At 55.0% G+C, this 105,877-nt stretch overlaps 1 protein-coding gene across 1 annotated transcript; it reads right to left on the reverse strand.

Annotated features, from left to right (window-relative positions):
• Positions 1-19,545: 19,545 nt before the first annotated feature.
• Positions 19,546-93,405, reverse strand: LOC136993986 (scavenger receptor cysteine-rich type 1 protein M130-like). Its single transcript, XM_067310028.1, has 14 exons — positions 93,342-93,405; positions 89,934-90,266; positions 88,269-88,575; positions 36,922-37,247; positions 35,331-35,658; positions 34,794-35,092; positions 33,436-33,753; positions 33,039-33,353; positions 32,290-32,604; positions 30,911-31,048; positions 30,092-30,187; positions 29,565-29,648; positions 28,878-29,030; positions 19,546-19,706 (listed from the first exon to the last, which is right to left on the reverse strand). Exons 1-14 carry the CDS (start codon positions 93,403-93,405, stop codon positions 19,546-19,548), a joined length of 3,237 nt encoding a protein of 1,078 aa, XP_067166129.1.
• Positions 93,406-105,877: the final 12,472 nt, after the last annotated feature.

Raw genomic sequence — 105,877 nt, forward strand, 5'->3', positions numbered from 1 at the left:
GCAGGCATGGGAGCACATGAAAGGCACGGAAGTTGTTTTGGGAACAAACCCAAACTGCTGTGCTGCAGCCTCACTCCCTACCCCCTTACCCTCACTCTTACCCTATGCCTGAAACATAATGAAATGCAGCAATTTTCCTCTGAACATGAGGAAATACTTCTTGACTGTGAGAGTAACAGCACTGGAACAGGTTGCTGAGAGAGGATGTGGTTTCTCCTTCCTTGGAGATATTGTAAAGCCATCTGGACAGGGACCTGGGCAAGCTGTTTGAGAGCGCAGCTAACAGAGGCAGCGAACAGACGCAGCAGTTTGCGCAGCAGTGGTTGGGCTCTGACTAGAACTTGAGGATCTTGTGGAAGTTGTGGGCTTTCTGAGGACCCCCGAGGACCTAGAAGGTGATCGCTGTGAACAGGAAAGGGGAAGCTAGGCAAGGACAACTGCAGGAGGCCTTGACTTCTCCTGGGAAAAGCTCGTGGGAAAAGCTCCAGCTAGGAGTGGCTGCTGCTAACGAGCTCTCTGGGTTGCCCCTGACCAGAGGGGGTTGGGGCCTTTGATCCCTTTGATCCCAGTGGCCCTTGATTGGGCGGTCAAGCACCCTGTGAGTCAGTGCTAGGGAGAGGCCTATATAAGAGCCAGGCCCAGAGCGCAGCTAACAGAGGCAGCGAACAGACGCAGCAGTTCGCGCAGAAGGGCGCGCGAAGGGACGTGCGAAGGGACCTTCATTTCTGTTCCCTGTGGTGTACACTTCCTCAAGTATGGTCGTGACACGCTGCACAGCGCGTTCCCCAGCGGCTGCTGGAGTTGCTGTGTCAGAGGCTTGGACCCAGACTGGCCCTCTGACAGTAGATGCGGCTCTACAGGTCTCAGGCTGCAGGGAGTGCTTGGGGCCTCTCCAGGAGGCCTGGGCTGGCAGCCAGCTCTCCTGCAGGAGGTGTGCTGCTGTTGACGAGTTGTGTCGTCAGGTAAGGGAGTTACGGGAGGAGGTCAGTAGGCTGCGCAGCATCCGAGAAGCGGAGCAAGAGATAGACAGGGTATTCTCGGAGACTGTACAGCTCCAGGAGTCCCAACCCCCTGCAGCAGTGGAGTTGCCAGAGGGCTCTGTGCCGTGTGAAACGGTACATCATAACATCGTAGAAGAAGGCTGGAAACTGGTCACTGCTCGTGGGAGGAGAAAGGCTCCTACTCCTCCTGAAGACCTGAAGCTGAAGAACAGGTTTAGTGCCCTCCAGGATGAGGAGGAGATGGGCATGGCTGCCAGGGAAGTAACCGGGACAACAGACCCTGTGCCCTGCCGGAACACCCGGAAAAAGCGGCGGGTGATTGTTGTGGGGGACTCCCTGCTACAGGGGACGGAGGCATCTATCTGCAGACCTGACCTCTTGTCTAGAGAGGTTTGTGGCCTGCCGGGGGCTCGTGTGAGAGATGTCATGCAAAGACTGCCAAGGCTTGTCCACGCTTCGGACTATTACCCACTGCTGCTCTTCCATGTGGGCGCCAATGACACCAAGGGCAAACTGGAGACCATCAAGCAGGATTTCAGAGCTCTGGGGATGGTGGTCAAGGGTCTGGGAGCCCAGGTCATCTTCTCCTCAATCCTGCCAGTGAGGGGGATGGATGAGAGGAGGAGGAGACGGACTTTCCAGGTTAACGACTGGCTGCGCCGCTGGTGTTGGCAACAGGGTTTTGGTTTCTATGACCATGGGACCCTGTTGGAAGATCGACAACTGATGGCGAGAGATGGGATCCACCTCACGAGGCGGGGCACACAGGTCTTTGCCAACAGGTTGGCCAACCTGGTAAGGAGGGCTTTAAACTAGGAAAGATGGGGGAAGGGGAGAGTTATAGTGCCAGGGTAGTTGGCAAAAGACTGCTCAAGTCAGGATGCCTCCAACAGGTGAATGCAGCCAGGGAAGTGCGCATGGGATGTGGCTATGGAGGACCCTCTTGTACCCCTCCTGGGAAACCTGCATGCTCAATCACCTCCCTGAAATGCCTGTACACCAATGCACGCAGCTTGGGGAACAAACAGGAAGAACTAGAGATATCTGTGCGGTCGCAGGGCCATGATCTCATTGCCATTACGGAGACATGGTGGGATAGCTCGCATGACTGGAGTGCTGTCATGGATGGCTACGTGCTTTTTAGGAAAGACAGGCCAGGAAAGCGAGGTGGTGGAGTTGCTCTTTATGTGAGAGAGCAACTGGAATGTATTGAGCTGTGCCTAGGGGTGGATGAAGAGCGAGTCGAGAGCTTATGGGTAAGGATCAAAGGGCAGGCTAACAGAGGTGACACTGTTGTGGGTGTTTACTACAGGCCACCTGATCAGGATGAGGAAGTTGATGAGGCCTTCTACAGACAGCCGGAAGTAGCCTCACGATCCCAGGCCCTGGTTCTCATGGGGGACTTCAACCACCCCGACATCTGCTGGAAAGACAACACAGCTAGGCACAAACAGTCCTGGAGATTCCTGCAGAGCATTGGTGACAACTTCTTGACACAGGTGGTGGAGGAGCCAACAAGGAGAGGTGTGCTGCTGGACCTCGTACTAACAAAGAAAGAAGGACTGGTGGAAGATGTGAAGGTTGGGGGCTGCCTTGGCTGCAGTGACCATGAGATGGTGGAGTTCAGGATCCTGCGAGGAGGCAGCAGGGCACCAAGTAGGATCGCAACCCTGGACTTCAGGAGAGCAAACTTTGTCCTCTTCAGGGACCTACTTGGAGGAATCCCCTGGGTGACGGCCCTGGAAGGAAGGAGTGTTCAAGAGAGTTGGTTAATATTCAAACATCACTTCCTCCAGGCTCAAGAGCGGTGCATCCCTATGAGTAGGAAGTCAAGCAAAGGAGGCAGGAGACCTGCATGGATGAGCAAGGAGCTCCTGGCAAAACTCAACCAGAAGAAGGAAGTCTACAGAAAGTGGAAAGGGGGACAGGCCACTTGGGATGAATATAGGAATGTTGTCAGAGTATGCAGGGATGCGACGAGGAAGGCTAAGGCCTGTTTGGAATTAAATCTGGCTAGAGATGTCAAGGACAGCAAGAAGGGCTTCTTCAAATACATCAGCAGCAAGAGGAAGACTAGGGAAAATGTGGGCCCTTTGCTGAATGGGGTGGGTGCCCTGGTGACGAAGGATGCAGAGAAGGCAGAGTTACTGAATGCCTTCTTTGCTTCAGTCTTTACTGCTCAGGCCAGCCCTCAGGAACCCCAGATCCTGGAGGCAAGAGAGAAAGTCTGGAGAGAGGAAGACTTTCCCTTGGTGGAGGAGGAGTGGGTTAGAGATCATTTAAGCAAACTTGACACCCACAAATCCATGGGCCCTGATGGGATGCACCCACGAGTGCTGAGGGAGCTGGCGGACATTATTGCTAAGCCACTCTCCATCATCTTTGAAAGGTCATGGAGAACAGGAGAGGTGCCCGAGGACTGGAAGAAAGCCAATGTCACCCCAGTCTTTAAAAAGGGCAAGAAGGAGGACCCAGGGAACTACAGGCCAGTCAGCCTCACCTCCATCCCTGGAAAGGTGATGGAGCAGCTCATCCTGGAAGCCATCTCCACGCATGTGGAGGAAAAGAAGGTGATCAGGAGTAGTCAGCATGGCTTCACCAAGGGGAAATCATGCCTAACCAATCTGATAGCCTTCTATGATGGAATGACTGGCTGGGTAGATGAGGGGAGAGCAGTGGGTGTTGTCTGCTTTGACTTCAGCAAGGCTTTTGACACTGTCTCCCATAGCATCCTCATAGACAAGCTCAGGAAGTGTGGGTTAGATGAGTGGACAGTGAGGTGGATTGAGAACTGGCTGAATGGCAGAGCTCAGAGAGTTGTGCTCAGTGGCACAGAGTCTAGTTGGAGGCCTGTAGCTAGCGGTGTCCCCCAGGGGTCAGTCCTGGGTCCAGTCTTGTTCAACTTCTTCATCAATGACCTGGATGAAGGCACAGAGTGCACCCTCAGCAAGTTTGCTGACGATACAAAACTGGGAGGAGTGGCCGATACGCCAGAGGGCTGTGCTGCCATTCAAAGAGACTTGGACAGGCTGGAGAGGTGGGCAGAGAGGAACCTCATGAAATTCAACAAAGGGAAGTGCAGGGTCCTGCACCTGGGGAGGAATAACCCCATGCACCAGTACAGGCTGGGGGTTGACCTGCTGGAAAGCAGCTCTGCTGAGAAGGACCTGGGAGTGCTGGTGGACACCAAGTTAAGCATGAGGCAGCAATGTGCCCTTGTGGCCAAGAAGGCCAATGGTATCCTGGGGTGCATCAGAAAGAGTGTTGCCAGCAGGTTGAGGGAGGTGATTCTCCCCCTCTACTCAGCCCTGGTGAGGCCACATCTGGAGTACTGCGTCCAGTTCTGGGCTCCCCAGTACAAGAGGGATGTGGCACTACTGGAGCGAGTCCAGCGAAGGGCCACAAAGATGATTAGGGGACTGGACCATCTCTCTTATGAGGAAAGGCTGAGAGAGCTGGGCCTGTTTAGCTTGGAGAAGAGAAGGCTGAGAGGAGATCTTATCAATGTGTACAAGTATCTGAAGGGAGGGTGTCGAGAGGATGGGGCCAGACTCTTTTCAGTGGTGACGAGCGACAGGACGCGAGGCAATGGGCACAAACTGAAACACAGACACTTCCATCTTAACATGAGGAAAAACTTTTTCACTGTGAGGGTGACAGAGCACTGGAACAGGTTGCCCCGAGAGGTGGTGGAGTCTCCTTCTCTGGAGATATTCAAAATGCGCCTGGATGCAATCCTGTGCAATGTGCTCTAGGTGACCCTGCTTGAGCAGGGGGGTTGGACTAGATGATCTCCAGAGGTCCCTTCCAACCTCAGTGATTCTGTGATTCTGTGATTCTGTTCTAGGTGGACCTGCTTGAGCTGGGGGGTTGGACTAGATGATCTCCAGAGGTCCCTTCCAACCTCAGCCATTCTGTGATTCGGTGAAGCAGCATGCTGTGGGGCAGTGAGCCCTGAAGGTTAGGGTAAAACCTGGGGTCAGAGGGGTTTGGATCGATTGGTGTGCCCTGATGAACCCAGGGAAGAGCTCACTGGAAATTCCTGCCTTGAAGATGGCATTTATCTTCTCCCTGTTTAGGATGCTCTCAGGGATGTCAGAAGGAAAGCGGAGGGCCAGCTGGGAACTGTAGTCCTGCTCCCACCCTGACATTCCCCCGCCGCCTCTGCGGGGTGCACAGCCGCACCAGAGCACCAGACCTTGGGGCGCGCATGGCCCCCCTCCCAGCGGGCTGGGGCAGCGCAGCCAGGGTGCACAGGGCCTGGCTCGCCGGCGCTCCCAGCCCCACACACTGCCCCACCGTGGCTGCCCCCACCAGGCTCCAGCCACCTCCAGGGCCTAGGACTCCCTCCCCCAGGGCAGGGCAGGGCAGGCTGGGCCCCACCTGTGTTGCCTGGCAACAGCAACCACACCCTGCTGGCTGCAGGTCACCTGCCTCCTGCTTCCTGCCCCTGCATCGCCTGGCAACCGCACCCCATTGGCTGCAGGTCACCTGGCCTCCTCCTGCTGCCCCGCCCCCACGTTGCCTGGCAACCGCAGCCCTGCCTCTGCCAAGGGCTGCCCTGGGCTCTGCTGCCCTCCTGATACTGCCATAAAAAGCAACAAAAAAGCAAAAAACCCCCTTCTCCCTCCGAGTGATTTTACCCCTCCAGTACTGTCCTCCCCTTCGTGCTGGCACTGGCATTTGATCCACTCTGCAGCAACCTGGACTGGTGGGGAACTGAGCCAGGTTAACAGCGGGTGACTGCATGTTTTCTGAAAAAGCTAACTGGGCAGGGAAGGAACCATTTGTTTGTGCTTTATGCATCCCCCCTCTGGGTCAGGGTGCCCAGCCCTTGGTGGGGCTGGCCCTGCGCCCGCCCGGGACAGAGTGGTTCCTCACCCTGCCTGGGCCCGGGGTGCCCAGTGCCAGTCTGGCCCCGGCAGGGACCTGGCACACGGCTGGTCCAGGGTGGGGACCAGCACACGTTTCCCCTGGAGTGAGCACTTGGCACATGGCTGGCCCTGGCAATGGGCACAGACCCATTGCAGCCTGGTGACAGTCCCGGACTCTTGGCAGATCTGGTGGGGCTGTTGGCAGCAGTGGGAGATGCCTGGCCCCACAGGAGAAACCCGGGGGATGCCCTGAGCGCCCAGACTGCCCTGGGCATGGCACCGTCCTCTCGCTGAGTGGAAATCCATTGCCAAAATCCCTAGGGCGGGGGTCATCCTGTGACAGCTGCATGTGGCAGGAAAGGAGAGCTGTCTGAAGAAGGCTGAGGGGTCCTGCAGCTCCTGCTGGACTCTGGAGAGGCTGCCGGAAACACATGGGTTAGAAATGAATCCTTGGACTTTTCCTCAGCTCCCAGTGGCTTCCCATCTGGGAAACCGGCCACTTCCTCCTTCTCCTTCCCACTGGATCTCCTTGTACCTCCAGAATGGCAGAGCAGGCTTTGAGCTCGGGGACACATTGTGGAAGTTCTGTGGCAGGATCTCCATGCCCTAATGCCTCTGTTTGAGATCCACACCCCTCCTGGGTCCACATTAAGGCAGTCCCCACCTCAGCTCTGCAGCTCCAGTCAGGGATGGGGTATGTTTGGGGAGGGGGATGCTGTTTGAATACGCTTGCACTTGTCATCTCCTGCGTTAGGCATGGGCTGAATGGTTGTGAGTTGGCCCACCCAGAGCATGACATGTCTTTCACTTACTTTCCAGAGACCCTTGCTACCTGGGGAGGTGTGTCTGACTACACTGTAAGGCAGCTGGTGCTGAGCCAGGTGGGTCTGTCCCCCTGGGCCTGGAAAGTTCTTCCAAAAAGCTTCTCCAAGGCTTCTCCAAAGCTTTGCAGTACAGCAGGAGTGGGCAGGGCACAGAGCACCATCACCATGCGCTGACAGATCATCAGCCTGTCGGCCTAACAGTCTCATAATTCTTCTCTTCCTTCCTGTTTTCAGGGACTCCGAATTATTCAGCTTGGGACCTTCGGTGTTGTAACTGAACAAGTTGGTGGTGGGAAGCGTGGCCTTCTGACTGTTCACAAACCTGTGTTCCACCTTTCAAAGAATATTGCAGAGGTTCACGGCCTCCCCAATGATAAGGCCTATGTTGCTGGTAAGAAGACAGCCTGGCACTTTTGCTTCCCCTTGGGACATCTTTGGGATGTGCACAAGTGCTGTTCAGATGTGACTGTCAAAAATTTAGAATTCCTCCACCAGGTCCTGAGAACAGCTCCATTTCTTTTTATTATTATTATCATGAGATCATAATGCACAATACAATTATACTCCCTCTCTCTCTGACTTGCTGTAACAGCTGGCTACATGCCCAGTGTACTGGGGCTGCCTCTTCCGCTCAGATCTAGTTAAAACCCATGATCCATGTTTATTGCCACACCAGACCTTGTACAGGCAAACACCAGCGTTCATACTGCCTCTTGCATTCTCCTTCTACTTAGAAGTGAGCCAGATGTAGGGAGCTTTGAAAGAGAGATGGGGACCACAGTGAGGATGAAAACCTATCAGAGGCCAGCTTTGCTGTGACTGCTGATCAGCGCTGCCAGCCCTGCAGATGTAGTGGACATCGGTGATGCCTGTGGGGCAGGAGGAGCTCAGAGCTGTGTTTGGAGTGGGTCTTTCCTTTCAAAGGATTCCATCTTCTCTCTTAGGGCAACATGAGTCTGGCTCCTTTCAGGGACAGGCCTCTGGCACCCAAAGCAGGCATGTTTGCTGTGCACGTCTGAGGGCGCTGGGGATGGCCTGAAGGATCTGAAGGGGTGTAGTGCAGTGCTTGTGTAATGCACTGAGTGTGGGCACAAGTACCGTGACCTGGCACCCACTTCCCCATCATGGGAACTCTCTGCCTTTCTCCTCTCCTTGTCCTACTGCTGTGTCTGAGGTTCATACCAGATTGCTAGGACCTTCCCATCTCTGTAGGCAAGAAAACCTTGCTGTACACTCGGCACATCAGTTGCAGAGTGCTTTGAACTTCTCCTAGGGAGGGATGACATCAGCTTCCCACAGGAGCTTTACCAAATGTTAAAGAAGACAGGCCAGTAGCAGTTTCTTGCTTGAAGACCTCAAAGCTGCTGACATTCTCTTTTAGCCTGCTGAACCGCTCTGTTAGTGACTTCATTCTTCTTGTGTTGCTTCCCAGGTCGTAAGGAAATGTAAGGAGCCCCTGAAGTATGCTCACGTAGCCTCAGACATCTCCGTTCCTTGGCAAACAGTGGAGGCTTGCACGGAAGAGACCATGCGTCTTTACTCTCGCTGCCTCGAGAGTGGCAAGAATGTTGCCCTTGTTCTGAAGGACATTGGCATGCTTGTTATTCAAGGAAAAGACGTGCAAGCGAGATTTTACAGAGACTTTCTGCAGAGGCTAAATGGGACTGAACAGCTGGTAGAAGCTCTTCTTGGGGTAAGTTTCCATTTCTCCAGTTCTGCTTCTCGTGCTTTTGAAATCCTAGCAAAGTGCAAGTGAATGCACTTCTGTTGGCCTGCCATGACCTCTCTGGTCATGGGGATGGTCCTGGCCTAGAGTAATGCCAGCTTCCTGGACTGTTCTTCTCTAGCGTTCAGAGGACTTGGTGACATAGAAGACCCTGGGACTTTCTCTACTGGGTCAAACCAAAGTCCCCTCCAGCCCAGGATCCTGTTCCCATGTGCTCATGGAAAAATTCAAAGAAGAGATCCCACCTATTGTGTGTTTTGCCATGAGGTGTGCATCCACATGCTGCTAATGGTGGCCACACTGTGTCACAGAGAGAATCCTTCCAGCCCAATGCCCTCCCCAGGTCTCAAGTGCAGGCCTGTCCTTCAGCCTGGGCTTTCAGGGGCAGCTGGAAAGGTGAGATGTGAAAGCAGTCTGAGCTCAGCCCCTCGAGGGCTAAGCCAGAGATGCAAGCAGGCTGTAGCTGGTTCCCAGCTCTGTCTCTTCCTTCTGTCTTAGTCTGTGGCATTTTTTCAGGCCATTCTCTGGGCCGGGACCATTTTTCCAGCTTTTGTTCCAGTGGGTCCCAGAGCAGGACCCTCAGCTACCCCTTGAACACACACCAGAGATTTGGCCCTCACAGTTGTTAGCTGCTGTGTAAAGGGAAAGGAAGGGCTGTGTCACTCTGTTCCTCCATGCTGCAAAGGCAGCCGTCTGAATGTTAGGAGAGACTGTGGGGTTAACCCCACGTCTGAGACCTTTGTTCTCAGCTCAGGAGGCATCAACTCAAGGCAGCAGGAAAAATGCAGCAGCCAGGAACCCCAGCCAGTGAAATGCCTTCTCCTGTGCTTGCCTCCATCAACTGCTGCATTAGGAAGCACCTGGTCTCTGGGCTGAGTCTCTGGATTCTCAGCCTTGCAAAAAGCCTGACAGGGTTATTCCCCTTTCTCATGTATTCCCCTCCAGCTGCTAGGCTGTATAACTGAGGGGCTGCTGTGAGGAACAGAGTTCTTTGTTTCAGCATTTCGGAGAGGCAGCTTCTTCTCTGAGCAGTGGAAATGTTTGCTGCTCTTGTGAGCAGTGAGATAATTTTCTTGGCATCATCTCACATGTGTCTCTTGCCTTTGCAGGTGCCAGAGATGAGGGATTCAGTCCTCTCAGGCAGCAAAGCTGCTCATTTTCAGACCCATTCTGGTCATGTCATTCTTTCCAGAGTGAGTATGTTGGCTTCTTAGCCCTGATTCCCACAGGAGATGGGAGATGGTCTCCAGTGGCAGCACAGAGAAGTTGGGTTAGAATGAGCTTTCTCACAGGAATGATAGGGAAGTCCTGGAACAGTCTGATGAGGAAGCTAATGCCCCTCCGAGCACTGGAGGTCTTCCTTATGTCATTCAGCTGGCTCATACAGCCCTCCAGCATCTGGCCTAGTCTGCATATCCAAGTGTGGATTTGGGCATGCTGAGCTTTCTTCTGGGCATGTTGTGCAGCCCAGGGCGTTTCGGCTGGGGGGAATCCCTGTCTCTGTGGATGTAAACAGTTGGTTGAAAGCCCAATTCTCCTGCAGAACTGCCTTCTGCTGCAGGAGCAGGTGCCCAGCTAGTGAGCACTGATGGAGACCCAGCTCCCCCTGTGCGTCCATTGGCTGTATTTGCTTATGGGAGTTAAGGCTTACTATTGACAATATTAGCTTAAGGGCATAAGAGTGCTGACTGGATGGCTCAAGTCAAGTGGCAGAGGCGGCAGTGAGAGACGTCAGTCGTGCCCCGCAGGAAGAACCAGCCATGCTGAACCCCCATCACCAGTCTTTCTGTTGAGATCGAGTGCAGTGCAGGTTTCCTGCTCTGCAAGTGGCAATTCCCTTCCCTCATTTATGATGCCACAAGATATCTCAGACTGAGAGGTAAGTGCCAGTGGGAAACAGTAGTGAATCCTGGTGAGGCTGTGACATAGCCTTGGGGATGCTGCAGTGACTCTCCTGGTTCTCCAGCTATGGTTGCAGTATCCCTGCGTGGGGTGCCTGAAGCCAGGCCAGACCCAGGGGTCTGGTGACAGCACAGGTCCTGCGGGTGCTGGCTGCTCTAGTGGTGCATGTTCAGAGCCTCTGAGTGTGCTTGGAAGTGGGACTAAAAACTTCATTGCATTGTCTTGCAGGTTCAGCAGAGAACTGAAACGCAGCCAAGGGTTCAGTCAGGCTCATTGCTTCCAGTTGGGAAGGAGAAGGAGAGTGAGTGGTGAGAAGCTGGCTGAAGAAAAGCCAAGTGTTCAGGAAGTCCTCAGGTACCACCTGGCATCAGATGAGGAGGTGACCGTCTATGTTTACTTCTCTGGCATAGACGAGGAGGAGAAAAGAGCAGCTGAGAGGCTGGGGACACAACAGACAGACTAAAGTGTGTGCCAGATCCAGGAAAAGCATGGGAGAGTTGAGGGGCAGTGACCCACCGAGATGTCAGAATCCCAGTCGCAGAGCCACTGGGTTTAATGTGACATCCTGAGACTTCTGTGACTTGGGACTGACCTGGATTAGGCTTTAATACCATGCATCTCTCTGCAGCCCCAAGCAAATGCCCAGCACTCCTTTGCAGTTGGATCAGAGAGCCCTTAGAAGTTCTGAGAGGCCAAAGAAGTTCTGAGCAGCTACACACAAAGGGATCCCTTCAGTGTTTGTCTGCACCTTTTTGATCCTCTCGCTGAATGCTGAAGCCCAGAAGCAGGTTCACCCCCAGTCTTGGCCCCACCGGACTCAGTCCCAGGCTGACCAAATGCACGTAGGACCTTGTTTGGTGGACCCAGGGGCCTGTGTCACACCACAGTGAGCATGAAAACACCATCAGAAGCACATCCAAAAATGTATGGTCTGGAATAGCCCACAGAATTTCTCTGCCCTTCTCTCTGTCAATCCCACTTAGTATCGTTCTTTCCCACTCCTTAACTCCTCTGGGGAGAAGAGTTGCCTCCTGAGCCGGCAGGAGAGGTACCAGTGACTGCCAGCCATGCTGGCACACCCAGAGCTTTGTTCTTGTGAATTAAACCAAATCTCCAAACTGCTGTGGATCTTTCCTTGGTGTGGTGTGAACTCTGCCATTTGCAGCATGTGAACATTGGAGGGGCCCCGAAATGACCACTGAGGAGTTAGGGGTTGAGGGCAGTGCCTGTTCCCAGGGCAGCTCTTTCCCAAGGTCATGCCATAGCTCTTTGTCTGCAGCTGCGGTCAGGGTGCCTCAGGGACCTCCCGCTCTTTGTAGGTCCTAGTCAGAGCAGTGGAGTCAGCCCTTTCATGGCCAGCACATGCCCTGGTGACAAGGGGACTCTGCAGGGAGGTGGGAAGAGCTGGTTTAGGCCTCCTGAGGCCGAGAAGGGGTTAAGGCAGAGCCTCGCTGTCCTGGTGCCAGTCCTGGCTGCAAGATGGGAGGGGACCCTCAACTCTCGTGTGCATGTTTGCTGCATTGAGGGTTGGGCTTCTGGGGGTTTGACAGGAATAATGTGGATCCCAAAGACTAGAAATGATATCTGCTGGAAAGACAACACAGCTAGGCACAAACCGTCCCAGAGGTTCCTGCAGAGCATTGGTGACAACTTCTTGACACAGGTGGTGGAGGAGCCAACAAGGAGAGGTGTGCTGCTGGACCTCGTACTAACAAAGAAAGAAGGACTGGTGGAAGATGTGAAGGTTGGGGGCAGCCTTGGCTGCAGTGACCATGAGATGGTGGAGTTCAGGATCCTGCGAGGAGGAGGCCGGACACTAAGTAGGATCACAACCCTGGACTTCAGGAGAGCAAACTTTGGCCTCTTCAGGGACCTGCTTGGAGGAATCCCATGGGTTAGGGCCCTAGAAGGAAGGGGTGTTCAAGAGAGCTGGTTAATATTCACGCATCATTTCCTCCAAGCTCAAGAGTGGTGCATCCCTATGAGTCAGAAGTCAAGCAAAGGAGGTAGGAGACCTGCATGGATGAGCATGGAGCTCCTGGCAAAACTCAACTAGAAGAAGGAAGTGCACAGAAAGTGGAAAGGGGGAGAGGCCACTTGGGAGGTGTAGCGAATGATTGCACGGACTCAAGAGGTGGTGCATCTTGAGACGTTTATTGTTTGCTTCTGAGCATATTTATACTAAGAAGTTTGCTGCTTCAGCGGTTTTACAGATATATACTATTCACGTCACAGATACGCTTCGCTAAGCCAATCACCGTGCTGATCACGCTCCTGTTCATGCACAAGCTAGCCAATCATCACGCTGATCATGCAGTGATCATACCCTGTACCTTGTTACTTTCTTCTCCTTTCGCATACGCTTTGCTGCTTGTAACTTCCCACCAGTTTAACCCTGTCATGACCCTCCACAGGGAGGAATACAGGAACATTGTCAGAGTATGCAGGGATGCAACGAGAATGGCTAAGGCCTGTTTGGAATTAAATCTGGCAAGAGATGTCACGGACAACAAGAAGGGCTTCTTCAAATACATCAGTAGCAAAAGGAAGACTAGGGAAAATGTGAGCCCACTGCTGAATGGGGCGGGTGCCCTGGTGACGAAGGATGCAGAGAAGGCAGAGTTACTGAATGCCTTCTTTTACTGCTCAGGTCAGCCCTCAGGAACTCCAGACCCTGGAGGCAAGAGAGAAAGTCTGGAGAAAGGAAGACTTTCCCTTGGTGGAGGAGGATCGGGTTAGAGATCATTTAGGCAAACTTGATACCCACAAATCCATGGGCCCTGATGGGATGCACCCACGAGTGCTGAGGGAGCTGGCGGACGTTATTGCTAAGCCACTCTCCGTCGTCTTTGAAAGGTCATGGAGAAGAGGAGAAGTGCCTGAGGACTGGAAGAAAGCCAGTGTCACCCCAGTCTTTAAAAAGGGCAAGAAGGAGGACCCAGGAAACTACAGGCCAGTCAGCCTCACCTCCATCCCTGCAAAGCTGATGCAGCAGCTCATCCTGGAGGCCATGTCCAAGCATGTGGAGGAAAAGAAGGTGATCAGGAGTAGTCAGCATGGCTTCACCAAGGGGAAATCATGCCTAACCAATCTGACAGCCTTCTCTGATGGGATGACTGGCTGCGTAGATGAGGGGAGAGCAGTGGATGTTGTCTCCCTTGACTTCAGCAAGGCTTTTGACACTGTCTCTAATAACACCCTCAAAGGGAAGCTCAGGAAGTGTGGGTTAGATGAGTGGCCAGTGAGGTGGATTGAGAACTGGCTGAATGGCAGAGCTCAGAGGGTTGTGATCAGTGGCGCAGAGTCTAGTTGGAGGTCCGTAGCTAGCAGTGTCCCCCAGGGGTCAGTACTGGGTCCAGTCTTGTTCAACTTCTTCAGCAATGACCTGGATGAAGGGACAGTTTGCTGATGATACCAAACTGGGAGGAGCGCCTGATACACCAGAGAGCTGTGCTGCCATTCAGAGGGACCTGGACAGGCTGGAGAGCTGGGCAGAGGGGAACCTCATGAAGTTCAACAAAGGCAAGTGCAGGGTCCTGCACCTGGGGAGGAATAACCCCATGTTCCAGGACAGGCTGGGGGCTGACCTGCTGGAAAGCACCTCTGTGGAGAAGGACCTGGGAGTGCTGGTGGACACCAAGTTAAGCATGAGGCAGCAATGTGCCCTTGTGGCCAAGAAGGCCAATGGTATCCTGGGGTGCATTAGGAAGAGTGTTGCCAGCCGGTCGAGGGAGGTGATCCTTCCCCTCTACTCAGCGCTGGTGAGGCCACATCTGGCATACTGTGTCCAGTTCTGGGCTCCCCAGTACAGGAGGGATGTGGCACTACTGCAGCAAGTCCAGCGAAGGGCTACAAAGATGATTAGGGGACTGGAGCATCTCTCTTATGAGGAAAGACTGAGAGAGCTGGGCCTGTTTAGCCTAGAGAAGAGAAGGCTGAGAGGAGATCTTATTAATGTGTACAAGAATCTTAAGGGAGGGTGTCCAGAGGATGGGACCAGACTCTTTTCAGTGGTGCCCAGCGACAGGATGTGAGGCAATGGGCACAAACTGAAACACAGACAGTTCCATCTGAACATGAGGAAAAACTTCTTCACTGTGAGGGTGACAGAGCACTGGCACAGGTTTCCCAGAGAGGTTGTGGAGTCTCCTTCTCTGGAGATATTCAAAGCTGCCTGGACGCGATGCTGTGCAATGTGCTCTAGGTGATGCTGCTTGAGCATGGGGGTTGGACCAGATGATCTCCAGAGGTCCCTTCCAACCTCAACCATTCTGTGATTCTGTGATTCTGTGAAATGGAAGCTCACAACCAGAAGGGATGTGGCCATGATAGTCTGTGGCTACCTTGGCTGTGGAGATCATGAAATAGTGGAGTTCAAGACCCTGAAGGGAGCGAGGAAGGAAAGTAGCAGAGTCCAGGGCCTGGAGTTCAGGCGAGCAGACTTCAGCCTTGTCAGGGAACTGGTAGTGGGGGATCCCCTGGAGGCAGGTCTGAGCGGCAAAGGAGCTTGAGAAAACTGGCAGGTGTGTAAGAATAGCATCCCCTGCCCCAGGCACAAGAACGGTCCACCTTGCTAGGCAGGCAAACAAGCAGAAATATCATGAGACTGGCTTGGCTGACCTGAGAACTCATGGCGGAACTCCAGTGCAAAGAAGGGAGTATACAGGAGGTGGAAGCAGGGACAGAAAGAGATCCTGGGTGTGTGGGGATGGTGTCAGGTATAGAAGAAAATCTTAATACTTTTGGGTTAGGTCAGAACAGGAGCTTTATATCCTATAGCTAGCTATAGGGGAGAGCAAACGGCAACAGTGGTCACAATAAACCTCACCACCATGGTCTCTGCATATCAAACAGGAACAAGGCTTTTTAAGTTCTTTCTTACTTCTTCAAGAAGTTTCTTAACCAATCAAAGATCACAATCAAAAACCTTTCCCTTTATGGAATGCTATACATCTGTTGGGCCTCAAGACCGGCTGGATCCAGTTTTAACTGGTAACTCTGACCCATGAAGGGAAGTGCCAGAACAGTTAAGAAACATCCATCATAGGCCTCAGTCAAGAGTTCCTTTTAAATCCCTAAGCAGTACAGCAAACCTTGAAATGCATTACGTGGTCTGTATATACACACAAGCAACCCATGGGAAAGCCAAAGCTCAGCTGGAGACTTGCAAGAAGAGCTTCCTCCACTCAATGAGTACTGGAAAATATGGGTACCTTGCTGAATGGGGTGGTTGAATTAATGAGAGCAAAGCAGGTCAGGCTGAGCTCCTCTGTGCTTTCTTTGTGTCAGTCTTCACCAAAAGGTCTCTGGGCCTCTGTGCTTAGGGAGAGGGTTCAAGGAGGAGAAGAGCGAGCAGGAGTGGAGGAGGATGGAGTGAGGGATCTTTGATCTGACTGGGCAAGCTCTCGGCTGCCCCGGCTGACCTCACAACAGCTGCCCTCCTGCCTGCCTGCTGCTGGCTTATCACAGTGCTGAGGCAGGAGTGACCTCACAGTCAAGGTCCCAGCCATGTCCTCGTCTCGTTCTCTCCCTCTTCTCTCCCCCAAATCTGTCGCCTGTGCTGGGGGAATGTTCTGATGCCCTTGCTGAGATCACAATGCCTGCCCACCTGCCTGATTGCTGATGGCCTATGAAGTTGCTGTGATAAAGATGACCTCACAGTTTGTCTGGGCCTGAAAGGAACTAAGAGGCCTTAGTATTCCTGACCAGCCCCACGTGGGGCCTCCACTAAACCACTAGCCCTGGGCCCCAGAGCCCCATTTCAGCTCAGCCTGGGGGCTTCAGTCCCTGCCTGAGCTGTGTCATAGAGTGACAATCTCCAGCTCAGCCAGAGCCATGACTGACCCATGTGTGACTGGACACCAGTGATCTCGATCCTGGCCCATGGACTGACTTTCTGGCCTGCCCTTGGTCCTGCCTTGTTACCATGGTCCTGCCTGCTGATCACAGGGCTGTGTCTGACCCAGGTTACTCTCACCGGACCTGAACCTGACCTCGAGCCTGATCTTGCGATTGGCTTCCCAGCTTGAACTTGAACCTGTGTTCCTTCTATGCTACAGTACTTCTAATAAAATCCTACAAAAGCTCTGCAGGCCATAATACTGGTGAACCACATCACGGACGGGGTCTGCACAGTGTGCCATGGACTGACTCAAGCTCTGCCCCAGAGTTTATCAGCTTGGGGTTCCCAGCATCAGAAAAGACTTTTTTTTTTCTTTTTTTAAAAATAATTTGCTATAAACTTTTTCTGCGATGCTAATAAGATAGTATCTTTCTTAACAGAGAGAGTTTGTTCCTTTCTTTGGGGATCAAAAAAAGCAGAAGTGCTGGCTGCAGAGGCACTGGGTAAGAGGGAGGTAGACCCCATGAGGATGAGGTGGATGATTCAAGGCAGTGGCTGGGGGAGTCACAAAAGGTCTCCCAAAGGTCAGCACAGTGGTAGTATTCTGACTCAGTGCCAATCTAGGCAGTGTCCAACTTTGATGAAATATCAGCGTGTCAGCGTGCTCTTCTCTGGGTATCAGAAGGGAGAGAAACAGCACAGAGGGGCCTTGCTGGAGCCTCTTATGAACATCCCTCTGCATGAGCTCCGTGCTGCTGACAGAGCACAAGACAGGGTAGAAACACAGTGATTCCCTGGGGTCTAGCAGGGGAGTTAAAAACTGACAGTAAAACTGTGAATTCACAAGAGCCCCAGATCACCAACTGGCAGTCACTTTTGCTCTCCAAATTTACCTTCCTTTGCATTTCCTGAACATTGCACACAGACTTTGCTTTTGTGTCCTCTATGTCCTCTGTAGCAGCTTGCAGCACAAATATCTCGATCCTCCCCACTTTCCTTACCCAAACCTACTCACTCATCGGGCTGCCCTGTGCAGCGCAGCTGCAGCACCTTGCAGCCCTCTGTCCATGCACAGAGGGCAAAGCCCTGCTCCTGCCACCCCACAAGCTGCTTTGGTCCTCTTGCCAGCTCTCGCTGCTGCTGAACCCTGCTCTCCCATTGGGATCTCAGCTGCAACTGTGACCAAGGACATCCCGCTCTGTCTCACGTCTCAGCTTCTCCAGTCTCAGCCGCACAGTTGCTGGAGTGGGGACTCATCCAGCCTCTCTCCCTGCCCCATGGCACCACACCCTGCCTTCTCCCCATTCAGTGATGAGATGTGCAGACACAACCACCCAGCACGGACACACACTCTTCCCTCTTCTGTCCTTCCCATCAGGGAAGAGCATGGCACCACCATTTCAGCTCAGGTTCAACAGGACGCTCATGCATCCTCCATGCTGCTCTCCAGCTTCTCTGGCCACCTTGCATGGTCCAGGAAGGACGTCCCACAGCAACGTGCATGTCCTAGCCAGCAGCAGATCTGCTGTCCTAGAGCCAGCTCCCCAGGGATGTAGCTCCAGAGAAGTTTGGCTTTTGTTGTGACTGAGCACAAGTGAGAGGAGTGGGGAGAAAGGCAGAAGCCAACCAAGCAAGGGGATTGTCTTGCCAGCTCTGAGAATGAGCTTGAAAATGCTTGTCCGTAGGGGCAGGGACTGCAGGACTGCCACTGCGCCAAAAGACTCCTTCCAGGCTGGTTTTGAGCCAGGAACAGGATCATCCTTGATGAGGATGAAGTTTGAGGCCATGTGCACAGAGCAGAATAGAGTAGCAATCCCTCTCCTTAACCTCTTGGCCACCTCTTCACCATGCTGTTGTTGTCAGTTTGTATTATTCAACCTGGGATAAAACAAATCCAGCTACAGTGTGTTCTTCTGGACTTCTGGTTTTGTTTTTGAACAACAGTGCCAACCAGCAGGGAGAAGTCTGAATGATGTGTCCTGTGTTGTTGTAGGCAAGAGCTGAATCAAACAGTCCCGCCGACTCCCTTCTGGTGCAGGGAGGGGAATTTTCCTTTTCCCCTCTGTGTTTCCCAGGTCAGTTCCTGGGAGGGGAAAAGAGCATTCCTTCGAGCAGGGGAGGTGCAGGGAGGTTCCCAGCACATCAAGGGGCTGGTGAAGACACAGCCATGAGATGCTTTGGGAAAGTGTTTAGGATTCATTTGTGGCTGTTCATGCTTCCCTTCCTTCTCTTCTCTGGAGGATGACACAGGGCATAATGGACAGCCTTCTCTAAAGACTGATTTGTTATATTTTGGCGGTAGTAAAGTGTGTGCCTTGTGCTTGGTGCTGATCCTTACCCTGTTGATCACCTTGTCTGTTCCCTCCCAGTGTAAGACCCCTTGGCAAGACCCATCTCTGCGTGTGCGCGCACACACACACACACACACACACACACACTCAGAGTTCTATGAGCAAAACCCAGGGTTCGAGGCAACATGGTGCCACCAGTCACGCTGCTAAGTGGACACCCTCCTTGGGTGGGCTTAAACCATGAACCTTTCAGTTAACAGACAAACGTTCTCCCCCACTGCACCACAGAGACACCAGCCTAGGGCTGTCCTGGAGCAGCTCTGGCCGGTGTCAGGACAGTCCCCAGTGTTGCAGGAATGGGAACGTCCCTGAACCCAGGCACATGCCCAGCACCAGGGAAGGGGACACTGCCCTTCACCCACTGCCAGGTTCTGGAGGGCAGAGCGGTGCAGGGGGAGGCGCGGTGCCCAGCTGAGGGGCTGTGGGCAGTTCCCTTCCCAGCATCAGCTCTGCCTGCTCCCGTGGCCCCTCCACTGCACACACAGGGGCCAATCGGAGCTGTGGGCACCTCACCCTGGGGAAGGCCTTTCCCTCACCTCGTTTGCTGCTGCTGCTGCTGGTGTTGGGGACAGATATGATGCACACAGGAGTGCTGCAAGGGGTGGCAGAGGTGACTCAGGGAAGGGGTTTGCTCCTCTCCATCAACCCTCCACTGGGAGGGCCAGAGCGTGGGAGCAGCACCTGCAGCAAGAGTCTCCTCCTGCCCCATAGACAGCAGAGATGTTGAAGGGGCAGTAGTCTGTGGTGCAACCGTGGTCCAGGAGCAGTCCCCAGCTGAGAAGCCATGCCAGCTTCCCCCATCCCAGCCTATGGGCCAGCCAGAGGGTTCAAATGCTGTTTTCTGTGGAGGCTCTCAGGGCACCAGGGGTCAGCAGGGCTGTGCTTGGCAAAGGGCACATCATGGGACAACAGTATGTCCCAGCCCTCAGCAGGCTGTAAGGGGATGCAGGTCAGTGGAAGAGCTCCTGCTTTGCATGCAGGAGGTCCTGGGTGCAATTGCCCTCATTTCCAGGGGTGCTTTTGTCCTAAATCTCCATTGTCCCCACAGGGGTGAAGGCCGGGAACTGGATGCATTGCTCCTCTACAGAAATGGTGGACTTGCCCTGTGACGGGATGCCCTGTGGGAAGTGGAGCTCCCCATGTAGGAAGTGACCAACTGGCACACCATCTGAAATGACACAGAACCCTGTGGGACAGGAGGGCGTGGCATGTATAAAGGCAACAGGACTGGATGCTGGCTGGGAGGCTATTTTAGCTGTAGCAGTAGGATTGCCCTGGGCAGGCAGGCAGGTGGTGTGAGGGAATCACAGAATCACGGAATGGTTGAGGTTGGAAGGGAGCTCTGGAGATCATCTAGTCCAACCCCCCTGCTCAAGCAGAGTCACCTAGAGCACATTGCACAGGATCGCGTCCAGGCAGCTTTTGAATATCTCCTGAGAAGGAGACTCCACAACCTCTCTGGGCAACCTGTGTCAGTGCTCTGTCACCCTCACAGTGAAGAAGTTTTTCCTCATGTTCAGATGGAACTGTCTGTGTTTCAGTTTGTGCCCATTGCCTCACATCCTGTCGCTGGGCACCACTGAAAAGAGTCTGGTCCCATACTCTTGACACCCTCCCTTAAGATTCTTGTACACATTGATAAGATTCCCCCCTCAGCCTTCTCTTCTCTAGGCTAAACAGGCCCAGCTCTCTCAGCCTTTCCTCATAAGAGAGATGCTCCAGTCCCCTAATCATCTTTGTAGCCCTTCACTGGACTTGCTCCAGTAGTGCCACATCCCTCCTGTACTGGGGAGCCCAGAACTGGACACAGTATGCCAGATGTGGCCTCACCAGCGCTGAGTAGAGGGGAAGGATCACCTCTGTCCACCTGCTGGCAACACTCTTCCTAATGCAGCCCAGGATACCATTGGCCTTCTTGGCCACAAGGGCACATTGCTGCCTCATGCTTAACTTGGTGTCCACCAGCACTCCCAGGTCCTTCTCCGCAGAGCTGCTTTCCAGCAGGTCAACCCCCAGCCTGTCCTGGTGCATGGGGTTATTCCTGCCTAGGTGCAGGACCCTGCACTTGCCTTTGTTGAACTTCATGAGGTTCCTCTCCACCCATCTCTCCAGCCTGTCCAGGTCCCTCTGAATGGCAGCACAGCCCTCTGGGGTATCGGCCATTCCTCTCATTTTTTTATCGTCAGCAAACTTGCTGAGGGTGCTCTCTGTCCCTTCATCCAGGTCTTTGATGACTAAGTTGAACAAGACTTGGCCCAGTACTGACCCCTGGGGGACACTGCTGGCTACAGGCCTCCAACTAGACTGCACCGCTGATCACAACCCTCTGAGCTCCGACTTTCAGCCAGTTCTCAATCCACCTCACTGGCCACTCATCTAGCCCACACTTCCTGAGCTTCCCTATGAGGATGTTATGGGAGACAGTGTCAAAAGCCTTGCTGAAGTCTAGGTAGACAACATCCACTGCTCTCCCCTCATCTACGCAGCCGGTCATTCCAGCATAGAAGGCTATCAGATTGGTTCAGCATGATTTCCCCTTGGTGAAGCCATGCTGACTACTCCTGATCACCTTCTTTTCCTCCACATGCTTGGACATGGCCTTCAGGATGAGCTGCTGCATCAGCTTTGCAGGGATGGAGGTGAGGCTGACTGGCCTGTAGTTTCCTGGGTCCTCCTTCTTGCCCTTTTTGAAGGCTGCAGTGACACTGGCTTTCTTCCAGTCCTCAGGCACTTCTCCTCTTCTCCATGACCTTTCAAAGACGACGGAGAGTGGCTTAGCAATAACGTCCGCCAGCTCCCTCAGCACTCATGGGTGCATCCCATCAGGGCCCATGGATTTGTGGGTATCAAGTTTGCCTAAATGATCTCTAACCCGATCCTCCTCCACCAAGGGAAAGTCTTCCTTTCTCCAGACTTTCTCTCTTGCCTCCAGGGTCTGGGGTTCCTGAGGGCTGGCCTGAGCAGTAAAGACTGAAGCAAAGAAGGCATTCAGTAACTCTGCCTTCTCTGCATCCTTCGTCACCAGGGCACCCACCCCATTCAGCAGTGGGCCCACATTTTCCCTAGTCTTCCTTTTGCTACTGATGTATTTGAAGAAGCCCTTCTTGCTGTCCTTGACATCTCTTGCCAGATTTAATTCCAAATGGGCCATAGCCTTCCTCGTCACATCCCTGCATACTCTGACAACGTTCCTGTATTCCTCCCAAGTGGCCTGTCCCCCTTTCCACTTTCTGTAGACTTCCTTCTTCTGGTTGAGTTTTGCCAGGAGCTCCTTGCTCATCCATGCAGGTCTCCTGCCTCCTTTGCTTGACTTCTGACTCATAGGGATGCACCACTCTTGAGCCTGCAGGAGGTGATGTTTGAATATTAACCAGCTCTCTTGAACACCCCTTCCTTCTAGGGCCCTAACCCATGGGATTCCTCCAAGCAGGTCCCTGAAGAGGCCAAAGTTTGCTCTCCTGAAGTCCAGGGTTGCGATCCTACTTGGTGCCCTGCTGCCTCCTCGCAGGATCCTGAACTCCACCATCTCATGGTCACTGCAGCCAAGGCAGCCCCCAACCTTCACATCTTCCACCAGTCCTTCTTTGTTTGTTAGTACGAGGTCCAGCAGCACACCTCTCCTTGTTGGCTCCTCCACCACCTGTGTCAAGAAGTTGTCACCAATGCTCTGCAGGAATCTCCAGGACTGTTTGTGCCTAGCTGTGTTGTCTTTCCAGCAGATGTCGGGGTGGTTGAAGTCCCCCATGAGAACCAGGGCCTGGGATCGTGAGGCTACTTCCAGTTGTCTGTAGAAGGCCTCATCGACTTCCTCTTCCTGATCAGGTGGCCTGTAGTAAACACCCACAACAGTGTCACCCATGCTAGCCTGCCCTTTAATCCTTACCCATAAGCTCTCGACTCGCTCTTCATCCACCCCTAGGCACAGCTCAATACATTCCAGTTGCTCTCTCACATAAAGAGCAACTCCACCACCTCGCTTTCCTGGCCTGTCTTTCCTAAAAAGCACGTAGCCATCCATGACAGCACTCCAGTCATGTGAGCTATCCCACCATGTCTCTGTAATGGCAATGAGATCATGGCCCTGCGACCGCACATACATCTCTAGTTCTTCCTGTTTGTTCCCCATGCTGCGTGCATTGGTGTACAGGCATTTCAGAGAGGTGATGGAGCATGCAGGTTTCCCAGGAGGGGTAAAAGAAGATCCTCCATAGCCACATCCCATGCGCATTTCCCTGGCTGCATTCACCTGTTGGAGGCATCCTGACTTGAGCAGTCTTTTGCCAACTACCCTGGCACTATAACTCTCCCCTTCCCCCGTCCTTCCTAGTTTAAAGCCCTCTTTACCAGGTTGGCCAACCTGTTGGCAAAGACCCGCGTGCCCCGCCTCGTGAGGTGGATCCCATCCCTCACCATCAGTTGTTGATTTTCAAACAGGGTCCCATGGTCATAGAAACCAAAACCCTGTTGCCAACACCAGCGGCGCAGCCAGTCGTTAACCTGGAAAGTCCGTCTCCTCCTCCTCTCATCCATCCCCCTCACTGGCAGGATTGAGGAGAAGATGACCTGGGCTCCCAGACCCTTGACCACCATCCCCAGAGCTCTGAAATCCTGCTTGATGGTCTCCAGTTTGCCCTTGGTGTCATTGGCGCCCACATGGAAGAGCAGCAGCGGGTAATAGTCTGAAGCATGGACAAGCCTTGGCAGTCTTTCCATGACATCTCTCACACGAGCCCCCGGCAGGCCATAAACCTCTCTAGACATGAGGTCAGGTCGGCAGATAGATGCCTCCATCCCCTGCAGGCTCATCAGGTGCACCTGACCATGGGAGATGAGAGCTCAGCAGGAGGGCAGAGGGGAGGCAGTTGGAGGTGACCACTGGGATGTTGCTGGTGAATCACTCCTGTCCCAGCAGCACCCAACCAGCAGCAGGTGAACAGGCACTGGAGTCACTGCAGGTGGCAGGAGCTGATTCAGCAGCTGGGGAGGTGGGAGTGGGAGTGGGAGCAGGAGAGGCAGGAGAAAGCACAATGGCTGGTGTGGTGGTTGTGAGGTCACTTCCATTACACTTAGCTGATTGGCCTGCAGTGGGCAGGCAGGCATTATGAGGTCATCAGTGGCATCCCAGATGCTGTCCATCAGCAAGGAGAGCTTGGGAGGAGGTGAGAGGGAGGGAGAGGTGAAGGTGACGGTGACATTGGTGGGTTTGATTATGAGGTCTCTCCTTTCACAGCAGTTTATTGGCCAGCAGCAGGTGGGCAGATATGTGAGGTCATCAAGGGCATGACAAAGCCCATGAGGTAGGTGTGAGAGGCTGGAGGGAGAGGCAGGTGACCATGATAGCTGTGGCATAGTGATTGTGAGATCACTTCTATGCTGCAACCAGATTGACCAGCAGTAGGAAGGCAGGTGGGCTCTGTGAGGTCATTGAGGGGAGGAGAAAGCCCCCAGGAGAGAGGTGAGCTCCTGAAGAGGAGAGAGGCAGAGGCAGGTGAAGGTGGCATGGCTGGGAGCTTGTTTGTGAGGTCACTTCTACTGCAGCAATCTGACTGGGCAGCAGGCAGGCAGGCAGTGTGAGGTGAGGAAGCAGATCAGAAAGCCTTCCCCATGGAGATGAGAGCTCAGGGGGAAGGCAGAGGCAGGTTGAGGGACATGCCTGGGATGTTGATTGTGAGGTCAATTCCTTGCACCAGCTGCACTGGCTATTAGCATGTAGGTCATCAGGGAGGTGGTGTGAGGTCATCAAGAGCATCAGAAAACTCCTGCCAGCAGAAAGGAGAGCTCAGGGGTAGGGGAGAGGGGCAGGCAGGTAAAGGGGGACCAGCCTGGGATGGTGGTGTCACTTCCTTTGCCCTGTGGCAAGATCTTTGGAATTGAAGTTATGACTGTGATACAAGGATGATGTTCAGATTTGTCCAATATAGTCCTCTGTCAACAGATTCTGCATGCTCTGCAGTGGTTGCATAGGACCGTGGCCAGCTGGCTAATAAGGATTCACTGGAACAGCCCCATTCAGGGACTCTCATCCAATCCAGCTGAAGATGCTGTTGCAAGGACACCTGTGGCAGTGAATACCATCAAGAGCTAGACAGCAGCCAACTACCCTGTTCAAGAGGTTTGGATTCCCCACATGAGCATTACCTAAGTAACAGATCTCAAGGAATTCGATTTTTTTAAACAAACTCTGTGTCCAAGAATGTCTGTGAAGCAAATGCATCATTCTGATCCATCACCTTCTGGTAATGGGCTCGGGCACTTGTGCGGTGCCCCTCTGCTCCTGCTGTGGGCGCTGTGTGGAGCTTCAGAGCAGGTGCACTGTCTCCTACATCCAAGGCCAGAGATTTGGCTGCGGGTCTGCCCTTGGTTCTGGCAGATGTCTCTTGGGGATCCCAAAGACATCATGCTGGTGATGGAACAGGGTCATGTCTTCAGTTTTGTCACTCTTTGCCCATGTCCATGCACGTGAGTGTGGGAGCAGAGCCTGGCAAAGGGAACAGTCCCATCGCTCCTAGGGACATGCTTTCCTGCAGGCTCTGGGGATGGTCTGGTGGGCCTGGGCTGGGCTGGATGGTGCCAGCACAGAGACGCCTGCCCCAAAGCCCTTCTGGCTGCAACCCTGGGTCCTGGGTACATCCCACCTCCAACCTTCTTGGGCGGCTGTGCTCCTGACCAGCCTGTGATGGGGGTCATGCTGTCGCAGGCCTGCTTCCAGGCTCTGACTCAGCCTGGGGGTGGTGGAGAAGAGTAAAGTGCCTGTCCTGTGCCTCTTCCCTGCCAGCTCTGCCCTCCAGCACGTGTTGTGTTTCTTCCTTCCCCTAGCACCAGGTGAGGGCATGTTTCATCCTCGGGCAGATGTGCCAGGGAGGGACAGGACCCCTGGCTATTTGGGCATCCTCCCCTCTGCAGGAGCTGTGAGGCAGGGAAGGGGCCTCTCCCCAGCATGCTGAGCACTGAGGGGCCCCTGTGCCAGACCTTGGGGACAGCATGTCCTTTGGTGGGGGCTGAACCCAGCCCCACATGTGTCTGTGGGGCAGGGCAGGGCAGGGGCTGGCACAGCCCCAGGGCTGGCTGAACAGGTGCTTGTCCCACAGCAGATGGGCCGTGGGGCTCTGAGCAGAGCTGGCAGCCCTAGTCCTTGGGAAGGCAGTTTTGTGCTGGCCCCAGCATGGCCATGAGCTGCAGGTGAGTTCACCGCAGAAGCTCCTGCTTGGTGCCATAGGGATGCGGAAACCAAGATCCAGCACCCAGGTCCTGGGGAGGTTTGTGCTCCCAAACCCTGGTTTACAGAAGTGGTGCTCGAACCCCTGAGCTACAGGGCCACCCTGCAGCCTGGCAATAGCTCTATGGATGCACTGCCACCTCGGAGTGCTCCAAAGCTGTTATCTTCCTCCCGAGCTTCCCCTGAGCCCAAGGAGAAAGCCCCTGTCCTTCTCCACTCCAAATGTGGAAAGCCCACAGGAGAAGAGCATTCCCAGAGTGAGACCTCGTGGAGATGGGTAATGAACATGGCTGCTGGAAACACAACCCCCATCCCCATGGGAAACCCCTGCTCCTACTGGGCTCAGGCTCCAGCCCTGCATTTCCCACAGAGAGAAATGGGCAGGAGGCTGTTGATGGAGGGGGCTGTCTCAGGGCAGGGGCTGCCAGCAGGGAGGCTCCAGGTCCCGGGGCTGGAGGTGGAGTCTGAGCCCCAGCACCCCGAAGGCCCCCAGGGTCACCCCAGCCCTGCCCCACCACCCTGGGGACATTCTGCTGACACTATCTGTATTCCCCAGCAGAGAGCAGTGCATGTAGGGCCAGAACCGGGCAGGAGGGCAGGGCAGACCATAAGTGGGGCAAGCGCAGTGCAGCTCTCCTGTAGTGTAGCTGAGGGCTGGACATGGTGACTGAGTGCCCACCAAGCCCCTGTCCAGCTCCCATTGGGACAGCAGCTGATCTGGGACCACTGAGGGGAAGGAGCAGGGTCCAGCCCTTGCTTACTCTGCACTTTGGCGCTGAGGTCTAAATCTCCAGGGCAGAAGAGGCTGGTGAGAGGCACCTGGCACACAACCAGGTCCCTGCAGAGCAGGTGCTCCAGCACAGAAGTGTCTGCCCCAGAGCAAGAGCCCCTCTGCACCCTGGGGTCCCCCTGCCCTGCCACACGCAGCCTGGGACAGAGATGCCTGAGACCCCTCGCTGAGCAGCACTGGGACTTTTCCCTCACACCTACACTGCCTACATCCAGTCCCCTCCTGCGATCCCTTCCCAGCTCTGCACACATGGTCCAGCCCTCCTGCAAGGTCCCCAGCACCAGCGCTCCAGCCTGGAGAGGAGCCAAGACATCCCCAGCCCCGGGATGTGCTGCTGCCCATGGAGGGTCAGTGCAGGGCCCAGGGCTGGAGGAGCTCCCAGCGATGCCTGGGGAAGCGCTAGCATGGGAGAGGGTGCTGGTGACAGCTGCCGGCTGCCTCCTCTCCTCGAGGGCAGGATCCTGCTTTTTGCAGGCTGCCAAGCTGTGGCTGTTCCCAATGGGGAGCCCAGCCACTGGGACTGGGACACACACAACTCCCACTGCTGGGTGGTGGCTTGGCTGCTGGGGGAGAGGAGACATGTCCCTCCTGGGACCCAGAGCTGAAACTCTCCTACGAAGCAGAGGCAGCGCTGGGCAGCACCGGGACTGGGGGAGTTATCCTCTGCCTCCCCAAGACAGGCACCAGACCCTGGGCAGACGCATTTGATTTTGTCTCCCAGCCTGATGGTGCAGGCTGCGGGGAAGAGGTGAGCTGTGCTCTGGCTGCTGGGCAGGGAGAGCTGAGGGCAGTCGCATGGCCCCATGCACTGCAAAAGGAAACATCTCCTCCCATCACTGCCTGCTCCCGTCCCCTTGCGCCCTACACACAGATATCCCCCTCCACAAACCCAAACTGGCGCCCCAGGCGAGGCAGCTCCTTCTTCTGCCCTTGCAGGCCAGCAGCGGGAGGGCAGAGGGGTGGGGTGGATGGGAGCAGGAGGACGGGGGTCCCAGGGCTGCCCAGGGCCCTGGTGCCTCACAGCCCCTGCCAGGAAGGAGCCAGCTCAGGCTGGGCCAGGTGTGCTTGAGGGTCCACGAGGGCTGCGGGAGTGAGGAGCAGCCCTGGAAACAGGCGTCCCTGCGGAGCCAGAGGAGGGGAAATCCCAGCTCTGGGTGCCCAAACAAGCTGCTCTGTACCATGTGCCGGGGCAGTGGGAAGCAGAGCTGCCTCCCAGCTGCTATGGGGAGGTGATCCCTGGGTGATGAACCCCTCGGGGTATGGCTGGGGTGTTCAGGGCCCTGCTGTCACCTCCGGACACACGTCTGTGGGGCCACAGCCCAGAGATAACCCTGTCACGGCAGCTCTGTGGTGGCCTCCATGCCTTGCGTGGCCCTGGTAGAGCCCTGGGGAAAAGAGCCAGCGGGGGCACTCTGGTGGGGGAGGAGACTGGCCCTCCCCACCCAGAGGGCCATTACGGGACCCATTTTGGGTGGAAACTCTGTGTGTGGGTTGCAGGATGGAAATGTCTCTGCCAGCAGGAATATCCTCCAGCTGGGCTATTCACTGTTATCGCACTCCAGGGACCATGGGCACTTGCAGGTGCACAGCCTGTCTCAGAGCCCGCTGTTCCCAAGACGTGCCCCTTCCCCACTGCTGGTTCTTGGTGCTTTGCTCTCCCTGATCAGCCTTGGGGACACTCCCGCCACCCGGGGAGGGAGGCACCAGCTCTGGATCAAAACTCCAAAGGGTTTAGTAAGAACAAATGCCAATGCACGCTGTAAAAGTACAGGAATAAAAATAGAGGAAAGGCCCAGCTGTGTCTGCTGCCAGTGGGAGAAGGGAGAGCGCTCTCTGGCACTCACGGCTCTCCCAGCTGCACAGGCCTCTCTTCTGTCCCCGGTGCACCCAACTGCACGGCAGGGGTGGGCTCCCCTGGCCCTGGGCTCAAGGACCGTTTGGCACCAGGACCCTGTCTCTCAGCCTTGGTGTCCTCATGGGGATGTGCCAGAGCTGCCTCTTCAGCATCATCATACCCCGTGTCCATGGAGGGCAGGGATGGGGCGGCTCTCTTGTCTCCGGGGGCCCTGTCACTTCCTTGCGAGTGCAGGCTCCACCCTGGAAGCAGCAAGGACACTGCATTGCAGTTTTCCCCATGCGGGTGCCCCTCCTGGGCTCTATATCCCCTTCTTCCCCCTCCCCTCACTGCCCCTGAGACATCCAGCCCAATATCCCACCCCACTTTCCCCACCAGGAAAACACCTTGGACAGGATCCCTCCCCGTCCTGAGAGGCTGGGATCTCAGTTCGCAGTGACACTCTGGGCACTGGGGACGGCACCCCAGGAGCCGGCAGCACTGCATTCCCCCTCACCTCTCTGTGCCTCCCCGGGCTCGTCTCCCTCCTCTGCTTCCCTGGGTGTTTCCCAGTCTTGCTGCCCAGGAAGAAAATCCTCCCTGGGCTCAGAGACTTCCTTGGCATCATCATAGTCATCTGCTGGGTCACCTCTGGGCAGGATGGGGACATCTGAAAGGAGAGGGGAGCTGTTGGCAATGGGAAGAGCCCTCTCACAGAGCGGAGGAAGGAAGGAGGTGCCCGACCAAGGGGCTGAGATGCTGGTGCTGGCAGGACTACAGGAGACCCTGCGTTCTGCCCACCTCCCCTTGGGTACAGGAGTGTGCGTGCAGCAGTGGGGATCCCTCTCGCCCAGCCACAAGGCTGGCAGTGTCGGGCTCTGCCCTGGAGTTGGCTGTGAAGGCTCCCCGTGTGCCTGAGGAGATGTCGGGGCTTGGAGGCACGGCTCCTCGGGGCGAATTCGGGACCTGCTGGAGGCAGGGATGGCTCGAGCATGGGAAGTCCCCATGCGACCCCTCAGGGCACAGGGCTGCAGGTACCCAGATCCAGTGGGCACATCCGACCCTCGCCCGCTCAGGACACCTCTGGAGTCACACACGAGGGCGATTCCTCCCCACCGCGACAGTGATACTCAGTGACACTGCTGTCGTTCATACAGCTATGGGGAGGAGAGATTGACCCTTCCTCTGCCTCCCCCTCCATTACCTGGGGCTGACCCAGCACCGTCCTCCTCCTCGCTGTCCCCGGGGTCGGGCTGCAGCTTGGTCAGGGACCCCTCTGAAGAGGAGCCTGCGGAGAGGAGCAGCGGGTGTTATCGGGGTGAGCTCTGCTGACCATGCTCATGGCCAGGGCTGCTGGGAAGGGGGACCTACACAGCAGGGACTGCACGGGGAGGAGGGCTTGGGGCTTGCCCTGCTCCCATGGGACAAACCCCATCTCAAAGGGCCTTTTAGAGCTGCCCTAGGACGGCCCCTTCCCTCACCCACCAGGTACAACCCTGGGGGTGCAGTAGGAGAGGCAGGGAGGAGCTGTGCCCCCAGCTGCGATGGGCAGAGCTGGTGGGGAGGAAGCTCCTCTCCTGAGCCCAGCACTGGGCTGCTCTCCCCACAGACCCCGTGGCCCCAGCGCTGTGGGAACCACTGGCCCGGGGGCTGCCGAGGTGCTGTCCTGAGTCAGGGCTGAGGGAAAGGGCCCTGCAGATGTGCTCCCTCCCAGCAGCGACCCACACTGACCTGAGCGACCAAACTTCGCCTGTTTCTCCCACGTCAGGCTGTAGTCAATCTCCTGGTACACGGCCTCAGAGAAGGACTCCAGAGACCTCCTGGAGCCTGGGGACAGAGGCAAGGACAGCACAGGGACATGGAGACAGGAGACTGGACCCCAGTGTGCTCACCCATCCCTTCTGTCTGGGCCAGCCCAGGACACACCCCACGGCCTGGCCCCACTGCTCTGTCCAGTCATCGTGGCCACATCCCTGCTGACAACAGCATCCCTGTGCATATGGTCTGGGGCAATGGCATCCTCACGCTCTCCCTTCAGAGACAGCCCCATGCCCCTTTTCACCCTGAGTCACTCCCTCCTCGGACCCTGGAGCAGCTCCCGCAGCTCCTCTCCCTGGTGAACTTCCCGCTCTGACAGACGGGTCCTGGCATGGGTGGGAAGGGATGGACGCAGGGAGAAGCCCAGGGACCAGACACCCACACACAGAGAACCCCTGCCCTGCCTGCCTCCCAGCACCACTCCTGCCCCACGACCTCCCCTCCAGCTCTGACCAGAGTGGGGCCAGCAGCATCCTCAAAGGTCTCCCGCTGCTCCCGTCTCCCCCAGCCCCTCACTGCTGTTTCTGTCCTCCCCCGTCACCATCTCCTCCTGCGTTTGGACTCTCTCCACCCTGCTTGCTGCTGTCCCCAGCCAGACAGTGAAGGGGCAGGGACAGGGCAGGAGGCAGCACCCCCACCCCAGCTCTGTCTCTGCCCCTCACGGACACCCCACAGCACCCGCAGGGCTGCCAAGAGGCGTCGCCCACCTGGGACCGGTGGGGAAGGACCCACCTCTGCGCTGAGCTCTGGCACTTCTCACTTGTCCCACCAGCAGGGCCAGGATCAGGCACAGCAGGGCCCCCAGGATGATGCAGATGATGACAGGCACTGAGATTCTCCTGCTATCCTTCTCATGGCCCCGGGGCAGATCTGCACAGGCAGGGACATGAAGGAGGCAGCTCCTGGCCTGGGGGAGCTGGGGACCCAGGGACACCCCACTCCTTACCCCGACACATGGCAGCAGGGGGGTGGAGACACAGAGGTGGGTCACGGGGCAGCTCCCACACTGCTGGCGGAATCACAGCCCTCCCCAAAGCTACCTGTTCCCACCCCAGGGCCTCCTCTCCAGGGCTTCGCACCCCAGCACAGAGCCCCTTCCCTCAGGCTGCAGCTCACAGCCTGGCCTGGGGAGATCAACCCCCAGGGAGGAGGACAGGTTACCTGCTCGAGGGGGTGACATTGTCATCCTGGGTGGAGCTGCAGAGCAAACAGAGATGTCAGAGCCCCTTCCCTCAGGCTGCAGCTCACAGCCTGGCCTGGGGAGATCAACCCTCAGGGAGGAGGAGAGGTTACCTGCTTGGTGAGGTGGCATTGTCGTCCTGGGTGGAGCTGCAGAGCAGAGAGAAACAGAGATGTCTGTGGGTGTGTGTCAGCGGACGTACCCTACAAGTCCCCTCTGAACTGCCCTTCTCTGGGTCCCTGTGACAGCACCCAGGGCCTCTGCTCTGGGCCACAGGGAGGACAGCACCAGCAGCCCAGGGGATGCACCCAGGGAGCTGCAGGAGTCCCACGGGCAGAGGCCTGAGGACACCCTGCCCCACAAACTGCTTCAACCTCCCAGTGCCTCCTTGATCATGCACAGCAGCTGAAACCCCCAGTAATTCAGTGTATACCAGCACGGCACTCAAGGCTCACCCCCAAAGGGTCCATGGTTAGCAGAGGAGCAGACGGATGCTCCCAGAGGGGAGGCTTTCCTGAGCCAGAGTGCTGGCAGTGCCCGGGGCAGTGCCTGTTTTCCAAACAACCCACAGCCACCAGGACTGGTGTCACTCTTCCCATTCCCTCAGCAAACCACAGCCATGAGCAGGATGCTCTGCCCAGACTTTCCAAGCTAAAAGCTGGTGGTCCTGGTGCTCTCTATTGAAAATAAAGAGCAACAGGTGCCTCCGAGAGGTGTCCAAGATGAGGTGGAGGAGACCCTGCCTGCAGGTGCCTCTGCCCCTCCTTGGGCTATGCGGGGAGCTGAGGACAGCTATTGCTGATGAACGTGGGTCACCCCAAGAGCTGAAATCTTGCTCGTGTCACTACCAAGCTCTTTCTCTGCATTGCACCTTGCTGAACAGGGAGCAAGACTTGGTGTGAGCTTTGTGCCCAGGTGGCTGCAGCATTACCATTGCAGGTGATGTGGGTCTCTTCTTGTTGGTCATTACATGACTGCGGGTTCCAGGGAGAAGAGGGGCACTGCCAAAAGGAACTGTTCCTCTTCCCACATTCAACACGATCCAGCCATGTAGGGCCAGACACGTTGCCGTACTGCTGGACTCTTTCAAAGGAGCCTTCATCTCCACAGCCCAGCTCTTTGCACACCAGGGACACGGTGGCGAGAGTCATTGAGTTGGAGCAAACACTTCCCCACGTCCCGTTGTAGAAAACCTGCAGGCGCCCAGAGCAGCCATTGCTGTTCTCCAGCCTCAGGGCCACAAACTCTGGAAGGAAAGGCACAAAGTGGGGGAACAAGCTGGTTCTGGGGTGCGGAGAGAGAAACCGCAGGCATCCCTGACAATCCCCCGGGCTGTTCCGCAGCAGCCAAGGGCAGGAGAGTTACTCCAAGAAGCAGGGACACTTCTGGGCACTCCAGGGCTCAGACAGGCAGAGGGCACTGCCAGCAAGTCACCGTTTCAGCAAGGGAGCAGAGAGCAGTCCCTGAGGTGCAGCAGTGCCCTCCCCTCTAGCCCCTGCGCATGGCTGTTCTCCCTCCGTAACCCTGAGTAAAGGCCGGTGGGGACGGTGCACGGGTGTCCCTAGGACGGGGGCAGGAAGGGGGCTTGGGACAGCCAGGGACAGTCCCGGCCATGCCCTGCTCTCCCCTCATCCCTACCTCCACACGCACCAGGCTCCCACCACCGCTCCCAGCACACACCTGAGCAGACAACTCCTGCGTCCTTTTTGTGGGGGCAGTTGTGCTGTCCCCAGGTCGCGGCAGGGCAGTCCCAGAGAGCAGCTTCATCCCCAGAGCAGCTCACATCGTCCAGCCAGATCTGCCCGGAGCCTTCCCCGTAATGAGCAGAGCCGACCACCTCCACAGCCACCCCGCAGTCCAGCTGGTGGCAAACAACGGTGGCGTCGGACAGGTCCCAGGAGTCGTTGCAGATGGTCCCCCAGGTGCCCTGATAGTAGATCTCCACTCTCCCGGCACAGCGCCCTGTCCCGTTCACCAGCCGGACCCGCCGGCTCCCTGCAGCCCGGAGAAACCCCGGCTGTCAGGGTCTCGCGGCCCTGGGGAGCACAGCGCAGCAGGGACTGTCAGAGTGACTCACCTGAGCAAACCACCCCCACGTCCTCAGCAGTTCCTGCTGGCGCTGCCTCAGGCAGGGAGATGTTACAGAGGGTCAGGTGAGCCTCCTTCCCTCCACACTGGACCCTTCTCAGCTCCACGGGGCCCGTCCCTCCCTCAGGCTTTGGCGGGTTGTAGGCTCGCTCTGCCTCTCCGCACTGGAGCTGCCGGCACACCACGCTGGCATCGTTCACGTCCCACTCGTCATCCAGGACTCTGCCCCATGCCCCGTGCAGGGCCATCTCCACTCGCCCGTCACACCGGCTCCCTCCGTCCACCAGCCGCAGGGATCCCAAGGGCCCTGCCCAGAGACAGGGGAAATGCCCTGCACCCTCTGTGAAACCAGGCAGCCCTGCACCCTGCCATGTGTCTCCCATTTCTGATGTCCTTGGACACCCTGGAGCTCACCCATCTGTAGCCAGCTCACAGTGAGGAGCTCAGGGATGGGAGTTTTCCAAGGCATTTTTTATTTTCTCCCATCACTAAACCTTGCTCAGTCATATGCTGTCATTGCTCAGGAAGGTGCAGAGATGGGAAAGCATGGGAGGTCCGGGCAAATCTCAGAGCCACCACATATGTCCTAAATGGCACATGTGGAGAAGCTCCAGCAGGAGGAAGCAGTGGCCTAGCCAATGGCCTGGGCGATGGACAGGACGAGCACAAGCCTTGCTCCCGTCTCCACCCTGCGGCTGGCACCTGCTGAGATAGCCGGGGAAGAGCCCACATGGCCCTTCTGCATCCCCATGGATCGGGGACTGGGAGCTTGTGCCTTTGGCAGGAAGCAGAGGGAGGGGGGCCTTTCTGAAAAGACACATTGAGTTTGGGGTATATGCTGCAAGAAGCCAGGGCAAATCCCAGCCCTGCTCTGCTGCTCAGCCCCAGGCATTGCTCCTGCTGGGCGAACCCAGGGCAGTCCCTGCAGGCGGTGGGTTCAGGGTCTCTCTGCAGAGCTCTCTGCGGCTCTGGGATGGGTCTGTGTGCTGCAGGAGGGAGCAGAGGGTCCTTTGCAGCCACCGTGAGTGGAGGTGTGCCCCGCAGCCCTGTCCCATGCCTGTGCCGCAGGAGGAGCACGGAGGAGGCCAGGCCTGGCGGTGGCCCTCAGCGCCTGAACCACTTGCCTTGGGGAGGCAGAGATGCCTCCTCCCTGCTCGGTCCTTGCCTCTCACAGCACAAAGTGATCTGCCTGAGCAGGCAAAGCCCTTTGAATCCCTCCGTGGAAAGCAGGGATTTCTCCTTTAAGAAATACAGGTTCTTGTTGCCTTGGGCTTCCCTGCTTTGTTGGCTTGCTGTGTCACACACAAGGGGCAAGTTGGGCTAATCCTGCCTTTTCCCTGCACTCACCTGAGCAGAAAACACCAGCATCATTGTCCTGTGAGCATTGGGAGGCCCCCAGGACAGTCACAGGGCACTGCCCCAAATGGGATTCGGTCCCCTCGCAGTGGAAGTTGTCTCTCCAGACAGGGCCTGTTCCTCTCCCAAAATGCCCTCCTCCAGGAACAGACTCAGCAAATCCACAGTTGAGCTGATGACAGAGAACGTGGGCGTCGGAGATGTCCCAGCGAGAGTCACAGAGGGTCCCCCAGGTCCCCTGCACCTGCATCTCCACTCGCCCTGAGCACGCCGTGCTGCCATTCACCAGCCTGAAGCCTGGAAATATTGCAAAGCAGAGAGAGGGCAATTAGAGAGGATGGCTTTGTGCTCTTGCGCCTCCAGTAGCCAAAGAGGGAAATGCCACAGAGACGCAATCCCATCTCCTTTGCCTGCATCACTGGAAGATTACAGAAAACTCCACGCCTCCTGTACTCACACCAGGCTCAGCACGGTCACTTCCCCACTCCCCTACCCTGCAGCGCACAGCTCACAGCAGGCATTTCACACCTCCTCCCTGAATGCTCACGTGTGCAGGTGACACCAGCGTCGTTCGCATGGGTGCAGGTCTGGTTGCTGAGGGACCTCCAGGGGCAGGAGGAGAGGAGGGATTCATTCCCCACACACTGCAGCTCTCTGTCCCAGATGGGACCGACCCCCTCTCCAAAGTGAGCTGCCCCGGGCACGGACAGGGCTCTGCCACACTGCAGCTCCCTGCAGATAACGTCAGCGGCATTGAGACCAAAGTGTGAGTCACAGACTGTTCTCCACTGGCCTCCATCTCTGATCTCCACACGTCCTGAGCAGGGGCTGTCCCCTCCAGCCAGCTGCACAAATCCTGGAAAAAACACCAATGGCAGGGAGTTCCCAGAGGCTTCTGGCAGTTACATACCCACATCCCACATCGTTTCCAAGGCAGCCACATCCAAAATGCCCCGTGAACATCCCGGCAGCAGCCGTCAGTGGATGCTGATGACACAAACCCTTCAGGGCCTCCCTCACCTCCTCTCACACCTGCACAGTGCTCCAGGGCTTCTGTCTATCCTGGAACCACAGCCACAGGCACTACTCAGAGAAAGGATGCTGCCCCAGAGGCCCGGCACTGCCTGCCACAGGGTCCCCTGGCACAGCAGCACCTGGTCCAGGAAAATGGGCCCAGGTGCTCATGGCTCCTGCAGCCTGCTCAGCCCCTGCAGAGCTCAGGGCCAGGCTGGGGAAGCACCTCAGAGAAGCCTGAAATGCGCCCTGTTCCCAGGGCTGTCCTGGGATGTTGAGGTGTCTGGGAGGGGAGACACGTCCCAGGCACAGAAATGGTGCAGCTGTAACTGGGTCGGTGTCTGGGCCAGCTGCCCCCTCTGATGTGTGCCCGGGGAGGGGTGTCCCCAGGCAGGGCCACAGCATGCTGCCGGGGGTGCACACGGAGCAGGCCAGCGACCGGGCAGAGGAGCAGGAGACCCATGGGAAGCCCTGGGCCACCAACAGCTCTCACTGCAAAAGCAGGTGCAGATGAGGGTCAGTAAGTGTTGGCAAAGCCCTGTGGCACAGGGCAGCGTGGGGAGCCGTGGGCAGGCAGGAGTGGCTGGAAAGCAGCCAGCAGGGGGCCCTGGGCACAGGGTGCAAGGTCCCACCTGCTGCCCTGCTCCTCTGCTCCAGGCCCTGCTCTTCTCCCCACTGAAAAGCCCCTTTGGTTCAGCCGAGGCACTCCTGTCTGTGAGGGGAATGACCCGAGGGGAATGACCCTGGCCATCTCGTGCCATTGCCCAGCTGTGGGGTGCCGAGCAAGTCGTCCCTGGTGTCTAGGGCATGGGGACCCTCAGCAATACCCAACGGGTCCTGGCAGAACAGGCAGAGATTGATGGAGACCAAAAGACCCTGTGGGGCCGGGTGAGGGGTTCATCTTCCAGCCTGAGGCACCGCCTGAGGGTGGCTGAGCCCCTTGTCCCCTGCAGGGACATCAGCAGCAACAGTCCCAGCCTGGCAGCAAGAGGAACCACGTCAGGGCCTGCACTGGTACCCACACATTTCTCCTTCAGGGCACAGCCCAGTTAACGCCCTGATCCCAGCCCCGACCGCAAACGGGAGGGATTGACTGACTCCTTACCTGAACAATTCACTCCAGCATCCCAACCATGAGTGCAGAGATGTTTTCCCCAGCCAGCATGACTGCACTCAGACAGGGCAGTCTCGGTGCCTCGACACTCAAGAGAGCTCAGCCAAATCGGGCCAGATCCTCGCCCAAAATGTGCGTTCCAAAGAACTTGGACAGCAGATCCACAGCCTAACTGCTTACAAACCACAACAGCATCATACGTGCTCCAGCCATAACTACACACAGTCCCCCACTGACCCCGGTGTTTCACCTCCACTCTCCCAGCACAGCGCCTGCCTCCAGCCTCCAGCCTCAGCTCCGCAGCACCTTCAAACAGACACAGGACCGGTTAGGAGAGCACAGAGCCCCATTGCTACCACTGTGTGGGGTCCCCTGCCTGGGGCCAAGTCCCAGGCACTGGGGTGTGAGCCCTCTCCCCTCTGCACTGTCCCTAGGCAGTGTTGGGATCCCTCCTCTCCCCGCAGGCTGTGCTGGGCTCGGCTGGGGGATGCCCAGCTCTCGCCCTGCTGGGACATTCACACTCCACAGCCCTCAGAGCCTCCTCCCACCCCAGCAGCCCACTCCACCCTGCCCATGCCCACGCGGACACCGTGCCTGGCCCTGCACAGGGCACCCACTCCTCCACAGAAAAGTGCCCCATGAGCAGCCCTGAACCCCCAGGCCTCCCCACACACTGCAGCTCCTCCCAGGGCCCCAGCCCCATGCCCACCACCTGCTCTGGGAACCACCCAAACCCACCCACCTCCTGCAGGGTTTTCCACATCCCCAGGGAGCACTGAGATGATCCCCATGATCCCTCCCAACCCATGTTCCCTCCTCGCACATGGGCGTGAGCCCAGCCCCTGCTCTTGGCCAGGACTCCTGGGAAGGACACCTCTCTGCTGGGCTGTGGGTGCAGGTGTCCTGCTCCCCTCCTCTCTGCAAAGCACAAACTGCCTTTCCTTGGGCCAGGCACACCCTGAACCCAGGGCAGCGAACACCACAGAAAGCCTCCTGGGCACCCCGGGGGTTGGCTGTGCCCTGGGGATCAATGAGCGCTGCAGTCATCAGCTGACTCACTGCCAGCTCCAAGGGCACAGCGCTGGGGGAACAGGGGGGTCCCCAAAGGATGCCCAAGGATGGGCTGTCTCTAAACACACTCAGGCAATGACTGCCACAGCAGCACAGCAGCCCTGGAAGCACAAAAACCCTTCTCCTACCCAGAGAGGCAAAAGCAAAGGCACAGGCTGCATGGACTTGAGCACCTTCTGCCCCTTGCCTCTTTGGGCTGGGGGAGGAAACTCCATTTGCAGAGGGATCCCAGTGACCTCACTGGTGCCCGTTGGCCCCAGGGCTGTGGGACAAGGAAGCAGGCACTTACCCCTGCAGAGCTGCACCCAGAGGAGCAGCCACAGCACCCGAGGGACGAGGAGTCCCTCGGCCTCCATCCGCAGCCTCCTGCCCTGCTGGCACTGCCCTGCTGCAACCCACTCCTTGCCACAGCTCCTGGGGACTCGCAGGGGACAACAAAGACAGGAGGGCAATATATATCTGCAGGTGCTGGCCCAGCTGCAGGAGGAGCCAATCAAAGCAGCAGGTACCTTTTTAGACATTATCAGGAGCCATCTCCCTTCTGACACAGCCCAGCCCTCCAATGAACTTCTCCAGTGCCGTTCATGACCATATATGAGGGACAGCTCCGATGCGGATGTCACAGTCGCTGCACTGGGGCATCGTCATGGGACCCACCCCTGCGGGACAGGGCAGATCGTGGTGGGGAAATGGCTCTGCCACCCCTTGTACCCCAGTGTGGGGACCAGGAGCTTTGGGCATCTCGTCCGCTGTGTGTACCCAAGTGTCGAAGGTGTGAGTGTCCCGTTGTCCCTGTACCATGGGGACCATGGAGCTGGGACTGCCCCTGGGGTGGGCAGTGTCATGAAGGGAAGGAAACAGCCCCAACCCTGCTACAGCCCCACTGTGCTGGGAGCAGCAGCAGTGGTGAAAGGCCTCGTTACCATGGCCAGAGCCCCCTCCTGTGAGAATGGGCTTGTCGATCCCTTCCCGCACAGCCCCACAGTGGGTGCCTTGGCTGGGAGCAGGGAGCTGGGGCATTTCACTCCTCTCACAGCAGACAGGGAAGCCCAGGCGTTCAGAGTCCTCCCTACTCTCAGGGTGTTCACCCAAGGGCCCGTTATTCCCTCGCTAGAGCTGATCGGGAGATCAAAGCCTTGCCTGCAGGTGCACAAACCACAGCCCACGTGACGTCAGCAGCCCCCGTGCCACACTCTCCCTGCAGCAGTGCCTGAGCCAGGAAGACGGTGGTTTCTCTCTGGGCTCAATGCCCCAGGCAGTGTCACAGCAGGTCTCCACTGTGCCGGCTCCAGCCCTGAACCTGCTCCCAGGGATGGGGCTGCAGGGGCTGCTGCTGCTGCCTTTACAGACACAGGTGCTGCACCCAGGTCCTGGAGGGGGATTTTTCTCCTCAGGTGACCAAACTCCTCCCGGGCTTGTGGATTCAGGGCCAGGCAGGGGCATGGGTGTCCCCTGTGCAGCAGGGTCCCAGTGCTCACAGCTCACAGCACCTTCACAGCCCACGGCCACTGGCACTCAGCACCTCTCCATCTCTCTCTAACTGCCCTCTCATTGCACACCACCATTTAAGCAAAACAGCACACACATTTCAATGCAGATTTCTCCTTAGGAATGCTGCATCTCACACCATCACACCATTCTCCTATTGCACGCCTTTATGCATTTCAATGCCATTACACTTTCACATACAGTTATGTGTTTTCCTTTCCTACTTAATGAGTGGATTTCTATTGAAGAATTTGGGGGCATTGTATTAGGCTCTTTGAATAGTATTGTGGCTTGCTTTCTTCACAGTACTGTATTATTTTCTCCTTTAATGGGACGCTGGCCTTAGCCTCTCAGGAGCACTTGGCATTTAACTTATTTACCTTCCCCTCCCTTCCTTTCCCAACAGGCACATGGCTTGGATATTGATTGTGAAGTCACTGGTTCCATAGGGCCTGATGGGCCAGCAGCAGGCACATGGCTGCGACGTGCTTTTGAGGGCATTCCTGCTAGAGTAACTGATAGGCCAGCAGCAGCCACATGGCTTGAACGCTGGTTCTCAGGTCACACCTCCCTGAAGAGCTCACAGGCCAGCAGCAGACACAGGCCTTGGATGTTGAGTCTGATATCACTTCTCCCACATCCCTTGATAGGCCAGCAGAAGGCACAGGTCTTGGATCTTCAATGTGAGGTCAGTTATGCCTCAGTACCTGATAGGCAAGCAGCAAGCACATGGCTTGGTTGTTGACTGTGAGATCACTTCTTCCTGAGTGCCTGATAGGCCAGGAGCAGCCACAAGGCTTGCATGCAAGCTGACTGCTAGGTCACTGCTCCCGCAGTACCTGATAGGCCAGTAGAAGGCACATGGCTTGGATCTTCATTCTGAGGGCACTGCTGCATTAGCATGGCGCATCAGGGACACAGAGGGGACAGGACTAGACATGGAAGCAGTCAGGGGCCCCCCCAAGGGCCTGAAAACACAGCAAGGGCCATTCTCCATCCCTTGAAGTTGCTTTTGTTCCCCCAATGGCTTTGAAAATGCACTTGCTCAGAATATCCATTTTCAGCCCTGCTCATGTTCAGTTCCCACCTCAAGGAATCTCAGGAAGTGCTCCCAAGGGGCTTCCCAAGGACGAATCTCTCCTCTCCCTTGTGCCTAATCTGCTGCCAAAAAGAGGCCTCTGTGCGCATTTTTCCCAGGCCCTTTTTTGGCGCTGACATTACCTCCGTCTCCTCCAAGAGCCTTTGCATCCATTCTCCAAGCAGAACATACTCAGACAGATCATCGGACATGTTACTGTCCCAGAGGTGATATTCAAGCAGGTGTACACATGAAGAACAGAGACCCAGTACAGACCCTGGAGGAAAATCTAACAAGCTCCCTGCTATTGGACAGGTGGAATTTCTACAGCACACACAGCCTGGAAATCAGAGATTACTAATGCCACTGCTCACACCAGCTCCAGACTCATTTAGTGGCCTATCAAAGTCTTGCTGGCTCCCTGGCAGGCTTCAGCCTTCCAGTCTGAAAGAAGGACAAAATCCCACTCAATGTCCACAATTGCCAGAGGACAACATCCTCATTTTAAAGGTACCAGTACTAAATGATAATGGAATGGAATAATTTCATGTGCATGCTGCTGCCTGATGAGCTTCTCTGACAGAAGTGTCCTCACGGAAAACATCCAAGCCTTTTGTCTTAGACAGAACTGACCTCACCAATGCTTACACCCACCATATGCCTTCTGCTGACCTGTGCACTTCAGAGACAGAAGCTTCCGCAAAATATCTTCTCCAGCCATGAACATGCTGCTGGCCTATCCGCTTCTCACACAGAAAGGACTTCACTGTGACGTTTACAGCCATGTGCCTGTTGCAGGCCTAGATGCTGCCAGGACAGGAGTGACCTCCAAGGCAATTCCCAGCCACGTGCAAGCTGCTGGCCTGTCAGGTACTCAGAAAGAGCTGACCCCACAGTCACCTTCACACCTATGTGCTTCTTCCTGGCCTATAAGAATCTGAGATGGAAGTTACCTCACTGGAACTTCCCCAGCCATGAGCCAAATCCTGCTTATCAGCTGCTCAGGCAGAAGTGATCTCAAAAGCATATATCCCAGCCATGTACCCGCTGCTGCCCTACCAAGAGCTAAGGGTAGAAGTGACCTCACATTCACCTTTCCAGCCACAGCTCTGCTGCTATCCAATCAGTTCACCCATCAGAAGTGACGTCACCATCAATATCCAAGCCTTGTTCCTCCTGCTGACCTATCAGGTTCTCAGGCAGAAGTGACCTCAGAATCAGTAGTGGAGTCGTGAGCCTCCTGCTGGCTTATCAGCTACTGACAAAGAGTTGACTTGACATTGGTGATTTTCTGGCATAGCTCTCATACAATAGTCATGACCTCACTGCCCGCACCCCGGCCACACGGCTATTGCCACCTGCAGCTCCCCCTGCCCTCCCCCAAGGCTGAGTCAGCTCCTGAACGGCCTCCCTGATTCACCTCGTGGCCTCATAATGTTCATAGTGCAGCAAAACACCCAGTAGGTACCAGTTACTGCCCCAACAGAAGATTAGCTTCAGCCTATGTAGTACCCGCACCTCCTCTGTGATACCTCGGAATTGGATATCAACCTGCAAGTAATGACTGGCGACATTTTTCTAACCGGACAACTGCATGGGAGCAGCGATCATGAAGCTGAAGACAGCAGGGCCTCATGTCTGAGTCAGAGCAAGAAGCCAGCCCTCAGCTCAGAAGTCTGGTTCCTTCCCAAATGATGAACAAACCCAGCAAATCCTCTACACATCAAGCAGAAAAGGCATTGTCCTATTTTATGCTTTGACCTTCCTGGAGGAAAGCAGGTGGCTCCCTGGAGGAAAGCAGCCCTGTTGCCAGCAGCACTGCCCTTACCCTGGCGTGAGGGCACCCACTGGCATTTGAACGCACCCACAGCCCCACCAAACCCACTCACACCCTCTCTCTCTCCCCTCCTTTCCTCCCTCTCTTCTTCCCCACCGGCCCCCCAGGGACCTACCGCGGTTCAGGGCACGGCCTCCCTCTTCCCGGGGGTCCCTGCAGAGCAGTGCAGAGCCATGCTCCGGGCGCAGGCCTGGCTGTGGAGGAAGCTCCCCTGCCGGCTGCTGGCACAGGGAGCTGCCTCTGTCCTGACGCCGCTGCCTGAGGGGGCTGTTTGTGCCCTGCCCCGAGCGACCGTCCTCGTGGGGCCGCGGGGCGCTGCTGCTGCGCGGCTCTGCCCTTCTCTCCCACTCCTCTGCTCTCCTCTTCCCTTCTCTCCCTCTCCCCTCTCCCATCTCTCTTTCACGCGGTTTTCTCCCTCTCTTCTCTCCCCCTCGCTCCCTCTCCCTCTTCTCTCTCCTCTCTCCCCCACCCAGGCCCCACTGCTTCCTCCCCTCCCTGCTGGACTCTGATTGGCTGACAGTGCCATCAGTCCAAGGGAGCCCCACCCTGTTCCTCTTGCCAGCCAACAGGAGGGCTGCACTGGGGCGGTGCCATGGCAACCTTTCAGCCAGGAGAGGTGGCCATCAGCCCCCTCCCCCGCCCGGCAGGACGGCGCCATCTTAGAGGCGGCTGCGCAGGGTGTCGGGCGTCCTGGGGCCTCGGGGAGAGGGTGTGGGGGGAGGCCCTGGGAGAGGCTGCTCAGGGTCGTTAAGGCCTGTCTGTGCCCTCAGGGCCCTGACTTGCACGCACAGGGACACACCCGGCAAAAGGGTCTCTCCACTGGCTGCTCCTGGCCAGGGAGCTACTTTCCAGTAGCTGACCCCAGACCCCACGGTCCCTGAGGTTGCTGGCACCCTCAGCTCACAGGCCCCATGACCGCTGGACCCTTCTCCAGTGGTGGCACTTTGACCTCCATTCACACACATGCACACAGAGTAGAGAGCCCCTCAGCCCGGAGAACAGCTGAAAGGGGAGTCAAGAGAAGACAGGACGGGCTGCAGTTACCAGGCACAGACATGGCCAGACAAGCTGACTGACCAGGCACCTGTTCACAAGCAACCGGCACCTTTTATCCCCTTTGCCCTCTGTTTCTCCACATTGCTTCTTCCGTAAGCCAGTTTGATCCCTCCCGTTCACCATCTTAGGTCCTTCCCCAAATCGTCCCGTAATAAGTCTCCCTCAATTGCAAAATGTTCTTCCTGGCGTCCCCTATTGAGTCCCACACCTCTGCAGGCAGTAATCCCCTGCAAGAGGGTCTGCAAGGTGGTGCAGGGAGACCATTTACTCATGCAGTGGGTGTCACACCAGGACAAGGGGTTGAGGAGCCGGGTTCAGGTGCTCCGTTGGTTCTGATGAGGTTATGGGGGGGTTCTTCTGCCTGTCATTGTTCCTCTGCTCCTCTGTGTTTGTGGAGATTAGCCTTTAGTCCCATAACCTATCACAAACCAGGAAGGAGAGGAAGAGCTGCCTGCTTCAGCAAGACATGCTTGGATCAGCTAGTAACTTGGTGCATTGCACTGCAGATTGAAAAGTCCGGTGAGAAACTGAATTGCAGCTAAATACACTTGGAAAAGCAAACAAGGCTGAAGAGGCTTCTGAAGTCTGGCGTGCTCTTAATGAAACTTCACTTTGTAAACTGGACAAGCCGCAGTTCTCCAAGTCACCATGCCTTTCCTCACATTGTACAAGTGATAGCCCTCATCCTTCTTGTGCAAACAGCGATGTGAACGAGGTGAACAGGAACAAACAGAAGTGCTCTAAGCCCTGGACAGAATGAGTCTCCCTACCCATTTCTTTGTAGCTGGTGAGAGCTCATCCTAGGTGTATGTAGCAAGGTATGTGAGACTTTGCTACCAGCTTCCTTTAAATGTTATGAGAAGGAAAGTTTGGTGTGGCAAGCTGGGGTCTTATGTTGACTGTTGGTTTCTTCTGGATAAATGCAGTGCTTCTAAAGGGAGTCCTTCTAGATCCTTCCAAACGCAGCCATCAAAGGGGGAGAGAGCAAGGGGAAAAAACGTCTTCTATGGAGAATTTAATTCTGGGACACATGAGGTAAGCTTGACTGGCCCTCTGAACCAATTATTTGGAAGGAAAAGGTGATTTTTTCAGGAACCCCTAAGTTATGTGAAAGACTTTGCTGCAGTAACTTTTCCAAAGAACATCATTTGCCTGCAAGAAGAGTGGGGTGGGGGAGGTTCAGCTTTGAAAGACTTTCTTTTGTGAGTTCTTCCTGAAGGCTACCTCTAGGCTCAGAAGTAAATCCAAGTTTTCCTGCTGACAGTTGGCCCACGATGAAGCTAGGAGAGTTCTGCAATCAAAATGCCTAGGTAAGGCAGAATTTCCTTCTTAGCAGAACATACATGGTTCAGAGAGTTACCTTCATGTTTGCTTATTTCCTTCAGAATTTTCTCCTGGCAAAATTGAATGTTTCACTAGACATTGTGTAAGATCAATGAGAAAAGCCATCCCACCCTCTTCTGACTCTAGCCTTGACAAAAGCCTGCAAATATGGACACCTTACAAGGGAGTGTATTTCTCTACATCCAATCTCTGCTAAACTTCTAACTGGAAAAGGAAGTGTAACAGCAGCATAATGAGTTATGTCATGCTCGATCTACCTCTGAAAGTCTTCAGGGAATATGAGCATGTCAGTATCTTAGAACGGGCATCAGTCTATTCAGTGCAAGTCTTCAGCTTGTGTGCAAATCCTGCATCTTTTCCCCACTCTTTTCAGATCTCTCTCCCACTTTGGTCTTTGAGATCTTACTGCTGAGTCCTCAAAATGTTACCAAGTTTGGAAAGGCACCTACGCGTAGACCTGTGTCTGTAAGGTACCCACCACACCTGAGTCCTGAATCTTTCTTGAAGTTTATAGGCTTTTCTCTGCAAAAACTTGCAGAGTGACTAAAAGAATCCTTCTTAGGAAGCCTGTGTACAATGCCGTGAGAGGGACTAGGGCCTTTCTCCTCCTTTTGAAAAGAAAAAGAGGTATTGTGCTTCCTGGCAACACGAGGGAAAGGTATTCACTAGGAGGGCTGAGAATTCTCTATATCCTCCTCACGGTGTGCTATGTCCTTGTAATAACTGTGGGGATACAGGATCTCTCCATAATACGGTGCTGTTGGGGTTGCGGAACTTGGAATTTTGGAACCTTTGTTCCCCAGCAGCACATTCGCGTCCCTGTTACTATTTCCTTGTTGGTTGTGGTGCTAGAACCTTTGTTCCTTGCTCAGATATTGGTCTGCTCTTCCTCTGCCTACAAAGCTCTCTCCTGTAACTAGTGTTAACATGTCTGTTGATTTCTGAATTGTACTTGTATTCCTTGGGATTGTGCAGCCAAGCTGGTTTGACCAGAGTGCTTTGCAAGTAGATAGCCACGGCTGTTTAAGTCTTCCCAGACTGAGAGTGCATGTGAGAGGAAGAGTTGTAAAGGCGCTTCCCATCTAAAGACTGTGACACAGCTCATGTTTGACTTGCCACTGCTGTCTTGGATGTTGGATTATCCTTTGATGAAAGACCTTCATACTAGAGCCTCTTGTGTCGATGGCCTCTGTGGTGCTTCCCTTTGTGACTTTCAGCAGATTTGTGCTCCTCAGCAATTGTCTCAGTATGAGAAACTCCTTCAGTATTAATCAGTTTTTGTTCCGTGCTTTCAAAAGTTGAAATGTTGTTCGTACCCTGGTGGAGTTAGGACACTGAAGAAGAATGGACTGCAGACCAGCTGAAGTAGTTGTAACATTTCTGCATTCCTGTCTGGGGCTTAATTCTCAAGGGGCCCTTTGGGCAGCCCAAGCTGGCATTGTTTCCTAGGAGATTTGCAGTGTAACAATAGTGGGGTGGCCTGTCTAACGTAGGTAGTCATGGAAGAAACTTTACACCCCAGTTAAGAGAAGAATAGAGAGTCTTTGTATGTGAGGAAAGCAGTTAGCTGCAAATGACTTATTACTATCATGCAGAGCAGTTCAAGTACTGTTAAAATCTGCCCTATTTTCTTCCTAATATCTTACTATGATCTTCAGAATTTCTCTGTTTCTTCTACAGAAGTGGATTTTTCAGTGCCCTCAGCAGGAGGGAAAATGAACCTAACTAGAGTGTGTGGTTGCAAATTCTCAAACACTTATTCTTCAATCTCTCTATAAAGAGTGAACATTTGAACTAGTATTTCCTTAGTTTTTAAGAACCTGCATAAGTGTGAATGTGACTCTGTCGTTGTGTGCATTCCATATGAAGATGTCCTACTGCTTCTATTTATTCTTTCAACCCTTTTTCCACACTTGCTTTTCACTGCTGTGCCATGTGCAACTTTGCATTAGTTGTGCAGAAGCAGTATTACAAAGCAATGGATGACATGAAGGTGATGGAAGATCTTGAGGTTTTCAGTGATGCAGAAGAAGTAAGGATTCATTTAATTTATTCTTTTTGTATAAGTAATGTATTTCTGTCAGCAAAATAATGTAAATGTGCTTCTAATTTAGCTGAAATAGCTTCTTCCAAAGAGCAGCACTATCTGAGAGAACCTTTAGTTTTCCTGGCCTATCAGGTACTCAGGCAGCAGTGGCCCCACAATCAACGTCCAAGCAATGTGCCTGCCACAGCCAATCAGTATACATGGAGAAGTGACTTCACAACCACATACTCTGCATATGTGCCTGCTGCTGGCCTATTACCACTCCTGCAGTGATAAACACATTCCCATGTCATGTTCCTCATTCTGATGTATGGCAGTGACCCCACCCAAGCGCCTGCTACCGGCCTATCAGGTACTCATGCAGGAGTGACCTCACAACCATATATCTGACCCAGCTGCCTGCTATTGGCCTAACAGGTGCTGAGACAGAAGTGCCCTCAGAAGCACATACCCAAGCCATGTGCCTGCTTGTGGTGTGTCTGATATTCAGAAAGAAGGGACCTCACAATCAACATCAAAGCAATGTGCCTACTGATGGCCTATCAGGTACCCAGGAAGCAGTGACCTTACATGCAATATCCAAACCATATGCCTGCTCCTGGCCTATCAGGTACTCAGGCAGAAGTGACCTCCCATTCAATATTGAACCCCTGTACCTGATACTGGCCTAGGAGGTAATTGGGCAGTAGTGTCCTCGCAAGCAACATCTAAGCCATGTGCCTGCTGCCTGCCTATAACTGATGCAGATAGCAGTGACCTCAGGCAACATCCAAGCCATGTGCATTTTGCTGGCCTGTCAGGTAGTGAGGAAGCTGTGGCCTCACAATCACTAGCCAAGCCATGTGCCTGCTGCTGGCTTTTCAGTACTCATGCACAAGTGACCAGAAAACCACTTACCTCCGCCATGTTCCTGCTTCTGGCCTATGATGTACTCAAGTAGCAGGGACCTCAGAATCAATATGCAGGCCAAGTGCCTACAGTTGGCCTATCAGGTACTAAGGTAGCAGTGACCTCACAGCCATCCAAGCCATTTGCCTGTTGCTGGCCTATCAGTACTCATGCAGAAATGACCTCGCAACCACATATCCCAGCCACGTGCCTGTGACTGCCTACCTGCTCCAAGTTTCTTTTTATATGGCTGGGGCTCTGGGCAAACACTGCTTTTGCTGACCCCTGCGAGTTGCACAATTACAGGACTGCTTCTTCTGTGCTAGCATGGGAAGACTGCAGTACCTCCGTATTACTTCCTCCCTCCCTGAAGTCCGTGCAGTGTCTATCCCATGGCCATGCACATATCAGCTGGCAAACTTCTTCAGTCCTGTTAACGCTTTACTTGCTCGTCACCCAGATTTTACCCTAAGCTCCAGGGCTCTCTTCCTCACTGGCTGCTTCACAGAATAACAGAATGTCTGCGGTTGGAAGGGACCTCTGGAGATCATCTAGTCCACCTCCCCTGCTCAAGCAGGGTCACCTAGAGCACATAGCCCAGGACCCTGTCCAGATGGCTTTTGAATACCTCTGAGGAAGGAGACTCCAAAACCTCTCTGGGCAACCTGTACCAGTGCTCTGCTACCCTCACAGTAAGGATATCTTATTTAAAGCACCCTCTTTATAAGCTCCCTTCAGATTCTTATACACATTGATAAGATCCCCCTCAGCCTTCTCTTCTCCAGGCTGATCAGGCCCAGCTCTCTCAGCCTTTCCTCACAGGAGAGATGCTTCAGTCCTTTAATCATCTTAAAGGCCGTTTGCTGGACTGGCTCCAGTAGCTCCATATCTCTCTTGTACTGAGGAGCCCAGCACTGGACACACTACTCCAGGTGTGGCCTCACCAGGGCTGAGTAGAGGGGAAGGATCACCTCCCTCGACCTGCTGGCAACACTCTTCCTAATGCACCCCAGGATACCATTGGCCTTCTTGGCCACAAGGGCACATTGCTGCCTCATGGTCAACTTGGTGTCCACCAAAACTCCCAGGTCCTTCTCTGCAGAGCTGCTTTCCAGCAGGTCAACCCCCAACCTGTACTGCTGCATGGGGTTATTCCTCCCTAGGTGCAGGACTCTGCACTTGCCTTTGCTGTACTTCAGGTGGTTCCTCTCCGCCCAGCTCTCCAGCCTGCCCAGGTCCCTCTGAATGGCAGCACAGCTCTCTGGTGTATCAGCCGCTCCTCCCAGTTTTGTATCATCAAGAAACTTGCTAAGGGTGCACTCTGTGCCTTCATCTAGGTCATTGATGAAGAAGTTGAACAAGACTGAACCCAGTATTGACCCCTGAGGTAGACTGGTAGCTACAGGCCTCCAACTAGACACTGCACCACTGATCACAACCCTCTGAGCTCTGCTTTCAGCCAGTTCTCAATACACCTCACTGGCCACTCATCTAACCCACACTTCCTGAGCTTCCCTGTGAGGATGTTTTGGGAGACAGTGTCAAAAGCCTTGCTGAAGTGAAGGCAGACAACACCCACTGCTCTCCCTTCCTCTACCCAGCCAGTCATTTCATCATAGAAGGCTATCAGATTGGTTCAGCATGATTTCCCCTTGGTGAAGCCATGCTGACTACTCCTGATCACCTTCTTTTCCTCCACATGCTTAGAGATGTCATCCAGGATGAGCTGCATCAGCTTTCCAGGGATGGAGATGAGGCTAACTGGCCTGTAGTTTCCTGGGTCCTCCTTCTTGCCCTTTTTGAAGACTGCAGTGACACTGGCTTTCTTCCAGTCCTCAGGCACCTCTCCTGATTGCCATGACCTTTCCAAGATGATGGAGAGTGGCTTAACAATAACGTCCGCCAGCTCCCTCAGCACTCGTGGGTGCATCCCATCAGGGCCCATGGACTTGTGGATGTAAAGTTTTGTTAAGGAAATTTCCACTCTACTCTAGTTTGCAGAGAAAGAACATGCAAGGTCCTGCGCCCTGCAAGCAGAACATCTTCTCTGACCTTGCCTTAGCCCTGTTTTTCATACAAAGTTGAAGAACTGCAAAGAAGGCAGTTCAATCCAGCCAGCAGCACAAGAAGTTGTTCAGAGGCAACACCAGAAGAGGTGCAAAATCAGCTGATGACTAATTTTAAGATGCACCATTTAAGGCTGGCACGAAACTATCTCCTACTGTAACACAGCAAGGGGATTGGTAGAACTAAGAATCGTGGGTAGATCTGGTCGATGATGTAGACTAAAGTATTGAATATGTTAGAACTTGCTATCGCTTAAAAGTTGTAACAAAAAGCTTCTTGGGGTCCCTTCTTGTGCTCCCAGCCAAGAGGCACTTTACTGCTAGCAATAAAACTTTAAAAATTTGACATGTGATTCCTGCTGCTCATTACTGGTGCCCGCGAAATGTTGGGGCCCTTGCGGTACTTCAGAACAACAATCTATATGAAATATAGATTGTGGAACTACGCTGTTTAGGATTAGTTGCTTAGCACAACTTGCTTAGCATGAGTAGCTAAATTTGCTGAAGCCTTAGGCCTCAGACTGTAGCCGCTGCTATGTGCTTTGAAGTAGTTTACCAAGGACACTGGTGCAGCTGGGAATGATCCATCCTGAGAAAGTACAGATAAACTAGCAGAAGCCAGTGGGAACCAAGGTTAAGGGCTAGACAGCTTTGCTAAACAAGCAGCAAGGTACAAGGCATGACCGCTGTGTGCGTGATCGGTGCAATGATTGGCTACCTGTGACATAATCTGTATGAACCACAAATCAAGGGCCAGAGCGCCGAATACTTGTACTTATAAAATGGGCAAATTGCTGAATAAAGATGGAATTGAACCTGCATTCTGTGAATGCGTATGATTCATTCCCGTCACTCCCGCGGACCGCAACATCTGGCGACCCCGACATGATACTGCAGAGGAGAAGCTGGCTTTGCTAAGAGTTCGAGTAACGGGAGTGGATACCACCCGGGAGGCTCGTGCCTGGGGAAAACGAGCCTGGCCGTCTGAAAAAAGACGGGAAAAGAAAAGTCGTAGCTACGCAACTCTTCTGACCGGTGAGTCAGGCGCCCTTGTGAGGCGGCGGGCGGTATGGGAAACGCTGTATCAGCGGTAGAAAAGGCCACGTTAGAAAAATTGTTACAAGTGGCAGCACAAACAGAGCGCCAGGTGGAGCGCCAGGCGCTGGTGGACTTGCTGTTGTGGGGAAGGCGGCGCGGTTTGTTACGGGAGTCCAGCCAGGTCTTTAGCGCGGAAACCTGGAAGAAGGTCGGGAAGGAACTGTGGGAATCCATCCAGAACGGAGAAAAAGAGGCCAGGCGTCTGGCCAAAACATATCGAGACGTGCGGCTCATGATCGAACAGCTGCACGGGGAGGCACAGGCGACTGCTGCCATACGGAGGGCGCTGCAGGCGGAGCCCTCTGCGGCGGCACTTTCGCCGGGGAGTGAGTGCGCGGAAGGAGCGGAGTGTGCGGTGCCCGGAGCAGAGTGCGCGGTGCCCGTCTTTGATACACCATCCGCGGGGGGGCCCTCGGTGATAGATGAGCCCTCCCCGCTATGTGCGGCACCTCTCTCTAAGCTAGAGCGGGAGGCTTGAGGGACTGGCACAGGATATGAGGACTTGCCACCGTACAAGAAAGGGGACATTGCTGACGCCTTTGCCGCCCCCCCTGAGCCGTCCGCTCCCCCCATGGAAGTGGATCCGGCCGCTGTGCCATTACCTGAGGAGGAAAGCGTTGATCTGACTGAATATTCAAAAAAAATGGAGGAACTGTTGGAGGAAATGAGGAGGCTGGATAGGGGGTTGAAAAAGGCGCATGTGAGGGAGGCGTATAAGAAGGCGCATCAGGCCATTGTGGACGGCCTGAAAGCGGTTGAGGAACGGTTCTCCGGGGATCCTGCCGGCGGATCCCAGGAGAACCAAGAGATCGCCCCCAGAGACTGGGTGATTACCAACGTACTCAAAGGGACGTGGTCCCTTGAGCAGGCGGAGCAGCATCTGCAAGCCTGGAAAAAACCCCCTTTAGCACAAAAGGAGCATCGAACGATTTTGGACCGTTTACCGAGAGCACCGGAGAAAGCCCTGCCACCTAGGGACCCTGACTTTGATATGGCAAAAAGGTGGCGTGGGATCATTCAGAATGCTGAACTGGTTGGGGACATGCAGTTTTTCCCTATAGTAGCCCCGGTCGTGACCACGGGTCAGGGACAGACGAGGTGGGAGCCTCTGGATTGGCAAGTGGTAACAAAGCTGCAACAGTTGGTAATGCAGTACGGGATAAATAACCACCAAGTGCAAGCGCAGCTGAGAGCACTGGTAAAATATCAAAACCTAGTGCTGAGCGACATCCGCGCCCTTGCCGAACTGATTTTGGGGCCCACCTCTTTGCTGGTGTTTTTGAATAAGTGGCAGGAACTGCAGAAATTAGTAAAAGAAAGCGGAGTTCAATCTACTCATACTATCACATTCCTAGAAGTGCTTTCTACTACGTATATGATGACTCCCTGTGACTGGAAAGCGTTAATGAAAATGGATTTGACTAACACTCAGTGTGCTGTGTGGCTTTTGGACTTTTGAGACAAATGTCCCGTACAGGTGGTTGATAACTTGAATAACGGACAAGGAGTAGGCTATAACCAATTGGCTGGAGAGGGGCTGCATGCGAATCCAGCAACCCAGACGGAATATAATAGAGAAACATATAAGAGGATTGCAAAGTTCGTTTTACAAGCCTTGTGCGGACTGACAGGTACAAACGCCGATTCAAGTTTGTCATTTGCAAAAGTATTACAGGGACCTACAGAACCGTACCCTGCATTTGTTGATTGGTTATATGCGGCGACTGAGCGGCAGATTGAGAATGAGGAGGCTCGGGCACTGTTGCCGAGGCAGCTTGCTTCTGAGAATGCGAATGCTGACTGTGCGAGAGCCTTGCAGGCGATTAAGAACCGAGCAACTTGCACTATTGCAGAGATGGTGCGGGCTTGTCAAAATGCAGGCTCTAAACACCACAGCACCGAATCCCTTGCCGCTGCACTGGCTGCTCAGATGTACGAGCAAGGGGGAACAAAAAAGAAAAAAAAAAAAGAGGATGTTCCCGTTGTGGGGCAGCACCGCGCTGGGGGGGGGCGCGACGTGGCGGCCGCCCCTCAGCGCCAGCACCAGCACCGAGCTGCTGTCCGGCCCGCCCCCCCCGTGGTAGCGAGCGAGCGAGATGCCGGCTGCCAGGGCTCTGGCTAAGCACGAGCAGATCCTGGTGCTCGATCCACCCACCGACCTCAAATCCAAAGTAATGCTACAACCTTTTGATTATGACTCTCAGAGATAATGGCTCTAATTCTCTTCCTTCACTTCTTGTTGTAATTGCAGCCAGTCCAACTGCAATTAAACGATATTGTCATGCTTAATGACCTACTAAAAATATTAGGAGCCATTAATTGGCTCTGACCAGTGCTAGGACTTTCCACGGGACTGCTACACTCCCTTTTTGAAAAGCTCAAAGGGGACACCTCCCTAACCTCCACTCGAACTTTGATACCTGAAGCGAGAAAGGCACTCCAGTTATGTGCCCGTGCTCTGGAGGAATGCCAGAGTTGGCAACATGATTTCTCATTGCCTTTTTATTTAGCTCTGATTGCCAACAGCTTCCAGCCTTTTGCAGTATTATTTTGATGGGATACAAAAAGCACAGATCCCTTGCACACTTTGGAATGGATTTTTCTGTAACATACTCCACCGAAAACCTTATGGACTCTTACAGAAATGTATTCTAAGCTTATCATTAAGGGCAGGGAGAGACTGCAAACCATGAATGGCTGTGACCCTGAAGTTATTTATATCCCAGCCACTACAGACAACTTGAACTGGTTAATTTCAGAAGATTGGGGTTTTCAAATCGCCCTTGCTGATTTCACTGGACAGCTTTCCATTCATTATCCTCGGCACAGGTTATGGGCAGAGGCTGGCAGCCTACCCCTAGTCGCTGTTGCCCTGTCCCGGTTCCTGGTTTGACTGTCTTCACCGATGCTTCGGGCAGATCTAAAAGGGCTGCTATCATGTGGCAGGACCCTGTCACGCAACAATGGAGAACAACCATACGTACACAGGAACGAGGGTCGGTACAGGTACTGGAGATGGTGGCCATCCGTATGGCTTTTGAACTTTGTGCCAATGAACTTGTAAATGTTGTTACTGATTCCTGTTATGCCGCAGGCCTTGTGCAAAGGTTAGAGGCCTCCTTTCTCCGTGAGGTCTCCAATCCATTGCTCTTTGCAGAACTTTATGCTCTTTGGACTCTTATTAATCGCAGAAAGCATGACTTTTATGTTTTACATGTACGCTCACACACGGACCTGGCCAGACCCATCGCTGAGGGAAATCGATGCGCTGATGCTGCAGCCATGCCAGCGGTGGTACCCAACCTTCTGGAACAAGCCAGACTGTCTCACTCCTTCTTTCATCAAAACGCCTGCTCGCTGAAGAGGCAGTTTCAGCTACCCATCCAGCAGGCCAGAGACATTATTTTGTCTTGTTCAGACTGTCAGTAGTTCGCCCCAATGCCTTTGAAGGAAGGGGTGAACCCTAGAGGTTTAAAGGCTAATGAACTGTGGCAAACAGACGTTACGCATGCTTTAGAATTTGGCCGCCTCAAATATGTACATGTCACAGTCGACACCCATTCTCGATTTTTGTGGGCCACCGCCCACACTGGTGAAAAGGCTAGGGATGTGACTCGCCATTGGCTCGCCTGTTTTGTGGTCTTGGGGGTGCCAACAACCATCAAAACGGACAACAGCCCAGCCTATTGCTCAGGCCGGGCACGTCAATTCCTCAATGCCTGGGGCATCTCTCATGTAACAGGCATACCCCACTCCCCAACCGGCCAGGCCACTGTTAAGCGATCACACCGCAGCCTGAGAGACATGCTACAAAAACAAAAAAAAGGGGGAGACACTGCTCACCCCACAAGAATGACTACACAAAGCGTTATATGTCCTTAATTTTTTGAATTGTGATGAAACAGGTCATAATAATTTCGAACGTCAGCAAGCCACAGACATGAGATCAATACAAAAGCCCCCAGTTTTGGTCAAAGACTTGGTTTCCGGCCAATGGGTGGGACCAATGGAACTGATAACCTGGGGGAGGGGAAATGCTTGTGTTTCTACAGGAACTCGGTTACAATGGGTGCCGTCGCGACGTGTATGACCTTATGTTGCCTCATCCTCGGAGCAACAAGCATGCCCGTCGGACCAGGCACCTGGAAACGTGGCAACATCTGGGTGACTCTTGCGAATGTAACCAATATGGACACCTTGTTTATCAATGACGATGCCATCAGACCCTTTCCACACTTGCTTGACTGGACTTCCTCTTGATATACAGCGCATGGGGTCTCTTTACAATGATACTGTGTTAACAAATTGTAGTGCGCCAGGTACACTTCAGCCCAAATGGTGGTGCGATGCAGAATGGAGACGTAGGAATGGAATATTTCCACGTGGTATAACAATATGCACAATGTATGCAATTTTCCTGCCTTGCCACTGCAGCCACAAGAACTTGACTTATTGGGAATTACACAGGCTGCAGGCTGCTTTTATCTAAATTATACTGCAAGGGCACCTACCAAAGAGGGTGACGTTGATGAATCTCCCTCAGGCATTTATGCCAATACACGTGTATGGTGTAATCACACCACCTCAGGTCAAATAACACCTGGACCACAACCCATAGGGTTGGCTGCTAAGATATTCTTAATTTGTGGTCAGAGAGCCTGGAAAGGCGTACCAGGTAAAGCTGTGGGGGGACCATGTATCTTTGGACTTTTGACAATATTCCATCCCGAAAAATGGTTAATTGACGGAACGGTCCATCTTTGAGCAAAGCGATCCACCCGCAGCTTTATGTCAGGTTGCGATAGTAACGTAGAATTTTGGAATCCAGCAGAACGTATCTTGAGTAGTATTTTTGCAGGAATAGGGACTGCTCATGCTTTATCACAACTTAACAGATTAGGATGCTGGCTTGCAAAAGAAGCAAATGCTACTAGTACTGCTTTAAGCGCCTTATTAACAGACATAGATTCAATTAGATACGCCACCTTACAAAATCGGGCTGCAACTGACTTTTTGCCATTGGCCCAAGGCCATGGCTGTCAGGACTTTGAGGGAATGTGTTGTATGAACCTGAGTGATCATTCTGAGTCAGTACATACAAGCATTGCAAAATTGAAGGAGTTAACAAAACAACTGCAAGAAGACGATGGTGAAAACTTGTGGGGACTGTTTGATTGGTTGAATATGCTTGCTATAGGGCCCTGGTTGGCGACGGGACTAAAACAGCTGATTACCGTAGGTATCGTGGGTATGTTCCTATTGATTTGTGGGCCTTGTATACTACAATGTAGCCTAGCTCGGGTACAGAAAATGGTTGATCTATTATTTGAAAGAAGAGGGGGAAGTGTTGGGGCCCTTGCGGTACTCCAGAACAACAATCTATATGAAATATAGATTGTGGAACTACACTGTTTAGGATTAGTTGCTTAGCACAACTTGCTTAGCATGAGTAGCTAAATTTGCTGAAGCCTTAGGCCTCAGACTGTAGCCGCTGCTATGTGCTTTGAAGTAGTTTACCAAGGACACTGGTGCAGCTGGGAATGATCCATCCTGAGAAAGTACAGATAAACTAGCAGAAGCCAGTGGGAACCAAGGTTAAGGGCTAGACAGCTTTGCTAAACAAGCAGCAAGGTACAAGGCATGACCACTGTGTGCGTGATCGGTGCAATGATTGGCTACCTGTGACATAATCTGTATGAACCACAAATCAAGGGCCAGAGCGCCGAATACTTGTACTTATAAAATGGGCAAATTGCTGAATAAAGATGGAATTGAACCTGCATTCTGTGAATGCGTATGATTCATTCCCGTCACTCCCGCGGACCGCGACAGCGAAAGAACAAAAGAGAACAGCTAATTTTAATAGGGGAAGGGACCCCCAAACACCCCTAGTGCCCCCAGTGTCTCCTTCCCTGTCCCAAGTGTTCCCCTGTGTCCCCACATATCCCCATGTCCTCACCCTGGTCCTAATGTGTCTCCCATGTCTCCCCTGTGTTCCCCTGTCCTCCCCCCGGTCCCCACATGGACACAATGTGTCCTCCATGTCCTGACCCAATCCCCATGTGACCACTGTGTGTCATCCACATTCCCAGCCTGGCGCCCATCTGTCTCCAATGTGTCTCCACATCTCACTTTGGTCCCCAGTGTCCCCACGTGACCCCCAAGTCCTCACATCCTCACCCCAGTCCCCAGAATCCCAGGATGGTTGAGGTGGGATGGGACCTCTGGAGATCAGCTCGTCCAACCTCCTGCTCCAGCAGGGTCACCCAGAGCCGGTGGCCCAGGACTGTGTTTCCCAGGCGGCTTTTGAACATGTGCAAGGATGGAGCCGCCACCACCTCTCTGGGCAACCTGCTCCAGTGCTCGGCCACCAGTATTACTGGCTGACTTTGTTGCTTCTTGAAGGGATCTGCAGCTCCTCATGGCACCCCACAGTTCCCTGACACCTCGCAGCGCCCACCCTGACCCCATGCCTGGTGGGACACCTCACCTCAGTCACCCTGAAGGTGCCCAACCACCAGTTCTGGGGCACAGCAGAGCATGGGAAATCCAAAGTCAACCCCGAGAATGGGTGTTTGCACCAAGAAGGGGTCAAACACTGCAACTTGGGGGCTCCATCCTCGGAGACATTTGAATCTGGAACGGGCCAGCCCCCAACCTCCCACATGGTGGGGAGATGTATGCATATTTTTCTTCATATTGGGTAAAAAAAAGGCTGCAAAAACTCTCTTCTACCTCAATATTATGCAGCAGGCAGGAAGAATGAAGAATTTTTAATGTTTTTCTCCCTAGTGAATGAGAATCTCCAAATTCATTTGAACTTTTTGCTTTCTGCCTTGGAGGGAAACTCCCAAATTGGGCTTTCGACCAATATGGGACCAGTCCCTTTCGGTTATTCCCCTAAAAATACATCTAGCAATGCCAAAAGAGCAACTTTCCCAAATTTCCTTTGCTTTTCTAAAGAGCTTCGAGCAAACCCAGGAACCAGCAACTCCCATTTATGGCTATTTATATACATATTTAATTTCTATCCCTTTATAAATTTGAATGTATGAATACATAAGTAAATATCTGAATATATATTATGCATATAGTGTCATAAATAGACACATTACATATCATGCTGTATTTTCATTTAAATAAATACAGTAGATATTTATACCTATTTCTCCATTCCTCTCTCTCTATTTCTATATGTGCATATACTGCATCTATTGTATATAGATATATATGTTTTGATGCTTGAGGACTTCCTGAGGCAAAAAAGCAGAGCAGCCAAGCAGAGCGTATCTGAGAGCACGTGGGAAAAACAGTCTAGGGGGAAAAAAAAAAAGCGACCAATCACAGGGCGGTGTGGAAAGACAGGAGTTGTGGCGTTAGACAAGATGGCAGCCCCCAGGAATAAAATGGGGGCAGGAACAAAATGGCGGCACCAATAGGAGGAGGACTTCCTGTCTGGATGTACTTGCGGGGACACTGGAAGGAGGGAGTAGGGGCAGCCAGCCAGTCACAGAGCAGCTTGTGATCATCTGCATGTGCGTGTGTGTGTGTGTGTGTGGGGGGATGTTACACAAAATGGCACCACATTAAGTGGGGGGCACCACGTGACCAGAAAAAGGGGTAGGACTTGCTGGGAAGGTGGGACATGTGGCTGCCTGCAGGGGGCGGGGCTTCCAATGGAAGTTGGGGTGGGGCTAATGTCACCTCTTACCCTTGGAGCAGGGAGGGAATGGCCTTTATTCCCCCTTCCCTGTGCAAACCCCTCCCCTGTGAAGAGGGGACCCAGGTGTCCGGGGGGACCCAGACGTCCCAGTGTCGCTCCCCAGCTGAACCCTCTACCTGTCGGGTATGAGGGACCCAGACATCCGGGCATCCACTCCAGGCCATTCCCTCTCCCCATGGACAGAGGACCCAGGCGTCCAGGGGACTCAGGCATCCTGGTGTTGCTCCACAGCTGAGCCCCCTCCCCCTCGTGTAGGAGGGACCCGAGCGTCCAAGGGTCCTGGGTGTCTGGGGAACCTGATTCTCCAAGGGACCCAGGCATCCGGGTGCAGCCTCAATAGCTGTCCCCCCTCGCCCCATGCACAGGGGACCCGGCTGTCCGGGCACCCACTGCAAGAGCTGATCCACTGCCCTCGTGTATGAGGGACCCAGATGTCCAACTCTCGCCTTGAATCGCAACTCCCCTCCCCCCCACACAGAGGGCCCATGTGTCTGGGCAGGGGAGGGGGCGGCTCTTTATTGCATGCATGTGATGTCACATGTGCTACAAGCATTATACATGTCCGCAGCATCGCAAGCCCATCACACACGTCCTAAGCATGTCCCAAATACCCCCCTGACCCCAAATCCCCTCCAGTGTCCGCCCATGTCCCAAACTGTTCCCCAGTCTCCCTCCATGTCACCACCACTGGTCCCAAGCTTCCCCTACATCCTCATCCTGGTCCCCGGTGTCCCTACATGTCCCCAGTGTGCCCCTGCCCATCCCCAGAGTTCCCATATGTCCCTGGCACCCCCATGCCCTGAGCCCCCCTTTGTCCCCCATTGCTCACCAATGTCCCCCCGTGTCCTCCAGATCCTCACCCTGGTCCTAATGTGTCTCCCATGTCCTCACCCTGTTGGAAGCCGCTCTTTGGACATGCCTCTGTTGGCTATCCTTGGCCATTCCCAATGGCTGGAGGTATTGAAGCCAGTTATGGGGGGACTGATGGATTTTTGATGACAAGGGAGGAGTTGTAGATGTTTTAGTCGTATGCCGGGCAGAACGGGGACTGGTGGAGGCATCTGTCCCACCAGGAGGTGCCATCGCAGCATGCCTGGAGAAGGAGAGCAGAGCAGGTTTGGGGATGGTCACCAGGGCCAGCCACAGCCCAGCAATGGCCAGGCAAGACACAGCTTGGCCCAAGGGACCTCCTGCTCCTCAGCCTCTGCTCCTGCACGGCTGTGATGGGGACAAGAGGTGCCAGGGCAGGGTGGAAGTAGCTCAGCTGGGAGAGCGTTAGACTGAAGATCTAAATGGTCCCTGGTTCAAGCCTGGGCTTTGGCACTGGGGTGCCCTAGTGGTCTTTTGCAGAGCTGGGCATCCAGGCACACGGGAGCTGCAGTTCTTGACCTTCTCAGTGCTCCTGGGCATTGATGACACAAGATGGACTTTAGAGAGGAGAGGAGGGCAGCTTATTGCTGCTGATGTTTCAGCTACTGACTCAGCATCGTGCGGAGAAACCACTGCCCCAGGATCCAAGCTCTGGAGCCCAGGGGGGGTGCCATACTGCAGGTGGCCATGTGGTGGCTGTAGGCCATGACAGTGAGAAGAGAAAACTGTGCTGCCATCAAGAAGAGAACCAGGCAGCCCTGGGCAGCACATCCTGAGTGGGGAACAGCCCTGGTGTCCCTCAGGGAACATGGATTTAGGGACAGTGGTGGAGATGGAGGCAAGGCTGAGGAGGAAGATGCCCATGGGGGCATGGAGGCAGTGGTCACAGGCTGTGGCTGTAAGGATGAGGCTGTTGCCCTGGAGGGCAGCTAGGGAGATGCCCCAGGGAGATGGGGCTTCCCGAGATGGACAGTCTCTTTCTAAAGACCCCCCGAGGAATGGGTTGTCCTGGATGTCCAGTTCCCAGCCCATCCCCATATCCTGCCTCATTGACTTTATGACCCATTTCCTGCTCCATGTGCATCCATGTCTCACCCAAGGTAAATCCCACCTAATGGAGCCTTGCTCCATGCCCTTCTGTGCACACCTTTCTCATTGAAACCGTGCCACCCTTGCTCTCTCCATCACCCAAAAGATTTCCCTAAGACCACAAACTGCAAAGCACAAACACCCTACTCATGCGTGAAGCCTAAGCCTGAAGCTGCTCCCCTGAAGAGCCTAACTGTCGAACCATCTTTGAAGCATAGCTCCAAGGCGTTTGGGTCCTTCGCTGCAGAGGCAGGGCAGGGCCTGTGGGGTTTAATCTTGCAGTGCTAGCACATGGAGGTGAGAGTAGAGGGCGGAGGCAGGGGAGGGGGAGGTGCAGGTGGAGGTGTCAGGGCGGGGCTGTAGGTTGTGAGGTCACTTGTGCTGCAGCAAGCTGATTGGTGAGGAGGCCAAACCCAAACTGCTGCGCTGCAGCCTCAGTCCCTACCCCCTTACCCTCACTCTTACCCTATGCCTGAAACAAAATGAAATGCAGCAATTTCCCTCTGAACATGAGGAAATACTTCTTTACTGTGAGAGTAACAGCACTGGAACAGGTTGCTGAAAGAGGATGTGGATTCTCCTTCCTTGGAGATATTCAAAAGCCATCTGGACAGGGATCTGGGCAAGCTGCTCTAGGTGGACCTGCTTGAGCTGGGGGGTTGGACTAGATGATCTCCAGAGGTCCCTTCCAACCTCAGCCCTTCTGTGATTCGGTGAAGCAGCATGCTGTGGGGCAGTGAGCCCTGAAGGTTAGGGTAAAACCTGGGGTCAGAGGGGTTTGGATCATTTGGTGTGCCCTGATGAACCCACGGAAGAGCTCACTGGAAATTCCTGCCTTGAAGATGGCAATTGTCTTTTCCCCATTTAGGATGCTCTCAGGGATGTCAGAAGGAAAGCGGAGGGCCAGCTGGGAACTGTAGTCCTGCTCCCACCCTGACATTCCCCTGACGCCTCTGCGGGGTGCACGGCCGCACTGGAGCACCAGACCTTGGGGCGCGCATGGCCTCCGTCCCAGCGGGCTGGGGCAGTGCAGCCGGGGCGCACAGGGCCCAGCTCCCCGGCGCTCCCAGCCCCACATGCTGCCCCGCCATGGCCACCCCCACCAGGCTCCAGCCACCTCCAGGGCCTGGGACTCCCTCCCCCAGGGCAGGGCAGGCCGGGCCCCACCCATGTTGCCTGGCAACGGCAACCACACCCTGCTGGCTGCAGGTCACCTGCCTCCTGCTTCCTACCCCTGCGTCGCCTGGCAACTGCACCCCATTGGCTGCAGGTCACCTGGCCTCCTCCTGCTGCCCCGCCCCCACGTTGCCTGGCAACCGTGGCCCTGCCTCTGCCAAGGGCTGCCCTGGGCTCTGCTGCCCTCCTGATACTGCCATAAAAACCAACAAAGAAACAAAAAACCCCCTTCTCCCTCCGACTGATTTTACCCCTCCAGTACTGTCTTCCCCTTCGTGCTGGCACTGGCATTTGATCCACTCTGCAGCAACCTGGACTGGTGGGGAACTGAGCTGGGTTAACAGTGGGTAACTGCAGGTTTTGTGAAAAAGCTAACTGGGCAGGGAAGGAACCATTTGTTTGTGCTTTATGCTTTTTCTGATTAGATTTCCTTCTTCAAAATCAAGGCCCATGATCATGCACGTTGATCAAGTTACAGTGCTGCTTGGCATTTTACAGCAACGCGGTTTGGGGTCCTATTGCAGGAGGACTGTGCGGCAGCGCTGACGTGACGCAGTATTTATCTCCACCCTGACCTTTGGCGCTGCCGCCACAGCAGCAACGCCCTGGCCCGGCCCCATAATCTGGCCCCGCACGGCGCTATGTCACACTGCCCCAGCCCGGCCTGAACCAGCCCCAGCCGCCTGCTCCCACTGCCCTGGGCAGGGACGGGCCGCTGGAGCCAGCGTGTGGCAGCCACAGCGAGTCCCTTCGGGCTGGGGTGCCCAGCCCTTGGAGGGGCTGGCCCTGTGCCCACCCGGGGCAGAGCGGTTCCTCACCCTGCCCGGGCCCGGGATGCCCAGCGCTGGCCTGGCCCCGGCAGGGACCTGGCACACGGCTGGTCCAGGGTGGGTACTGGCACACGGTTCCCCTGGGGTGAGCACCTGGCACATGGCTGGCCCTGGCGATGGGCACAGACCCATTGCAGCCCAGTAACAGTCCCGGGCTCTTGGCAGACATGTGGTGGGGCTGTTGGCAGCAGTGGGAGATGCCTGGCCCCGCAGGGGAAACCCAGGGGATGCCCTGAGCCCCCGGACTGCCCTGGGCATGGCACCGTCCTCTTGCTGAGTGGAAATCCATTGCCAAAATCCCTAGGGTGGGGGTCACCCTGTGACAGCTGCATGTGGCAGGAAAGGAGAGCTGTCTGAAGAAGGCTGAGGGGTCCTGCAGCTCCTGCTGGGCTCTGGAGAGGCTGCCAGAAGCACATGGCTTAGAAATGAATCCTTGGACTTTTCCTCAGCTCCCAGTGGCTTCCTGTCTGGGAGACTGGCCACTGCCTCCTGCTCCTTCCCCCTGGATCACCTTGTAGCTCCAGAATGGTGGAGCAGGCTTTGAGCTCAGGCACACATTGTGGAAGTTCCATGGAAGGATCTCCATGCCCTAATGCCTCTGTTTGAGATCCACACCCCTCCTGGGTCCTCATTAAGGCAGTCCCCACCTCAGCTCTGCAGCTCCTGTCAGGGATGGGGTATGTTTGAGAAGGGGGATGCTGTTTGAATACGCTTGCACTTGTCATCTCCTGGGTGAGGCATGGGCTGAATGGTTGTGAGTTGGCCCACCCAGAGCATGACGTGTCTTTCACTTACTTTCCAGAGACCCTTGCTACCTGGGGAGGTGTGTCTGACTACACTGTAAGGCAGCTGGTGCTGAGCCAGGTGGGTCTGCCCCGCTGGGCCTGGAAAGTTCTTCCAAAAAGCTTCTCCAAGGCTTCTCCAAAGCTTTGCGGTACAGCAGGAGTGGGGAGGACACAGAGCACCATCACCATGCACTGACAGATCATCAGCCTGTCCACCTAACAGTCTCATAATTCTTCTCTTCCTTCCTGTTTTCAGGGACTCCGAATTATTCAGCTTGGGACCTTTGGTGTTGTAACTGAACAAGTTGGTGGTGGGAAGCGTGGCCTTCTGACTGTTCGCACACCTGTGTTCCACCTTTCAAAGAATATTGCAGAGGTTCACGGCCTCCCCAAAGATAAGGCCTATGTTGCTGGTAAGAAGACAGCCTGGCACTTTTGCTTCCCCTTGGGACATCTTTGGGATGTGCACAAGTGCTGTTCAGATGTGACTGTCAGAAATTTAGAATTCCTCCACCAGGTCCTGAGAACAGTTCCATTCCTTTTTATTGTTATTATCATGAGATCATAATGCACAATACAATTATAATCCCTCTCTCTCTGACCTAACAGCTGGCGACAAGCCCAATGTACTGGGGCTGCCTCTTCTGCTCAGATCTAGTTAAAACCCTTGGTCCATGTTTATTGCCACACCAGACCTTGTACAGGCAAACACCAGCATTCATACTGCCTCTTGCATTCTCCTTCTACTTAGAAGTGAGCCAGATGTAGAGAGCCTTGAGAGAGAGATGGGGGCCATGGTGAGGATGAAAACCCATCAGAGGCCAGCTTTGCTGTGACTGCTGGTCAGCGCTGCCAGCCCTGCAGATGTAGTGGACATCGGTGATGCCTGTGGGGCAGGAGGAGCTCAGAGCTGTGTTTGGAGTGGGTCTTTCCTTTCAAAGGATTCCATCTTCTCTCTTAGGGCAACATGAGTCTGGCTCCTTTCAGGGACAGGCCTCTGGCACCCAAAGCAGGCATGTTTGCTGTGCACGTCTGAGGGCGCTGGGGATGGCCTGAAGGATCTGAAGGGGTGTAGTGCAGTGCTTGTGTAATGCACTGAGTGTGGGCACAAGTACCATGACCTGGCACCCACTTCCCCATCATGGGAACTCTCTGCCTTTCTCCTCTCCTTGTCCTACCACTGTGTCTCAGGTTCATACCAGATTGCTAGGACTTCCCATCTCTGTAGGCAAGAAAACCTTGGTGTGCACTTGGCACATCAGTTGCAGAGTGCTTTGAACTTCTCCTAGGGAGGGATGACATCAGCTTCCCGCAGGAGCTTTACCAAATGTTAAAGACGGGCCAGGAGCAGTTTCTTGCTTGAAGACCTCAAAGCTGCTGACATTCTCTTTTAGCCTGCTGAACTGCTCTGTTAGTGACTTCATTCTTCTTGTGTTGCTTCCTAGGTCGTAAGGAAACAGAGCCCTTTAAGTATGCTCACGTAGCCTCAGACATCTCCGTTCCTTGGCAAACAGTGGAGGCTTGCACGGAAGAGACCATGCGTCTTTACTCTCGCTGCCTCGAGAGTGGCAAGAATGTAGCCCTTGTTCTGAAGGACATTGGCATGCTTGTTATTCAAGGAAAAGACGTGCAAGCGAGATTTTACAGAGACTTTCTGCAGAGGCTAAATGGGACTGAACAGCTGGTAGAAGCTCTTCTTGGGGTAAGTTTCCATTTCTCCAGTTCTGCTTCTTGTGCTTTTGAAATCCTAGCAAAGTGCAAGTGAATGCACTTCTGTTGGCCTGCCATGACCTCTCTGGTCATGGGGATGGTCCTGGCCTAGAGTAATGCCAGCTTCCTGGACTGTTCTTCTCTAGCATTCAGAGGACTTGGTGACATAGAAGACCCCAGGACTTTCTCTACTGGGTCAAACCAAGGTCCCCTCCAGCCCAGGATCCTGTTCCCATGTGCTCATGGAAAAATTCAAAGAAGAGATCACACCTATTGTGTGTTTTGCCATGAGGTGTGCACCCACATGCTGCTAGTGGTGGCCACACTGTGTCACAGAGAGAATCCTTCCAGCCCAATGCCCTCCCCAGGTCTCAAGTGCAGGCCTGTCCTTCAGCCTGGGCTTTCAGGGGCAGCTGGAAAGGTGAGATGTGAAAGCAGTCTGAGCTCAGCCCCTCAAGGGCTAAGCCAGAGATGCAAGCAGGCTGTAGCTGGTTCCCAGCTCTGTCTCTTCCTTCTGTCTTAGTCTGTGGCATTTTTTCAGTCCTTTCTCTGGGCCGGGACCATTTTTCCAGCTTTTGTTCCAGTGGGTCCCAGAGCAGGACCCTCAGCTACCCCTTGAACACACACCAGAGGGTTGGACCTCACAGTTGTTAGCGCTGTGCAAAAGGAAAGGAAGGGCTGTGTGTCTCTATTCCTCCATGCTGCAGAGGCAGCCGTCTGAATGTTAGGAGAGACTGTGGGGTTAACCCCATGTCTGAGCCCTTTGTTCTCAGCTCAGGAGGCATCAACTCAAGGCAGCAGGAAAAATGCAGCAGCCAGGAACCCCAGCCAGTGAAATGCCTTCTCTTGTGCTTGCCTTCATCAACTGCTGCATTAGGAAGCACCTGGTCTCTGGGCTGAGTCTCTGGCTTCAGAGCCTTGCAAAAAGCCTGACAGGGTTATTCCCCTTTCTCATGTATTCCCCTCCAGCTGCTAGGCTGTATAACTGAGGGGCTGCTGTGAGGAACAGAGTTCTTTGTTTCAGCATTTTGGAGAGGCAGCTTCTTCTCTGAGCAGTGGAAATGTTTGCTGCTCTTGTGAGCACTGAGATAATTTTCTTGGCATCATCTCACATGTGTCTCTCGCCTTTGCAGGTGCCAGAGATGAGGGATTCAGTCCTCTCAGGCAGCAAAGCTGCTCATTTTCAGACCCATTGGGGTCATGTTATTCTTTCCAGAGTGAGTATGTTGGCTTCTTAGCCCTGATTCCCACAGGAGATGGGAGATGGTCTCCAGTGGCAGCACAGAGGATTTGGGTTAAAATGAGCTTTCTCAGAGGAACGATAAGGAAGCCCTGGAACAGTCTGATGAGGAAGCTAATGCCCCTCTGAGCACTGGAGGTCTTCCTTATGTCATTCAGCTGGCTCATACATGTAGGCCAAGGCAAGCGAGCCTGCTGAAAGTGGCCTTATCTAGGCCAAGGCAAGCGAGCCTGCTGAAGCCTGCTGAAAGTGGCCGTATAGCGGCCTTGAGCACTACAAAAGAGGGTATTCACAAAACTGGTAAACAAGTCTGGACGGAACTAGGTTCCATAAATGTCGACGGAACGTGGATAGCAACCTTGCACCAATCATGTATCCGCTTTATACGTATGGACAGAAACTGTAACCAATCATGTAACTATTGCTAGCGCATGCGTATTGCTTGTCGATATATATACTTTGTGTAAGCTCTAATAAAGGGAGAACGACCATACTCATATTGAGACTCATCGTTACTCCGGGCCCGTTCCCCCCACTCCGACACATACAGCCCTCCAGCATCTGGCCTAGTCTGCATATCCAAGTGTGGATTTGGGCATGCTGAGCTTTCTTCTGGGCATGTTGTGCAGCCCAGGGCATTTCAGCTGGGGGGAATCCCTGTCTCTGTGGATGTAAACAGTCGGATGAAAGCACGATTCTCCTGCAGAACTGCCTTGTGCTGCAGGAGCAGGTGCCCAGCTTGTGAGCACTGATGGAGACCCAGCTCCCCCTGTGTGTCCGTTGGCTGTATTTGCTTATGGGAGTTAAGGCTTACTATTGACAATATTAGCTTAAGGGCATAAGAGTGCTGACTGGATGGCTCAAGTCAAGCGGCCGAGGCGGCAGTGAGAGACAGTCAATCATGCCCTGCAGGAAGAACCAGCCATGCTGAACCCCCATCACCAGTCTTTCCGTGAGATCGAGTGCAGTGCAGGTTTCCTGCTCTGCAAGTGGCAATTCCCTTCCCTCATTTATGATGCCACAAGATATCTCAGACTGAGAGGTAAGTGCCAGTGGGAAACCGTAGTGAATCCTGGTTAGGCTGTGACACAGCCTTGGGGATGCTGCAGTGACTCTCCTGGTTCTCCAGCTACAGCTGCAGTATCCCTGCGTGGGGTGCCTGAAGCCAGGCCAGACCCAGGGGTCTGGTGACAGCACAGGTCCTGCAGGTGCTGGCTGCTCTAGTGGTGCATGTTCAGAGCCTCTGAGTGTGCCTGGAAGTGGGGCTAAAAGCTTCATTGCATTGTCTTGCAGGTTCAGCAGAGAACTGAAATGCAGCCAAGGGTTCAGTCAGGCTCATCGCTTCCAGTTGGGAAGAAGAAGCAGAGTGAGTGGTGAGAAGCTGGCTGAAGAAAAGCCAAGTGTTCAGGAAGTCCTCAAGTACCACCTGGCATCAGATGAGGAGGTGACCGTCTATGTTTACTTCTCCAGCATAGACGAGGAGGAGAAAAGAGCAGCTGAGAGGCTGGGGACACAACAGACAGACTAAAGTGTGTGCCAGATCCAGGAAAAGCATGGGAGAGTTGAGGGGCAGTGACCCACCGAGATGTCAGAATCCCAGTCGCAGAGCCACTGGGTTTAATGTGACATCCTGAGACTTTCTGTGACTTGGGACTGACCTGGGTTAGGCTTTAATACCATGCATCTCTCTGCAACCCCAAGCAAATGCCCAGCCTTCCATCTGAGGGGCTGCTATTTGGCACTCAGAATAGGATTACAATGTGGGCCATAGAAGTTCTGAGCAGCTACACACGAAGGGATCCCTGCAGTGTTTGTCTGCGCCTTTTTGATCCTCTCACTGAATGCTGAAGCCCAGAAGCAGGTTCACCCCCAGTCTCGGCCCCACCGGACTCAGTCCCAGGCTGACCAAATGCACATAGGCCCTTGTTTGGACCCAGGGGCCTGTGTCACACCACAGTGAGCATGAAAACACCATCAGAAGCACATCCAAAAATGTATGGTCTGGAATAGCCTGCAGAATTTCTCTGCCCTTCTCTCTGTCAATCCCACTTAGTATCGTTCTTTCCCACTCCTTAACTCCTCTGGGGAGAAGAGTTGCCTCCTGAGCCGGCAGGAGAGGTACCAGTGACTGCCAGCCATGCTGGCACACCCAGAGCTTTGTTCTTGTGAATTAAACCAAATCTCCAAACTGCTGTGGATCTTTCCTTGGTGTGGTGTGAACTCTGCCATTTGCAGCATGTGAACATTGGAGGGGCCCCCAAATGACCACTGAGGAGTTAGGGGTTGAGGGCACTGCCTGTTCCCAGGGCAGCTCTCTCCCAAGGTCATGCCATAGCTCTTTGTCTGCAGCTGCGGTCAGGGTGCCTCAGGGACCTCCCGCTCTTTGTAGGTCCCAGTCAGAGCAGTGGATTCAGCCCTTTCATGGCCAGCACATGTCCTAGTGACAAGGGGACTCTGCAGGGAGGTGGGAAGAGCTGGTTTAGGCCTCCTGAGGCAGAGAAGGGGTTAAGGCAGATCCTCGCTGTCCTGGTGCCAGTCCTGGCTGCAAGATGGGAGGGGACCCTCAACTCTCGTGTGCATGTTTGCTGCATTGAGGGTTGGGCTTTTGGGGGTTTAACAGGAATAATGTGGATCCCAAAGACTAGAAATGATATCTGCTGGAAAGACAACACAGCTAGGCACAAACCGTCCCAGAGGTTCCTGCAAGGCATTGGTGACAACTTCTTGACACAGGTGGTGGAGGAGGCAACAAGGAGAGGTGTGCTGCTGGACCTCGTACTAACAAACAAAGAAGGACTGGTGGAAGATGTGAAGGTCGGGGGCAGCCTTGGCTGCAGTGACCATGAGATGGTGGAGTTCAGGATCCTGTGAGGAGGAGGCAGGGCACCGAGTAGGATCGCACCCCTGGACTTCAGGAGAGCAAACTTTGGCCTCTTCAGGGGCCTGCTTGGAGGAATCCCATGGGTTAGGGCCCTAGAAGGAAGGGGCGTTCAAGAGAGCTGGTTAATATTCAAACATCACTTCCTCCAGGCTCAAGAGCAGTGCGTCCCTATGAGAAGGAAGTCAAGCAAAGGAGGCAGGAGACCTGCATGGATGAGCAAGGAGCTCCTGGCAAAACTCAACCAGAAGAAGGAAGTGCACAGAAAGTGGCAAGGGGGACAGGCCACTTGGGAGGAATATAGGAGCATTGTCAGAGTATGCAGGGATGTGACGAGGAAGGCTAAGGCCCTTTTGGAATTAAATCTGGCGAGAGATGTCAAGGACAACAAGAAGGGCTTCTTCAAATACATCAGTAGCAAGAGGAAGACTAGGGAAAATGTGGGGCCTTTGCTGAATGGGGCGGGAGCCCTGGTGATGAAGGATGCAGAGAAGGCAGAGTTACTGAATGCCTTCTTTTACTGCTCAGGTCAGCCCTCAGGAACCCCAGACCCTGGAGGCAAGAGAGAAAGTCTGGAGAAAGGAAGACTTTCCCTTGGCGGAGGAGGATCAGTTTAGAGATCATGTAAGCAAACCTGATACCCACATATCCATGGACCCTGATGGGATGCACAGGAATTGTGGGCTAGACGAGTGGCCAGTGGGGTGGGTTGAGAACTGGCTGAATGGCAGAGCTCAGAGGGTTGTGATCAGCGGCACAGCCTAGTTTGAGGCCAGTAGCTAGCAGTGTCCCCCAGGGGTCAGTACTGGGCCCAGTCTTGTCCAATTTAGTCATCAATGACCTGGATGAAGGCACAGAGTGCACCCTCAGCAAGTTTGCTGATGATACAAACCTGGGAGGAGTGGCTGATACACCAGAGGGCTGTGCTGCCATTCAGAGGAACCTGGACAGGCTGGAGAGCTGGGCGGAGGGGAACCTCCTGAAGTACAACAAAGGCAAGTGCAGAGTCCTGCACCTAGGGAGGAATAACCCCATGCACCAGGACAGGCTGGGGGTTGACCTGCTGGAAAGCAGCTCTGTGGAGAAGGACGTGGGAGTGCTGGTGGACACCAAATTAAGCATGAGGCAGCAATGTGCCCTTGTGGCCAAGAAGGCCAATGGTGTCCTGGGGTGCATTAAGGAAGAGTGTTGCCAGCAGGTGGATGGAGGTGATTCCCGCCCTCTACTCAGCCCTGGTGAGGCCACACCTGGAGTAGTGTGTCCAGTGCTGGGCTCCCCAGTACAAGAGGGATGCGGCACTACTGGAGCAAGTCCAGCGAAGGGCTACAAAGATGATTAGGGGACTGGAGCACCTCTCTTATGAGGAAAGACTGAGAGAGCTTGGCCTGTTTAGCCTAGAGAAGAGAAGGCTGAGAGGAGATCTTATCAATGTGTACAAGAATCTTAAGGGAGGATGTCAAGAGGATGGAGACAGACTCTTTTCAGTGGTGCCCAGCGACAGGACGCAAGGCAATGGGCACAAACTGAAACACAGGTGGTTCCATCTGAACATGAGGAAAAACTTCTTCACTGTGAGGGTGACAGAGCACTGGAACAGGTTTCCCAGAGAGGTTGTGGAGTCTCCTTCTCTGGAGATATTCAAAAGCTGCCTGGACGCGATCCTGTGCAATGTGCTCTAGGTGATGCTGCTTGAGCATGGGGGTTGGACCAGATGATGTCCAGAGGTCCCTTCCAACCTCAACCATTCCGTGATTCTGTGATTCTGTGACATGGAAGCTCACAACCAGAAGGGATGTGGCCATAATAGTCTGTGGCCGCCTTGGCTGTAGAGATCATGAAATAGTGGAGTTCAAGACCCTGAAGGGAGTGAGGAAGGAGAGTAGCAGAGTCAGGGCCTGGAGTTCAGGCGAGCAGACCTCAGCCTTGTCAGGGAACTGGTAATGGGGGATTCCATGGAGGCAGGTCTGAGCGGCAAAGGAGCTTGAGAAAACTGGCAGGTGTGTAAGAATAGCACCCCCCACCCCAGGCACAGGAACGGTCCACCTTGCTAGGCAGGCAAACAAGCAGAAATATCATGAGACTGGCTTGGCTGACCCGAGAACTCATGGTGGAACTGCAGCGCAAAGAAGGGAGTATACAGGAGGTGGAAGCAGGGACAGAAAGAGATCTTGGGTGTGCGGGGATGGTGTCAGGTACAGAAGAAATTCTTAATACTTTTGGGTTAGGTCAGAACAGAAGCTTTATATACTATAGCTAGCTATAGGGGAGAGCAAATGGCAACAGTGGTCACAATAAACCTCACCACCATGGTCTCTGCATATCAAACAGGAACAAGGCTTTTTAAGTTCTTTCTTACTTCTTCAAGAAGTTTCTTAACCAATCAAAGATCACAGTCAAAAACCTTTCCTTTTATGGAATACTATACATCCATTGGGCCTCAAGACCGGCTGGATCCAGTTTTAACTGGTAACTCTGACCCATGAAGGGAAGTGCCAGAACAGTTAAGAAACATCCATCGTAGGCCTCAGTCAAGAGTTCCTTTTAAATCCCTAAGCAGTACAGCAAACCTTGAAATGCATTACGTGGTCTGTATATACACACAAGCAACCCATGGGAAAGCCAAAGCTCAGCTGGAGACTTGCAAGAAGAGCTTCCTCCACTCAATGAGTACTCGAAAATATGGGTGCCTTGCTGAACAGGGTGGTTGAATTAATGAGAGCAAAGCAGGTCAAGCTGAGCTCCTCTGCGCTTTCTTTGTGTCAGTCTTCACCAAAAGGTCTCTGGGCCTCTGTGCTTAGGGAGAGGGTTCAAGGAGGAGAAGAGCAAGCAGGAGTGGAGGAGGATGGAGTGAGGGATCTTTGATCTGACTGGGCAAGCTCTCGGCTGCCCCGGCTGACCTCACAACAGCTGCCCTCCTGCCTGCCTGCTGCTGGCTTATCACAGTGCTGAGGCAGGAGTGACCTCACAGTCAAGGTCCCAGCCATGTCCTCTTCTCCTCCTCTCCCTCTTCTCTCCCCCAAATCTGTCACCTGTGCTGGGGGAATGTTCTGATGCCCTTGCTGAGATCACAATGCCTGCCCACCTGCCTGATTGCTGATGGCCTATGAAGTTGCTGTGATAAAGATGACCTCACAGTTTGTCTGGGCCTGAAAGGCACTAAGAGGCCTTAGTATTCCTGACCAGCCCCACGTGGGGCCTCCACTAAACCACTAGCCCTGGGCCCCGGAGCCCCATTTCAGCTCAGCCTGGGGGCTTCAGTCCCTGCCTGAGCTGTGTCATAGAGTGACAATCTCCAGCTCAGCCAGAGCCATGACTGACCCATGTGTGACTGGACAGCAGTGATCTCGATCCTGGCCCATGGACTGACTTTCTGGCCTGCCCTTGGTCCTGCCTTGTTACCATGGTCCTGCCTACTGATCACAGGGCTGTGTCTGACCCAGGTTACTCTCACCGGACCTGAACCTGACCTCGACCCTGATCTTGTGATTGGCTTCCCAGCTTGAACTTGAACCTGTGTTCCTTCTATGCTACAGTACTTCTAATAAAATCCTACAAAAGCTCTGCAGGCCATAATACTGGTGAACCACATCACGGACGGGGTCTGCACAGTGTGCCATGCACTGACTCAAGGTCTGCGCCAGAGTTTATCAGCTTGGGGTTCCCAGCATCAGAAGAGACTTCTTTTTTTTAATTATTTTCTTTTTTTTTAAACAATTTGCTATAACCTCTTTCTGGGATGCTAATAAGATAGTATCTTTCTTAAGAGAGAGAATTTGTTCCTTCCTTGGAGAATCAAAAAGAACCAGCTTCTGCTGGTGCAAAGCAGAAGTGCTGGCTGCAGAGGCACTGGGTAAGAGGAAGGTTGATCCCATGAGGATGAGGTGGATGATTCAAGGCAGTGGCTGGGGGAGTCACAAAAGGTCCCCCAAAGGTCAGCACAGTGGTAGTATTCTGACTCAGTGCCAATCTAGGCAGTGTCCAACTTTGATGAAATATCAGCGTGTCAGCATGCTCTTCTCTGGGTATCAGAAGGGAGAGAAACAGCACAGAGGGGCCTTGCTGGAGCCTCTTATGAACATCCCTCTGCATCAGCTCCATGCTGCTGACAGAGCACAAGACAGGGTAGAAACACAGTGATTCCCTGGGGTCTAGCAGGGGAGTTAAAAACTGACAGTAAAACTGTGAATTCACAACAGCCACAGATCACCAACTGGCAGTCACTTTTGCTCTCCAAATTTACCTTCCTTTGCATTTCCTGAACATTGCACACAGACTTTGCTTTTGTGTCCTCTATGCCCTCTGTAGCAGCTCTCAGCACAAATATCTCGATCCTCCCCACTTTCCTTACCCAAACCTACTCACTCATCGGGCTGCCCTGTGCAGCGCAGCTGCAGCACCTTGCAGCCCTCTGTCCGTGCGCAGAGGGCAAAGCCCTGCTCCTGCCACCCCACAAGCTGCTTTGGTCCTCTTGCCAGCTCTCGCTGCTGCTGAACCCTGCTCTCCCATTGGGATCTCAGCTGCGACTGTGACCAAGGACATCCCGCTCTGTCTCACGTCTCAGCTTCTCCAGTCTCAGCCGCACAGTTGCTGGAGTGGGGACTCATCCAGCCTCTCTCACTGCCCCATGGCACTGCACCCTGCCTTCTCCCCATTCAGTAATGAGATGTGCAGACACAACCACCCAGCACGGACACACACTCTTCCCTCTTCTGTCCTTCCCATCAGGGAAGAGCATGGCACCACCATTTCAGCTCAGGTTCAACAGGACGCTCATGCATCCTCCATGCTGCTCTCCAGCTTCTCTGGCCACCTTGCATGGTCCAGGAAGGACGTCCCAGAGCAACGTGCATGTCCCAGCCAGCAGCAGATCTGCTGTCCTAGAGCCAGCTCCCCAGGGATGTAGCTCCAGAGAAGTTTGGCTTTTGTTGTGACCAAGCACAAGTGAGAGGAGTGGGGAGAAAGGGAGTAGCCGTCCAAGCAAGGGGATTGTCTTGCCAGCTCTGAGAATGAGCTTGAAAATGCTTGTCCATAGGGGCAGGGACTGCAGGACTGCCACTGCACCAAAAGACTCCTTCCAGGCTGGTTTTGAGCCAGGAACAGGATCATCCTTGATGAGGATGAAGTTTGAGGCCATGTGCACAGAGCAGAATAGAGTAGCAATCCCTCTCCTTAACCTCTTGGCCACCTCTTCACCATGCTGTTGTTGTCAGTGTGTATTTTTCAACCCGGGATAAAACAAATCCAGCTACAGTGTGTTCTTCTGGACTTCTGGTTTTGTTTTTGAACATCAGTGCCAACCAGCAGGGAGAAGTCTGAATGATGTGTCCTGTGTTGTTGTAGGCAAGAGCTGAATCAAACAGTCCCGCCGACTCCCTTCTGGTGCAGGGAGGGGAATTTTCCTTTTTCCCTCTGGGTTTTCCAGGCCAGTTCCAGGGAGGGGAAAAGAGCATTCCTTCGAGCAGGGGAGGTGCAGGGAGGTTCCCAGCACATCAAGGGGCTGGTGAAGGCATGGCCATGAGATGCTTTGGGAAAGTGTTTGGAATTCATTTGTGGCTGTTCATGCTTCCCTTCCTTCTCTTCTCTGGAGGATGACACAGGGCATAATGGACAGCCTTCTCTAAAGCCTGATTTGTTATATTTTGGCAGTAGTAAAGTGTGTGCCTTGTGCTTGGTGCTGATCCTTACCCTGTTGATCACCTTGCCTGTTCCCTCCCAGTGTAACACCTCTTGGCAAGACCCATCTGTGCACGCGCACACACACACACACACACACACACACACACACACACAGAGTTCTATGAGCAAAACCCAGGGTTCGAGGCAACATGGTGCCACCAGTCACACTGCTAAGTGGACACCCTCCTTGGCTGGGCTTAAAGCACAAACCTTTCGGTTAACAGCCAAACGTTCTCCCCCACTGCACCACAGAGACCCCAGCCTAGGGCTGTCCTGGAGCAGCTCTGGCCGGTGTCAGTCCCCTGTGATGCAGGAATGGGAATGTCCCTGAGCCCAGGCACATGCCCAGCACCAGGGAAGGGGACACTGCCCTTCACCCACTGCCGGGTGCTGGAGGGCAGAGCGGTGCAGGGGGGAGGCCTGGTGCCTGGCTGAGGGGCCGTGGGCAGTTCCCTTCCCAGCATCAGCTCTGCCTGCTCCCGTGGCCCCTCCACTGCACACACAGGGGCCAATCGGAGCTGTGGGCACCTCACCCTGGGGAGGGCCTTTCCCTCACCTCGTTTGCTGCTGCTGCTGGTGTCGGGGACAGCTATGATGCACACAGGAGTGCTGCACAGGGTGGCAGAGGTAACTCAGGGAAGGGGTTTGCTTCTCTCCATCCATCCTCCACTGGGAGGGCCAGAGCATGGGAGCAGCGCCTGCAGCAAGAGTCTCCTCCTGCCCCCATAGACAGCAGAGATGTTGAAGGGGCAGTAGTCTGTGGTGCAACCGTGGTCCAGGAGCAGTCCCCAGCTGAGAAGCCATGCCAACTTCCCCCATCCCAGCCTATGGGCCAGCCAGAGGGTTCAAATGCTGTTTTCTGCGGAGGCTCTCAGGGCACCAGGGGTCAGCAGGGCTGTGCTTGGCAAAGGGCACATCATGGGACAACAGTATGTCCCAGCCCTCAGCAGGCTGTAAGGGGATGCAGGTCAGTGGAAGAGCTCCTGCTTTGCATGCAGGAGGTCGTGGGTGCAATTGCCCTCATTTCCAGGGGTGCTTTTGTCCTAAATCTCCATTGTCCCCACAGGGGTGAAGGCCGGGAACTGGATGCATTGCTCCTCTACAGAAATGGTGGACTTGCCCTGTGACGGGATGCCCTGTGGAAAGTGGAGCTCCCCATGTAGGAAGTGACCAACTGGCACACCATCTGAAATGACACACAACCCTGTGGGACAGGAGGGCGTGGCATGTATAAAGGCAACAGGACTGGATGCTGGCTGGGAGGCTATTTTAGCTGTAGCAGTAGGATTGCCCTGGGCAGGCAGGCAGGTGGTGTGAGGGCATCAGGCTCATCAGATGCACCTGACCATGGGAGATGAGAGCTCAGCAGGAGGGCAGAGGGGAGGCAGTTGGAGGTGACCACTGGGATGTCTCTGGTGAATCACTCCTGTCCCAGCAGCACCCAACCAGCAGCAGGTGAACAGGCACTGGAGTCACTGCAGGTGGCAGGAGCTGATTCAGCAGCTGGGGAGGTGGGAGTGGGAGCAGGAGAGGCAGGAGAAAGCACAATGGCTGGTGTGGTGGTTGTGAGGTCACTTCCATTACACTTAGCTGATTGGCCTGCAGTGGGCAGGCAGGCATTATGAGGTCATCAGTGGCATCCCAGAGGCTGTCCATCAGCAAGGAGAGCTTGGGAGGAGGTGAGAGGGAGGGAGAGGTGAAGGTGGCATTGGTGGGTTTGATTATGAGGTCTCTCCTTTCACAGCAGTTTATTGGCCAGCAGCAGGTGGGCAGATATGTGAGGTCATCAAGGGCATGACAAAGCCCATGAGGGAGATGTGAGAGGCTGGAGGGAGAGGCAGGTGACCATGATAGCTCTGGCATAGTGATTGTGAGATCACTTCTATGCTGCAACCAGATTGACCAGCAGCAGGCAGGCAGGCAGGCAGGCAGGTGGGCACTGTGAGGTCATTGAGGGGAGGAGAAAGCCCCCAGGAGAGAGGTGAGCTCCTGAAGAGGAGAGAGGCAGAGGCAGGTGAGGGTGGCATGTCTGGGAGCTTGTTTGTGAGGTCGCTTCTACTGCAGCAATCTGACTGGGCAGCAGGCAGGCAGGCAGTGTGAGGTGAGGAAGCAGATCAGAAAGCCTTCCCCATGGAGATGAGAGCTCAGGGCGAAGGCAGAGGCAGGTTAGAGGGACATGCCTGGGTTGTTGATTGTGAGGTCAATTCCTTGCACCAGCTGCACTGGCTATTAGCATGTAGGTCATCAGGGAGGTGGTGTGAGGTCATCAAGAGCATCAGAAAACTCCTGCCAGCAGAAAGGAGAGCTCAGGGGTAGGGGAGAGGGGCAGGCAGGTAAAGGGGGACCAGCCTGGGATGGTGATGTCACTTCTTTTGCCCTGTAGGAAGATCTTTGGAATTGGAGTTATGACTGTGATACAAGGATGACGTTTGGATTTGTCCAATATAGTCCTCTATCAGGAGAAATCGACAGATCCTGCATGCTCTGCAGTGGCTGCATAGGACCGTGGCCAGCTGGCTAATAAGGATTCACTGGAACAGCCCCATTCAGGGACTCTCATCCAATCCAGCTGAAGATGCTGTTGCAAGGACACCTGTGGCAGTGAATACCATCAAGAGCTAGACAGCAGCCAACTACCCTGTTCAAGAGGTTTGGATTCCCCACATGAGCATTACCTAAGTAACAGATCTCAAGGAATTCGATTTTTTTAAACAAACTCTGTGTCCAAGAATGTCTGTGAAGCAAATGCATCATTCTGATCCATCACCTTCTGGTAATGGGCTCAGGCACTTGTGCGGTGCCCCTCTGCTCCTGCTGTGGGTGCTGTGTGGAGCTTCAGAGCAGACGCACTGTCTCCTGCATCCAAGGCCAGAGATTTGGCTGCGGGTCTGCCCTTGGGTCTGGCAGATGTCTCCTGGGGATCCCAAAGACATCATTGTGGTGATGGAGCAGGGCCATGTCTTCAGTTTTGTCACTCTTTGCCCATGTCCACGTGCATGAGTGTGGGAGCAGAGCCTGGCAAGGGAACAGTCCCACTGCTCCTAGGGACATGTTTTCCTGCAGGCTCTGGGGATGGTCTGGTGGGCCTGGGCTGGATGGTGCCAGCACAGAGACGCCTGCCTCGAAGCCCTGGCAGCTGCAACCCCGGGTACTGGGTACATCCCACCTCCAACCTGCCTGGGTGGCTATGGTCCTGACCAGCCTGTGATGGTAGTCACGCTGGCCGCAGGACTGCTTCCAGGCCTGGGGGTGGTGGAGAAGAGTAAAGTGCCTGTCCTGTGCCTCTTCCCTGCCAGCTCTGCCCTCCAGCACGTGTTGTGTTTCTTCCTTCCCCTAGCACCAGGTGAGGGCGTGTTTCATCCTCGGGCAGATGTGCCAGGGAGGGACAGGACCTCTGGCTGTCCGGGCATCCTCCCCTCTGCAGGAGCTGTGTGGCAGGGAAGGGGCCTCTCCCCAGCATGCTGAGCACTCAGGGGCCCTTGTGCCAGACCTTGGGGACAGCATGTCCTTTGGTGGGGGCTGAACCCAGCCCCACATGTGTCTGTGGGGCAGGGCAGGGCAGGGGCTGGCACAGCCCCAGGGCTGGCTGAACAGGTGCTTGTCCCACAGCAGATGGGCCGTGGGGCTCTGAGCAGAGCTGGCAGCCCTAGTCCTTGGGAAGGCAGTTTTGTGCTGGCCCCAGCATGGCCATGAGCTGCAGGTGAGCTCACCGCAGAAGCTCCTGCTTGGTGCCATAGGGATGCGGAAACCAGGATCCAGTGCCCAGGTCCTGGGGAGGTTTGTGCTCCCAAACCCTGGTTTACAGAAGAGGTGCTTGAACCCCTGAGCTACAGGGCCACCCTGCAGCCTGGCAAGAGCTCTATGGATGCACTGCCACCTCAGAGTGCTCCAAAGCTGTCATCTTCCTCCTGAGCTTCCCCCAAGCCCAAGGAGAAAGCCCCTGTCCTTCTCCACTCCAAATGTGGAAAGCCCACAGGAGAAGAGCATTCCCAGAGTGAGACCTCGTGGAGATGGGTGATGAACACGGCTGCTGGAAACACAACCCCCATCCCCACGGGAAACCCCTGCTCCTACTGGGCTCAGGCTCCAGCCATGCATTTCCCACAGAGAAAAACGGGCCGGGGGCTGTTGACGGAGGGGGCTGTCTCAGGGCAGGGGCTGCCAGCAGGGAGGCTCCAGGTCGCGGGGCTGGAGGTGGAGTCTGAGCCCCAGCACCCCGAGGGCCCCCAGGGACACCCCAGCCCTGCCCCACCACCCTGGGGACATTCTGGTGACACCATCTGTATCCCCCAGCAGAGAGCAGTGCATGTAGGGCAAGATCCGAGCAGGAGGGCAGGGCAGACCATAAGTGGGGCAGGCGCAGCCCAGCTCTCCTGCAATGTAGCTGAGGGCTGGACATGGTGACTGAGTGCCAACCAAGCCCCTGTGCAGCTCCCATTGGGACAGCAGCTGATCTGGGACGACCGAGGGGAAGGAGCAGGGTCCAGCCCTTGCTTACTCTGCACTTTGGCGCTGAGGTCTAAATCTCCAGGGCAGAAGAGGCTGGTGAGAGGCACCTGGCACACAACCAGGTCCCTGCAGAGCAGGTGCTCCAGCACAGAAGTGTCTGCCCCAGAGCAAGAGCCCCTCTGCACCCTGGGGTCCCCCTGCCCTGCCACACGCAGCCTGGGACAGAGATGCCTGAGACCCCTCGCAGAGCAGCACTGGGACTTTTCCCTCACGCCTACACTGCCTACATCCAGTCCCCTCCTGCGATCCCTTCCCAGCTCTGCACACATGGTCCAGCCCTCCTGCAAGGTCCCCAGCACCAGTGCTCCAGCCTGGAGAGGAGCCGGGATGTCCCCAGCCCCGGGATGTGCTGCTGCCCATGGAGGGTCAGTGCAGGGCCCAAGGCTGGAGGAGCTCCCAGCGATGCCTGGGGAAGCGCTCCCATGGGAGAGGGTGCTGGTGACAGCTGCCGGCTGCCTCCTCTCCTCAAGGGCAGGATCCTGCTTTTTGCAGGCAGCCAAGCTGTGGCTGTTCCCAGCGGGGAGCCCAGCTTTCCCCTGCCCTGCCTGGGGGAATGGAGGGGACACACACAACCCCCACTGCTGGGTGGTGGCTTGGCTGCTGGGGGAGAGGAGACATGACCCTCCAGGGACCCAGAGCTGAAACCCTCTTACAAAGCAGAGGCAGCGCTGGGCAGCACCGGGAATGGGGGAGTTATCCTCTGCCTCCCCAAGACAGGCACCAGACCCTGGGCAGACGCATTTGATTTTGTCTCCCAGCCTGATGGTGCAGGCTGCGGGGAAGAGGTGAGCTGTGCTCTGGCTGCTGGGCAGGGAGAGCTGAGGGCAGTCGCATGGCCCCATGCACTGCAAAAGGAAACATCTCCTCCCATCACTGCCTGCTCCCGTCCCCCTGCGCCCTACACACAGATCTCCCCCTCCACAAACCCAAACTGGCGCCCCAGGCGAGGCAGCTCCTTCTTCTGCCCTTGCAGCCCAGCAGCGGGAGGGCAGAGGGGTGGGGGTGGATGGGAGCAGGAGGACGGGGGTCCCAGCGTGGCCCAGGGCTCTGGTGCCTCACAGTCCCTGCCAGGAAGGAGCCAGCTCAGGCTGTGCCAGGTGTGCTTGAGGGTCCATAAGGGCTGTGGGAGCGAGGAGCAGCCCCTGGAAACGGGAGTCCCTGTGGAGCCAGAGGAGGGGAAATCCCAGTTCTGGGTGCCCAAACAAGCTGCTCTGTACCATGTGCCAGGGCAGCGGGAAGCAGAGCTGCCTCCCAGCTGCTATGGGGAGGTGATCCCTGGGTGATGAACCCCTCTGGGTCTGGCTGGGGTGTTCAGGGCCCTGCTGTCACCTCCGGACTCACATCTGTGGGGCCACAGCCCAGAGATAACCCTGTCACTGCAACTCTGTGGTTGCCTCCATGCCTTGCGTGGCCCTGGTAGAGCCCTGGGGAAAAGAGCAAGCGGGGGCACTCTGGTGGGGGAGGAGACTGGCCCTCCCCGCCCAGAGGGGCATTACGGGACCCTGTAGAGGGACCCATTTTGGGTGGAAACTCTGTGTGTGGGTTGCAGGATGGAAATGTCTCTGCCAGCAGGAATATCCTCCAGCTGGCATATTCACTGTTATCGCACTCCAGGGACCATGGGCACTTGCAGGTGCACAGCCTGTCTCAGAGCCCGCTGTTCCCAAGACGTGCCCCTTCCCCACTGCTGGTTCTTGGTGCTTTGCTCTCCCTGATCAGCCTTGGGGACACTCCTGCCACCTGGGGAGGGAGGCACCAGCTCTGGATCAAACCTCCAAAGGGTTTAGTAAGAACAAATACCAATGCACGCTGTAAAAGTATGGGAATAAAAATAGAGGAAAGGCCCAGCTGTTTCTGCTGCCAGTGGGAGAAGGGAGAGCGCTCTCTGGCACTCACGGCTCTCCCAGCTGCACAGGCCTCTCTTCTGTCCCCGGTGCGCCCAACTGCACGGCAGCGGTGGGCTCCCCTGGCCCTGGGCTCAAGGACCGTTTGGCACCAGGGCCCTGTCTCTCAGCCTTGGTGTCCTCATGGGGATGTGCCAGAAACACCTCTTCAACATCATCATACTCCGTGTCCGTGGAGGGCAGGGATGGGGTGGCTCTCTTGGCTCCGGGGGCCCTGTCACTTCCTTGGGAGTGCAGGCTCCACCCTGGAAGCAGCAAGGACACTGCATTGCAGTTTTCCCCATGCGGGTGCCCCTCCTGCGCTGTATATCCCCTTCCTCCCCCTCCCCTCACTGCCCCTGAGACATCCAGCCCATTATCCCACCCCACTTTCCCCACCAGGAAAACACCTTGGACAGGATCCCTCCCCGTCCCGAGAGGTCGGGCTCTCAGTACGCAGTGACACTGGGGGAATGGGGACGGCAGCCCAGGAGCCGGCAGCACTGCATTTCCCCCTCACCTCTCTGTGCCTCCCCGGGCCGGTCTCCCTCCTCTGCTTCCCTGGGTGCTTTCCAGTCTTGCTGCCCAGGAAGAAAATCCTCCCTGGGCTCAGAGACTTCCTTGGCATCATCATAGTCATCTGCTGGGTCACCTCTGGGCAGGATGGGGACATCTGAAAGGAGAGGGGAGCTGTTGGCAATGGGAAGAGCCCTCCCGCAGAGCGGAGGAAGGAAGGACATGCCCGACCAAGGGGCTGAGATGCTGGTTTTGGCAGGACTACAGGAGACCCTGCGTTCTGCCCACCTCCCCTTGGGTACAGGAGTGTGCGTGCGGCAGTGGGGATCCCTCTTGCCCAGCCACAAGGCTGGCAGTGTCGGGCTCTGCCCTGGAGCTGGCTGTGAAGGCTCCCCGTGTGCCTGAGGAGATGTCGGGGCTTGGAGGCAGGGCTCCTCGGGGTGAATTCAGGACCTGCTGGAGGCAGGGATGGGTCGAGCACGGGAAGTCCCCATGCGACCCCTCAGGGCACAGGGCTGCAGGTACCCAGATCCGCTGGGCACATCTGACCCTTGCCCGCTCAGGACAGCTCTGGAGTCACACACGAGGGCAATTCCTCCCCACCACGACAGTGATACTCAGTGACACCGCTGGCGGTCACACAGCTACGGGGAGGAGAGATCGACCCTTCCTCTGCCTCCCCCTCCATTACCTGGGGCTGACCCAGCACCGTCCTCCTCCTCACTGTCCCCAGGGTCGGGCTGCAGCTTGGTCAGGGACCCCTCTGAAGAGGAGCCTGCGGAGAGGAGCAGCGGGTGTTATCGGGGTGAGCTCTGCTGACCCTGCTCATGGCCAGGGCTGCTGGGAAGGGGGACCTACACAACAGGGACTGCACGGGGAGGAGGGCTTGGGGCTTGCCCTGCTCCCATGGGACAAACCCCATCTCAAAGGGCCTTTCAGAGCTGCCCTAGGATGGCCCCTTCCCTCACCCACCAGGTACAACCCCAGGGGTGCAGCAGGAGAGGCAGGGAGGAGCTGTGCCCCCAGCTGCGATGGGCAGAGCTGGTGGGGAGGAAGCTCCTCTCCTGAGCCCAGCACTGGGCTGCTCTCCCCGCAGACCCCGTGGCCCCAGTGCTGTGGGGACCACCGGCCCAGGAGCTGCCAAGGTGCTGTCCTGGGTCAGGGCTGAAGGAAAGGGCCCTGCAGATGTGCTCCCTCCCAGCAGCGACCCACACTGACCTGAGCGACCAAACTTCGCCTGTTTCTCCCACATCGGGCTGTAGTCAATCTCCTGGTACACAGCCTCAGAGAAGGACTCCAGAGCCCTCCTGGAGCCTGGGGACAGAGGCAAGGTCAGCACAGGGACATGGAGACAGGAGACTGGACCCCAATGTGCTCACCCATCCCTTCTGCCTGGGCCAGCCCAGGACACACCCCACGGCCTGGCCCCACTGCTCTGTCCACTCATCTTGGCCACATCCCTGCTGACAACAGCATCCCTGTGCATATGGTCTGGGGCAATGGCATCCTCACGCTCTCCCTTCAGAGACAGCCCCATGCCCCTTTTCACCCTGAGTCACTCCCTCCTCGGATCCTGGAGCAGCTCCCGCAGCTCCTCTCCCTGGTGAACTTCCGTTCTCTGCCAGACGGCTCCTGGCATGGGTGGGAAGTGATGGACGCAGGGAGAAGCCCAGGGACCAGACACCCGCACACAAAGACTCCCTGCCCTGTGTGCCTCCCGGCACCGCTCTTGCCCCACGACCTCCCCTCCAGCTCTGACCAGAGTGGGGGCCAGCAGCATCCTCAAAGGTCTCCCGCTGCTCCTGTCACCCCCAGCCCCTCACTGCTGTTTCTATCCTCCCCCGTCACCATCTCCTCCTGCATTTCGACTCTCTCTACCCTGCTTGCTGCTGTCCCCAGCCAGATAGTGAAGGGGCAAGGACAGGGCAGGAGGCAGCAGCCCCATCGCACCTCTGTCTCTGCCCCTCACGGACACCCCACAGCACCCGCAGGGCTGCCAAGAGGTGTCGCCCACCTGGGACCGATGGGGAAAGACCCACCTCTGCGCTGAGCTCTGGCACTTCTCACTTGCCCCACCAGCAGGGCCAGGATCAGGCACAGCAGGGCCCCCAGGATGATGCAGATGATGACAGGCACTGAGATTCTCCTGCTATCCTTCTCAAGGCCCCGGGGCAGATCTGCACAGGCAGGGACATGAAGGAGGCAGCTCCTGGCCTGGGGGAGCTGGGGACCCAGGGACACCCCACTCCTTACCCCGACACATGGCAGCAGGGGGGTGGAGACACAGAGGTGGGTCACGGGGCAGCTCCCACACTGCTGGCGGAATCACAGCCCTCCCCAAAGCTACCTGTTCCCACCCCAGGGCCTCCTCTCCAGGGCTTCGCACCCCAGCACAGAGCCCCTTCCCTCAGGCTGCAGCTCACAGCCTGGCCTGGGGAGATCAACCCCCAGGGAGGAGGACAGGTTACCTGCTCGAGGGGGTGACATTGTCATCCTGGGTGGAGCTGCAGAGCAAACAGAGATGTCAGAGCCCCTTCCCTCAGGCTGCAGCTCACAGCCTGGCCTGGGGAGATCAACCCTCAGGGAGGAGGAGAGGTTACCTGCTCGGGGAGGTGGCATTGTCGTCCTGGGTGGAGCTGCAGAGCAGAGAGAAACAGAGATGTCTGTGGGTGTGTGTCAGCGGACGTACCCTATAAGTCCCCTCTGAACTGCCCTTCTCTGCGTCCCTGTGACAGCACCCAGGGCCTCTGCTCTGGGCCACAGGGAGGACAGCACCAGCAGCCCAGGGGATGCACCCAGGGAGCTGCAGGAGTCCCACGGGCAGAGGCCTGAGGACACCCTGCCCCACAAACTGCTTCAACCTCCCAGTGCCTCCTTGATCATGCACAGCAGCTGAAACCCCCAGTAATTCAGTGTATACCAGCACGGCACTCAAGGCTCACCCCCAAAGGGTCCATGGTTAGCAGAGGAGCAGACGGATGCTCCCAGAGGGGAGGCTTTCCTGAGCCAGAGTGCTGGCAGTGCCCGGGGCAGTGCCTGTTTTCCAAACAACCCACAGCCACCAGGACTGGTGTCACTCTTCCCATTCCCTCAGCAAACCACAGCCATGAGCAGGATGCTCTGCCCAGACTTTCCAAGCTAAAAGCTGGTGGTTCTGGTGCTCTCTATTGAACATAAAGAGCAACAGACACCTCCAGGAGGTGTCCAAGATGAGGGGGAGGAGACCCTGCCTGCAGGTGCCTCTGCCCCTCCTTGGGCTATGCGGGGAGCTGAGGACAGCTATTGCTGATGAACGTGGGTCACCCCGAGAGCTGAAATCTTGCTCGTGTCACTACCAAGCTCTTTCTCGGCATTGCACCTTGCTGAACAGGGAGCAAGACTTGGTGTGAGCTTTGTGCCCAGGTGGCTCCAGCATTACCATTGCAGGTGATGTGGGTCTCTTCTTGTTGGTCATCACATGACTGTGGGTTCCAGGGAGAAGAGGGGCACTGCCAAAAGGAACTGTTCCTCTTCCCACATTCCACATGATCCAGCCACGTGGGGCCAGACACCTTGCCGTACTGCTGGACTCTTTCAATGGAGCCTTCATCTCCACAGCCCAGCTCTTTGCACACCAGGGACACGGTGGTGAGAGTCATTGAGTTGGAGCAAACGCTTCCCCACGTCCCGTTGTAGAAAACCTGCAGGCGCCCAGAGCAGCCATTGCTGTTCTCCAGCCTCAGGGCCACAAACTCTGGAAGGAAAGGCACAAAGTGGGGGAACAAGCTGGTTCTGGGGTGCGGAGAGAGAAACCGCAGGCATCCCTGGCAATCCCCCAGGCTGTTCTGTGGCAGCCGAGGGCAGGAGAGTTACTCCAGGAAGCAGGGACCCTTCTGGGCACTCCAGGGCTCAGACAGGCAGAGGGCACTGCCAGCAAGTCACCATTTCAGCAAGGGAGCAGAGAGCAGTCGCTGAGGTGCAGCAGTGCCCTCCCCTCTAGCCCCTGCGCATGGCTGTTCTCTCTCTGTAACCCTGAGTAAAGGCCGGTGGGGACTGTGCACGGGTGTCCCTAGGACGGGGGCAGGAAGGGGGCTCGGGACAGCCAGGGACAGTCCCGGCCATGCCCTGCTCTCCCCTCATCCCTACCTCCACACGCACCAGGCTCCCACCTCCCAGCACACACCTGAGCAGACAACTCCTGCGTCCTTTTTGTGGGGGCAGTTGTGCTGTCCCCAGGTCGCGGCAGGGCAGTCCCAGAGAGCAGCTTCATCCCCAGAGCAGTTCACATCGTCCAGCCAGATCTGCCCGGAGCCTTCTCCGTAACGAGCAGAGCTGACTACCTCCACAGCCACCCCGCAGTCCAGCTGGTGGCAAACAACGGTGGCGTCGGACAGGTCCCAGGAGTTGTTGCAGATGGTCCCCCAGGTGCCCTGATAGTAGATCTCCACTCTCCCGGCACAGCGCCCTGTCCCGTTCACCAGCCGGACCCGCCGGCTCCCTGCAGCCCGGAGAAACCCCCGCTGTCAGGGTCTCGCGGCCCTGGGGAGCTCAGCGTAGCAGGGACTGTCAGAGTGACTCACCTGAGCAAACCACCCCCACGTCCTCAGCAGTTCCTGCTGGCGCTGCCTCAGGCAGGGAGATGTTGCAGAGGGTCAGGCGAGCCTCCTTCCCTCCACACTGGACCCTTCTCAGCTCCACAGGGCCCGTCCCTCCCTCAGGCTTTGGCGGGTTGTAGGCTCGCTCTGCCTCTCCGCACTGGAGCTGCCGGCACACCACGCTGGCATCGTTCACGTCCCACTCGTCATCCAGGACTCTGCCCCACGCCCCGTGCAGGGCCATCTCCACTCGCCCGTCACACCGGCTCCCTCCGTCCACCAGCCGCAGGGATCCCAAGGGCCCTGCCCAGAGACAGGGGAAATGCCCTGCACCCTCTGTGAAACCAGGCAGCCCTGCACCCTGCCATGTGTCTCCCATTTCTGATGTCCTTGGACACCCTGGAGCTCACCCATCTGTAGCCAGCTCACAGTGAGGAGCTCAGGGATGGGAGTTTTCCAAGGCATTTTTTATTTTCTCCAGCCACTAAACCTTGCTCAGCCATACGCTGTCATTGCTCAGGAAGGTGCAGAGATGGGAAAGCATGGGAGGTCCGGGCAAATCTCAGAGCCACCACATATGTCCTAAATGGCGCATATGGAGCAGCTCCAGCAGGAGGAAGCAGTGGCCTAGCCAATGGCCTGGGCGATGGACAGGACGAGCACAAGCCTTGCTCCCGTCTCCACCCTGCGGCTGGCACCTGCTGAGATAGCCGGGGAAGAGCCCGCATGTCTCTGCCCTTCTGCATCACCATGGATCGGGGACTGGGAGCTTGTGCCTTTGGCAGGAAGCAGAGGGAGGGGGGCCTTTCTGAAAAGACACATTGAGTTTGGGGTATATGCTGCAAGAAGCCAGGGCAAATCCCAGCCCTGCTCTGCTGCTCAGCCCCAGGCATTGCTCCTGCTGGGCGAACCCAGGGCAGTCCCTGCAGGCGGTGGCATCAGGGTCTCTCTGCAGGGCTCTCTGCAGGTCTGGGATGGGTCTGTGTGCTGCAGGAGGGAGCAGAGGGTCCTTTGCAGCCATCGTGAGTGGAGGTGTGCCCCGCAGCCCCGTCCCGTGCCTGTGCTGCAGGAGGAGCGCAGAGAAGGCCAGGCCTGGTGGTGGCACTCGGCGCCTGAACCACTTGCCTTGGGGAGGCAGAGATGCCTCCTCCCTGCTCGGTCCTCGTCTCTCACAAGGCAAAGTGGTCTGCCTGAGCAGGCAAAGCCCTTTGAATCCCTCCGTGGAAAGCCAGGGTTGCTCCAGGAAGAAATACAGGTTCTTGTTGCCTTGGGCTTCCCTGCTTTGTTGGCTTGCTGTGTCACACACAAGGGGCAAGTTTGGCTAATCCTGCCTTTTCCCTGCACTCACCTGAGCAGAAAACACCAGCATCATTGTCCTGTGAGCATTGGGAGGCCCCCAGGACAGTCACAGGGCACTGTCCCAAATGGGATTCGGTCCCCTCGCAGTGGAAGCTCTCTCTCCAGACAGGGCCCGTTCCTCTCCCAAAATGCCCTCCTCCAGGAACAGACTCAGCAAATCCACAGTTGAGCTGATGACAGAGAACGTGGGCGTCGGAGACGTCCCAGCGAGAGTCACAGAGGGTCCCCCAGGTCCCCTGCACCTGCATCTCCACTCGCCCAGAGCATGCCGTGCTGCCATTCACCAGCCTGAAGCCTGGAAATGTTGCAAAGCAGAGAGAGGGCAATTAGAGAGGATGGCTTTGTGCTCTTGCACCTCCAGTAGCCAAAGAGGGAAATGCCACAGAGACGCAGTCCCCTCTCCTTTGCCTGCATCACTGGAGGATTACAGACAACTCCACGCCTCCTGTACTCACACCATGCTCAGCACGGTCACTTCCCCCCTCCCCTACCCCACAGCACACAGCTCACAGCAGGCATTCCACACCTCCTCCCTGAATGCTCACGTGTGCAGGTGACACCAGCGTCGTTCGCATGGGTGCAGGTCTGGTTGCTGAGGGACCTCCAGGGGCAGGAGGAGAGGAGGGATTCATTCCCCACACACTGCAGCTCTCTGTCCCAGATGGGACCGACCCCCTCTCCAAAGTGAGCTGCCCCGGGCACGGACAGGGCTCTCCCGCACTGCAGCTCCCTGCAGATAACCTTGGCAGCTTTGAGATCAAAGTGTGAGTCACAGACTGTTTTCCACTGGCCTCCATCTCTGATCTCCACACGTCCTGAGCAGGGGCTGTCCCCTCCAACCAGCTGCACAAATCCTGGAAAAAACACCAATGGCAGGCAGTTCCCAGAGGCTTCTGGCAGTTACATACCCACATCCCACATCGTGTCCAAGGCAGCCACATCCAAAATGCCCCGTGAACATCCCGGCAGCAGCCGTCAGTGGGTGCTGATGACACAAACCCTTCAGGGCCTCCCTCACCTCCTCTCACACCTGCACAGTGCTCCAGGGCTTGTGTCTATCCTGGAACCACAGCCACAGGCACTGCTCAGAGAAATGATGCTGCCCCAGAGGCCTGGCACTGCCTGCCACAGGGTCCCCTGGCACAGCAGCACCTGGTCCAGGAAAATGGGCCCAGGTGCTCACGGCTCCTGCAGCCTGCTCAGCCCCTGCAGAGCTCAGGGCCAGGCTGGGGAAGCACCTCGGAGCAGCCCAAAATGCGCCCTGTTCCCAGGGCTGTCCTGGGGTGTTGAGGTGTCTGGGAGGGGAGACACGTGCCAGGCACAGAAATGGTGCAGCTGTAACTGGGTCGGTGTCTGGGCCAGCTGCCCCCTCTGACGTGTGCCCGGGGAGGGGTGTCCCCAGGCCGGGCCACAGCACGCTGCCGGGGGTGCACACGGAGCAGGCCAGCGACCGGGCAGAGGAGCAGGAGACCCACAGGAAGCCCTGGGCCAACACCAGCTCTCACTGCAAAAGCAGGTGCAGATGAGGGTCAGTAAGTGCTGGCAAAGCCCTGTGGCACAGGGTAGCGTTCGGAGAGAGGGGCAGGCAGGAGCAGCTGGACAGTGGGTCAGTGCTGCCTGGATGGGCTGCGTTCCCCGCGGGTCTATGACAGGGGACCCAGCAGGGCTGGTCTGAGCATGTGGTGATGCACAAGGGAGCAGCCAGCAGGGGGCCCTGCGCACAGGGTGCAAGGTCCTACCCGCTGCCCTGCTCCTCTGCTCCACGCCCTGCTCTTCTCCCCGCTGAAAAGCCCCTTTGGTTCAGCCGAGGCACTCTTGTCTGTGAGGGGAATGACCCGAGGGGAATGACCCTGGCCATCTCATGCCATTGCCCAGCTGTGGGGTGCCGAGCAAGTTGTCCCTGGTGTCTAGGGCATGGGGACCCTCAGCACTGCCTGATGGGTCCTGGCAGAACAGGCGGAGATTGATGGAGACCAAAAGACCCTGTGGGGCCGGGTGAGGGGTTCATCTTCCAGTCCAAGGCACTGCCTGAGGGTGGCTGAGCCCCTTGTCCCCTGCAGGGACATCAGCAGCAACAGTCCCAGCTTGGCAGCAAGAGGAGCCATGTCAGGGCCTGCACTGGTACCCACACATTTCTCCTTCAGGGCACAGCCCAGTTAATGCCCTGATCCCAGCCCCGACCCCAAACGGGAGGGATTGACTGACTCCTTACCTGAACAATTCACTCCAGCATCCCGACCATGAGTGCAGAGATGTTTCCCCCAACCAGCATGACTGCACTCAGACAGGGCAGTCTCGGTGCCTTGACACTTAAGAGCGCTCAGCCAAATTGGGCCAGATCCTCGCCCAAAATGTGCGTACCAAAAAAACTGGAGAGCAGATCCACAGCCCAGCTGCTTACAAACCACAACAGCATCATTCATGTTCCAGCCATAATCACACACTGTCCCCCACTGACCCTGGTGTTTCACCTCCACTCTCCCAGCACAGCGACTGCCTCCAGCCTTCAGCCTCAGCTCCGCAGCACCTTCAAACAGACACAGGACTGGTTAGGAGAGCACAGAGCCCCATTGCTACCACTGTGTGGGGTCCCCTGCCTGGGGCCAAGTCCCAGACACTGGGGTGTGAGCCCTCTCCCCTTTCCGGGCTGTCCCGGGACAGTGCTTGTGTCCCTCCTCTCCCCGCAGGCTGCGCTGGGCTCGGCTGGGGGATGCCCAGCTCTGATCCTGCTGGGACATTCACACCCCACAGCCCTCGGCACCTCCTCACACCCCAGCAGCCCACCACATCCTGCCCATGCCCACGCGGACACCGTGCCTGGCCCTGCACAGGGGACCCACTCCTCCACAGAAAAGTGCCCCATGCGCAGCCCTGAACCCCCAGACCTCCCCACACACTGCTGCTCCTCCCAGGGCCCCAGGGCCCTGACCACCGCCTGCTCTGGGAACCACCCAAACCCACCCACCTCCTGCAGGGTTTTCCACATCCCCAGGGAGCACTGAGATGATCCCCATGATCCCTCCCAACCCACGTCCCCTCCTCGCACATGGGCATGAGCCCAGCCCCTGCTCTTGGCCAGGACTCCTGGGAAGGACACCTCTCTGCTGGGCTGTGGGTGCAGGTGTCCTGCTCCCCTCCTCTCTGCAAAGCACAAACTGCCTTTCCTTGGGCCAGGCACACCCCGACCCCAGGGCAGCAAACACCACAGAAAGCCTCCTGGGCACCCTGGGGGTTGGCTGTGCCCCAGGGATCGATGAGTGCTGCAGTCATCAGCTGACCCACTGCCAGCTCCAAGGGCACAGCGCTGGGGGAACAGGGGGTCCCCAGAGGATGCCCAAGGATGGGCTGTCTCTAAACACACGCAGGCAATGACTGCCACAGCAGCACAGCAGCCCTGGAAGCACAAAAACCCTTCTCCTACCCAGAGAGGCAAAAGCAAAGGCACAGGCTGCATGGACCTGAGCACCTTCTGCCCCTTGCCTCTTTAGGCTGGGGGAGGGAACCCCATTTGCAGAGGGACCCCAGTGACCTCACTGGTGCCCATTGGCCCCAGGGCTGTGGGACAAGGAAGCAGGCACTTACCCCTGCAGAGCTGCACCCAGAGGAGCAGCCACAACACCCGAGGGACGAGGACTCCCTTGGCCTCCATCCGCAGCCTCCTGACCTGCTGGCACTGCCCTGCTGCAACCCACTCCTTGCCACAGCTCCTGGGGACTCGCAGGGGACAACAAAGACAGGAGGGCAATATATATCTGCAGGTGCTGGCCCAGCTGCAGGAGGAGCCAATCGAAGCAGCAGGCACCTTTTTAGACATTATCAGGAGCCATCTCCCTTCTGACAGAGCCCAGCCCTCCAATGAACTTCTCCAGTGCCGTTCATGACCATATATGAGGGACGACTCTGATGCGGATGTCACATCGCTGCACTGGCGCATCGTCATGGGACCCACCCCTGTGGGACAGGGCAGATCGTGGTGGGGAAATGGCTCTGCCGCCCTGTGTACCCCAGTGTGGGGACCAGGAGCTTTGGGCATCTCGTCCGCTGTGTGTACCCAAGTGTCCAAGGTGCGAGTGTCCGGTTGTCCCTGTACCATGGGGACCATGGAGCTGGGACTGCCCCTGGGGTGGGCAGTGTCATGAAGGGAGGAAACAGCCCCAACCCTGCTACAGCCCCACTGTGCTGGGAGCAGCAGCAGTGGTGAAAGGCCTCGTTACCATGGCCAGAGCCCCTTCCCGTGAGAATGGGCTTGTCGATCCCTTCCCGCACAGCCCTGCAGTGGGTGCCTTGGCTGGGAGCAGGGAGCTGGGGCATTTCACTCTTCTCACAGCAGACAGGGAAGCCCAGGCGTTCAGAGCCCTCCCTACTCTCAGGGTGTTCACCCAAGGGCCCGTTATTCCCTCGCTGGGGCTGATTGGGAGATCAAAGCGTTGCCTGCAGGTGCACAAACCACAGCCCACGTGACGTCAGCAGCCCCCGTGCCACACTCTCCCTGCAGCACTGCCTGAGCCAGGAAGACGGTGGTTTCTCTCTGGGCTCGGTGCCCCAGGCAGTGTCACAGCAAGTCTCCACTGTGCCAGCTCCAGCCCTGAACCTGCTCCCAGGGATGGGGCTGCAGGGGCTGCTGCTGCTGACTTTGCAAACACAGGTGCTGCACCCAGGTCCTGGAGGGGGATTTTTCTCCTCAGGTGACCAAACTCCTCCTGGGCTTGTGGACTCAGGGCCAGGTAGGGCGATGGCTGTCCCCTGTGCAGCAGGGTCCCAGTGTTCACAGCTCACAGCACCTTCGCAGCCCACGGCCACTGGCACTCGGCACCTCTCCATCTCTCTCTAACTGCCCTCTCACTGCACACCACCATTTATGCAAAACAGCACACACATTTCAATGCAGATTTCTCCTTAGGAATGCTGCATCTCACACCGTCACACCATTCTGCTATTGCACACCTTTATGCATTTCAATGCCATTACACTTTCACATACAGTTATGTGTTTTACTTTTCCACTTAATGAGTGGATTCCTGTTGAAGAATTTGGGAGCATTGTATTAGGCTCTTTGAATAGTATTGTGGCTTGCTTTCTTCACGTTACTGTATTATTTTCCCCTTTAACGGGATGCTGGCCTTAGCCTCTCAGGAGCACTTTGCACTTAACTTATTTACCTTCCCGTCCCTTCCTTTCCCAACAGGCACATGGCTTGGATATTGATTGTGAAGTCACTGGTTCCATAGGGCCTGATGGGCCAGCAGCAGGCACATGGCTGCGACACGTGCTTTTGAGGGCATTCCTGCTAGAGTAACTGATAGGCCAGCAGCAGGCACATGGCTTGAACGCTGGTTCTCAGGTCACTACTCCCTGAAGAGCTCACAGGCCAGCAACAGACACAGGCCTTGGATGTTGATTCTGATATCACTTCTCCCACATCCCTTGATAGGCCAGCAGCAGACACAGGCCTTGGATCTTCAATGTGAGGTCAGTTATGCCTCAGTACCTGATAGGCAAGCAGCAAGCACATGGCTTGGCTGTTGACTGTGAGATCCCTTCTTCCTGAGTACCCGATAGGCCAGGAGCAGCCACAAGGCTTGCATGCAAGCTGACTGCTAGGTCCCTGCTCCCGCAGTACCTGAGAGGCCAGTAGAAGGCACATGGCTTGGATCTTCATTCTGAGGGCACTGCTGCATTAGCATGGCGCATCAGGGACACAGAGGGGACAGGACTAGACATGGAAGCAGTCAGGGCCCCCCCCCCCCAAGGCCTGAAAACACAGCAAGGGCCATTCTCCATCCCTTGAAGTTGCTTTTGTTCCCCCAACGGCTTTGAAAATGCACTTGCTCAGAATATCCATTTTCAGCCCTGCTCATGTTCAGTTCCCACCTCAAGGAATCTCAGGAAGTGCTCCCAAGGGGCTTCCCAAGGACGAAGCTCTCCTCTCCCTTGTGCCTAATCTGCTGCCAAAAAGAGGCCTCTGTGCGCATTTTTCCCAGGCCCTTTTTTGGCGCTGACATTACCTCCGTCTCCTCCAAGAGCCTTTGCATCCATTCTCCAAGCAGAACATACTCAGACAGATCATCGGACATGTTACTGTCCCAGAGGTGATATTCAAGCAAGTGTACACATGAAGAACAGAGACCCAGTACAGACCCTGCAGGAAAATCTAACAAGCTCCCTGCCATTGGACAGGTGGAATTTCTACAGCACACACAGCCTGGAAATCAGAGATTACTAACGCCACTGCTCACACCAGCTCCGGACTCATTTAGTGGCCTATGAAAGTCTTGCTGGCTCCCTGGCAGGCTTCACCCTTCTAGTCTGAAAGAAGTACAATGTCACACTCAATGTCCACAATTGCCAGAGGACAACATCCACATTTTAAAGGTACCAGTACTAAATGATAATGGAATGGAATAAATTCATGTGCATGCTGCTGCCCAATGAGCTTCTCTGACAGAAGTGTCCTCACAGAAGACATCCAAGCCTTTTGTCTCAGACAGAACTGACCCCACAAATGCTTACACCCACCATATGCCTTCTGCTGACCTGTGCACTTCAGAGACAGAAGCTTCAGCAAAATAACATCTCCAGCCATGAACATGCTGCTGGCCTATCCGCTTCTCACACAGAAGGGACTTCACTGTGACGTTTACAGCCATGTGCCTGTTGCAGGCCTAGATGCTGCCAGGACAGGAGTGACCTCCAAGGCAATTCCCAGCCATGTGCAAGCTGGTGGCCTGTCAGGTACTCAGAAAGAGCTGGCCCCACAGTCACCTTCACACCTATGTGCTTCTTCCTGGCCTATAAGAATCTGAGATGGAAGTTACCTCACTGCAACTTCCCCAGCCATGAGCCAAATCCTGCTTATCAGCTGCTCAGGCAGAAGGAACTGTAGACCAACCTGCAAGTAATGACTGGCGACATTTTCTAACAGGACTACTGCATGGGAGCAGCGATCATGAAGCTGAAGACAGCAGGGCCTCATGTCTGAGTCAGAGCAAGAAGCCGGCCCTCAAAGAACTCACAAGTCTGCTTCCTTCCCAAATGATGAACAAACTCAGCAAACCCTCTACACATGAAGCAGAAAAGGCGTTGTCCTATTTTATGCTTTGACCTTCCTGGAGGAAAGCAGCTGGCTCCCTGGAGGAAAGCAGCCCTGTTGCCAGCAGTGCTGCCCCCACCTGGCATGAGGGCACCCGCTAGCATTTGAACGCACCCACAGCCCAACCAAACCCACTCGCACTCTCTCTCCCTCTCCTCTCCCCTTCTCTCCCTCTCCCCTCTCCCGTCTCTCTTTCACGTGGTTTTCTCCCTCTCTTCTCTCCCCCTCACTCCCTCTCCCTCTTCTCTCTCCCCTCTCCCCCACCCAGGCCCCACGGCAATCCTCCCCTCCCTGAGGGCCCTGCATGCTGGACTCTGATTGGCTGAAAGTGCCATCAGTCCAAGGGAGCCCCGCCCTGCTCCTCTTGCCAGCCAACAGGAGGGCCGCACTGGGGCGGTGCCATGGCAACCTTTCAGCCAGGAGAGGTGGCCATCAGCCCCCCTCCCCCGCCCGGCAGGATGGCACCATCTTAGAGGCGGCTTCATGGAGCGTCGGGCGTCCCGGGGCCTCGGGGCAGCCTGGCGCTGTGGCCAGGCACGGACATGACTGCGGCTGCGCTGGAGACCAGCCCTCCTAGAGCAGAGCTGAGGCAGGGCCTGAAAGCCCAGGGCTGATCTTCAGTGGTGGCCTGGGCCTGGAGCAAGGGGTGTGGGGGGAGGCCCCAGGAGAGGCTGCTCAGGGCCGTTAAGGCCTGTCTGTGCCCTCAGGGCCCTGACTCACACGCACAGGGACACACCCGGCAAAAGGGTCTCTCCGCTGGCTGCTCCTGGCCAGGGAGCTACTTTCCAGTAGCTGACCCCAGACCCCAAGGTCCCTGAGGTTGCTGGCACCCTCAGCTCACAGGCCCCAGGACCGCTGGCCCCTTCTCCAGTGGTGGCACTTTGACCTCCATTCACACACATGCACACAGACTAGAGAGCCCCTCAGCCCGGAGAACAGCTGGAAAGGGAGTCAAGAGAAGACAGGATGGGCTGCAGTTACCAGGCACAGACATGGCCAGACAAGCTGACTGACCAGGCACCTGTTCACAAGCAACCGGCACTTTTTATCCCCTTTGCCCTCTGTTTCTCCACATTGCTTCTTCCCTAAGCCAGTTTGATCCCTCCCGTTCACCATCTTAGGTCCTTCCCCAAATCGTCCCGTAATAAGTCTCCCTCAACTGCAAAATGTTCTTCCTGGCGTCCCCTATTGAGTCCCACACCTCTGCAGGCAGTAACCCCCTGCAAGGGGGTCTGCAAGGTGGTGCAGGGAGACCATTGACTTATGCGGTGGGTGTCACACCAGGACAAGGGGTTGAGGAGCCAGGTTCAGGTGCTCCGTCGGCTCTGATGGGGTGTTCTGCTGCCTGTCATTGTTCCTCTGCTCCTCTGTGTTTGTGGAGATTAGCCTTTAGTCCCATAACCTATCACAAACCAGGAAGGAGAGGAAGAGCTGCCTGCTTCAGCAAGACAAGCTTGGACCAGCTAGTAACTCGGTGCATTGCACTGCAGATTGAAAAGTCCGGTGAGAAACTGAATCGCAGCTAAAGACACTTGGAAAAGCAAACAAGGCTGAAGAGGCTTCTGAAGTCTGGCATGCTCTTAATGAAACTTCACTTTGTAAACTGGACAAGCCGCAGTTCTCCAAGTCACTGTGGCTTTCCTCACATTGTACAAGTGATAGCCCTCATCCTTCCTGTGCAAACAGTGATGTGAACGAGGTGAACAGGAACAAACAAAAGTGTTCTAAGCCCTGGACAGAATGAGTCTCCCTACCCATTCTTTGTAGCTGGTGAGAGCTCATCCTAGGTGTATGTAGCAAGGTATGTGAGACTTTGCTACCAGCTTCCTTTAAATGTTATGAGAAGGAAAGTTTGGTGTGGCAAGCTGGAGTCTTATGTTGACTGTTGGTTTCTTCTGGATAAATGCAGTGCTTCTAAAGGGAGTCCTTCTAGATCCTTCCAAACGCAGCCATCAAAGGGGGAGAGAGCAAGGGGAAAAAAGTCTTCTATGGAGAATTTAATTCTGGGACACATGAGGTAAGCTTGACTGGCCCTCTGAACCAATTATTTGGAAGGAAAAGGTGACTTTTTCAGGAACCCCTAAGTTATGTGAAAGACTTTGCTGCAATAACTTTTCCAAAGAACATCATTTGCCTGCAAGAAAAGTGGGGTGAGGGAGGTTCTGCTTTGAAAGACTTTCTTTTGTGAGTTCTTCCTGAAGGCTACCTCTAGGCTCAGAAGTAAATCCAAGTTTTCCTGCTGACAGTTGGCCCATGATGAAGCTAGGAGAGTTCTGCAATCAAAATGCCTAGGTAAGGCAGAATTTCCTTCTTAGCAGAACATACGTGGTTCAGAGAGTTACCTTCATGTTTGCTTATTTCCTTCAGAATTTTCTCCTGGCAAAATTGAATGTTTCACTAGACATTGTGTAAGATCAATGAGAAAAGCCATCCCACCCTCTTCTGACTCTAGCCTTGACAAAAGCCTGCAAATATGGACACCTTACAAGGGAGTGTATTTCTCTACATCCAATCTCTGCTAAACTTCTAACTGGAAAAGGAAGTGTAACAGCAGCATAATGAGTTATGTCATGCTCGATCTACCTCTGAAAGTCTTCAGGGAATATGAGCATGTCAGTATCTTAGAACGGGCATCAGTCTATTCAGTGCAAGTCTTCAGCTTGTGTGCAAATCCTGCATCTTTTCCCCACTCTTTTCAGATCTCTCTCCCACTTTGGTCTTTGAGATCTTACTGCTGAGTCCTCAAAATGTTACCAAGTTTGGAAAGGCACCTACGCGTAGACCTGTGTCTGTAAGGTACCCACCACACCTGAGTCCTGAATCTTTCTTGAAGTTTATAGGCTTTTCTCTGCAAAAACTTGCAGAGTGACTAAAAGAATCCTTCTTAGGAAGCCTGTGTACAATGCCGTGAGAGGGACTAGGGCCTTTCTCCTCCTTTTGAAAAGAAAAGAGAGCGCAGCGAACAGAGGCAGCAAACAGACGCAGCAGTTTGCGCAGCAGTGGTTGGGCTCTGACTAGAACTTGAGGATCTTGTGGAAGTTGTGGGCTTTCTGAGGACCCCCGAGGACCTAGAAGGTGATCGCTGTGAACAGGAAAGGGGAAGCTAGGCAAGGACAACTGCAGGAGGCCTTGACTTCTCCTGGGAAAAGCTCGTGGGAAAAGCTCCAGCTAGGAGTGGCTGCTGCTAACGAGCTCTCTGGGTTGCCCCTGACCAGAGGGGGTTGGGGCCTTTGATCCCAGTGGCCCTTGATTGGGCGGTCAAGCACCCTGTGAGTCAGTGCTAGGGAGAGGCCTATATAAGAGCCAGGCCTAGAGCGCAGCTAACAGAGGCAGCGAACAGACGCAGCAGTTCGCGCAGAAGGGCGCGCAGAAGGGCGCGCGAAGGGACGTGTGAAGGGACCTTCATTTCTGTTCCCTGTGGTGTACACTTCCTCAAGTATGGTCGTGACACGCTGCACAGCGCGTTCCCCAGCGGCTGCTGGAGTTGCTGTGTCAGAGGCTTGGACCCAGACTGGCCCTCTGACAGTAGATGCAGCTCTACAGGTCTCAGGCTGCAGGGAGTGCTTGGGGCCTCTCCGGGAGGCCTGGGCTGGCAGCCAGCTCTCCTGCAGGAGGTGTGCTGCTGTTGACGAGTTGTGTCGTCAGGTAAGGGAGTTACGGGAGGAGGTCAGTAGGCTGCGCAGCATCCGAGAAGCAGAGCAAGAGATAGACAGGGTATTCTCGGAGACTGTACAGCTCCATGAGTCCCAATCCCCTGCAGCAGTGGAGTTGCCAGAGGGCTCTGTGCCGTGTGAAACGGTACATCATAACATCATAGAAGAAGGCTGGAAACTGGTCACTGCTCGTGGGAGGAGAAAGGCTCCTACTCCTCCTGAAGACCTGAAGCTGAAGAACAGGTTTAGTGCCCTCCAGGATGAGGAGGAGATGGGCATGGCTGCCAGGGAAGTAACCGGGACAACAGACCCTGTGCCCTACCGGAACACCCGGAAAAAGCGGCGGGTGATTGTTGTGGGGGACTCCCTGCTACAGGGGACGGAGGCATCTATCTGCCGACCTGACCTCTTGTCTAGAGAGGTTTGTGGCCTGCCGGGGGCTCGTGTGAGAGATGTCATGCAAAGACTGCCAAGGCTCGTCCATTCTTCGGACTATTACCCATTGCTGCTCTTCCATGTGGGCGCCAATGACACCAAGGGCAAACTGCAGACCATCAAGCAGGATTTCAGAGCTCTGGGGATGGTGGTCAAGGGTCTGGGAGCCCAGGTCATCTTCTCCTCAATCCTGCCAGTGAGGGGGATGGATGAGAGGAGGAGGAGACGGACTTTCCAGGTTAACAACTGGCTGCACCGCTGGTGTTGGCAACAGGGTTTTGGTTTCTACGACCATGGGACCCTGTTTGAAGATCGACAACTGATGGCGAGAGATGGGATCCACCTCACGAGGCGGGGCACGCGGGTCTTTGCCAACAGGTTGGCCAACCTGGTAAGGAGGGCTTTAAACTAGGAAGGACGGGGGAAGGGGAGAGTTATAGTGACAGGGTAGTTGGCAAAAGACTGCTCAAGTCAGGATGCCTCCAGCAGGTGAATGCAGCCAGGGAAGTGCGCATGGGATGTGGCTATGGAGGACCCTCTTGTATCCCTCCTGGGAAACCTGCATGCTCGATCACCTCCCTGAAATGCCTGTACACCAATGCACGCAGCTTGGGGAACAAACAGGAAGAACTAGAGATGTGTGTGCGGTCGCAGGGCCATGATCTCATTGCCATTACAGAGACATGGTGGGATAGCTCGCATGACTGGAGTGCTGTCATGGATGGCTACGTGCTTTTTAGGAAAGACAGGCCAGGAAAGTGAGGTGGAGGAGTTGCTCTTTATGTGAGAGAGCAACTGGAATGTATTGAGCTGTGCCTAGGGGTGGATGAAGAGCGAGTCGAGAGCTTATGGGTAAGGATTAAAGGGCAGGCTAATAGAGGTGACACTGTTGTGGGTGTTTACTACAGGCCACCTGATCAGGATGAGGAAGTGCATGAGGCCTTCTACAGACAACTGGAAGTAGCCTCACGATCCCAGGCCCTGGTTCTCATGGGGGACTTCAACCACCCCGATATCTGCTGGAAAGACAACACAGCTAGGCACAAACAGTCCTGGAGATTCCTGCAGAGCATTGGTGACAACATCTTGACCCAGGTGGTGGAGGAGCCAACAAGGAGAGGTGTGCTGCTGGACCTCGTACTAACAAACAAAGAAGGACTGGTGGAAGATGTGAAGGTTGGGGGCTGCCTTGGCTGCAGTGACCATGAGATGGTGGAGTTCAGGATCCTGCGAGGAGGCAGCAGGGCACCAAGTAGGATCGCAACCCTGGACTTCAGGAGAGCAAACTTTGTCCTCTTCAGGGACCTGCTTGGAGGAATCCCATGGGTTAGGACCCTGGAAGGAAGGAGTGTTCAAGAGAGTTGGTTAATATTCAAACATCACTTCCTCCAGGCTCAAGAGCGGTGCGTCCCTATGAGAAGGAAGTCAAGCAAAGGAGGCAGGAGACATGCATGGATGAGCAAGGAGCTCCTGGCAAAACTCAACCAGAAGAAGGAAGTATACAGAAAGTGGAAAGGGGGACAGGCCACTTGGGATGAATATAGGAATGTTGTCAGAGTATGCAGGGATGCGACGAGGAAGGCTAAGGCCCGTTTGGAATTAAATCTGGCTAGAGATGTCAAGGACAACAAGAAGGGCTTCTTCAAATACATCAGTCACAAGAGGAAGACTAGGGAAAATGTGGGCCCTTTGCTGAATGGAGTGGGTGCCCTGGTGACGAAGGATGCAGAGAAGGCAGAGTTACTGAATGCCTTCTTTGCTTCAGTCTTTACTGCTCAGGCCAGCCCTCAGGAACCCCAGACCCTGGAGGCAAGAGAGAAAGTCTGGAGAGAGGAAGACTTTCCCTTGGTGGAGGAGGAGTGGGTTAGAGATCATTTAAGCAAACTTGACACCCACAAATCCATGGGCCCTGATGGGATGCACCCACGAGTGCTGAGGGAGCTGGCGGACGTTATTGCTAAGCCACTCTCCATCATCTTTGAAAGGTCATGGAGAACAGGAGAGGTGCCCGAGGACTGGAAGAAAGCCAATGTCACCCCAGTCTTCAAAAAGGGCAAGAAGGAGGACCCAGGGAACTACAGGCCAGTCAGCCTCACCTCCATCCCTGGAAAGGTGATGGAGCAGCTCATCCTGGAAGCCATCTCCACGCATGTGGAGGAAAAGAAGGTGATCAGGAGTAGTCAGCATGGCTTCACCAAGGGGAAATCATGCCTAACCAATCTGATAGCCTTCTATGATGGAATGACTGGCTGGGTAGATGAGGGGAGAGCAGTGGATGTTGTCTACCTAGACTTCAGCAAGGCTTTTGACACTGTCTCCCATAGCATCCTCATAGACAAGCTCAGGAAGTGTGGGTTAGATGAGTGGACAGTGAGGTGGATTGAGACCTGGCTGAATGGCAGAGCTCAGAGAGTTGTGATCAGTGGCACAGAGTCTAGTTGGAGGCCTGTAGCTAGCGGTGTCCCCCAGGGTTCAGTACTGGGTCCAGTCTTGTTCAACTTCTTCATCAATGACCTGGATGAAGGCACAGAGTGCACACTCAGCAAGTTTGCTGACGATACAAAACTGGGAGGAGCGGCTGATACGCCAGAGGGCTGTGCTGCCATTCAAAGAGACTTGGACAGGCTGGAGAGGTGGGCAGAGAGGAACCTCATGAAATTCAACAAAGGCAAGTGCAGGGTCCTGCACCTGGGGAGGAATAACCCCATGCAGCAGTACAGGTTGGGGGTTAACCTGCTGGAAAGCAGCTCTGCAGAGAAGGACCTGGGAGTGCTGGTGGACACCAAGTTGACCATGAGGCAGCAATGTGCCCTTGTGGCCAAGAAGGCCAATGGTATCCTGGGGTGCATCAGAAAGAGTGTTGCCAGCAGGTCGAGGGAAGTGATTCTCCCCCTCTACTCAGCCCTGGTGAGGCCACATCTGGAGTACTGCGTCCAGTTCTGGGCTCCCCAGTACAAGAGGGATGTGGCACTACTGGAGCAAGTCCAGCGAAGGGCCACAAAGATGATTAGGGGACTGGAGCATCTCTCTTACGAGGAAAGGCTGAGAGAGCTTGGCCTGTTTAGCTTGGAGAAGAGAAGGCTGAGAGGAGATCTTATCAATGTGTACAAGTATCTGAAGGGAGGGTGTCGAGAGGATGGGGCCAGACTCTTTTCAGTGGTGCCGAGCGACAGGACGCGAGGCAATGGGCACAAACTGAAACACAGGTGGTTCCATCTGAACATGAGGAAAAACTTCTTCACTGTGAGGGTGACAGAGCACTGGAACAGGTTGCCCCGAGAGGTGGTGGAGTCTCCTTCTCTGGAGATATTCAAAAGCCGCCTGGATGCAATCCTGTGCAATGTGCTCTAGGTGACCCTGCTTGAGCAGGGGGGTTGGACTAGATGATCTCCAGAGGTCCCTTCCAACCTCAGTGATTCTGTGATTCTGTGATTCTGTGAAAAAGAGGTATTGTGCTTCCTGGCAAAATGAGGGAAAGGTATTCAGTGGGAGGGCTGAGAATTCTCTATATCCTCCTCACGGTGTGCTATGTCCTTGTAATAACTGCGGGGATACAGGATCTCTCCATAATACGGTGCTGTTGGGGTTGCGGAACTTGGAATTTTGGAACCTTTGTTCCCCAGCAGCACATTCGCGTCCCTGTTACTATTTCCTTGTTGGTTGCGGTGCTAGAACCTTTGTTCCTTGCTCAGATATCGGTCTGCTCTTCCTCTGCCTACAAAGCTCTCTCCTGTAACTAGTGTTAACATGTCTGTTGATTTCTGTATTGTACTTGTATTCCTTGGGATTGTGCAGCCAAGCTGGTTTGACCAGAGTGCTTTGCAAGTAGATAGCCAGGGCTGTTTAAGTCTTCCCAGACTGAGAGGGCATGTGAGAGGAAGAGTTGTAAAGGCGCTTCCCATCTAAAGACTGTGACACAGCTCATGTTTGACTTGCCACTGCTGTCTTGGATGTTGGATTATCCTTTGATGAAAGACCTTCATACTAGAGCCTCTTGTGTCGATGGCCTCTGTGGTGCTTCCCCTTGTGACTTTCAGTAGATTTGCGCTCCTCAGCAATTGTCTCAGTGTGAGAAACTCCTTCAGTATTAATCAGTTTTTGTTCCATGCTTTCAAAAGTTGAAATGTTGTTTGTACCCTGGTGGAGTTAGGACACTGAAGAAGAATGGACTGCAGACCAGCTGAAGTAGTTGTAACATTTCTGTATTCCTGTCTGGGGCTTAATTCTCAAGGGGCCCTTTGGGCAGCCCAAGCTGGCATTGTTTCCTAGGAGATTTGCAGTGTAACAATAGTGGGGTGGCCTGTCTGACATATGTAGTCATGGAAGAAACACACAAACTTTACACCCCAGTTAAGAGAAGAATAGAGAGTCTTTGTATGTGAGGAAAGCAGTTAGCTGCAAATGACTTATTACTATCATGCAGAGCAGTTCAAGTACTGTTAAAATCTGCCCTATTTTCTTCCTAATATCTTACTATGATCTTCAGAATTTCTCTGTTTCTTCTACAGAAGTGGATTTTTCAGTGCCCTCAGCAGGAGGGAAAATGAACCTAACTAGAGTGTGTGGTTGCAAATTCTCAAACACTTATTCTTCAATCTCTCTATAAAGAGTGAACATTTGAACTAGCATTTCCTTAGTTTTTAAGAACCTGCATAAGTGTGAATGTGACTCTGTCGTTGTGTGCATTCCATATGAAGATGTCCTACTGCTTCTATTTATTCTTTCAACCCTTTTTCCACACTTGCTTTTCACTGCTGTGCCATGTACAACTTTGCATTAGTTGTGCAGAAGCAGTATTACAAAGCAGTGGATGACATGAAGGTGATGGAAGATCTTGAGGTTTTCAGTGATGCAGAAGAAGTAAGGATTCATTTAATTTATTCTTTTTGTATAAGTAATGCATTTCTGTCAGCAAAATAATGTAAATGTGCTTCTAATTTAGCTGAAATAGCTTCTTCCAGAGAGCAGCACTATCTGAGAGAACCTTTAGTTTTCCTGGCCTATCAGGTACTCGGGCAACAGTGACCCCACAATCAACATCCAAGCCATGTGCCTGCCACAGCCAATCAGTATACATGGAGAAGTGACTTCACAACCACATACTCTGCATATGTGCCTGCTGCTGGCCTATTACCACTCCTGCAGTGATAAACACATTCCCATGTCATGTTCCTCATTCTGATGTATGGCAGTGACCCCACCCAAGCGCCTGCTACCGGCCTATCAGGTACTCATGCAGGAGTGACCTCACAACCATATATCCGACCCAGCTGCCTGCTATTGGCCTAACAGGTGCTGAGACAGAAGTGCCCTCATAAGCACATACCCAAGCCATGTGCCTGCTTGTGGTGTGTCTGATATTCAGAAAGAAGGGACCTCACAATCAACATCAAAGCAATGTGCCTACTGATGGCCTATCAGGTACCCAGGAAGCACTGACCTTACATGCAATATCCAAGCCATATGCCTGCTCCTGGCCTATCAGGTACTCAGGCAGAAGTGACCTCCCATTCAGTATCGAACCCCTGTACCTGATACTGGCCTATGAGGTAGTTGGGCAGCAGTGTCCTCGCAAGCAACATCTAAGCCATGTGCCTGCTGCCTGCCTATAACTGACACAGATAGCAGTGACCTCAGGCAACATCCAAGCCATGTGCATTTTGCTGGCCTATCAGGTAGTGAGGAAGCTGTGACCTCACAATCACTAGCCAAGCCATGTGCCTGCTGCTGGCTTTTCAGTACTCATGCACAAGTGACCAGAAAAGCGCTTACCTCCGCCATGTTCCTGCTTCTGGCCTATGATGTACTCAAGTAGCAGGGACCTCAGAATCAATATGCAGGCCAAGTGCCTACAGTTGGCCTATCAGGTACTAAGGTAGCAGTGACCTCACAGCCATCCAAGCCATTTGCCTGTTGCTGGCCTATCAGTACTCATGCAGAAATGACCTCGCAACCACATATCCCAGCCACGTGCCTGTGACTGCCTACCTGCTCCAAGTTTTTTTTTATATGGCTGGGGCTCTGGGCAAACACTGCTTTTGCTGACCCCTGCGAGTTGCACAATTACAGGACTGCTTCTTCCGTGCTAGCGCGGGAAGACTGCAGTACCTCTGTATCACTTCCTCCCTCCCTGAAGTCCGTGCAGTGTCTATCCCACGGCCTTGTACATATCAGTTGGCAAACTTCTTCAGTCCTGTTAACGCTTTACTTGCTTGTCACCCAGATTTTTACCCTAAGCTCCAGAGCTCACTTCTCCACTGGCTGCTTCACAGAATCAGAGAATGTCTGCGGTTGGAAGGGACCTCTGGAGATCATCTAGTCCACCTCCCCTGCTCAAGCAGGGTCACCTAGAGCACATAGCCCAGGACCCTGTCCAGATGGCTTTTGAATACCTCTGAGGAAGGAGACTCCAAAACCTCTCTGGGCAACCTGTACCAGTGCTCTGCTACCCTCACAGTAAGGATATCTTATTTAAAGCACCCTCTTTATAAGCTCCCTTCAGATTCTTATACACATTGATAAGATCCCCCTCAGCCTTCTCTTCTCCAGGCTGATCAGGCCCAGCTCTCTCAGCCTTTCCTCACAGGAGAGATGCTTCAGTCCTTTAATCATCTTAAAGGCCGTTTGCTGGACTGGCTCCAGTAGCTCCATATCTCTCTTGTACTGAGGAGCCCAGCACTGGACACACTACTCCAGATGTGGCCTCACCAGGGCTGAGTAGAGGGGAAGGATCACCTCCCTCGACCTGCTGGCAACACTCTTCCTAATGCACCCCAGGATACCATTGGCCTTCTTGGCCACAAGGGCACATTGCTGCCTCATGGTCAACTTGGTGTCCACCAGCACTCCCAGGTCCTTCTCTGCAGAGCTTCTTTCCAGCAGGTCGACCCCCAACCTGTCCTGGTGCATGGGGTTATTCCTCCCTAGGTGCAGGACTCTGCACTTGCCTTTGTTGTACTTCAGGTGGTTCCTCTCCGC

The sequence above is a fragment of the Apteryx mantelli genome, chromosome 23 (assembly GCF_036417845.1).
Source record: "Apteryx mantelli isolate bAptMan1 chromosome 23, bAptMan1.hap1, whole genome shotgun sequence".
Lineage (NCBI taxonomy): Eukaryota > Metazoa > Chordata > Aves > Apterygiformes > Apterygidae > Apteryx > Apteryx mantelli.

What these genes read in the sequence shown, in the direction of transcription:
- LOC136993986 (XM_067310028.1), bottom strand. Translation starts at nt 93,405, where the DNA reads ATGCTAATGCAGCAGTGCCCTCAGAATGAAGATCCAAGCCATGTGCCT. An exon ending in TGCTGGAGTGAATTGTTCAG is followed by an intron (nt 88,576 to 89,933) that starts GTAAGGAGTCAG and finishes TGTTTTTTCCAG; the next exon opens with GATTTGTGCAGCTGGTTGGA. An exon ending in GACGCTGGTGTCACCTGCAC is followed by an intron (nt 37,248 to 88,268) that starts ACGTGAGCATTC and finishes ACCGGTCCTGTG; the next exon opens with TCTGTTTGAAGGTGCTGCGG.